Genomic DNA, 144,179 nt, shown 5'->3' with positions numbered 1-144,179 from the left:
CAAATATTCTATTCTCCATCAGCTGGTAATCTGAGGAATATGAATCTTGGAGTTATTGATTTGATATTTGGTAATTACAGGACTGTGCAAATTTGACCTCTCTGGCTTGTGACATCAGTCAAGTCATTTAAAGCTACTGAAATCCTCCGGTCCTAAAACCATTACAGTGACCTCCAAGTGTGTTTAATCCCACTGCAGAATTATTGGGAGGAAAGTTGCCCCTACGTGACCTGAAAGTCCTTCTCAACTTTATAATGTGTTTTTGTGCGAAAAGGTCCTGAGGTCAGCCTAACCAGCGACACTGGGCATTGACTCTCATTAAGATCTTAGAGTATGAAATCGTCCAGTCAAACAATTGGTGACATCTGCATATACTAATTTATGGCTATTAAAAAAAAGAGTATGCACTTTCCCTTTGGCCACATAACCAATGGCACAAAGTAAGCTCTAAGGCAGACTAGCAACATACTTCCCAATTCTGTCGAAAGGCAGGTCCCTTCTAGGTTCTTGTATGAAGGGAAATGTAAGTCCACAGACTCTCATTTTCTCTTAGGACTTTAAGTTATTTATGACTAAATTACTGGGTGATCTATTAGAGGTATTTAAGTTTGGTATTTGCGGGATAAGTTACTGATGCCTGGGCATACTGAGCATTTAAATTCAGTATCCTACTCTGAGGACCAGCTGACATGTTATGCTGTCAAACATGGTAGATTCTGACTATTTTGTTCATACACATAATTTGAACGCCAGAACTCAGGAACTGATACAACACTGTGTTAAAACAGACTTCATTTTTAGATGTTCATTTTGTCTTTCCATTCTAACTTATTATCATTTTAGTTACACTATTATCTGTCTAATTATTGTGGTCCTGTGGTAAGTGCTGTATATAGTGTGTGGTGATACATATGGACATCAACAGTATTTTTGGCCTGTGGCCCACAATTTCTGTAATACTGGACTGTTATGTGCCTGTTATGTGGTTTCACTATGAAGCATCCATTCTACCATTTCTAAAATCAGAGTGCACCCTCTCTCTCTCCATGTGTTTGTGGTGTGCGTGTGTGTGTGTGTGTGTGTGTGTGTGTGTGTGTATCTGTGTACTTACTTATATAGTAGTATTTCTTTGTCTTCACCTAGTTCTTTTCTCCTTTGGGGAGTGGGAAATAGGTGGGGTGCGGGGCATGGTATGGTATTTTGGGTCCAGCCAAGGAAGGACACATTGAAGTCTGAGATATAATGGTATGGACTTGCATATAATGAAATAGAACAAGGTAGATATAATGTAGATTCATAAAAAAAATGATACACTCATGTTTAACGTTTTAAGTCACACCATCTTTATAATAATATTAAAATCACTTCAACATTATCTTCCTTGGAAAATTTATACAAACATAAAGTAAGTATATTTATTTACCCTCTTCTCCCCTTCTATTATGTGAGGTATGCTCCTTCACAGAGATATTTTTAAAGAGACCATGATATGATCGCCAAACAAGAAAACAGTACTTGATGTAATCACATGCATATACATAAATGTATTATTTGTACAGTATCTTATTTTCAATGCATCCTATTTGCCCCATTAGAAAGAGACAGGGCGAATCCTCATCTCAATTATATTTGACCCTCAAAGTCACCTACCTGACAAATCATCCAACTGGAAAAAAATGGCCAAGTTTTCTGAATATGCAAAGTTGGTACCTAATCTTTAAAAATTCCTTGATAATAGAAAAAAAATCCCTTTAGCAGTTGAATCCTTATTGGGGAAAGGAGGTAACTTCATATTTTACTTTTCAGTCAAGAGACTCAGCTTGTCACACATCATCCCACCACACAAAACATAATCATGTACAATATACTGTGACAGGTGTTTTTGAACATCTAGACTCTCAAATTAGAGTTGTACAGGCTACATGATGATATTGAGAACAAACACTTGTTCTTGTGGGAATGCATTTAATCACGCTGATGTACTTTACCATCTATTTAGAAATCTGAAATCACTCAGTGGTTGAGCTGCCACAAAAATTACTTTTAGACACAATACTTGTAAATGAATCATAGCTATGGTCTCCCTGTCACCTGCTACATATATCAGTAATGGAGTAAGAGACACAGCGACAGCATTCCACTGTAATGGGTTCTAAACAGTAAATGCACTTTTAGCATCAATCTATTTATTGAAGTAAGTAGCTGGGGAGAGATTTTTCTGGCATAAAATGTAAGTTCATACATAAGTCAAGCACACATTATTTTTAGTTTAACTGGAACTAAAAAAGATATCTGCTCTAGAAGAGATTCCCTTTATCTTTTATTTTCTCTAATTAATTTTGAAATGTCAATACAAAAATAAATCTCTCCATCTTTTTCCTCCATGTTGCCAGATTCTAAGGGAGGATGTTTCGATGCACACAGCATACTAACACAGCAAGAATCACTAAACACACAACGCCATTGCTCCCTTTATATCTGTATTCCTCATTTCTTCATGATCTGTCTCCAAAAAGTACCTATTTTAAATGAACTAAAATCAACTCTAATCACACTTTCACTTTTGAAATCTTCAGTATTTTTACCACACATTGCTCTGTAGCTGATGTAAAATAGTTTTATGAATATACGGATCTATGACCCTGGCTGGTTTATAAATTTTGTATGTTTGTAATCATTACCATAGGATCAGATGAGATTGGCACATCTCTCAAGCTAATGCTTCTTGGGGTTTGGTCTCAAAATTACATATGGGTCTGGTTATAAGGCAGATTCCTGAGGCACACCAGACCCACTGAGTTAGGCCATCTAAAGGACAGGGCCAAGTCATGTGCATTTTAGCCAACATCCCAGATGATTTTCATGACCATTACTATTTGAGAACTGCTGCTCTAGTCAGATGCAGGTTTCATCTTGATATATTAAATCAACAGAGAGTAAGTTGTTTTAGAGGAAGGTAACTGGCACCTATTGTCTTCCATAGAGTATAGTTTACATCATGTAAGTTGCACATCAGTATTTGCAAGAGATATTATCCACATTTTACCAAAGAGGACATGGAGCCTCAGACACGAATGCATTTAGAAAGATGAACTTATTAATAAATGGTGCTGAGAAACTGAGCAGTCATTTGAAAAATATAAAATTTGATCCACACATGAGTGAACTCGAAGAAAATTACAGACCTAATATAGAGAATGAAACTACACAAATACTAGAAGAAAAAAGTGACCGAATTTCCCTTTACTCTTATTGTAGAAGTCTTTCTAATTATGCCTTAAAATCTCAAGGGAATGAAGGAAACAATTAATAAATTATACAACAACAACAAATACTTGTACAGGGAGAAAAACCACATCATAATCCAAGTCAAAAGAGAACCGATGATACACTAAGAGAAAATATTTTCAACAAATATCACAGACCAAGGACTAACATCAGCAACGTACAAAGAACTCTTAAAGTGTGAAGGACAAACAAATGAAAAAAACAACAGGAAAATGGAAAAAAAGATATAGAAGACAGTTTACAGGAAAAAAGGACATAAAATGGTCCTTAAGCATATCAAAAGGTATTCAAAATCACTAACAATAAAAAATAAAATACTGTGATAATATTTCTTGCCTATCAGATCAGCAACTATTAGAACATAGGAAAACACATTCATGTGGCGAGGCTGGGGTGGGGGAGACTCTCATACACTGCTGATGCAAATGTAAACTGGTACAACCACTCTAGAAGAAGTTAGCAATTTCTAACAAAGTTATACATGCATTTGCCTTTGAAGAAGGGATCCTATGTCTAGGAATTGACACCTCTAACGACACAAAAATACACATGTACGGAGTGAGTCATTGTTGCATTGCTTCCAGTGCAAAATGTTGGAGACATTCAAAATCTCTACATAAAGGAGAGTGGTTCAATAAATCATAGGATACCATGCAGCTGTAATAAAAAGACCAAAAGAGTTATTTATGAACTGAAATGGAATCATTTCTAGGATATAACGTTAAATATAAAAAAGCAAAATGCAAAATATCTATGCAATGCTATCTTATACAAGAAATGGGGTATGAGATAAAATTTATTTATCTGTTCATCTATGCAAAACAGATACAGGAAGGATAAAACAAAAACTAATGAGACAAGTTACCTACAAAGGGTGGATGGGAACAGGGTAGAAAGAATGGGAGAAGTGAAACAGGAAAGAAGGGTGATCAGAGTGACAAGGTTCTGAGTGTACTCTTTCATAAACTTCTGACTTTTAGAACCATGGTAAAACATTACCATGTTATATACTAAATATTAATTTATTTTACTAATTTACTACTATAACTACTAAGTTACTACAATTTACTAATATTAAATATTAATTTATTTTAATTTTATTTCAAAATAAAAAAAATAAATTCATCTATATTGTGAAAGCAACCCCAAGTGGAATATGAGCAGTAACAAATATATCCAACTGTAATACAAACCAACACCATAATCACATGAAAGGTGTAGGGGAAAGGGACCTAAGTAACTGTAAAACAATATTTTTACAGTAATTCTAAGCCTAAGGACAAAAGGAACTATACAAATATAGTACTCCAGCTAGAAAATTTTTTTCACAGGATTACGGGTTAGAAATCCTAAAACTAGGGGTACCTGGGTGGCTCAGCCAGTTAATCATCTGACTCTTGATTTTGGCTCAGGTCATGATCTCAGGTTCATGGGATCGAGTCCTGCATTGGGCTCTGCGTTGAATGTGAAGTTTGCTTGGGATTCTCTCTCTCCCTCTCTTTCCTCCCCTACCTTCTTGCTCTCTCACATACTCTCTCTCTCTCTCTAAAAACAAACAAAACAAAAAAGAAGAAGAAGAAGAAGAAGAAAGAGGAAAGAAAGAAATTCTAAAACTGTATGTATTTTAGGACTGAGAAAATACATAAATATATAACTATATTCTGGATAATAAAATCTGGGTTTCTCTCAGTGGAGAAAGGAATTGCAAAGAAGGAAAGGAGGAAGGCTAGAATAAATCCTGTGGTGTGGGATTGGAATTGGATGAGGTATCATTTGTAAACTTATGGGTACAAACACACACACACACACACACACACACACACACACACACATACCATACACAGATGGATATCAAGTATCTTTACATATATTTATTAGCTCACTAAAAAGTTCTAGAAGCAATGAGATTCATAACAATGAATACCTAGAAAAAATTCAATTCTTGAAAAAATTTAATATCCATCATGATTAAAAAACTAAATCCCATAGCAAACTGAGGAAAAAATAAGATGTCCTTAATTGGACAAAGATTATCTGTAAACACCTATAACATACATTATTCCTAATGGTTAAAATAATGAAAGTTTCTCTTTCAAGATAGAACTTGTTGGGATGCTTGGGTGGCTCAGTGGGTTAAAACCTCTGCCTTAGGCTCTGGTCATGATCCCAGGGTCCTGGGATCGAGCCCCACATCGGGCTCTCTGCTCAGCAGGCAGCCTGCTTCCTCCTCTCTTTCTCTCTCTCTCTCTCTCTCTCTCTGCCTGCCTCTCTGCCTACTTGTGATCTCTGACTGTCAAAAGAAAAGAAAATAAAAGAAAAGATAGAACGTCTTGCATTAAGACTTCTATTTCACATGTCGTTGGAAGTCCTAGATGATGTTGTAAAGGTAAGAAAAGTATTATAAGGATTAACAAGGAAGAACGAAAATTATTATTTATAAATACATGGTTTTGTAAATTAAAAAATCTAAAGGAACCAAAAGACATAAAGGGAGAAATTGACAGTTAATACAATAACAGTAGAGGACTTTAACACCCCACTTACATCATGGATAAATCATCTAGACATAAAATCAACAAGGAAATAGCAGTTTTGAATGACACATTAGACCAGATGGACCTAACAGATATGTACAGAACATTCCATTCAAACTCAACAGAATACACATTCTTTCCAAGTGCACATGAAACATTCTCCAAGACAAATCACGTGTTAGACCACAAAACAAGTCTCAGTAAATTTAAGAAGATTGAAATCATACCAAGAATCTTTTCTCACCACAAATGTATGAAATTAGAAATCAATGAAAAAAAAAATAACCTAAAGGAATCTAAAGTTACATTCTTAGAATTAAAAAGACAGCTGGGCAAAGTTGCAGGGTAGAAAGGAAATATACATCAATTAATTTTCTTTCTAAATGACAAAATATTAAAAGTAAAATTTAAATAGAAAAAGCATTTACAACATTATAAATTCAAATAACTAGGGAAAAAAAGTCCATAAAAGTATGTTCGAAACTTCTGTACATACAATTTCAAAATTTTATGAGATAATCCTTATAAGATCAATACTTAGAAATAAATCTGCCAAAGCATATGCCAGACTTTCATAGAGATGATTATAAAACTTGCTAAAAAACGAGACCTAAATAAATAATTGATAAATATATTTTGTTTCTATATTAATCTAGAAATCCAATGCAATCCTCATGAAAGTCCCAGCAGAATTTTTGTTAGAACTTGAAAATCTATTTCTAAAATGTAAACGCAACAGCAGGTGAAGAGCAAAGCCCTTCTTGAAGGACAAGGTGAAGGACTTGGTCTACTGGATGTTGTCTTTGTCCCTTTGCGCTGCTGTTAACAGAACACCACAGACAGGAGAGCTTATAAAGAACAGAAGTAGAGGCACCTGGGTGGCTCAGTGGGTTAAAGCCTCTGCCTTCAGCTCAAGTCATGATTCCAGGGTTCTGGGATCCTGGGATCCTGGGATCCTGGTATCGAGCCCCGCATCATGGTCTCTGCTCAGTAGGGAGCCTGCTTCCCCTCTTTCTCTCTCTGCCTGCCTCTCTGCCTACTTGTGATCTGTCTGTCAAATAAATAAATAAAATCTTAAAAAAAAAAAAAAGAACAGAAATATATTTCTCACAATTCTGGAGACTGACAGCTGAGATGAATATGCCAGCATAGTTGGGCGGGGTCCCTCTTCAGGCTGTAGACTACTTGTTGTAACCTCATATAGAGCTACAAGAAACAGAGCTGGGGCATTCTGTGGGATCTTTTATAAGAACACTGATCTGTTCATGAGGGCTCCATTCTCATGACCTAATCACCTCCCAAAGGCTCCACCTAGTAATACCATCACCTTTGGGTATTAGGATATGAATTTGTGAGGTAGTGGGGAGGAAAAGAGAGGGGAGACAGAATCATTCAAACCATACCAAATATCAAGATTCCTATAAATCTATAGCTTGTAATGTTGCATTTCTTGACCTATATATAATGACTACATGAGTACTTAAAATATACATTACCCTATTCATTTAGGTTTACTCCCTTGATTTTGGAACACTTTCTCCTGAGTTACATTTCACAATAAAAGGGATATCTGAACAAGGGGATTAAAAAAGAAGGTTCCCACTTTTTGTCATTCTATCATTCCAACCAAGATTTATTCATGGGTATTAAGTATTTGGACTGCAAATGTCTGAAAGCCATGTAATATGTGATTTGCTCAGTGGTATTTTGGCTAAATGCTCCTTGACCTGAATAGAATTAGCTATAGAAATCTTAAGTATAGCGACATTATCTTGTAAGAATAGATTATGTAAAAACTAGGACTTTTACTAAAATCTCTCTTTCATATACAGATTGGTTCTGGTCCTTGAATTCAATTAAGTAACTACTGTTTATCAGAAAGCCTATTTAAACACTTCAGAGGTAGTAAATACTGTCATTTTTTGGCTGAACAAAAGATTTCCTAAGTAATAATGGGAGGGAAAACAATCTAGAAAAATACTTTGTCTATAATTGTCTATTTTAAAGAGGAAGTAGGTTTATTAAAAAGCCAAATAGCATGATCCTTTTACCAGAACATTTTTCTGCAGGTTTTTTGGTTTTTTTTTTTTCCAATGTTAGTAAAAGTGTGTTGATATCTAGCTTTGGTGCTTTCTCTTTAAACCTTTTAGCCCCTAGATTTGTTTCCAGGAAAACATATCCCATATGTTTCTCAAAGTGTTTTGGTAGCCTGCCCTCTCTTTCATTTTATCTTCCTCAATCACAATGATCTCTGCTTCTACATTCTCCTTCATATTTTTCTTCTCATCTTCTATGGTTTCCTCCCTAGTTTTCTGAGGCCTCAGAAAACTCTGGGGGTTGGAAAAAGAGTAAGATGGAGGTGAAATAAAAATCAAGTGATTGGGGCGCCTGGGTGGCTCGGTGGGTTAAAACCTCTGTCTTCAGCTCGGGTCGTGATCCCAGGGTCCTGGGATCGAGCCCCGCATCGGGCTCTCTGCTCAGCAGGGAGCCTGCTTTCCCCCTCTCTCTCTGCCTGCCTCTCTGACTACTTGTGATCTCCGTCTGTGAAATAAATAAATAAAATCTTAAAAAAAAAAAAATCAAGGGGGCACCTGGATGGCTCAGTGGTTAAATCCTCTGCCTTCAGCTCAGGTCATGATCTCAGGGTCCTGGGATTGAGCCCCGCATCGGGCTCTCTGCTCAGCGGGGAGCCTGCTTCCTCCTCTCTCTCTCTGCCTGCCTCTCTGCCTACTTGTGATCTCTGTCTGTCAAATAAATAAATAAAATATTTACCAAAAAAAAAAATCAAGTGATTATAGAAGGTAAAACCAAGAAAGATAAAAGAGAAGAGACATGGAAACTTTAGTCTTGGTTAGGGAAGATGGAAGAGGAAGGAGAAACTCAAAGATAGTTTGAGGGAAATGAAATTTACCCAAGAGGTTTAAAGGGGTACAATCATCTATGCTCCATTTATCCAAATATAACTGACAATACCAATTAGATTGTCCTTCAACATATATCATTCTTGGTATAAATGGATTGAATCTGAGTAATAGTCATTTTCCCCAACTATAGGTTTATCATTTTAAAGAAAATGGTTTCAGAAGGGTGGGAACTAATACTGCATTTTCCTCCTGGATAAGATAAGGAATTCAAGGTGGAGTTTCAGAGCATCCTTAGAAAACCAGAAAGGGCCAGTGTTTTCCCTATTATGTGGTTCCCCAGAGAAGCGGAGGGCCCTTAAAGTTACTTTGGAAATTTGAAATGGTCCATGATGATGACCTTTTCTAAATCAAAAAGCAACCAACGGACAGAATTTTATTTCACCACAAAGGATACTTGACATTTTCTGAAACTTTTCTAAACCTACCCCCAGTACTTCACTGTACATCATCAATGTACAAGAGAAAAATAAAGCTGAGTTTCAAAGCACAAATGTTTTAGAGAAAAATAGCTGTTGTCAAATGTAATTTTGTCTCCATGAATGAAATCAGGAACTTTCATTGTTAACAAGTTCCTACATCCACATGTCAACACCATATCACCTGCTCCGGAAATGGAATATTCATACACACCATGCAAATGGCTTATCATGCTAGCAGATGTATTGCCAGAATATTGGCAATGGGAGGCATGTTAAGGAGATGCTCACTGAACCCTTTTTAATTTTTGAGAAAATGATATTGGGGAGTGAGGATCAAAATTATGATACTGATGCACATTTATTGTTTACTGTGTGCCACCAGTTTAAGTGTCTTAATTTAATTTGTTCCTCATAACAACACAATGAGGTAGGTACTACTAATACTCCCAATTTACCTTTTATAAGTAAGAAACTAGAGAAGGAGGTACTACGTAGGTAAATAATACTCTATTCTAATGTCAAAATGAAGTTACAGTTCATTGAGAAGATCCTTGCAGTATTTAAAAACCAGCTACTTTTTGTCAATCACTGGATTAAAGCACTAAAAATGAAAGGGAAGACAAAAGACCTCAAAGAGCTTCAGTCGATGGGCTAAAGGTAGTCAATTAAAGAAGCAATAATGTAAGACATTTTAAGTCCACTCTGTAGAAGTACAGGGAGACTACACAGTAAGCAAAGAGCAGTCATATGTAACCTGGTAGGAAAGAGTCAGTGCTAGGGAACAAGGCTGGGTACAATTCATTCACAGAACTGAAATCCAGAGCCTTGATTATTGGGCCAGGTTTCTTTTCAATACCTTAGACTGTATGTACTGCCTTGATGTACCTCCATTAGGAAAAGGCCCCATCAGCCATTGCTACGGTCTACCTGCGCTATTCTGTTTGGTTAGCACGCAGTTACAGCCAATGTTGATCGTGTCCCAGCAAACAGAGTGCTTATCTACTTCAAGGTGGGTATTAGTTTCATTGCTTGGGGTACATCATCAGCGCTTAACCCAAAACTTGACTTTGCAAATTGAAGTACACGTATATTATGTCCATGATAATTATTAAAACATGACCCACATTAAGTGATATCTACTGACAGAGGGTAAAGCCAGCCCTAAATTAGGATAACGTATGCATTCTTAATTTAATTAATTCAGTCCACAACTCCCAAATAATATGGATCAGATCGTAAAACCCAATGAAAGACCCAGGCCTGTTTCCCCTATGTTAGAGCATGTTGGAGGACTACTCAGAATCATAACTGACCACTCAGTAAGGAGGCTATTCTCAAAAAGGGGGATAGGGACAAGCATTGGAGAGTATGCGAAGAAATTAGAACCCTCATTCATTACTGGAGGGAACAGAAAATCAGGCCGTTGCTTTGGATTTTATTTATTTATGCTAGAGAGAGAGAGCAAGAGGAGGTAGGGTCAGAAGGAGGACAGACTGCCTGGGATTCAATGTGGGGCTTGATCCTAGCACACTGGGATCATGACCTGAGCCAAAGGCAGACACTTAACCAAATGAGCCACCCAGGCACCCCTGGGTGGTTGCTTTGGAAAACAATTCTGGGTAGTTTCTCAAAAAGCAAAACATACAGTTACCTATGGTCTAGCAATTCCACTCCTAAGTACCCAAGATAATTAAAAATGTACATCCATACAAAAATCTGAACATGAGTGTTCATGGTAGCATTACTCATAAGTGCCCAAAATGGAAACAAGTGTCTATCAGCTGATGAATGGATAAGCAACATGTGAGATACCCACACAGTGGAATATCATTTAGGCATAACAAGGATTGAAGTAATGTTTTATGCTACAACATGGACGCACCTTGAAAACATCCTATTGAGCAAAGTAAGTACCCACAAAATGTCACATATTGTATGGTTCCTTGTATGTGAAATGTCTACCACGGGTAAAGCCATAGAGATGGAGAGCACATTAGGAGTTGAAGAGGCTGGGGGAGGGAAGGAAAGGAGGGTGACTGCTAAGGGGCATAGACTTTTTGAGGGGGGTGGTGATGGAATATTTTAAAACAAGGGGCACAACTCTGGCAATATATGAAAAGTGTCCCCCACTAAATTGTACACTTAAAAAGGATAAATTTTACAGTATATGAATTATACGTCAATAAAACTACCACCTAAACAGTTATGTCTAAAGGACGCAATTTATAGAGAAGACATGAATATTAATATTAATATTTTCCTATATTTCTATCCACCCAAAACAAAGTATAAATTTGAGGAAAAGGTGAGCTAATTCAAGCCTCAATTACTCTTAGCATAAATATGCATCTACTTTTTGCAAGCATGTATTTTTCCATTCCACTGACCCTGTTCTCCACCTCATTTCCATTCGTGTAAATAAAGTGAGCGAACACCACTTTTCATTCTGACCTGGTTCTTTGGACTTTGGAATCTCCTCTATCCATGTTCTCCTTGCAATTCTTCTCCCTGGCTCCACATCCTCGAACAACTCTTTCCAATCTTTTACGACTCAGAACATCCTTCTTCCGGGCTTGGTCACGAGAACACTCGTCAAAGTCCAGCTACCACGCACAATATTGAAACCCCAAACACTTGAAGCATGTCTTCGCACTGAGCTGCTTCTACTTCTCTGACAACAGGCCTGCTCGTCAGCATTTACCGTTGTCTGGCTGTTGACCTGCATATTTTCCACTCTTCCTGGTTGGATGGGCCTGGAGTTGTTAACCAAACAAAAGAAACCTGGTTGCTAAGCCTGGAAAGACTAAAGCTGATCACCAACTGCTTCCTGTTTGCCCAGCTCAGTGTGGGCAGAGGGTAGGGCCGGGCCTCATTCTGCTTACGTCTGTTTGTACAGAAGATGAGGAAGGCTTTCTGCGTCTTGTTTTCCCAGACACACTCACTCAGAACTGCTTTCGGGATCCATCTGTGGTAAAATCTGTAAATGTGCTATGCACAATTACACAAGCAAACACAATGTCCCAAGACAAATATACCCTATTAGTAAGCAGGCCAGAATTGAAGTAAAAACAGGTGTTTCCTATATTGGGTCTGATTGCCTACATGTGTGGCTACTATGAAATTATTTCTTAATTACTTTGAAGGGTTAGCTCTGGCAGGGAGGCAGAGAGGAAACTCCACAGGAATCCTGAGGGCTCTTTGGTCCTATGCCGAATCAAAGCTTAAGCAGCTGAATCCTATAATTACCTAATTTTTTTTTTTTTAAAGAGCCATCATGGCCCATTTTTCTTGAAGCCAGCAAATTATATATTTCAACTACTATATTAAGTTTCCTCTTGGTATTATTTCTACATGGTCATAGGCTTTTAAACTCAGTTACCCTTTTCATATGGACCTCACCTGACTCTGTGCCACAGGGGTAATATGCAAAATGCTCTTGAACTTGTGATCTATGTCATAAGGCCATAAGAGAAATGAATTCTATAAAAAGAGATTATAAGGAGGCATTCTGCCATATTTGTATTGCCAACACTAGACCATCCCAATCAGCTCCAGAAAGCAACCATTTACTGCTGATATGTAGGAAAGATGGATGATTTTATTTGTCTCTCAACCTCAGTATTTTTTATGGATAAAGCAGAAGAGACAATGTGGGAGCCAGAACTCTCCATCAAGGGGACTAATTCTATAAAGCACAGGAGCACCAAGAGATATATATATCTTACATATACTTGTATGTGTATATACATATCCCAGAATTCTAATAAGCCTGACGATCTAGAAGAAGCCATGCCAGAATTTTTAAAGGAAATTGCAAAAAATCAGGTACTTTGACAGTGCAAAGATAGCCGACAGTCTTGCAGCAATAGCAGAGAAAGGAAAATGTAAAAAAGCAGTGGCAAGAGTTTGCCACTCAAGAGCACCTGAGGAGATCAGGTGCTTTCCAAATATTCTGTTTTTATTTAATTTCCATGGTGACAGCCCTGCCATGTGGAGGTAATGTTGAATCACGCTATGGAGAGAGTGGGGGAAGAGTGAAAAACATTACAGAAGGATTTCTTTCTGGAATGATTATATGAAATCAGGAGCTTAAGTGGCAGTCTTCATGAATTCAATCAGCAAATACTCAGGACTGCTTACCACATGTTCCAACAAAGAGATGAAATTCCCATCCTCACAGAGCTGACCTAGGAGTGTTAGCACATAGAAGGTGTTTCTAGCCAGATAATGGGATGAAATCACTAAGCTTTGTATCTGGGATATTTGCTTTACATGGGATATATATTCTTGGCTGATGTTGGGCAGGAAGGCCCTTGTTAAGTTGCCTGGATTTGCATCCTAAGGGGAAAGTTTCTACAGAAGGCAAGATGCTCTTTAGTTGTTATAACTAAGGAGTAGATAAATTACATTGTATTTCCTCAAATGAAACTCTTTTAATGGCTAGAACCATGATGTCCAGGTTTATTATCTGTATCTTTTTATAAATAGCTTGATCTTATTTCTGGAGATTATTTATACTTCGTCTACAAGGAAAGTCATTTATTGGTCACTCTGTGATCGCACCTACTTACTGAGAATGAGGCTTATATGAGTAATTGTTTAAATGTACAATTTCTTTTCTACAGAAAATAATTTTCCACTTCTGTTTATTCTTTATAGAAGAAGTTGGAGACAGATTTTCCTTGCAAATGAGCTGGGGAAGAGCCTTGTCCAAGGTCCGCTGCAGGATGACCTAAGACTCTGCCTGTTCTCTTTTGATTTTCAGAGTTAGCTTTCTTGCCCTATCCTTATATTATTATTTAACATGTATTATTGACATATGCCTGTATTATTAGATTTTTATTATCTTTATTTCAATGACTCAGTCTTTAGCCTAAATTCATTTTAGACAATTTATATCACCATGGTAAATGGAAGGTTAGAATCAATTGTCATAAACAGAGGATCCCCTCCCCCCCCAAAAATATTCTCTTGCTTGCCAAAGCCTCTGAGCCAAATGCCTGTTTTCACTTTATTGGCAAAAGAGATTAGCAGGAGTTTTTAAAAGCATACAACCACCAAACTGAGCCATTCTTCTCGATGGTTGCTGTAGGATAGAAAAGGGAATACATCTCGGTTCAAGATCCCACATTACTTAATTCAGGGTTTGGTGAACCACCTCAAATCCTTTTAACTGTCACTGGTGAAACACTTGCGAGATAGGAAGAAATTTTCAAAGAAACAATGTCTGTTTGGGTTATCAAAGAGGGGGACTAGATCTTCCAGTGTTTTCTGGGTCCCACTAAGCTCAGCACAAACTGAGTGCAAGAGAGACAGCCCATCAGTGCCAGCTTGATGTCGATAACCACAACTGCTTTCCCCCCTTTGGCAGACATCTGCAAAACTGTTATTTTGATTACAAAGATTCAGGCACAGGGAGATGGCTGAACTCCGAGACAATAAAATCATAGTGCTGGGACTACTGACAGTGAATCACCAACATCTCTTCTGGGTTATATATAACTACCTAAAAGTAGCAATATAGCATTTTAAAAGGGGAATTAACTTTAAACCTAGGTTCAAATCTAAGCTTAGGTAAACTCACTAGTTTCAGACCTTGGCTAGGTTGTTTATGTATTTTCGGTGCCACTCAGAGGTGCCACGGCCCATCTGATGTGTAGATGGGCCAGAATCATCATCAAACCTTGCTTTCAGGAAAGGGTCTGCTGTCCTTGTCTGTTAAAAAGGGTCTCATAACACCTTTCCCATAGGAATGTTGTCAGGAGTAGTGAGGTAACATATACAATATGGCCATCGCATAGTAGGGTCTCAATAATTTGGAGGTGTTTTTGAAGATAACACAGATAGGCTACAAGAGTTCTAAGGCCTGAGATTTTATTACCGTTGAGAAGTAAAAAATTGCTTTTGGAGGATTAGCCGAAGTCAAAAAGTCATTTCTGTGGATACAGATTAGAGAAAAATATTGAGGGACTAATTCAGGCATTCCAGATTTAAAAATCTGCTCATTAGAACTAACCAAGGCTAGTTTGCATTGGCTTGTTTTTGTCTTGATTCATCTGAATAATTCTGAAATTCTTCTTTCTTTTGCAGCATGGATATAGCACTAGCATGGAGCACAGACACACCACTTTGCTCATCCTAATTTCAAGGATATTTTTGCGTATGGAAAAAGACTTATTTTTAGCTTTAAGGTTTTTACTTGATGCCAAAGCATTTCTTCTGACTATGTCAATGTACCAAGCTTCTGATTGAGTTATGTTACCTGAAAGGTCAATGAATATAGCCCATGTACGCTCTGGAAATAATTACCCATGCCGACTTCAGCTAAAACTTTGCCCAGACCATCATCGTTAATAGAAAAACCACATGTGGGTCTCTTCCAACAGTGCTTTATTGGTGATGCTCAAAATATCTCCTGTAGCTACATTGGTATACTATTGTGATATACCCAGGATCATTTTCCTTTTTACATTGTTCCACTCTTGATTTCATAAAGAAATTTTATTCCCCGACGTAGAGTTACAATTCACAGTTTCCTTTGCTTACAGTCCTCTTTCGAAGTACTCTGTTAAGCTTCATCACACATACGTAGTGGCAAAATAAAGTTAATCTGGAAAATAATTTTGCTGGCCAATTGCTTGCTTATATGTTTTCCCTGAGTCCAATAACTCTGCTTTGAGTCAATGCCAATAGGATTCCAAATTGGATGTGTGCATACACATGGGTGTGAAAACTAACAGAAAAGCAAGTATTCAGTTGGCATTTGTAAATAGCTGTTTCTGCTGTGTTTTGAGATTCGGAAACAATATCTTTGAGGGTTTATTTTTCATAGTAGTTTGTAGACCTATTTTTTTTTTTGTCTTCATTCTTCCTTAGCTGAAATAAACAGGTTCTTTTTTCTTTTCTTTTTTTTCTTTTCTTTATAACTGTTGAGGGTCACATTTGTTCATTGGCTAAAGTCACTCCTTAGCTACTTGGGGTTTCTCTGACAGGATTTCTAGGAAGACATCCATTCCTTGGTTTCTTTCACTTATTCATTCATTCAACAGACATTTATTAAGAAGTAGGTAGTGGTAAGCACTGGGTTAGATTGTTGGAGGTAATATGTGCTTGGTAGGGAGTACACAAAGATGTTTAAGACTAAGTCCCTTGGGGGCACCTGGGTGGCTCAGTGGGTTAAGCCTCTGCCTTCGGCTCGGGTCATGTTCCTGTGGTCCTGGGATCGAGCCCCACATCAGGAGCCTGCTTTCTCCTCTCTCTCTCTCTGTCTGCCTCTCTGCCTGCTTGTGATCTCTGTCTGTCAAATAAATAAATAAAATCTTAAAAAAAAAAAAAAGACTAAGTTCCTACATTCCAGAGGCTTACAATCTAAAATTATGTAGAGGGATGCCTGGGTGTCTCAGTTGGTTAAAGCATCTGCATTTGGCTCAGGTTATGATCCCGGGGCCCTGGGATCCCTTACAATGGGCTCCCTGTTTCTCCCTCTGCCTGCTGTTCCCCCTGCTTGTGCTCTCTCTCTCTCAAATAAATACATAAAAGCTTTAAAATAAAACTAAAATAAAATTACTTAGAATTCATATAAGCAATTAAATACATACCAAAGAGGGAAGTGATAGAGGCACTAGAGCTGCAGGGAAAGACTGGAAGAATCACAGGAGAGGACAGAGGTCAGATTTTAGAGAACTGGCAGAACGTGATGTAAATAAACATGGTGTAGGAGGAGGGCATCCCAGCAGGAGACAATTTTATTAACATAAACTCACTCAATTTAGTCAGATTCAACATTATTGACTGAGCAACTGCTAAGGATAAGATATCTGGGATTCAGAGAGAGAAAAATATGGATACTAGGTGGGTAGGGTGTGGTAAAATAGATAACAGGGATTAAGAGTACACTGTGATGAGCACTGAGTAATGTATAGAATTGTTGAACCAAATTGTGCCCTGAAAGTAACATAACACTGTATATTAACTATAATTTAATAAAAAAATAAACATTAAAATATTTTAAAAAGAACTTAATATAAAGCAGTTCTAGATTGGTAATTCTATATGACCTCCCATAGGGAAAAAAAAAAGGAATATGAAGTAATCCCTGCCCATAAGAATGACCAGTCCAGAAGGTCCAGATCTAAATAACAGAAGTCCCAGGAAAAGAGAACGAATAATATTAATGGCATGAAATGAGTTTATTATTTTTCGTTTGTTTGTTAAGATTTTATTATTTGTCAGAGAAAGAGAGAGAGTGCAAGCGGAGCTAGGGGCAGGCAGAGGGAGAACAGGCTCTCCCCTGAGCAGGGAGCCTGACGCAGGACTCCATCCCAGGACCCAAGAATCATGACCTGAGCAGGAGGCAGGTGTTTTACCGACTGAGCCACACAGGCATTCCAGGAAATGAGTTTCTAAGCTGTCCTTCAGATTTCCTGAAGGACATAAGTTTCCAGATTGAAAGATACACTGAATATCCAGCACAATGCATGGAAATAGACCTGCACTGAGGTACATAACTGTGAAATTTTAGGACATTGGGGATAATTTTAAAAAGGAAATTTAAGACCTCCAGAAAGAAAATAAAGAAAACAGGAATCATATTAACTTTGAACTTCTCAACAAAACTTCTGAAAGCAGAAAGACAATGAAGCAATGTTTACAATATTCCACGAAAGATTATTTTTCCAAAAGGTAATTTTAAATGGAACCAAACTGTCAGTCCAGCATGAGGGTAGATTGAAGGCATTTGCAGATAGGTGCACTTTTTCACGACTCTGTTGAAAGAAGCGCTCTATAAAAACAAGAGGCCAAAAGAATCAGGATCCAGAAAAGTGGTTCTAACTCAAGAGGGTGGTGAAGAGAGTCCCTGATAATGATGAAGGTACCCACAGTTGCACCAGGCATGAAGGACAGAATCCTGTCCAGACAGGCCAGGCCAGAAGGCTCTGGGAGAATAGACCTAGGAAGATAAGACTGATGGATTAGTTGGTGTATTTGGACATAACGAGAGGAGAATTTAGAGATGAAATGATGATAAATACATAGAAAAGTAACCAAAGAACACACATGACAAAGTGCATAAGAAGGAAAAGATTGGGGCACCTGGATGGCTCAGTGGGCTAAAGCCTCTGCCTTTGGCTCAGGTCATGATCCCAGGGTCCTGGGATCGAGTCCTACATTGGGGCTCTCTGCTCAACAGGGAGCCTTCTTCCTTCTCTCTCTCTCTGCCTACTTGTGATCTCTTTCTCTGTCAAATAAATAAATAAATAAAATATTTAAAAAAAAAAGAAGGGAAAGATTATCATGGTAGATAACATGCCTCAGGGTTGAAGAGACTTGACTTAGTCCAATCGTGCAAAGTAATCATGAGTATATGTTCAAATAGGATCATGACATAATTACATGAAGAGAAAGGAGTAACTGTGCATGGCTAGGGTACAGTGGTGGTTGAAGAGATAGACGTTTTTAGGCCAGATGATGCTTAAAACTGAAAAACATCATGAAAAAAGAAATTATTATTTAGAGATATGGAAATAAAATGAAGGTAAAATACTAAAAGCTGAGATGTAGAAAGGGTTGTCTTGGAGGAGATAGAAGTTGGATAGACTGAGGAGGGCTGTTCAGGATAAGCCTAGCAGAAGTAGTTGCTCTAACTATGTATACAACTTGCTATAAATAAGACATCAGATTTTTTTTTTTTAAAGACTTTATTTATTTGACAGAGAGAGAGACAGCCAGAGAGGGAATAAAAGCAGGGTGAGTGGGAGAGGAAAAAAGCAGGCTTCTTGCTGAGCAGGGAGCCTGATGCAGGGCTTGATCCCAGGACCCTGGAGTCATGACCTGAGCAGAAGGCAAAAGCTTAACCCACGGAGCCACTCAGGCGCCCCAAGACATCAGATATTTTTAAAGGTACTATTTTTCTTCATGATTTATCTGAAGAGCCTAGGTCTACGGAATAGTTGCATTTTTTAAGTGATAGATGATCCAATTCAGCAGCAAAGAGAAAGTCTGTGAAGGTCTCTGCTGACCCACATTATCTGATCAGTGATATGACCTTTGTGTCCCTGTGTCTTAATATGAGTATTATATTATTCACATTAAATATGTCTTATATTATTAACATGGTTATAATAATATTCACATTAATATGTCTTAATGTGAATACAATAACCGGCTAGTTAGTTTCTGGATTGATCCTGCTGGAGGGGACTGTGTAGCAGAAATATCCACGGTGCGTAGAATTCGCATAAAGATGTAATGGTCAGTACAGGACAGGCAAACGGTTTGCATACCAGCTCGCACAGTACTTGGTCCTTGATTAAAGCATAATAAACATTTGTTGAATGAATAAATGAACAAATGAATGAATGAATTATAGCCTGTTGCTTTTTGCACAGCTGACAGGTCTGCAGAGACAAGAGTAAAATATGGGGTTACTTGCTTGCACTTCTTTAAATCCGGTCAGGCAGGGACTTGGATACACTCAAAAGCCCAAGGGAAATAATTAGAAACATTTTGTGCACAAATTCTCCTGTTCCTTTTGGAATTAAACCTAGGCCTTTAAGATTTATAGCCCACACACCAGTTAAGACATGTGGCAGGAAGTAGAGCAGTAGTTTTCAGAATGACTTTCTTTATAAAGGCACTCTGATTCCACAAAAATATTCGAGAGAGTTGTTCTAGGCTGATTCCGGGCCCTGCATCTCTGCAGTCAGAGACTTTTTTTTTTTTTTTAAATCTTTTTTTTTAATATATGAGAGTTCCATCCAAAATAACATCTCTACCGCTTAAGATGTTCGAAAACCACTGAAGTAGGAATGTGCTGCTCTAATAGAGCGGTGTTCTACTTCTTGTTGAATGTTTTTTGGAGAGATTGGAAAGGATATGGGACCTCACCACACAATTGCCAGCATTTGAGCCACTTGAATTAGAATCTCAAAGGACAAGATACCTCAACTGACATCTAGGTTTTATATACATGTGGGCATTCACACACACACATAGACACACACACACACACATCCCTGAGTAGGCACTCCATAGATAAAATACACTTTATTTAACAGAAAAATAATGTAATTTCCATCATAAGCCCACATATCCTTTTAAAAGCAGAAAACTTGATTACATTTTACCAAGTAAACTCAGTAAAATTATTGCTTAGTTTTTTAAAATTTCAAACTCAGGCAAGGTATAAGGTTCTGCCCTTCATTTTCTTCCCTAAATACCATTCAAATTTCAAAGAGGGCTTGTGCCGGTGTAGGTATGCGTGTGTGTTGAGTGTATATGGTCAAGGGGAGTTCTTTGCTCTCTGCTTCCGTCAGCGGTTATTTAAATTGCCTCGTCCACCTTTTGGAAGCTGCTCCTTATTCCCACTACCTCTTCTACTGCCTGAGGTCTTAACAGGAGTTCAAGTTTCTTAGAGTCTCTGGTGCTGTCTACTACGTCCAACCCCTGGGGGCTGCACGCTCAGCCGTCACCATATTAAATGGAAGTCCAAGAGAAACTCCGAGGTATCTCATGTTTTCTTATGCCTTGGCTCACTTTATTTTTTTCTTCTTTCCTCACTGTCCTGTGAAATGCATGTACAAGGGTGCCACCACCCTGAATTCTCAAATGGGAATCCGGTATTATTCCTGGTCATGCCCAGGTCAGTCCAGATCTCTGTCCAGGTCCGTTATTTAGTCAACATGCACCTGAATGACCATTTGGATTGACCGGGCATCTCTTCTAATTGGCTAATATTTGTGCCCTTCTGGTTTTTAGATATTAGAATGCTGACTCTACTCTCAAATCCCCCAAATGACAGGAATCTCAGTCACCCGAGCTGAAGTCCCACGTCCATATACTGCTGTTGCTCTTTCTTCAGGGTGACATGTTCCCCTAGTCTAGGCAAACTTCATCTAGTCTCCAGAACAGGACACTGTGACTCTTCACCTATTCTCTTTCCATTCTACTGTTTATGGTACAAACTTTAGGCCTTACTTCCTAGGGAGCTTGGCCTCCTGCAGATCAAAAGAAACTGAATCTTGAATATCAATACCCTTGACTTCATAGATTACCTTCTCTGCAGTGAGGTTTAAATTTTATTTTATTTTATTATTATTATTTTTTATTTCTTAAGTAATCTTTATGCCCAACGTGGAGCTCAAACTCCAACCTCGAGATAAAGAATCGCACAGTCTACCAGCTAAACCGTCTAGGACCCCTAAACTTTATTTATTTATTTTTAAAGATTTTTATTTATTTATTTGACAGACACAGATCACAAGTAGGCAGAGAGGCAGAGAGAGAGGGGGAAGCAGGCTCCCTGCCAAGCAGAGAGCCTGATGCAGGGCTCGATCCCAGGACGCTGGGATCATGACCTGAGCTGAAGGCAGAGGCTTAACCCACTGAGCCACCCAGGTGCCCCTAGAGAGGACAATCTAGAGGAACAGAGAAACTGGTAATACTGTGTCTAGTACACCAACGCACCCCTCAAGGAGAGCTAATGACATGTACTAAATGCATATACATGGAAGATTCCCATAATTCAGGTGTAGAATAAAGTATATCATATAAGTGTCTCACAAAAAGCATCTCTGGACCCAGAACCTGGACAAAGGCAGATGTCAGGATTACTAAATTACAGCATTTTTACCTTACATGATAGAATGAAATGTTTTTGGGCAATGAAACAGCCTGAAGAGCAGGAAAGAAACCAAGACTGACTGACCACTCTTTGCCCTGGGCCCCTTGGACTTGTCAGGTTTCTCACCTTCTCAAGCTGCTGACCACTGCTCTGTCCCTGGAGGAAGAAAAGGAACACTAGAGGCTATGCTTGGTGAGAGGGATCCTTGTCAATATTGTTCTTATACTGTTTTGATGTGTGGGGTAGCTTGTGGATAGAACGTACTGATGCCTGTGAGTTCTATTTCTGTCATTTTTGACCCCGGTTCTAGTTTCCTCAAATCTGGACCAAAGATGTTGTGACCTTGAGAAAATTTCTTAATCTCTCTGAGCCTCAGTTTCCTCATCTATAAAATGGATAAAATAGTAGCTTCTTCACAGAATTTTGTGTGTGTGAGAGAGAGAAATTACATGGAAAACTCCATTATGGTCCTTAGCAGAATGGTGAGGATGGAGAAAGCGCTTTGTTAGCTACTATGATTAATGTTATTAACCTGCCACTTTCCACGAGGAAATCAATATGTTTCCAGGTCAATAACAGTATTCATTGGCATAATTTTTAACGATTGAAAAGTTTTCTATTATATGAGTGCCTTATGGTTTATTTAACCAATCAAATATTGGGGGTCATTTAGATTGTGCCTACTTATTTGGCTATCATACTTCCAAGTAAAGGGAGTGGATTAAATTTTTTTTTAAGATTTTATTTATTTATTTGACAGAGAGCACAAGGGCAGAGAGGCAGGCAGAGAGAGAGAGGAGGAAGCAGGCTCCCTGCTGAGCAGAGAGCCCGATGCGGGGCTCCATCCCAGGACCCTGGGATCATGACCTGAGCTGAAGGCAGAGGCTTCAACCCACTGAGCCACCCAGGCACCCCCGGATTAAATTTTTGTGCCTATACTTACTCCTTGCCAAAAGCTCTCAAAAACTACAGTGAAGGGATTACTTAAAAACATAAACTCAAGCACAGGGAAAACAGAAGTGGAAGCAATAGCAAGAAAATTGTGGAAGCAGAAAAACAGTTTAGCAGACCTAAGAAAATGAAATTTATTTTAAAGAATAGCTCTAAAAGAGCTGGTTTCTGCTAATAAGGGAAAAGCTGTGTGAATGAAGAGCCCAATGGAAGAGTCAGGTTGTAAAGAGAATAGGCAGCCAGCATGGGTGTGGAGTCACCTCAGACTCAAGGGATCACGCTTGACTGAGCCTTAATTGTTTCACTTTCATCACCTCCAAATCCACCTCAGGCCCCTGAACAATTGTTACGAACGTACCTACTTCATACGTACTGGACCATACTTGCCTGATATGGTACCAAGAGCAGATGATCCAGGCTTTTTTCGCACTTGAAAAAAAAATTATTTATTTGAGAGAGAGAGAGAGAGAGAGTGTAACCATAAGCATGAGCGGGATGGGGGGAGAGACAGAGAGGAAATAGCAGGCTCCCCACTGGGCAGGGAGCCCGATGTGGGGCTTGATCCCAGGACCCTGAGATCATGACCCAAGCTGAAGGCAGACACCTAACCCATTAAGCCACCCAGGTGCCCCTCACTTTCTTTTTTTCAAGATGGATGTATATATATTCTTACACAACTGAAAATCTATTGCTTTTACACATGACAACTTGAGTCAGTTTAAGACTCTCTCTGTTTTGTTTTTTGTTGTTGTTGATTAGTAATGCAACATATTTATTTATTAATTTTTCCTTTTTAACCTTTGGACCCCTTTCGCCTGTTTCTCCTACCCTCTGCCTGCACCTCTGCCAACCACCAAACTGTTCTGTGTATCTTTTAGCTTGTTTTTGTTGCTGTCTTGTTTTCAGAATCCACATATGAGAGAGATTGTACAGTCTTATAATTCTCAGATTTATTTTACTTAGCACAGTGCCCTCAAGGTCCATCCATGTGGACACACTAGCAAGATTTCATTATTCTTTATGGCTAAATAATATTCCACAGTATATATACTACAATTTCTTTATCCATTCACTCATTGATGGTCACTTAGACTATTGTGCCCATTATTACAATATGTAAATTATAAATAATGTTATTGTAAATAATGCTACAACAAACATGGGGATTCATGTATCTTTTCAAGTTAGTATTTTCATTTTCTTTGATTAAATACCCAGAAGTAGAATTGCTAGATCATATGGCTCTATATTTAATTTTTTGAGGAAATTTTCACAGTGGTTGCATCAGTTTAGATCCTGATGAACAGTGCATGACGGTTCCCTTTTTTTCCACATTCTTGCCAATACTTGTTATTTGTTGCCTGTTTGATAACAGCCATCCTAATAGGTATGAAGCAATCTTTCATTGTGGGTTTGGTTTGCATTTCCTTGATAATTAATTATGTTGAGCAATTTTCATATACCTGTTGGCCATCTGTGTGTCTCCTTTGGCAAAATGTCTCTTTGGATCCTCTGCCCATTTTTTAATCAGATTAGTTTTAATTGTTGTTGCTGTTGTTGTTGTTTGGTTTTACTATTGAATTGTATTAGTTCTTTATATATTTTGGATATAAGCCCTTTATCCTTTATATGATTTTTATCCTTTATATGATTTGCAAATATCTTCTCCCATTCTACAAGTTGCCTTTTCATTTTGTTAATGGTTTCCTTTGCCATGCAGAAGGTTTTTGTATGATATAGTCCACTTATTTATTTTTGTTAATATTGCTTTTGCTGTCATATTCAAGAAATTTCACTAAGATTTATGTCAAGGAGCTTTTTGCCTATATTTTTTTCAGGAATTTTAAGGTTTCGGGTTTTGCATTCAAGTCCTTAATTCTTTATTTTTTTAAAAGATGATATTGGCTTTATTCAATGATTCATGTATCGAGCAGCATCCCATCTAACAGAAAAGGGTTCTGAGGAACTATACAAAATGAAAGAATTTTACAGCCAGAAGGAAGAAGCCTTTAATTCCTTTTGAGTTAATTTTTTGTGTATGGTATAAGACAGTGGTTAAGTTTCATTCTTTTGCATGTGGCTGTTCAGTTTCTCCAACACCATTTATTGAAGAGATTGTCCTTTCTCCATTGTATATTCTTGACTTCTGTGTTGTAAATTAATTGACCATATGTGTATGTGTTTATTCCTGTCTCTCTATTCTGTTCCATTAACCTTTGGTCTGTCTTTATTTCAATACCATGCTGTTTTAACTACTATAGCTTTGTACTATAGTGTGAAGTCAGGACATGTGATGCCTCCAGTGCTGTTTTTCTTTCTCTATATTTCTCTATATTTCTTTCTCTCTTTTTCTTTTGCTATAGCTATTTGGGCTTTTTTGATGATACCATACAAATTTTAGGATTATTTAATTTTCTTGAAAAATTGCAACAGAAATTTGATAGGGATTGCAATGAATCTACAGATTGCTTAGGGCAGTAGGGACATTTTAACAATTTTTATTCTTTTGATCCATGAGCATGGCATATCTTTCCATGTATTTAGGTCTTCTTCAGTTTCTTTCATTAATGTCTTGTAGTTTTCAACAGACAAGTCTTTCACCTCCTCAGTTAAATTTATTCTCAAGTATTTTATTCTTTTTGATGCAATTCTAAATGGAATTGTTTTCTTGATTTCTCTTTCTGATAGTTTATTATTGGTGTATAGAAATGCAACAGATTTTCGTGTATTGATTTTGTATCAATCTTACTGGATTCATTTTTTAGTCCTAAGGGTTTTTGATGAAGTCTTAAGGGTTTTCTATTGTTATTATAATCAATTTCTGTAAACAGTAATAATTTAACTTCTTCCTTTCCAATATAATGCCTTTTCTCTCTCTCCCTTTCTTTCTTCCTTCCTCCCTCCTTCCCTTCCCTTCCTTTCCCTTCCCCTCCCCTCCCCTCCCTTCCCTTCCCTTTCCTCCCCTCTCTCTCCCTCCCTCTGTTCCTTCCCTAAGAGAGGGAAGCTCTGGCTTGAACTTCCAATACCATGTTGAAATAAAGTGGTGAGAGTAGGTATACTTGTTTTTTCTTGATCTTAGATGAAAGCCTTCCAGCTTTTCACGATTGAGAATGACATTAGCTATGGCTTTGTCATATATGACTTTTTTTCTTATGTTGAGGTATTCCCTCAACAATACCTCAAGGTATTGGTATTTCCCTCTATACCAACTTTGTTTAGAGATTTTATCATAAATGGGTGCTGATTTTTATCAAATGTTTTTTCTGCATCTGTTGAGATGACCATATGATTTTTATCCTTAATGTTGTTAATATGGCATATCACATTGACTTATTTGTGAATGTTGCATCACTGGAATAAATAAAATTTAAATAAATAAATAATTAATTTTTAAAAGATTTTATTTATTTATTTGTCAGAGAGAGTGAGCACAGGCAGACAGAGTGGCAGGCAGAGGCAGAGGGAGAAGCAGACTCCTTGCTGAGCAAGGAGCCTGATGTGAGACTCGATCCCAGGACGCTGGGATCATGACCTGAGCCGAAGGCAGCCGCTTAACCAACTGAGCCACCCAGGCGTCCCTGGTGTATAACCTTTTTAATGTATTATTAAATTTGAGTTGTTAATATCTTGTTGAGGATTTTTGCATCTTTGTTCAGCATGTATATTCACCTGTAATTTTCTTTTCTTATGATGTGTTTATCTGGTATTGATATCAAGATCATTCTGGTCTCCTAAAATGAGTTTGAAAGAGTTCTCTTTGATTCTATTGTTTGGAAGAGCATAAGAAAGACTGGTACTAATTATTCTTTGAAAGCTTTGTAGAATTTACCAGTGAAGTCATCTGGTCCTGGACTTCTTTTGTTAGGAGGTTTTTGATTATGGATTCAATCTCCCTACTAGTAATCAGTCTATTCATTTTTGTGTATTTCATTATGATTTAGTCTTAGAAGATTGTATGTTTCCAGGAATTTATCCATTTCTTCTAGGTTATTCAAGTTGTTGGCATATAATTTTTCATAGTAGTGTTATGATCCTCTGTATTTTTTGTGGTGTCAGTTGTAATGTCTCACCTTTTATTACTCATTTCATTTATCGTGGTCTTTTTTTTTTTCTTCTTGATGAGTCTGACTAAAGATTTATCAATTTTATTTATTTGTCCAAAGAGCCAGTTCTTAGTTTCATTGATCTTTTTCTTGAAGTCTATTTCATTTATTTCCATTCTGATCTTTTTATTTCCTTCCTCCTACTAACTTTGAGCTTTGCTTTTTTTTGTTTGTTTGTTTTTTGTTTTTCCTTTTGTAGTTCCTTTAGCTATAAAGTTGGGTTGTTTATTTGGGACTTTTGTTGTTTGTTCAGGTAGGTATTTATTGCTACAAACTTCCCCCTTAGAACTACCTTTCCCTGCATTCCACGATTTTTTTTTTTAAAGATTTTATTTATTTATTTAACAGAGATCACAACTAGGCAGAGAGGCAGACAGAGAGAGAGGAAGGGAAGCAGGCTCCCTGCTGAGCAGAGAGCCCGATGCAGGGCTCAATCCCAGGACCCTGGGATCATGACCTGAGCCGAAGGCAGAGGCTTTAACCCACTGAGCCACCCAGGCACCCCTCCACAAATTTTGATATGTTATATTTCCATTTTTGTATTTCTATCAAGATATTTTTGATTTCTCTTTTGGTTTCTTCTTTGACTCACTTTTTTTTTTTTAGTAATGTTGTTTAATCTTCACATATTTGTGAATTTTCCAGTTTTGTTCATATAATTAATTTCTTCTTTTAAGGACTTTATTTATTTATGTATTTTGTGAGAGCAAGAGACAGACAGACAGAGAGAGAGAGAGAGAGAGAGCGAACAGGGGATGGGTAGAGGCAGAGAGAAAGAATCCCAAGCAGACTCACACTCCCAACATGGGGCTCAATCCCACAATCCTGTGATCATGACCTGAGCTGAAATCAAGAGTTGATCTCCCAACAGACTGAGCCTCCCAGGGGCCTCCATATAATTATTTTTGGATTTCATACAATTATGGTAAAAAAAAAAAAAAAGATGCTTGATGTGATTTCAGTCCTCTTAAACTTTTTGAGTCTTATTTTGTGGCCCAACATGTGATCTACTCTGAAAATGTTCCATGTACACTTGAGAAGAATGTGTGTTCTGTTGCTTTTAGACGTAATGTTCAGCATAGATCCATTAAGTCTTTCTGGTCTAATGTGTCATTTAAGGCTGGTGTTTCCTTGTTGATTTTCTGTCTGGATAATCTATCTATTGATGTAAGTGGGATATTAAAATCCTCCACTATTACTGTATTTCTATTTATTTCTCCTTCTAAATCCGTTAATATTGCTTTACATATTTAGGTGTTCCAGTGGTGGATGTGTAAATATTTATAAATGTTACAGCCTCTTGTTGGACCGACCCCTTTATCTTTATGTGACACCCATCTTGGTCTCTTATTCCTGTCTTTGTTTTAAAGTCTATTTTGTCTAAGTACAGCTACTCCAGCTTTCTTTTGGTTTCCATCTGCATGGAATCTCTTTTTCCAACCCTTTACTTTCAGTCTGTATGTGTTCTTAATGCCTGAAGCAAGTCTCTTAGAGGCAGCAATACGGATGGATCTTTTTTAATCCATTCAGCCACTCTATGCCTTTTGAGCCCTATTTACATTTAAAGTAATTAATGATAGATACATACTTACTGCCATTTTGTTCATTGTTTACTGGCTGTTTTTTGTTGTTCCTTTCTGTTCCTTTCTTTTTCTCTAGCTCTCTTCTTTTGTGCTTTGATGACTTTCTTCAGTGGTATATTTATATTCCTTTCTCCTTATCTTTTGTGTATTTACTATAGGTTTTTGCTTTGAGATTGTATAGATTATACGTAACAACTTGTAACTCTGACAGTCTAATTCATGTTGGAAGCTGGAACAAAAAGAAATGCTAAAATGAAAAGAATTACTTGAAAGTCTGTTTTAGAAACAGCTAGACCCCTGGTTCCCCCATCACTCTCCACTGCTGGGAAATGAATCATTTGCTGCCCTAGCCAAAGATAGAAGGTTTCTTCCCCAGAAGAAGAAGAGAGTAAAATCGGGATTCGCCAAGGATTCACAGTCACAGTTAAAGGTGGAAGTTTCATTTGGAACTAAGTGAGGTCTAATGAATCCCGAGTTCTCCAGGCTTCTCTCGCAGCCAACCCCTCTGCCTCCAGACTGAAGGTTAGCAAGTCTTCTCTGTAGGACGTGACTGACCTAAGAGGAATGATATAAAGACCTGACTTCCAAATTCCCTCAGCTCAATTATTTGGCTAGCCCATTCTATAGCAAAGCCTGCTGTTGTCAGTCTTTGTTGAAATGATCCCGACTTCTAATTGGTCTTTCCTGATTTTTTTCTTTTAAAGACTTTATCTATCTCTTTATCTATTTACTTGTCAGGGAGAGAGAGAGAGAGACAGAGAAAAAGAGCACAAGCAGGGGGAGAGGCAGACAGAGGGAGAAGCAGACTCCCTGTTGAGCAGGAAGCCCAATGAAGGACTTGATCCCAGGGTCTTGGGATCATGACCCAAGCGGAAGACAGCCACCCAAATGACCGAGCCACCCAGGCATTCCCCTTACCTGATACTTAAATAAGGCCCAGCAACCAAAGATCACCAGAGATCAGAGAAATGACTTTTTTATGACAGGAGGAGCCGAAATCAAACAAGAAAAAAATAACTTGGTGGGCAGCATAGGGGGAGGAAAACTTCAAAAAAACAACAAAACCCCAGCCCCCAAACCTTGTATGAATATTCTCAAAGACATGGCAAAAAATATTGCAACCATAAGAGAAAAGCAGGGACAAATAAAAAGGAATAGTCCTAGGACAAACAGACAAAAAAAGATCTCTTGGAAATAAACAATATGATGGCAAAAATGACAATGGAAAAGTCAGTGGAAAGAGTGGAGTATAACTTAAGAAAAACTTCCCAAAAACAACAACAAAAGAAAAAGGATTATAAATGAGACAGAAAAGAGAATGTTTATGTATTATAATGATTTGATGAAAATATTGGAAAGAAAAAAATTTGAATATATAAACCAGTAGATTTTGTAGCATGAGATAAAATCAGAAAAGAATTTAATTTCTAAAAGGTTTTTAAAAAATACAGAAAAGCAAGCAATAGAACTCTATTAGCAATCTTTCTAAATTAAACAGATTTTGTGCCTGGCAACAACAAAATTAAAAAAAAATCTGTTATATAAGGCTTATTGGCAAATCATGACCTCGATGCACCTATTTTTGATGGGAACTGAAAAGGCCTAACCCAGACATGCAGATGAACACAAAGAATACCCTCTTTATGTAAATCTCCCAGCTCATCTTGTGTGCATGTGTGTATGTGTGTGAATAAACTCTCAATGCCTCTGGCTTCTCCCATGACTACTGTGATTCAGCCAAGAGAAATTATTAACCAACAGACTTAACTTTTTTTAACCTTCATTCCATATATTGTCAAGATTCATTTGGAATGTCTGCGAGGTTCTGTATGTTTTTAGGTGCTGAGAGTATTTTGACAAGATGAAGTATATGCTAGCAAAATAAAATAGAGAACTGAGACAATTAGGGAGAAATCCTAGACCTAATATTTCACTTTCCCTAAAATATGCAGGAATGGAGACTAAAATGTTCTTAAAATTCTCTGCTTTATTTTACTTCTAGTCTTAATGTCTATAGCTTGCAGAGGGGTGCGGAGAGCAGGCAATTGTCAAGTAAATCTGATCCACGTAATTCACAGGCATGCATTTAGTGCTCAGTGGAATCACCTAGAAGACTCCATGCCACACCAGTTCAATCTTAATCTCTGGATGTGCCAGCAGTGCTGCTTAAAAGCTCTTCAAATGATTCCAGTGTGCAGTAAGAATTGACAACCACTGATAATAGAATCAATAATTGAGGCTAAAAAAAAAACTTGGAAGCCTGTGCTTGGCACTGGCTATTTATATTTCTTTAAAAGCTGGCTATTGCCAAATGTCTACTTTTTTGGAAGCTGTAGGCATAATGCCCAAATAGGTGACCACACTTTGTTAGTTTATGTGGTTTCAAATTTGGCCCTGGGCCCTCTCCTCTAGTTTCCCAGCACTCAGGTACAAGCAGGTGGGACTTGAGGTAGGAAGTGGGGACTGATTCGTCTTTCTTGGAGTGCTGGGCTGACTTGAAGCAGAAGATTAATATCTGTAAGATTTCTGTTGGATTGCATGAATAAGGATTCTACATCTGGTTACGCTTCTTTATAGGAAAGATTTTAAAACTTATTGTCAAGGCATTACATTTGGGTCTAACATTAGTAAGCTCTGGACACAAACATGGGCTATTTTCCTCCTTGTGAGAGGGCTGGAACCCCACAGTGAAATGTGAGCAAATGATCACTTCAATCTAATGATTGTCTTTCTAATTGCTTCCAGGGAAGTTATATATATATTTTTTTCCTTTGAGTAATTACTCTGTATTTTTCCCCCCAGGTTTAGTGGCATTTTCTCTAAAGAGATAATAATAGAGCTAGCCTAATAGTGGAAAATAACCTCAGGCAGTCTATTTCCAATGCTAAAAAAAAAAAAAAAAAAAGAAAGGAAAGAAAGAAGAGGAGGATGAAGAGGTTATGATGACAGGACCACAACAAAGGAGGAGGAGGAGAGGGGAGGAGGAGGAGGAGGAAGAGTGGGGTTGGAGTGCTGGGCCAACTCCAGTTAAGGGACTTTTACATATTTCTCAAAACCTCTCAGGGTATTTGCTAAAGTCTGCAGAGTCCTAGGGCCCACACTACCCCCAAATCACTATAAGAAGAGGGATGCTTAGGAATGTGCATTTTAAACAAGCTCTCCAGGTGAGGTTTATGCATTATAAGCTGAAAATTATTGGCTGACTATAGGCTGGGAACTAATAGCAGGGATGTCATCCAATATAACCCATTTATTTTTTTAAAGCTTCCAGCCTTCCAAAGCAACAGAGGGCAATCATATTTTCATATAATACAAATCCAGGGACATAGCGCTTCTGGGATTAATCTCAGACCATGGGCAGTACTCTTTGATATGAAGCCAACAAAGTGACAAGAGAAGACAGACCAGTAATCATGACGGTCAGCCTTCACTGAGCACGTACCCTGTGCCAAACCCTGTCCTCAGTGACTGACAGGAGGTAGTCACCTTGAGGTCTCATGAACAGGTCTTGGTAATATTTTCTCAACTGCACAGAGGAGGACACTGAAGTTTCAGGGTAAGCAAATTATGCTAATTAACAATGCGAGTAAGGGACGGAGGACTCACGCCCTCCGCCCTCTACCGCTCAGACTATGACGAGTCAAACTATCCCGTGTCCGCAGAGAGAGCACTGCAGACCTGTGTCGTGGCTTCAGCTCTGTCAGAAGAGTTATGCAAACTCTGGTGGCCTCCCTGTCTGCAACTTCTTTGGTGAAATGAGATTGGGAATAATGGCGGAGTGAGAAGCAGGTAGCTGTGAAATCTTTGTATGAAAAGTATCAAGAACCATACAAATGCCTGCTGTTATATTCCGGTAATTGCAGCTCGTGTGAGCCAGATCTAAACCTTCCCGCACGATGTTAGGAAATTAAAATGAAAGAATTGTGTGAGTGTTCAATCACACAGATAGAATCGCAGGCTGGCTCTAATATCAAAAGGACAAGGTGAAGGGGTACATGTTTTTTAAAGGTGCTCCCTTTGTTTCCTTTATGTGCCTCGAGGTCTGACGGCCACTCTTAATATTGAATGCACTGACTCACGCTTCCACACGATTCCTTTCCAGCACATTTGACAACATTGAGTCGACATAGTATCCTGCATTTTTAAAGCTGTCATTTTTATAGAATGTGTTTAGAAGGTGCAAGTCTCTAGGTCTTCCCATTACCTTGAACTCTGTCACTGTTTATCTTCCACCATGAAATCAAATGCCAAAAGTTCTAAGAGGAAGGATCTGCTATCCAAAGTTGGCTGTGGGAGCTGTGGGGAAATGACTTCACTCTTCTGCATTTCAGTGAACTGGAGCTAATCAAATCTGTCCTGCTTCTCTCAGCAGGCTTGTGAGAAAAATCAGCCAAGAATATGCAAGACTGTGATAGAAAGAAATAAAAGAGCAAGAGGAGCATGCTGGAAACTAGTGAGCAGGAAAAGAGGAGGGAGATATGAGAAGGGGCTGCCGGAGATGGGCAGGCTTCAGTTCTGAAATCATCTCCTTATCCCATGTGCCACCGCAACCCCACAACCTCCTCTCCATTTAAAAAACACTCTTATAACAAACAGGTGTTTTCAGGGGGCTAGTTTCTCAGTAACAATAACTGTTATTTATTTGCCCTGGAAAATGTTGTAGGTATGTTATATATAATAACGACACCAAGAAAGTTACTATTGTAGCCCACCTTTACAAATGAGGAAACTGAAGCAAAGAAGACTCCTGCAAACATCCGCAGCTGTTAAATGGCGGAACTGAGATTCAAACCAGGCAATCTGGCTCCAAGGTCTGCTCTCATTTCTGTGCTTACTGCTTTTTGAAATAGTGTCCATCTAGATAGAGTTTGGGCCCGGTTTGTCAAATGATGCCAATTTTACAGTGAACTCTCAACTAACCTTGCAAATAAAATTAAAGCGCTTGCTTCTACTGTGTCCAGCAGCAGAGCACAAGGAGAAGAGAAAATGGATGGCCAGCCAGGGTACCCACAAAACATTCTGACCCCAGCTTTCCCACTGCCAAACCACCACATTCCTGCCTGTGTCGGTGTGGCCCCACCCTAGATCCCTGATTAGTCTGGACTGCAGAGTTGGAAGAATCTAAATGGCCTTAAATTGACCTCTTTGCTTTGCTAACCTCCTTCATGCTCCCCCCCCCACCCCACCCCTCACAGGCTCATCTCTTTCCTAAATTCAGGGCCTGGGAATGAATTCTTGCCATCTGTTAGTTTTTTCCTGGGATGTAACGACCCAGACCTGGTTAATTCATGTTTGCTTAAGATACTGGACCAGCTGATCTTTTGCCTCTTTCCTGCTATGATAGGGATACGGCATGGCCAAGTCTGAACAGTACAGGAAAGTCTGTGTAGCTCGGGGGAAAGGGACACCAACACCGATATGCAGAGGAGACAGGCAGATACCATAACTGAGTGGAGTAAGTCAGGCTTAAGAGAATATTGTCTTCAAACACTTGGTTCCCTCTGCTGTGTTTTGTTTTCCCACTTTTGATACAGTTAAGGTTACCTGAACTCAACCCTAAGAAGAAAAAAAAAGTGGAGGGTAAACGTAACTACAGAAATTGATACTTTGTCTTCTTGTGTGAGAATGATGGGGATTCCTGTTGTTGTAAGGAATCTCAAAATTATAGTTTCTAGATTTTTATGAGATATCTTTTGAGTTTGTCAGAAACCAATTTAGAATTTTTAAAGTAATGTGCTGTGGACTGATTTTGCTTTCATGGGTTTGTTTTCTTTCCAGTAGGTGGTGGTCAAAGAGGCCCAGGAGGGGAAAGAAGAGATGAGCAGCTGAGAATTGAGTCCTCTGTGCTAAAGTGGGAGCAGATGAATTCCCCCCTCCCCCAGCATCCAACGGACTGGTCTTCTTTAGGTTTTCTTTCTAGCCAGGCTGCTGAAAGATATGCAACAATGGACTGAACCCAACACTTTACCTTTGCTTCTCATCTCCCTCCTGTGAATGTGAATGTTGGAATTAATCTGCTTATTGTTTAAATAAATGCAAACCTTGAAGGACTGCACGGAAGCTATTGTAAACAGGCAAGGAAAAGCAGGCCTCAAACAATTGTCTGTAATTGTGGTTGAAAGGGTGGGCCAATCTTGATTCCAGATATGACAAGCAAGAAATACAATCAACAAGCCTGGAAATCAATCTCCTTATGTGCAGAGTAAAAACTAGTTAGGGTCATAAACATAAATAGCTATCCAAATTATTTTCATTTTATCTAAAAAATATAAATTTGGATATTATTAATATACTGTGGCTCTTCCTATCATCGCTTCAACAATTACTGGTATTTTTATATTGAGCACGGAAAAGAGATCTTTTTCTCCTTGTGTTATCAACTGGAAAGCACCTGATCCCAGAAGCACCAATAGTCATGTATTCACCCTGCGGAAGAGCCTGAGAAATGAGAGCTACAAAGATGTAGAAACTGAGAAATGAGGAAGAGAAAGAGAGAAAGAATGGAAGAAGGAAAGAGAGAGATACTCGCTAATGCTACTTAAGTCTCTGGGTATACTGTCCTTGGCCAGCTCTTTTTTCAAGCTTCCATTACACAAACCAATATATCTCTTTTTTTCTGCTTACGCTAGTTTCAGCTAGGATACACCTGTTTGTCTTTTAAAACCAAAATAATTTTGATTCCAACAAGATGACTTTTGTTTTGATAGATGAAAATGTTGTCTGTACCAGGTGATACTGTTATACTACTATGACTTGCAGCTGATTCAAGAGGAGGAGGCAAGTAATATGGGTAAATTTCAATTCAAGAATTAATACATTCAAATAGGGAGACACCTGAACTTGGTGTCAGAGATCACTGAGGAATATTAGAAAGCAGAATAAGGATCAGTACTGAAAGACTGGAGATGGCCAAAAAGTCTCAGTTTCAAGAATAAAAAGAAGGAAAATTCCATGAACTAGATCAGTGGACTACCATTAATTTCAGAACAAATTATTAAAATTTTGGCTTCTATGACTCACAACATAAATATTGATCACTGGCACCTAGCATCACATAGAGCAAGTCGTACTAATGCCAGTGAGAATTAGTCCTGCAGTCACTATATATCTGGACCAGCCTGTCACGTGACAAGGTCTTACTGCTAGCCTTTTGATATTTTAATTAGGTAAATTAGTAACTGTTTCTAATGCATAATAATTATAAAGTAAGTTAACTTGTAGGGAAGTTTCTGGTGGCTCTATCTTCTGTCCTGTCTGCAAATCTTTTTATTAATAGCCTGAATGAAGACACCAATGGAAAACTGACTATATCTGTATATAGCATAAAGCTAGGAGAGAATAACTGGATGATGAAATCAAGATTCAAAATATCTGGGTGCCTGGGTGGCTCAGTCAATTAAGCGTCTGCCTTCAGCTCAGATCATGATTCCAGGGTCCTGGGATTGAGTCCTGCACATGGGGCTCATGGGAAGTCCGCTTCTCCCTCTCCCTCTGCCTGCTGCTCCCCCTGCTTGTGTGTGCCCGCTCTGTGTCAAATAAATAAATAAAATTTTTTTAAAAAAAGATTCAAAATATCTTGAAAGGCTGAAATGAGTCTTATGCTTAGACCTCTGACCCATACATACAGATAACAAAAACACAGAAATTGTTCAAGTCTGGTGAAAATGTGACTCAGCAGCACATGTGACTATGAATAAAGATCCTAGTCGACTCTAAGTTCAGTAAGAAAAAATAAAGCACACTCAATTTTAGGCTCTAGTGGCAGAAGGATAGTTTCCAAAAAGAGGTGAGATTCTTGCTGTAATCGGCATGGATTTAGCCAACAGTACTACACCACACTTCACACGCCATGTATCAAAAAGTACATACAAAGAGATCCTGTCCAGAGAAGACCAACTGGGATGCAAAATCGTTAAAAAGACTGAGGGTGTTTAACCTAGAGTAGAAAAATGTTAGGCAAGACATAATAATCTGTCTTCAAAGTCTGAAGAGCTGTCATATATAAAAGAGATTGAGACTTATCCGTGTCGTGCTATAGGGCAAAATTAGCATGCTTGACTGGAAGTAGGTAATGAGGGACGATTTATGTCATTACAAGGAAGGACTCTGTAATCACTTGAGCCAGATCAAACTAAAGAAAGGACTGTTTGGGGAGACCATGAATTACCTCGCTCTTGACAGGAATATTCCCAAGGAATGTCATATATCGGGGTGGGGGGTGTTTAACTAGATCAATGCTTTTCAGAATTTAATTGCATATGAATCACCAAGGACTTATTAAAAATGCAAATTCTGATTCAGAAGTTCTGGGATGGGGGCTGAGAGACGGAATTTCTAACAAGCTCCAAAGTAATGCTTATCATGCTGGTATGTGGACTGCACTCTGAGAACCGAGGAACTAGATAACTTTTAAGATCATTTTACACTGCTGAAAGTCTACAATTCTCATCAAAAAATGCACTTCAGGAACCAAGAAAGCAGTTACATCTTGGACTTTCCATAAGAAAATGTCAGTGTTTGAGAGCATAAAGGAAGCAGGAGCATGCTTGGAAATGGAAGCAGGAATGCTCCAAAACTCAGTCAGTAAATGCACATTTTAAAATAACTGTTCTAGGGGCGCCTGGGTGGCTCAGTGGGTTAAAGCCTCTGCCTTCGGCTCAGGTCATGGTCCCAGGGTCCTGGGATCGAGCCCCACATCAGGCTCTCTGCTCAGTGGGGAGCCTACTTTCCTGCCTCTCTGCCAACTTGTGATCTCTGTCTGTCAAATAAATAAAATAAAAATCTTAAAAAAAAAAGAACTGTTCTAAAGAAAGATTGCTGATAAACAATCTTATATATGACTACATTTAATTATCAACTTTCACTAGAAACAACCGATAATTTTTTAATAATTGGAATTAATAGCGCTTATTTCTTCAATTTTAATAATTCGATTCTATATTAAAATCAAAACTCTGTCTAGTTTATTCCACAAAAGTCCTTTGTAATTATCCATCCACTTCAAAGTCTTTCAGCGTACAGGCTGCTTTATTTTTCTCTTACCTCCATTTCTGTAGATCAGAGCTTTCCAAATGGAATTACAGATGTCCCTCAAGATATTTGTCTTCTCAACCATTGGAAAGTCCAGGCAAATAGCTTTATCCTGGGCTCCTGAGTAAAAGACCCAACTAGATTGGCATTTAGGCAATCATGATTATCACTCATTGGTCTGGCCTCAGGGCAGTGAGCTCAACCTAGCTGAGTGTCTATGGCCTTGGTAACTACTTCAGCAACTTGCTGTGAGCATGTCCCTTTTCATCACGAGAAAGGAATCTATGGATTTGCTAAAGGAGTTCATGTTCAAAGTGCTTAATTAGCATAACATGCCTACCAAAATTTGGCCATAGGAGAATAGATAATGAGAAAAAGTCAAGAGCTCCTGGTAGGTGTATCTTTAGGTATCTTCCCATACGTTAAATACTTTTACCCATTTGTGGCAATGTTGATGCATGATAGCATCTTTAAAGGCCATGTATTTCCTAATTTAGAATTTCAATATTATTTTGTAATACTTGACATATAAAATTTAGGCAAATTTTAAATATCCAGAATCCCCATGAAATTCCAATGGTAAATTTGGAGAGGAAATAAAAGAATTGCTATATTTAAAATCAAATGTTGAAAAATTTTTAGTGGTTGTGAAAGTTGTTTCAAAATTTTTATTCCCTATTTGTACAAATACAATTTCTTGTTGACAGCAGCTATAAACAAATTTGAAAAGATCATTGATAAAGTGTCTTGATTAGAAGTTATATATAAACTTTCAAACATAAAAACTGAGACAAAAAGTTATATTGATGGAAGTATATTCATATTTCTAAATTTAAGGTTATCTACATTCATTTTTATATCTTTCCTTAAACATCCCATTTTATTTCCTTAACAAAATTGTATCACTGGAAGGTAATGTAATGAATCATTACATTATTATTATTCTACAGAATCCCATACATATACCTCCAAATCTCCTCTAGTTTACTCCAGTTTGTCATACAAATATTGTTATTTTCTATATTGGGAAACACTGAAATAAGTAGATTTAGTTCTATAACATGTTCTTTTACCAAATATCTTTTACTTAATTTATAGGCTAATTAATTATAAACTTGTCATAATATACAGTTAGTGTTACTCAAAGGAAACAAGTAAGTATATATAACAACTAGATAAATGTTAAACCTAAGTTATTTCCTTGCTCCTCCTGTGCTGCTTGAAACGGAATTGGGATATTGTTCAGAGGGCTAGCAATGTTCTTTTTCTTGACCTGGATGGTTACACAGTGTTCACTTTGTGATAAATCATTGCACACATTGTTTTGTGCCCTTTAGTGTACATATTTTATTTCATAGTAACAAAAGTTTAAAAAAAATTTTTTTTAAGATTATTTATTTATTTATTTGACAGAGAGAGATCGCAAGTAGGCAGAGAGGCAGGCAGAGAGATGGTGGGGAAGCAGGTTCCCTGCTGAGCAGAAAGCCCGAGGTGGGGCTCGTCCCAGGACCCTGAGATCATGACCTGAGCCGAAGGCAGAGGCTTAAACCACTGAGCCACCCAGGCGCCCCAAAATTCTCGTTTTCTAATACTAAAAAGATATGGTGATTATAGATCTCTGAGTATATTCTTACTTCCTGTTTATACTAGCCTTGGTTTTATTACTCTCCAAGAAAATTTAATAAATGATTAACCTTATCACTTGGCAGTTGGAAGCAGTCATGAAAGGCATAACACTCACTTGATAATTCATAATAGAAACAGAATTTTCTTCAGTTTATGAATCATCCTGTTTTCTATATAAATTAATCAGATCACTCCAGCACTATTCAAACCAACTTAAAGGTGATAATTGGCTCTTTTAATTCATGGTACAAAATACAACACTGATGGGCCTGGAGGTTATTACTATGATGCACATAGTAGAATAGGGCTAGCCCTTGATATGACAAAGATGAATTCTATATCTATTTGCATCTTCAGATTTGGCAAACATTCGTTTCTTCTGTATCCCAGAAACTGTGGCAAATAAAGTCCATAAGATAAATTGAGACAATTTCAAAATAAATTACTGAGATTATATATATTGTTTGGATGAGAATATTCTGCTTTTGCTGTGAAAATTTAGTTTAACCTATTAGGCATATCAGTCAAATGTTTACTCCAGGTTTGTATAGTGCTCCGTTTGACACAAATGCCTCATTAATGAGACACTCATTGCCAACACTCTGCAAACTGATTTACTTGAACAATAATAAGAAAGGGCAAATATATTCTTGTTCTAGCCATACTTACATTTATTAAATATGTGCCAGGAGTTTCTTTTGTCTTGCTAGCACACAGTTAGCATTTGTCTGCTGTGAGAATGAAACACCCTAGAGAACTTGAGGCCACAACTCAGGCTGAGACACGAAAGGGAATAAACGAAAGTTCATCCAGCCATCAACACTCACACATGTGAATTTACAGAGCAGACAGAAGAGCCGTTAATCTCAGCCCATTCCACAACATCTCATGGATCATGTGGCTTATTAACATTGACATTTGTTTTTGTTAAGAAGATTCATGTTTCGGGGTGCCTGGGTGGCTCAGTGGGTTGAAGCCTCTGCCTTTGGCTCGGGTCATGATCCCAGGGTCCTGCGATAGAGCCCTGAATCGGGCTTTCTGCTCAGGGGGGAGCCTGCTTCCCTTCCTCTCTCTCTGCCTGTCTCTGCCTACTTGTGATCTCTGTCAAATAAATAAATAAGATCTTTAAAAAAAGAAGATTCATGTTTAAAGAAATTATCAATCTAGTCTACATTCCTGCAAACATGAAAGCAAATGAAGAATTAGCACTACTCAGTCTCCTCCTCCACCAAGTCTTATTTGCTTCCTGTATAGTATATCTCTCGCTTCCTTTCTCCTCAATCTCATATGCCTTCTTTTCCAATCTTAGCCTCCTTCTTCTTTCTCTATAATAGTCTGCGCCCCCCGGTGGTTTGAAGTTTAAAAAAAAAAAAAAAAAAAGAGAAAGACGGAAGGAAGGAAGGATGGAAGGAAGAGGGAAAAAGAAGAAAGAAAAGAGAAGAGAAGAAAAATCTTTCACAGACAAGACTTTTAAGCCTCCGCAATTTCACTTTTGGGATGAGTCCAACACGCTTCTCGGAGCTCGACGCCAGTAGTCACGATCAGGAACGTAACCGCAGTTTCTCCCTGCAGTCAATTTCCTCCCTCCGTCCCCCCCCCCATTTTTTTAAAGTGGGGAAAGACACAGATCAAATGAGAACAGCTCGGTTAGCTGCAAAAAGAGAACAGTTTCTGAGACTCAAACGGAAGGGCAGCTCTGGCCGCCGCCGCGTGTGGCGCTGTCCATTCTTTGGTGCTGAATACTATACACTGGGGCTTTTCCAGCCAGGTTCAACTCTTGAGGATCCTGATAGCCTCAGTCAGCCAAGGTAGACTGAGTCCATTTTTGGGTCTGTGTGGGGGTGGGTGGGAGGTGCGGGAGGGGGGCATTTAGACTTTTTGCTAATTCTATTCCCACGGGGGGAAAAACATTCTTCCACAGAGTGACACTGTGCATTTTATGGAAAAGTAATGGTACAGCTTCAGCTCAAAACCCAAGAGAGGAGCTCTACTGAATTAAAAAATGTGAAGTTCAGAATTAATAAAAGCCACTCTTTTTCTCCCTGATCTAACACAAGTGTGTTTGGGTCCCAAGACCCCCTTGTTGATGGTTAAAGAAAGTAATTTTCTTTTAAAAAATTCATGTGATTGGGGCGGCTCGGTCACTGGCTCAGTCGTTAAGTGTCTGCCTTGGACTCAGGTCATGATCCTGGGGTCCTGGGATGGAGCCCTGCGTTGGGGTCCCTGCTCCATGGGAAGACTGTTTCTCCCTCTCCCACTCCCTGTGCTTGTGTTCCCTCTCTCAGGCACTCTCTCCCTCTCTGTCAAATAAATAAATAAAATCTTAAAAAAATTAAAAAAATTAAAAAATGATTAATCATTTTTCAGATAAGCACAGTAAGGGGGTGACACTAGGCTTTACAATATCTAGAATAAAATTTTAGATATTGTTTTACTAAGTTGAGAGACACGAGGAACTAAACTTGTTTCTTTAAGGCGGTTTCAATGTTAGTTGAGAATACATTTTTTTAAAGTATCGCTTTAACAATGTCTTCCAGATGAGCTTATTTTCTTAGGCAATTTAGATCAGAATCTGGGCAATAGACGCTTCTCTCCTCTCTGCTCAGCCTCTGTCCGATTTCAGACTTAAGACCCCTGTTCTTCACAGCAGGTGCTCATCTCCACAGGGCTCTTATAAAAATTCATCCCCTTCCCTCCCTCCAAACAATGAGATAATTAAGTAAATGAAAAGAATGTGGGCAGGAATGCAGCAAAGTGTGTGGTAACTCCCAGCCTTCAGTTCTTGGTAGTAATATTCAAATAGGGGCACTTCTCTTTGAGAAGTGAAGGTGTTTCTCATGGCTACAGAATTTACAGTCAGTCAGGGAGCAGACTTAACTGATCCCAGCAATCGATTCCTTCCTTTCCTTAATCCTTCCCTGCTTATTTTAGCCGCTTCTCCACCCCGCCGGGAATACCATCCAGATCTTAGTCCAGGTAGATCTGACGTCAAGAGATGGCTTTCGTCGATTTGACGTGTAAACACTCATTTCCATTCCGGCTTGGAAGGGCTGGGGCTCCACTCAGCCGGGAGACCAAAGAGCGCTCGCCACCGCCCAGCCTCTCCTCGCGCGCCTCCTATCTCAGCAGAGCCACGGGGAGCGAGAAGTGGTCCAGAGTCCGTGGGAGAAAAGGGCTAGTGTTTCTGGCTTTTCTCCTTTCTTGCATCTTTTTTTGCTTCTTTCCCCCATCTCCTTCCGACTTGTGTGCAAGCGAGTGTGTGAGCCATGGAGCGAAGAGGCTGGACTCTGCAGTGTACTGCTTTCGCTCTCTTTTGCGCTTGGTGTGCACTGAACAGTGTAAAAGCGAAGAGGCAATTTGTGAATGAATGGGCTGCAGAAATCCCCGGGGGACCGGAGGCAGCTTCGGCCATAGCGGAGGAGCTGGGCTATGACCTTTTGGGTCAGGTAAGAGTTTACACTTTACAGAAACTTTCTGGGGCCCACGGGGACTGGAGGGATTGACGCGCGATCTCCCAAGTGGGAGCCCCAGGTCGCACTCTCCTAAGCCCAGTGGCAACGAGCAGAAGCTTCTGCAGCTCTTGCTCCTGGCGCGCTTGGAGAAAGAAGGCTTGCATTATTTATTGTTTGAGCTGGAAGCAGCCAGGCAGAACGAAGCCGCTGCAGCTGGGTAAAGCTTATTCTTGCTGTCGTCCTCTTTGGCATTTAAATCCATTCCCGCGTGGTTTGGGAGAAAAATCCCTCCCCGCTTGTTCACTGAACTTGAGATGCATGTAGGCTCTTACCAACCAAGAGCCCCCGGGAGAGGCACTGCGTTCGGTCCCCTGGGACTCAGCTGGTCTCTGCGTCAGGAGCCGGCTGTTTCCTTTTTTTTTTTTTTTTTTTTTCAATATGGCAGCATCAGATCTAAGTCCTGATGCAAGGGGTCAGAGAGGCTTGGTGATGTCCGCCCTCAGCCTTTCCGGCACGCCCAGGGCATTGGAAGAGTGCCAGAGGCCGGGCTCACGATCCAGAGGCTGGGGGCCCGCGGAGTGGCCTGGGGAGCGGGCGGGGAAGAGGTGAGCGAAAGACACGGGACAGTCCCCTCGCCTCTACCGGGACATTCGGGTCTTCACCGGGAACTTGCAAAGTCTGAGCTTCACAACTTTGCTGGGTCAGTCCCCCTGAAGGGTCAAGGGGCCGGAATGACTGTGGGGAAAGCTTTTCTTTCTATTTTGTTCTCCAGCCAAATGCCTAATAGCTTCCCCGAGGGTGTCAGCTTGTGATAAAAACTTGTCTGTGCAAGGGAGAGCTGGTTTCATAGATAGCTGGGAGGAGGGTGTTAAGGCATTACTAGAGTGACAGCTTAGGTGTGCGATTCCCGGGGGAACCCCATGGGGTGTGATTTCTAATCTAAGCTTTCATTTTCCTTGGCTCAGAATCAAGCCCTCGCCCCTCGCCTTGGAACTGTGCCTCAAAGCGGGGGAGGAGGGAGTTGTAAAACATTTTGGCGCGTTTTTTCTGGAGGTGGTTGTAGAGATGCAGCTGAAGTCACGGATGAGTAATCGGCGTGGGCGTTGGCGATTCCTTAGATCGAATCCTCTGGGGAATACGCCTCTCCTTGCCAGAGGCTTCATTCCCCAACTTGATGAACCAAATTGCCTTTAAATGCCCAGCATAAAAATCAATACGCAGTTTGACTTCTCCGTGTCCCAGGAGCCGACTAAGACTTTTTGCTTTGCCCAGATGTTGTTCTCTGCCAGGCTCCCTGTTAGGGGCTGAGGAATAATAGGAGGAAAAGAAACTTTCAAGGAATCAAGAATTTAGAGGAGATTGGTTTAGTAACAAATAATTGGAATTGCAGGTAATTGGTGTAATAGAAGTTGCACCTGGAGTCTCAATATTTGTTGATTGAGGGATTGAAGAGGGACAGGAATTGAGGAGGAGTGTAAAAAAGACAGCCCAGTGGAGGAAACATTTGTAGAGGGTTTAGGAAGAAGAGTCAAGTTGCCAGGAGAACTTGGTGAGATTGTAGAAGGCACTCAAGGCACAGAAAACAGATTGTAGGAAACAAAGAAGATACAAAGAAAGGAATTTAGAAGAAACTGCAAGGACTTGTTGGGATCTGAGCAGAGTGTGAGCAGTAGGTGGAATTGTACTGGTAGCTACTGTGGGCATCATGGAAATCTTCTGTATCCTATGGGGGAATAACTGGGGACTTAATCCTATAACCTTTGGGTAGCTAAATAGCACTGGTAACTATGTGGAAAGAGATTGGGTAAGAGAGCAAAAATATCCTTTTTTCTTTTTCTCACCTGTTAGCCCCAGGCATATTTCCAAACCTGGCCATTCATTATGGGAATTGCTTTTAAAATCACAAATCCCTTTGTGCGCCTGGATGGCTCAGTGGATTAAGCCTCTGCTTTCCACTCAGGTCATGATCTTAGGGTCCTGGGATCATGATCTCAGGGTCCTGGGATTGAGCCCCCGTACTGGGTTTTTTGCTCAGCAGGGAGTCTGCTTCCCCCTCTCTCTCTACCTGCTGCTCTGCCTACTTGTGATTTCTCTCTCTGTGTCAAAGAAATAAATAAAATCTTTTAAAAAAAATCACTAATCCCAAACCAAAAAACAATAAATCAGTTTTCCTGATAGGATCTTCAAAGAAGGGTTGGAATGGTCACAGGAAGCTTTAAGAAATAGTGGGGTGGGGGGAAAATCTATATTTACATATGATTTGCATATGCTATATTTTCTCTAGCTATTTCCAGTTAAAATGGCATTACTAACAAATATTTTAAATAATAATTCTTAGTAAAAGATTGATAGTGTTTTCTTGATTCTGTTTATTTCTCCCTTTGTTTACAGTGATTTAGCGTCACCACCCTGAGCTTCTGAAGGCCTCAGGATAAAGACAGAATTAGAGAGGTGACCAGAAGCAAAACCAATTGATAGCAGAGGAAGAGCTAAGCATTGATGACCTTTTCCCTCTCCCCAGCTCCACATATGGAAAGCCTTGAACTAGTGGAAAGTCGAATGGTCTCTACTAGTAGCTTATAAAAATTATCACCATTGAGTCAATGGCTGTATTTTATAACAATGACAAATCATTATAGCTGAATGTAACGTTGACTGCATAGAGTACCCAAAGGGTTTGCCAGCTTTCCACAAATTATTCTTCTCTGACAAGATAAATTTGATGAAGTGGATATTTTTTTAAAGAAATGTCTACCTACACAATATTGTCACACAGAAACAAATTTAGTTCCTCTGAAATCTGAAAAAGAGGTATCATTAGCCCCCAAGTATACGATGAGCCCAAGTGATAAAATTGTAAGCTCAACTTACTCAACATAGTGACAAGAGAGCAAGGGCTTCCATCGGTCTCTTCCTTATAAAGAATGGGCTTAATAAAAATTGGCTGCCTCTAAGTTACATGGGTTTCAGTCTAACAACCCATATAAATTTATTTTGGATAAAGTGGGTTTTTATTTTAATATTTTTTCTTTTATAGATTGGATCACTTGAAAATCACTATTTATTCAAACATAAAAACCATCCCCGAAGGTCTCGAAGGAGTGCCCTTCATATTACTAAGAGATTATCTGATGATGATCGTGTAAGTGTTGTGCATTTGTCTTCAAACCAATAACCTGACTTATCTGACTTATGATTTCCAGCAAGAGCAAAAAGTACTTTGCAAATATGATTATTTTTTATTGTGGTCACAACTATCTGTCTGTAGTATTTCTTGTTATTTCTATAGGATTATAATTGCACATAATAATAACTGGATTGGAGTGGATAGATTGAGTTAAATAAATTTTACATATAATATATATAAAAGTATATGTTTAAAATACTAGCTCACAAATCCAGCTGAAGAGCACAAAAATGAATACTAAAAATTAAATTGCAGCTCTATTAAAAATGCCAATACAATCAACTAACAACCTTTTATTATACACCTATTATTTATCAGCATTTTAATATCCAGTGTGAGGATGCCAAAGAAATTTACATGTGAACATTGATTTTAATAAATTTCAATATAACTGAAAACACCTTTTTCCATTTCTGTTTGGTTTGGTTATATGGGGAATTAGTATTTATGATTGAGTTTTAAATCCACATCTTTATGAGCCAAATGTTTTCATAAGTATTGTATTGTTTTGAAAGTATTGTAATGTTTGAAAGCATATGATCTCTTTTTATCCTTGTTTGTATACATATTCAATGGTGAGACAAGAGCAGGAAATGTCTTGAACGAATATAGGTAAATAGTGTGAGGACAATTTGAATGTATATCTAGTGTACCTATTAATTTTTGAAGTCTGTTTTCAAGATCAAGCAAACATATCAATAGAAATGGTGACTATATTGGGAGTATTGAAATTTGTATACACAATGTTGCCTTTTCTCAAGAAATTTATCCTGGCTGGCCTGTTTTCTGTTATCATGATTGCTGTTGCCTAGGACACTCCAGAGAATTATGGAAGCTTTGTGAGAGATAGAATACATCCTTTCAACTTGCTAGAAAGAAAATATAGGTGACAGAAAGGTGATAAAACTATTGAAAGTACATGGAATTCATAAACCCTGTGAAATAATTTGTTATTTTATTTGCTCTGAAACTGATAGAATTTTTAATTAAATTGGTAGAATTTTAAAAGCTGAAAGGAAAAATAAAAAGGCAAATTATCAGAGTAGGGAATGACTGGGCCTTGGATACCCCCAATCACACCTAGGCAAAGAACACTATATCAGGACCATGGACAGCAAACCACAACTCCTTGGCATCCATGGCTACTTTTACTCAGGTCAATAGATAGGTGAGACCAAAGCAGAGGCTCAACATTATTTGAAAAGTTTCTTGTCCACTGAAATCTTCCTTTTGCCATCCCAAAGCAGATGACTCATTGTATGGGCTGTGAAAAGTAGGACAACTTCCAAGACTCTGGGCTAGGCTTAGTCCTTGAGCAAAGCAAGAAAGAGATTTCCTTGTCTGCCTAAATGCATGCCTGACATTAATGCATAAGGAAGTCAAACTGACCTCCCTTATCATCTTCACAGAAGAAAACTGGACAGAGTGGAGAAATACCAGTTATTATTACTAAAAGTATCTCACTAAAGTGAACAAATGACCCAGTTCTATTCTTTAGAGATTTCTTTGATAGTTGATTTGGGAGCAAAAATCTCAAGTGATAATGAAGAAAGACTAAGAATTTAATCCCTAACATAACTTCATAAAAAAGGAGTCCATATAATCTTATGAAAAATTTATTTTAGAAAACTTTATTTTTCTAAACTTTATTTTTATTTTGTTTTAGAAAACATCCTAGAACCCATAGAAGGTAGCAGTGGGAAGTTGAGCTAGATGATCTTTAATGCTCTTCCCAAATCAAAAGGATTATTTACATTTAAGTACATGATACCTATTATATACATAAAAGAAAGATATCCCTAATTTCCTCTATTCTATTTGGTCTGCTCTTAATAGAGATTAATGTGGAATTTGGAGTTAATGACATTAATCATAACACTGTTTCCAACAACTGAATGTTTATCTGATCAGATGGAGGAGTGCCTCTTCTTATATTCCATTTTTTAAAAATTGCTTTTGATTTTCACTTTATTTTTCTTTTTTTTTTTGATGGGGGATAATATTCTTTCAAAATAGCCTTCTGAAATGCAGCAATAGGCTATCTTTACAAGTATGTTAATGAAATCTCCAACTGTAAGTGACTCTATCAAGGATTAGTACTTGTTCCCTAGCAGCCAGCTTCCAAAGACCAACTCAGAGGACAGGCAGTATATTCCAAGCATTGAGGTACTTTAAGCCAAAACAATTAAGCTTGAACATACATGGTCTTTAAAAATAAATTATAATGACTAATGTCTAGGTTTCAAGTCCCTCCCAATATTTATAATAGGTTTGCCATAAATTTTCTAATTGAAAATTCAGGACACTCTTAGTGGATGGTTTTATACTTTAGCAACAAATTATTTTTTAGATTTTATTTTTGGATCGGACTCATGAGTATTCACACATTAACAACATCCCACCAGACACTGGACTGTCATCATGTGTACAACAGAGAGAATATGTTTTGGGTAGGAAAGAGTCATGTTGCCCAGTGAAATAAGAGCATAGTATTATTTCATAATGAATATAACCACAAGGCAGTCCCTCACCCTCTCAGGGTCTCAAGTATAATAGGATTATGCCATAAATGTGGGAAAGGTAATTTTTGTATTGTCAGATCTCTTTGCATAATACATGAGATTAAATTAATGGTAAGTGTGCATGGTCAGTGGTACTCATTCATCACCCTGGATCTGTTTCTCATATTAAATACTCTTAAGCAGGAGCTTGAAGCACAGGGGAGTCAGAGTTTTAGACTTGCAAAGACACAGCACCTCTCTTGTCTGGCATAACATCTGCAATTTCTACCTTTTGCATGTAAAGAAAGAGAAATTAAGCTGAAAGAGCACCATAACAGCAGTCTCTGGAATATCCCAGCTTGTTGACTCATTCCATGAAAATGAACAAATTTTCAGTTACAAAACCCTAAGACAGAAATAAAAAATCAGTCTTATGGTCCATATGCTGATGAAAGGAGACTAAACTTTTACTTCCACTGGAATCATAGTATAAATAATTTGAGGGAATCATCACTTCACTGACTCCTTCTCCTCCCCCTAAAGGTACAGTTTACTGTAATAGAGGAAATGTGGATCTCCGCAGTGGGTAGTCCCTTCTTCTCACTGAGCTGCCAGTTTGATCTGCAGTCAAACGAAAACATTTTTGAACTGCCTCAACTGTGATGGGGAGGGTACTGGAGCTAGTTAGAGGGAAGATGGTTACACAGAGGTGACTTTCTGACTGCTGATTTTCTTGCTATAAAACTCCTTGTAGGTAATATGGGCTGAACAACAGTATGAAAAAGAGAGAAGTAAACGTTCAGTTTTAAGAGACTCAGCACTAAATCTCTTCAACGATCCAATGTGGAATCAGCAGTGGTACTTGGTAAGTACTTACAGAAGGACTGAATAGGATCTGGGCTATTTATTTTGTTACATCTGCAAAATAGATTTTTTAAAAAGATAGACAATTCAATAGAAGGCCAATTTACCTGGAGATTAGAGCTGATGGGAACTTCCATGATCTGGATCTCCTGTTTTACGAGGTGGAAGTGTCTGAAACACAGATCTTAACTGCTATGAGAGGAAGGATTGTTACTTTTCTTCTCTTAAGCTTATCTGGAGCAAAAGCAGAAGAATCATGTCTTGCAAGAGTTCCAAAACAGTAATCATCGCAAAAATCACATTTGGTCAGAGTTACTCTTGAGAACCTTTAAATCATCCAAAGGGCACAGTGAACATGATTCAGTATATACAGCCCTGAGTGGCAATTCTTACATGCCAACAAGTGAGAATTTCTGAACCAAGGAACACAAGGAGAGACAAAAGTCATCTACATGCAGATATGTAGACTTGCAAAATGATTTACTTTTAAGATACCATATCCTCATTGATATGTGGGCATTGAGTAGAGAAATTTTTTTAAAAAGATTATTTATTTGAGAGAGAGAGAGAAGAGAGAAAGAGAGAAAGCACAAGAGGGGAGGAGGATCGGAGGGATAGAGAGAAGTAGACTCCCTGCTGAGCAGGGAGCCTGATGTGGGGCTCTATCCCAGGACCTTGAGATCATGACCTAAGCTGAAGGCAGATGTTTAACCGACTGAGCCACCCAGGTGCCCCTGAGTAGAGAAATTTTAAGTGCTCTTTCTTGCCTGCAGAGTCTTGCTCCATGCCTGTCTCCCTTCCATTTTAATATGAAGCTTCTATGTCAGTAATACATGTTTATGGAAGTGGTATTTTTATTGAGAATACTATAAAAGATAAATTTTCATGACAACCATGAGCTAAGGCTTAGATATCTTTGTTGCATAAAGGATGGGAAAAGGGATCAATTCCTCTTGACATTCTCTTAACCTAGGCAATACTCGCTCATTGCAGTAGAAGAGACTCATTAACATTTGTGTATTGACTATATGTCAAATACTATTCTAAGTGTTTGACATGAATGAACTCATTTAGTTCTCACATCATATTGTAGATACAATGAGTATACCCATTTGGTAGATGAAGAGACAGAGACATGGGCAAGTTTAGTAACTTGCCAAAGTCATCTGGTTACCTGTGGTAGGGTCATAATTCGTGGCTCCAGAGGTCATACTCTTAACCACCACACTGTGTGATTGTTCTTGCAACTGACACAGAGGCCTTCTCTGGCTTTGGCCAGAAATCGATGTGTAGTTCCTACCTCCTAAATCATTTAGTTTCATGTTGGCCTAGTAAGTTCCTTTAAGAGTTTTCCCCTACTGGGGTGCCTTGGTGGCTCAGTCTGTTGAGCACCCAATTTTTGGTTTCAGGTCAGATCAAGATCTTATGAGTTGTAGGATCAGCCCTATGTTGGGCTCTGTGTCCCGTTGAGAGCCTGCTTGGAGATTCTCTCCCTCTCTACCTTCCCTCATTTTTATGTGCTCTCTCTCTAAAGTGAATGAAGGCATCTTAAAAAAAAAAAAAAGAGTTTTCCCCTACTTTTTGAGGAGAATCAGTCCGGGGAAATTCATTCATTGATACTTTAAGCTGTTATTATTAATAAATTTCTTACTGTCCCTTTCACCAGAAACTGGCACTTTTCTAAAGCTTCTCCCTCAAATGCTTGGAAATGTGCTCATCTCTCTATTTCTTTGCTATCCAGCTCTTCTCACTTAGAGTCCCACACACTGTAACTATCAGAAAATTTATCTAAGAAAACTTCAAATCCCCTCTCATAGATATTTACTCTCTTAAATCACTCATACTTGGAAAAAAAAAATACATCACTCATACTTGGAAATAGGCAATTAAATTGCAAGTCCTGGTGAGAAGGCATCCTCCTGAGCATTCCAGGTTCTGCTTTTAGAAAAGTTGTTAAAACATCCATGAATGACTACGGACCAGACAATGTAAAGTAGGCTCAGTGTGGCAAGGGTGGCTCAGGATTTGGGAAGAGATGGGAACATGCAACGCCAAATAAAACTTTGGTAGATAAAAAGCTTGAGCATGTCATTATAAATGAATGAAACTTAGGGATGAACTTCTTAGAAGCTATGTAGCTCAGTGAGAAGGGGCACAGGGTGATTCATCCTTTCAAGTGATTTTCCATTGGAACAACTGGGAGAGAACAGCACTCTGATGATTCACTTGGCTTTACCATCAACTTTGTTTTTTATTTTACCTAATTGCTTTCTTCTAAAAAGTAGAGTGACCCTAGCGGGGGGAAAAAGATGGGTCTCCAGACTTGAGCTTCGGTTCTTATTTTGCAGCAAGTATATCATGGTTTTACCAATTCTTTGTTTTTCTTTACCAGCAAGATACTAGGATGACTGCAGCCCTGCCCAAACTGGATCTCCATGTGATACCTGTTTGGCAAAAAGGCATCACAGGCAAAGGAGTTGTTATCACAGTCCTGGATGATGGCTTGGAGTGGAATCACACAGACATCTATGAAAATTATGTGAGTCTGGGCCCTCCCATGACTACAACTTAGGGAGATGTCTACAAACACACATAGTTAAGGCTTTCCTTTTCTCAAGTGGAAGACTGCTCTGATGTTGGCCTCAGGAATTAGGGCCAAGGTCTTTGCTCTTTCCTTCACCCTCCTGCCAGCAATATGAACTTTTTTGGTACCGTGAGCACTGAAAGAATTCAGTGGAGCCAAGGATTTCACAAAAGCGCGTGTGTTGAGGAAGTGGGGAGGCACCTATACCAGCTAAATTATTAAAAGCCATTCAGACTCTACATCACTTGGTACTTGGGGGCATTAAAACAAGCAAATCAAGAATAATGCCTGAGATCATTTTCACAGTCTTCTTCCTCACATCCTTTATAGGTGAATATCTCTGACATTGTGAAATTATGTGAACGAGATTCCTTCCATACAAATTCAAAATGTACACCCCGTGGTGTAAAAATGGCAAGCTGAGAAAAGAAATGTTTATTATGAATGGAAAATAAGTAAATGATAACTGCTTGTCTGTTAAGTACTACATGATATCTTAGGCCTTTAGATCAGTGTTTCATCTTTAAGGTTGTCCCTCGTCTTTCTCTCATCCTTTCCATTCCTTCAAAATTCCCCAGCTAAAGAGCAAAGGATAAGGGAAGAAAAAGAAGAGATTAAAAAGATTAATAGAAAGTAGGAGTTATTGAAAGATGTGGAAAATGTAGAGAAAAATACTGGTTAGCAGAACTCCTATGTGGGAGATGTTTAAGTGGAGCAATCTGTTTGGAAAAGGAGGTGGGGCCTAGAAGCTTGTCTTCTATTTCAAGCACACTCTTTTTAATTAAATTACATGTTTATTTCATGTAACTGGAAAGGCTGAAGGAGATCACTGCAGACCTGAGCCCCACCCCACAGTCATCTATTTGCACCTATAATTGTAAGAGAGATGAGTATTCAAGTGTCACTAACTAGCTCTAGAGCTTAGTTAAATCATTCAACCTCTCTGGGTCTCAGTTTTCTCTTTTAAAAAATGAGGTGGTCGAACTAAGTAAACTGTGATTCCTTCTGGTTCTAATATCCTATGAACTTCAGAGGTTTGCTAATGTTCACTGAGAATTGGATGATTGCTCACTTTTCTGTGTACATCTTTTATGCCTGGTTTATGGGTATAACAATTGATCAACAACCGGGCCAGAAACTCTGAAATGCAGATTTCTGAGCTATCAGCCAGGATGGAGGGAGTAGGGGCAAAAGGCTTGGGAAGTGCTACTTTTTTTTTCTTTTTTAAAATGATGCTACATGGTTATTTCTATTGTCTCTTTAGGATCCAGACGCTAGTTACGATTTTAACGATAATGACCATGATCCATTTCCCCGTTATGATCCCACAAATGAGAACAAGTGAGTAAATATGGATTTGGCGGGAATATGTACTTTAAAATGCTTTTATCTTATTTGAGAAAATTACACTATAAACATGATCCATATTTCAGCTCTCAAGAGAAGTTTTCATGCACACCATCTACACCACAATATTTTGTTGCTTTTAAAACAGAAACCAATGTTTCTATTTTTATATTTCTTTTGGCTTCCAGGACCACATTTCAATTAAACTTTCTTCTTAGGTTATGCAATGCTCCCCTCAAATGGTGCTGATAGTTATAGCTTTAGAAAGAATGTTTGGGTCTTAAAGAGCAAAATCCTACATCCCATCTTCTCCAACACCAATTCCTTTATGAATCCTTTCCTATTAGCAATTCCTCTATGAATCCTTTCCTATTAGCAAACATATTTGATGTTAGTTGTGGAAATAAAAATAGATGACAAAGATAACAAATTCCCATGACTTCTTTTGGTGGCCACAGCCACGCTCACCATTTCCCTTAGAAAAGTATGGCCAGATACCAGACAACAGAGATGTATTCTGAGGCCTGGCCCTCAAATCCAACGCATTTTCTGGGGGCATTGGACAAGTCAGTAGTCTCTCCCCAAATTTTTGCTGGGTACTGTAAAACTAAAGGGAAGAGAAAAAGAGTATCTTCTGACTCCTGATTCTTGCTAGTAACCACAAAGTGTTGAGGGAGGCCAAGAGCCAGAGCTGACAAAGCAAGAGGCCAAATAAAGAGCCAGAGGCAAGAGACTTTTTAACCATTTTTTCCTAGCTGCAAAGAAACTTCATCCTTTAGCCACATGGTCTCATGTGAGGAGCCTTCTTTTACAATATCTTCCATAACTTCAAGAAGACTTCCATACTTCCTTCTTCATTGTCATTTTCTTCTTCATTTCATTTCTTCTTCTTTCATTTCTTCTTCATTTTCTCCACCCAGACTTGCCCCAGAATAGATCAAAACCAAGGCAAAATTAGAGCTTGTTGTTACAATTGGGATGTAAAGATTCTACATAAAGGGGTTCCATTTTCTCTCTGTATGGCTTTCTCTCTCTCGGACTATTACCCAACTTGGGTCAACTGAATTCTCTCCTGCTTGCTCTTTTTCTCCCTCCTTCCCTCTTCCTTTCTTTCTTATTCTCACTCAGAATTCCCATGTGGTTGGTGGAGTAATGTTGACCGGAAGTTATTTCTTTGGATGGTTTCCCCCTCCAGAAGGACAAAAAAATCCGGAAGAGAGTTGAGGCTCATGCCCTTAGCCTCAACTTCTGCATGTATATTTCCTCCTTGGGGAGAAAGGGAAGCTTGGGGAGGGTTCCAAGATATTGCTTCTTTCTGTACCATTTACTTCTAGGGTTTATTTCTTAAAGGGGTTAACTAGAAACAATACCTAGAAGTTCGAATACTCCAGTAACAATACAATGAGAACCACCAGGGGGTGCCCTTGAAGGAAACTGGGATATCTCAGGAACTAATGGCAGGAGCCCCAGACAAATTTTCAGCCATATTTGTAAGTCAAGGCAGTGCAGGGGCAGGAGGAATGTGTGCTCTTTTGGAGCTTGACCTTGTAATGTTAGCCAGGCTGGTAGTCATGGCTTTGCCAATTATCAGTATAGAAGGTGACCTCGAGAAATTCATTGACCTCTCTCCCTGTCTCTATTTTTCATTTTGTCTCCCAAAATGGGTGATAAGGCACTTGCTCTCTATCCTTCTGAACAGAACTTCTAAGGAAATGGGCAATAAGTTCTTAGAAGAAAGGGGCAGTTTATTCTAAGAAGTTAGAATAAAATAAAAATGACAACTTTCATTCTGTCCCCTTGGTCAAGACCAAAAGAGAAATCTGCTCTCAGCTGGATGGGTGCAGCTGAGGATACTATTAGCTGGAGCTGTCAGCCTTCTTCCTAGGCCGTGTCCTCGAGGTCTGGCCCCAGGATCCAGTGTGGATGATAAATTGTGTGGTGGCTGCATGATAGCCAAATACTTGATAAAATGATAGTCTCAAGAGTTTCTCTACTCATGAGAAGGAGGGGCTCAGATTTCCCTTTCTTGTTCCCCCTCAAAAGGGGAGTCTTCTATCCAATATTCATAATACTGGATAGCCAATTCAATAGCCACATTTCCCTCAATTTACAGGGCTCCAAAGCCTTCAAAGAAGTAGCTCATATAATGGTACTTACTTTGTGCCTGAATACACTGAGTTTCCAGAACAAAGCCTGCCATGGACCTCCCACATAGTGTCCAGTTAGTGTGACACAGACAAAGAGTTAGGAGTATAGTATAGGCAGCTAGATTTGGGTTAAATATTAGCTTTACCACTTTAAAGTTGGGTGACCTTGAATAAATTATTTAACTGCTTTAGTGCCTCAGTTTTATCATTTATTAAAAAGGGATAATAATAATAGCTACTTCGTTGGGTTATTATGGAGATTAAATGAGTTTATATACGTAATTAGCTTGTATAGTATCTGGTACATAGAAAAAGTTTTGTTTGCTATGGTGAGTATGATGATGATGACCAAGCCTCTTCATTTAGCAGCAGAGACAGACCTCCTTTCACTAAGAAATCAACATGACAAGAATTACACCATCTGAGAGGAGCAGTGACAGAGACAAGTCCATTTTCTGAGCCAATTCAGAATCTGCTCTTTGAAAATTACACAATAAGTAACTACCTCTCAGGGTCCTCTTGCCTATCCACCAAAAAAGGAGCATCCCTATCATTTAACAAAAGGTAAAATAAAAAATAGATTTGCCCTTCTAGCATGTGTCAGAAATAAATCCCCTAGGTTTAGAAAATGAATGGCTCCATTTTGTCTTGGGCTTTATAGCAGTTAGAGACCTATTATCTCCCAATTCCAAGGGCATTATCTCTCCAAACTATCTGTGTTGCTGCTGTTCTTTATTACTATGTAAATGAGATTAATAGAAGCTGCATTTGAATTCTCCTCTGCAAATCAAAAAAGGAATCACTAAATAATAAAATCTCAAAAGTGCAGGTAACTCTTACTATTAAGCTGGCATGAATCTATATTCAGAATTTCAATACCAATTACAGATTATTTTTCTAGTTAAATAACACGTGTGACAAGGGTATTTTAACTAGGATAATAGTAGTCTTTAAACTATCTTGTGGAATAATTTTTTAAAAATCAGTTTGTTTAAATGCCAGTTACTACCATTGTTCTAAAATAATAAAGAGTTCTTTTATCTCAGAGCCTAAGTTAAGGAAAGAAAAAAAGCTGCAGGTCTACAAAGAATGACATAGTACCACTTTGATAAAGCCTTCCGTTTTTCTCAAGGTGTGGGGGTGGGAAGTGAGGGTAAGAGGAGGGAAAAGTATCAATCCTTTTTTGTACCGTGATCCTACTGCACCTTTCAAGAAAATAATTTGCAGTATGTAAAGAGTGATAAATCACAGGTGTTGTCACTTTGCATCATTCTTAGGACAGAGGTGCTATCTGTCAACAGTTTGATTCTATTGGCTCAGGCTGGACATTCTGCTATCCTGGCCCTAGGGAAATGGAAATAGAGGTGGTGGTGACTTCTAGAAACACACTTTCTGGAGGGTGACAACTCAGTTTCTCCTTCTACAAAAGCAAAGAGAGTTAACCCATCAAAGAAGCATAAGGCTCCTTTTATGAGCTCGATGTGCACACAGTTCTCAGAGAATGGGTGTGTTAGTCAGGGCAGCTTAGGCTGCAAGTGAGAATCCTAATTCAAAGATGAAGTAAACTGGAGATTTAAAAAAAAATCATCCAAGGGATGGTCTAGCTTCGGGCTTTCCAAGATCCCAGAGCTCAAATAATATGCTAGTAGGACCTTAATCAGTCTATCTCTTAGCTGCTTGCCTCCAATTAGCTACATTGTTAAAAATAATTTTTTTTTTTTTTTGGCCTGGCAGCAAAATCCACATGGGTCACATGGAACTTAAAGCTGTACATTCTTTTTTTTTTTTTTTTTAAGATTTATTTATTTATTTATTTATTTCATAAAGAGAGAGAGATCTCAAGTAGGCAGAGAGGCAGGCAGAGAGAGAGGAAGAAGCAGGCTCCCGGCCACGCAGAAAGCCCGATGCGGGGCTCGATCCCAGGACCCTGGGACCATGACCTGAGCCGAAGGCAGAGGCTTTAACCCACTGAGCCACCCAGGCGCCCCAAAGCTGTACATTCTAGAGAAAGAATAGGATTCTCTTCTCCAGAATATGCAACAATCCTTGAAAGCTGTCTGGGAAGAGGAGGCTCATGACAGAATCACAAGGAGTATGAGAAAGTACTTCCCTAAAGGAGGAAATGCTAGGAGAAAAAAAAAAGAAGAAGAAGAAGAAGAAGCAGATGTCTGCTACATTAGGAAAGACCTTGAATTAAAAATAATTACATTGTTCTGACTTAGGATTCCTCTCCAGTATTAACATGAAGAAATAGAAACATCATTTAGCAAAAGGAGACCAAGAAATCATCTTTAGTACTTTAGGGAAAAAAAAAATGAGAGAGAGAAATGAAACAGAATTATTTTGGGTAGTCAATGTAGAATTTGTATATTCCTGCTGGGCTAAATTAACAGATGTCTAGTGTAGTAGTGCCTAAAACTAGGTGGCTGGCAGTGCTGCTGAGAGCTAACTCTTCCCCTCTTTCCTATGGCGGCTCCTGCAAAGCACCAACAGCCTCTACCCTGCTCCCAGGGGCTTCCACTACGGGATGAAGCCATTAAATAAATTCACATTAAAGTTCTCTTGACTTACTGACCTTCTTAAGGTCAGGGGGTGGTGGGAAAAGATGATTATCCTCAGATTTTCAGAACTGATGCTTTGATGGTGGACTCTGCTCTGTTTTAGAGATGGACTTTTCCCTCCAAATACTTTGAAACCAGCAATTATCCTCTTTGCCTGATGGCAAAACCAGTCTTGTTCAGACTTCTGGCCCTGATCAGAGTTGCAGGACGACCCTGGTTTCCCAATTAGCTGGTAGTGTCCTGTGAAAATTTCAAACTCCCCCCGGTACCAGAAAACCCTCAGTTGCTTTAGTTTGGTGGAGGATGGTTAGAGTGGGGGGAAGAGGGCTTGAGAGGAGAATTCTAATCTACTTATCCTGCTAGGACTGGTCCAGGATAACCTACTTCAAGGAAGTCACTAGACAGGGATTGAGGAACAACTTCACCAAAATGTATGGAGCAGAAGCCATTTCTCTGAAACAGTACACTAGCCACCACTCCAAGTTCTCTACATGCAATATGGCATGTGTTGTCACAAACCCCCGAGGACAGATGACTTACTCAAGGTCACACCACTGGTCAGGGGCAGAAGCTGGAAAGTGAATCACATACTTCAGCTCCAGTTCCTGTATCATCTGATACCTACACTTCATCTAAAACTGTCGGGCAGGAGACCAGCAATAAGGTTGACAAAAAATTAGTATGGCCACGTACCAGGGACTCATGTGCAAATGACAGTTGCACTCATTCCTGTTTTATAATTCCTATTTTTCATCTTCAGACATGGGACCAGATGTGCAGGAGAAATTGCCATGCAAGCAAATAATCACAAGTGTGGGGTCGGAGTTGCATACAATTCCAAAGTTGGAGGTAAAGCGGAGGGTTGCTCCTAGAGTTTTGAACTTTTTTTTGTAACACCTGGTGTAAATGAGGGGGGAAAGAAGGTTTTCAATAACCAGAAGGAGAAATGAATTCCATGTAACATGTGCTGTAGGATTTAAGTGTGATTTGAAAACAAATCAATGGCTCTGGATTCCTAAAAAAATGATAGCTGAATTTAGCCTATACATCTTCGTGGGGAGAAAAATGGAAATGTTGAAAAGCTTTTGAACCAAAGCTAATTTTCTCTGTGTGCTAATTTATAAGGGTTTGTTATTGAGTGCTTGCTAAGGGAACAGAAGGAGGAGGTAAATTTGGGCAAAGACTTTCCCTGCTTCTCAATTCTCTCATTCTTCATTTCATAGCAAATAATGGTCTTAAGAAAATAAAAGAATGCATACTGGTTACATGAAGAAGCCAAAGGTTATCTTTGACAGCACAGATTTAAAATCTAGTAGTTTCAGTCAGAGTCTTTGTGGAGAAACATATGGTAAATTCCATCGGGGCAATTAAATAGAGGAAATATTTACAAGCCTTAAGGGAAATTATCACAATATTATACACCTGAAACTAGTATCTCTCCCTCCCTTGGGGGCACCTGGGTGGCTCAGTGGGTTAAGCCTCTGCCTTCGGCTCGGGTCATGTTCCTGTGGTCCTGGGATCGAGCCCCACATCAGGAGCCTGCTTTCTCCTCTCTCTCTCTCTGTCTGCCTCTCTGCCTGCTTGTGATCTCTGTCTGTCAAATAAATAAATAAAATCTTAAAAAAAAAAAAAAGACTAAGTTCCTACATTCCAGAGGCTTACAATCTAAAATTATGTAGAGGGATGCCTGGGTGTCTCAGTTGGTTAAAGCATCTGCATTTGGCTCAGGTTATGATCCCGGGGCCCTGGGATCCCTTACAATGGGCTCCCTGTTTCTCCCTCTGCCTGCTGTTCCCCCTGCTTGTGCTCTCTCTCTCTCAAATAAATACATAAAAGCTTTAAAATAAAACTAAAATAAAATTACTTAGAATTCATATAAGCAATTAAATACATACCAAAGAGGGAAGTGATAGAGGCACTAGAGCTGCAGGGAAAGACTGGAAGAATCACAGGAGAGGACAGAGGTCAGATTTTAGAGAACTGGCAGAACGTGATGTAAATAAACATGGTGTAGGAGGAGGGCATCCCAGCAGGAGACAATTTTATTAACATAAACTCACTCAATTTAGTCAGATTCAACATTATTGACTGAGCAACTGCTAAGGATAAGATATCTGGGATTCAGAGAGAGAAAAATATGGATACTAGGTGGGTAGGGTGTGGTAAAATAGATAACAGGGATTAAGAGTACACTGTGATGAGCACTGAGTAATGTATAGAATTGTTGAACCAAATTGTGCCCTGAAAGTAACATAACACTGTATATTAACTATAATTTAATAAAAAAATAAACATTAAAATATTTTAAAAAGAACTTAATATAAAGCAGTTCTAGATTGGTAATTCTATATGACCTCCCATAGGGAAAAAAAAAAGGAATATGAAGTAATCCCTGCCCATAAGAATGACCAGTCCAGAAGGTCCAGATCTAAATAACAGAAGTCCCAGGAAAAGAGAACGAATAATATTAATGGCATGAAATGAGTTTATTATTTTTCGTTTGTTTGTTAAGATTTTATTATTTGTCAGAGAAAGAGAGAGAGTGCAAGCGGAGCTAGGGGCAGGCAGAGGGAGAACAGGCTCTCCCCTGAGCAGGGAGCCTGACGCAGGACTCCATCCCAGGACCCAAGAATCATGACCTGAGCAGGAGGCAGGTGTTTTACCGACTGAGCCACACAGGCATTCCAGGAAATGAGTTTCTAAGCTGTCCTTCAGATTTCCTGAAGGACATAAGTTTCCAGATTGAAAGATACACTGAATATCCAGCACAATGCATGGAAATAGACCTGCACTGAGGTACATAACTGTGAAATTTTAGGACATTGGGGATAATTTTAAAAAGGAAATTTAAGACCTCCAGAAAGAAAATAAAGAAAACAGGAATCATATTAACTTTGAACTTCTCAACAAAACTTCTGAAAGCAGAAAGACAATGAAGCAATGTTTACAATATTCCACGAAAGATTATTTTTCCAAAAGGTAATTTTAAATGGAACCAAACTGTCAGTCCAGCATGAGGGTAGATTGAAGGCATTTGCAGATAGGTGCACTTTTTCACGACTCTGTTGAAAGAAGCGCTCTATAAAAACAAGAGGCCAAAAGAATCAGGATCCAGAAAAGTGGTTCTAACTCAAGAGGGTGGTGAAGAGAGTCCCTGATAATGATGAAGGTACCCACAGTTGCACCAGGCATGAAGGACAGAATCCTGTCCAGACAGGCCAGGCCAGAAGGCTCTGGGAGAATAGACCTAGGAAGATAAGACTGATGGATTAGTTGGTGTATTTGGACATAACGAGAGGAGAATTTAGAGATGAAATGATGATAAATACATAGAAAAGTAACCAAAGAACACACATGACAAAGTGCATAAGAAGGAAAAGATTGGGGCACCTGGATGGCTCAGTGGGCTAAAGCCTCTGCCTTTGGCTCAGGTCATGATCCCAGGGTCCTGGGATCGAGTCCTACATTGGGGCTCTCTGCTCAACAGGGAGCCTTCTTCCTTCTCTCTCTCTCTGCCTACTTGTGATCTCTTTCTCTGTCAAATAAATAAATAAATAAAATATTTAAAAAAAAAAGAAGGGAAAGATTATCATGGTAGATAACATGCCTCAGGGTTGAAGAGACTTGACTTAGTCCAATCGTGCAAAGTAATCATGAGTATATGTTCAAATAGGATCATGACATAATTACATGAAGAGAAAGGAGTAACTGTGCATGGCTAGGGTACAGTGGTGGTTGAAGAGATAGACGTTTTTAGGCCAGATGATGCTTAAAACTGAAAAACATCATGAAAAAAGAAATTATTATTTAGAGATATGGAAATAAAATGAAGGTAAAATACTAAAAGCTGAGATGTAGAAAGGGTTGTCTTGGAGGAGATAGAAGTTGGATAGACTGAGGAGGGCTGTTCAGGATAAGCCTAGCAGAAGTAGTTGCTCTAACTATGTATACAACTTGCTATAAATAAGACATCAGATTTTTTTTTTTTAAAGACTTTATTTATTTGACAGAGAGAGAGACAGCCAGAGAGGGAATAAAAGCAGGGTGAGTGGGAGAGGAAAAAAGCAGGCTTCTTGCTGAGCAGGGAGCCTGATGCAGGGCTTGATCCCAGGACCCTGGAGTCATGACCTGAGCAGAAGGCAAAAGCTTAACCCACGGAGCCACTCAGGCGCCCCAAGACATCAGATATTTTTAAAGGTACTATTTTTCTTCATGATTTATCTGAAGAGCCTAGGTCTACGGAATAGTTGCATTTTTTAAGTGATAGATGATCCAATTCAGCAGCAAAGAGAAAGTCTGTGAAGGTCTCTGCTGACCCACATTATCTGATCAGTGATATGACCTTTGTGTCCCTGTGTCTTAATATGAGTATTATATTATTCACATTAAATATGTCTTATATTATTAACATGGTTATAATAATATTCACATTAATATGTCTTAATGTGAATACAATAACCGGCTAGTTAGTTTCTGGATTGATCCTGCTGGAGGGGACTGTGTAGCAGAAATATCCACGGTGCGTAGAATTCGCATAAAGATGTAATGGTCAGTACAGGACAGGCAAACGGTTTGCATACCAGCTCGCACAGTACTTGGTCCTTGATTAAAGCATAATAAACATTTGTTGAATGAATAAATGAACAAATGAATGAATGAATTATAGCCTGTTGCTTTTTGCACAGCTGACAGGTCTGCAGAGACAAGAGTAAAATATGGGGTTACTTGCTTGCACTTCTTTAAATCCGGTCAGGCAGGGACTTGGATACACTCAAAAGCCCAAGGGAAATAATTAGAAACATTTTGTGCACAAATTCTCCTGTTCCTTTTGGAATTAAACCTAGGCCTTTAAGATTTATAGCCCACACACCAGTTAAGACATGTGGCAGGAAGTAGAGCAGTAGTTTTCAGAATGACTTTCTTTATAAAGGCACTCTGATTCCACAAAAATATTCGAGAGAGTTGTTCTAGGCTGATTCCGGGCCCTGCATCTCTGCAGTCAGAGACTTTTTTTTTTTTTTTAAATCTTTTTTTTTAATATATGAGAGTTCCATCCAAAATAACATCTCTACCGCTTAAGATGTTCGAAAACCACTGAAGTAGGAATGTGCTGCTCTAATAGAGCGGTGTTCTACTTCTTGTTGAATGTTTTTTGGAGAGATTGGAAAGGATATGGGACCTCACCACACAATTGCCAGCATTTGAGCCACTTGAATTAGAATCTCAAAGGACAAGATACCTCAACTGACATCTAGGTTTTATATACATGTGGGCATTCACACACACACATAGACACACACACACACACATCCCTGAGTAGGCACTCCATAGATAAAATACACTTTATTTAACAGAAAAATAATGTAATTTCCATCATAAGCCCACATATCCTTTTAAAAGCAGAAAACTTGATTACATTTTACCAAGTAAACTCAGTAAAATTATTGCTTAGTTTTTTAAAATTTCAAACTCAGGCAAGGTATAAGGTTCTGCCCTTCATTTTCTTCCCTAAATACCATTCAAATTTCAAAGAGGGCTTGTGCCGGTGTAGGTATGCGTGTGTGTTGAGTGTATATGGTCAAGGGGAGTTCTTTGCTCTCTGCTTCCGTCAGCGGTTATTTAAATTGCCTCGTCCACCTTTTGGAAGCTGCTCCTTATTCCCACTACCTCTTCTACTGCCTGAGGTCTTAACAGGAGTTCAAGTTTCTTAGAGTCTCTGGTGCTGTCTACTACGTCCAACCCCTGGGGGCTGCACGCTCAGCCGTCACCATATTAAATGGAAGTCCAAGAGAAACTCCGAGGTATCTCATGTTTTCTTATGCCTTGGCTCACTTTATTTTTTTCTTCTTTCCTCACTGTCCTGTGAAATGCATGTACAAGGGTGCCACCACCCTGAATTCTCAAATGGGAATCCGGTATTATTCCTGGTCATGCCCAGGTCAGTCCAGATCTCTGTCCAGGTCCGTTATTTAGTCAACATGCACCTGAATGACCATTTGGATTGACCGGGCATCTCTTCTAATTGGCTAATATTTGTGCCCTTCTGGTTTTTAGATATTAGAATGCTGACTCTACTCTCAAATCCCCCAAATGACAGGAATCTCAGTCACCCGAGCTGAAGTCCCACGTCCATATACTGCTGTTGCTCTTTCTTCAGGGTGACATGTTCCCCTAGTCTAGGCAAACTTCATCTAGTCTCCAGAACAGGACACTGTGACTCTTCACCTATTCTCTTTCCATTCTACTGTTTATGGTACAAACTTTAGGCCTTACTTCCTAGGGAGCTTGGCCTCCTGCAGATCAAAAGAAACTGAATCTTGAATATCAATACCCTTGACTTCATAGATTACCTTCTCTGCAGTGAGGTTTAAATTTTATTTTATTTTATTATTATTATTTTTTATTTCTTAAGTAATCTTTATGCCCAACGTGGAGCTCAAACTCCAACCTCGAGATAAAGAATCGCACAGTCTACCAGCTAAACCGTCTAGGACCCCTAAACTTTATTTATTTATTTTTAAAGATTTTTATTTATTTATTTGACAGACACAGATCACAAGTAGGCAGAGAGGCAGAGAGAGAGGGGGAAGCAGGCTCCCTGCCAAGCAGAGAGCCTGATGCAGGGCTCGATCCCAGGACGCTGGGATCATGACCTGAGCTGAAGGCAGAGGCTTAACCCACTGAGCCACCCAGGTGCCCCTAGAGAGGACAATCTAGAGGAACAGAGAAACTGGTAATACTGTGTCTAGTACACCAACGCACCCCTCAAGGAGAGCTAATGACATGTACTAAATGCATATACATGGAAGATTCCCATAATTCAGGTGTAGAATAAAGTATATCATATAAGTGTCTCACAAAAAGCATCTCTGGACCCAGAACCTGGACAAAGGCAGATGTCAGGATTACTAAATTACAGCATTTTTACCTTACATGATAGAATGAAATGTTTTTGGGCAATGAAACAGCCTGAAGAGCAGGAAAGAAACCAAGACTGACTGACCACTCTTTGCCCTGGGCCCCTTGGACTTGTCAGGTTTCTCACCTTCTCAAGCTGCTGACCACTGCTCTGTCCCTGGAGGAAGAAAAGGAACACTAGAGGCTATGCTTGGTGAGAGGGATCCTTGTCAATATTGTTCTTATACTGTTTTGATGTGTGGGGTAGCTTGTGGATAGAACGTACTGATGCCTGTGAGTTCTATTTCTGTCATTTTTGACCCCGGTTCTAGTTTCCTCAAATCTGGACCAAAGATGTTGTGACCTTGAGAAAATTTCTTAATCTCTCTGAGCCTCAGTTTCCTCATCTATAAAATGGATAAAATAGTAGCTTCTTCACAGAATTTTGTGTGTGTGAGAGAGAGAAATTACATGGAAAACTCCATTATGGTCCTTAGCAGAATGGTGAGGATGGAGAAAGCGCTTTGTTAGCTACTATGATTAATGTTATTAACCTGCCACTTTCCACGAGGAAATCAATATGTTTCCAGGTCAATAACAGTATTCATTGGCATAATTTTTAACGATTGAAAAGTTTTCTATTATATGAGTGCCTTATGGTTTATTTAACCAATCAAATATTGGGGGTCATTTAGATTGTGCCTACTTATTTGGCTATCATACTTCCAAGTAAAGGGAGTGGATTAAATTTTTTTTTAAGATTTTATTTATTTATTTGACAGAGAGCACAAGGGCAGAGAGGCAGGCAGAGAGAGAGAGGAGGAAGCAGGCTCCCTGCTGAGCAGAGAGCCCGATGCGGGGCTCCATCCCAGGACCCTGGGATCATGACCTGAGCTGAAGGCAGAGGCTTCAACCCACTGAGCCACCCAGGCACCCCCGGATTAAATTTTTATTTAATACTTACTTATAAATACTTACTCCTTGCCAAAAGCTCTCAAAAACTACAGTGAAGGGATTACTTAAAAACATAAACTCAAGCACAGGGAAAACAGAAGTGGAAGCAATAGCAAGAAAATTGTGGAAGCAGAAAAACAGTTTAGCAGACCTAAGAAAATGAAATTTATTTTAAAGAATAGCTCTAAAAGAGCTGGTTTCTGCTAATAAGGGAAAAGCTGTGTGAATGAAGAGCCCAATGGAAGAGTCAGGTTGTAAAGAGAATAGGCAGCCAGCATGGGTGTGGAGTCACCTCAGACTCAAGGGATCACGCTTGACTGAGCCTTAATTGTTTCACTTTCATCACCTCCAAATCCACCTCAGGCCCCTGAACAATTGTTACGAACGTACCTACTTCATACGTACTGGACCATACTTGCCTGATATGGTACCAAGAGCAGATGATCCAGGCTTTTTTCGCACTTGAAAAAAAAATTATTTATTTGAGAGAGAGAGAGAGAGAGAGTGTAACCATAAGCATGAGCGGGATGGGGGGAGAGACAGAGAGGAAATAGCAGGCTCCCCACTGGGCAGGGAGCCCGATGTGGGGCTTGATCCCAGGACCCTGAGATCATGACCCAAGCTGAAGGCAGACACCTAACCCATTAAGCCACCCAGGTGCCCCTCACTTTCTTTTTTTCAAGATGGATGTATATATATTCTTACACAACTGAAAATCTATTGCTTTTACACATGACAACTTGAGTCAGTTTAAGACTCTCTCTGTTTTGTTTTTTGTTGTTGTTGATTAGTAATGCAACATATTTATTTATTAATTTTTCCTTTTTAACCTTTGGACCCCTTTCGCCTGTTTCTCCTACCCTCTGCCTGCACCTCTGCCAACCACCAAACTGTTCTGTGTATCTTTTAGCTTGTTTTTGTTGCTGTCTTGTTTTCAGAATCCACATATGAGAGAGATTGTACAGTCTTATAATTCTCAGATTTATTTTACTTAGCACAGTGCCCTCAAGGTCCATCCATGTGGACACACTAGCAAGATTTCATTATTCTTTATGGCTAAATAATATTCCACAGTATATATACTACAATTTCTTTATCCATTCACTCATTGATGGTCACTTAGACTATTGTGCCCATTATTACAATATGTAAATTATAAATAATGTTATTGTAAATAATGCTACAACAAACATGGGGATTCATGTATCTTTTCAAGTTAGTATTTTCATTTTCTTTGATTAAATACCCAGAAGTAGAATTGCTAGATCATATGGCTCTATATTTAATTTTTTGAGGAAATTTTCACAGTGGTTGCATCAGTTTAGATCCTGATGAACAGTGCATGACGGTTCCCTTTTTTTCCACATTCTTGCCAATACTTGTTATTTGTTGCCTGTTTGATAACAGCCATCCTAATAGGTATGAAGCAATCTTTCATTGTGGGTTTGGTTTGCATTTCCTTGATAATTAATTATGTTGAGCAATTTTCATATACCTGTTGGCCATCTGTGTGTCTCCTTTGGCAAAATGTCTCTTTGGATCCTCTGCCCATTTTTTAATCAGATTAGTTTTAATTGTTGTTGCTGTTGTTGTTGTTTGGTTTTACTATTGAATTGTATTAGTTCTTTATATATTTTGGATATAAGCCCTTTATCCTTTATATGATTTTTATCCTTTATATGATTTGCAAATATCTTCTCCCATTCTACAAGTTGCCTTTTCATTTTGTTAATGGTTTCCTTTGCCATGCAGAAGGTTTTTGTATGATATAGTCCACTTATTTATTTTTGTTAATATTGCTTTTGCTGTCATATTCAAGAAATTTCACTAAGATTTATGTCAAGGAGCTTTTTGCCTATATTTTTTTCAGGAATTTTAAGGTTTCGGGTTTTGCATTCAAGTCCTTAATTCTTTATTTTTTTAAAAGATGATATTGGCTTTATTCAATGATTCATGTATCGAGCAGCATCCCATCTAACAGAAAAGGGTTCTGAGGAACTATACAAAATGAAAGAATTTTACAGCCAGAAGGAAGAAGCCTTTAATTCCTTTTGAGTTAATTTTTTGTGTATGGTATAAGACAGTGGTTAAGTTTCATTCTTTTGCATGTGGCTGTTCAGTTTCTCCAACACCATTTATTGAAGAGATTGTCCTTTCTCCATTGTATATTCTTGACTTCTGTGTTGTAAATTAATTGACCATATGTGTATGTGTTTATTCCTGTCTCTCTATTCTGTTCCATTAACCTTTGGTCTGTCTTTATTTCAATACCATGCTGTTTTAACTACTATAGCTTTGTACTATAGTGTGAAGTCAGGACATGTGATGCCTCCAGTGCTGTTTTTCTTTCTCTATATTTCTCTATATTTCTTTCTCTCTTTTTCTTTTGCTATAGCTATTTGGGCTTTTTTGATGATACCATACAAATTTTAGGATTATTTAATTTTCTTGAAAAATTGCAACAGAAATTTGATAGGGATTGCAATGAATCTACAGATTGCTTAGGGCAGTAGGGACATTTTAACAATTTTTATTCTTTTGATCCATGAGCATGGCATATCTTTCCATGTATTTAGGTCTTCTTCAGTTTCTTTCATTAATGTCTTGTAGTTTTCAACAGACAAGTCTTTCACCTCCTCAGTTAAATTTATTCTCAAGTATTTTATTCTTTTTGATGCAATTCTAAATGGAATTGTTTTCTTGATTTCTCTTTCTGATAGTTTATTATTGGTGTATAGAAATGCAACAGATTTTCGTGTATTGATTTTGTATCAATCTTACTGGATTCATTTTTTAGTCCTAAGGGTTTTTGATGAAGTCTTAAGGGTTTTCTATTGTTATTATAATCAATTTCTGTAAACAGTAATAATTTAACTTCTTCCTTTCCAATATAATGCCTTTTCTCTCTCTCCCTTTCTTTCTTCCTTCCTCCCTCCTTCCCTTCCCTTCCTTTCCCTTCCCCTCCCCTCCCCTCCCTTCCCTTCCCTTTCCTCCCCTCTCTCTCCCTCCCTCTGTTCCTTCCCTAAGAGAGGGAAGCTCTGGCTTGAACTTCCAATACCATGTTGAAATAAAGTGGTGAGAGTAGGTATACTTGTTTTTTCTTGATCTTAGATGAAAGCCTTCCAGCTTTTCACGATTGAGAATGACATTAGCTATGGCTTTGTCATATATGACTTTTTTTCTTATGTTGAGGTATTCCCTCAACAATACCTCAAGGTATTGGTATTTCCCTCTATACCAACTTTGTTTAGAGATTTTATCATAAATGGGTGCTGATTTTTATCAAATGTTTTTTCTGCATCTGTTGAGATGACCATATGATTTTTATCCTTAATGTTGTTAATATGGCATATCACATTGACTTATTTGTGAATGTTGCATCACTGGAATAAATAAAATTTAAATAAATAAATAATTAATTTTTAAAAGATTTTATTTATTTATTTGTCAGAGAGAGTGAGCACAGGCAGACAGAGTGGCAGGCAGAGGCAGAGGGAGAAGCAGACTCCTTGCTGAGCAAGGAGCCTGATGTGAGACTCGATCCCAGGACGCTGGGATCATGACCTGAGCCGAAGGCAGCCGCTTAACCAACTGAGCCACCCAGGCGTCCCTGGTGTATAACCTTTTTAATGTATTATTAAATTTGAGTTGTTAATATCTTGTTGAGGATTTTTGCATCTTTGTTCAGCATGTATATTCACCTGTAATTTTCTTTTCTTATGATGTGTTTATCTGGTATTGATATCAAGATCATTCTGGTCTCCTAAAATGAGTTTGAAAGAGTTCTCTTTGATTCTATTGTTTGGAAGAGCATAAGAAAGACTGGTACTAATTATTCTTTGAAAGCTTTGTAGAATTTACCAGTGAAGTCATCTGGTCCTGGACTTCTTTTGTTAGGAGGTTTTTGATTATGGATTCAATCTCCCTACTAGTAATCAGTCTATTCATTTTTGTGTATTTCATTATGATTTAGTCTTAGAAGATTGTATGTTTCCAGGAATTTATCCATTTCTTCTAGGTTATTCAAGTTGTTGGCATATAATTTTTCATAGTAGTGTTATGATCCTCTGTATTTTTTGTGGTGTCAGTTGTAATGTCTCACCTTTTATTACTCATTTCATTTATCGTGGTCTTTTTTTTTTTCTTCTTGATGAGTCTGACTAAAGATTTATCAATTTTATTTATTTGTCCAAAGAGCCAGTTCTTAGTTTCATTGATCTTTTTCTTGAAGTCTATTTCATTTATTTCCATTCTGATCTTTTTATTTCCTTCCTCCTACTAACTTTGAGCTTTGCTTTTTTTTGTTTGTTTGTTTTTTGTTTTTCCTTTTGTAGTTCCTTTAGCTATAAAGTTGGGTTGTTTATTTGGGACTTTTGTTGTTTGTTCAGGTAGGTATTTATTGCTACAAACTTCCCCCTTAGAACTACCTTTCCCTGCATTCCACGATTTTTTTTTTTAAAGATTTTATTTATTTATTTAACAGAGATCACAACTAGGCAGAGAGGCAGACAGAGAGAGAGGAAGGGAAGCAGGCTCCCTGCTGAGCAGAGAGCCCGATGCAGGGCTCAATCCCAGGACCCTGGGATCATGACCTGAGCCGAAGGCAGAGGCTTTAACCCACTGAGCCACCCAGGCACCCCTCCACAAATTTTGATATGTTATATTTCCATTTTTGTATTTCTATCAAGATATTTTTGATTTCTCTTTTGGTTTCTTCTTTGACTCACTTTTTTTTTTTTAGTAATGTTGTTTAATCTTCACATATTTGTGAATTTTCCAGTTTTGTTCATATAATTAATTTCTTCTTTTAAGGACTTTATTTATTTATGTATTTTGTGAGAGCAAGAGACAGACAGACAGAGAGAGAGAGAGAGAGAGAGCGAACAGGGGATGGGTAGAGGCAGAGAGAAAGAATCCCAAGCAGACTCACACTCCCAACATGGGGCTCAATCCCACAATCCTGTGATCATGACCTGAGCTGAAATCAAGAGTTGATCTCCCAACAGACTGAGCCTCCCAGGGGCCTCCATATAATTATTTTTGGATTTCATACAATTATGGTAAAAAAAAAAAAAAGATGCTTGATGTGATTTCAGTCCTCTTAAACTTTTTGAGTCTTATTTTGTGGCCCAACATGTGATCTACTCTGAAAATGTTCCATGTACACTTGAGAAGAATGTGTGTTCTGTTGCTTTTAGACGTAATGTTCAGCATAGATCCATTAAGTCTTTCTGGTCTAATGTGTCATTTAAGGCTGGTGTTTCCTTGTTGATTTTCTGTCTGGATAATCTATCTATTGATGTAAGTGGGATATTAAAATCCTCCACTATTACTGTATTTCTATTTATTTCTCCTTCTAAATCCGTTAATATTGCTTTACATATTTAGGTGTTCCAGTGGTGGATGTGTAAATATTTATAAATGTTACAGCCTCTTGTTGGACCGACCCCTTTATCTTTATGTGACACCCATCTTGGTCTCTTATTCCTGTCTTTGTTTTAAAGTCTATTTTGTCTAAGTACAGCTACTCCAGCTTTCTTTTGGTTTCCATCTGCATGGAATCTCTTTTTCCAACCCTTTACTTTCAGTCTGTATGTGTTCTTAATGCCTGAAGCAAGTCTCTTAGAGGCAGCAATACGGATGGATCTTTTTTAATCCATTCAGCCACTCTATGCCTTTTGAGCCCTATTTACATTTAAAGTAATTAATGATAGATACATACTTACTGCCATTTTGTTCATTGTTTACTGGCTGTTTTTTGTTGTTCCTTTCTGTTCCTTTCTTTTTCTCTAGCTCTCTTCTTTTGTGCTTTGATGACTTTCTTCAGTGGTATATTTATATTCCTTTCTCCTTATCTTTTGTGTATTTACTATAGGTTTTTGCTTTGAGATTGTATAGATTATACGTAACAACTTGTAACTCTGACAGTCTAATTCATGTTGGAAGCTGGAACAAAAAGAAATGCTAAAATGAAAAGAATTACTTGAAAGTCTGTTTTAGAAACAGCTAGACCCCTGGTTCCCCCATCACTCTCCACTGCTGGGAAATGAATCATTTGCTGCCCTAGCCAAAGATAGAAGGTTTCTTCCCCAGAAGAAGAAGAGAGTAAAATCGGGATTCGCCAAGGATTCACAGTCACAGTTAAAGGTGGAAGTTTCATTTGGAACTAAGTGAGGTCTAATGAATCCCGAGTTCTCCAGGCTTCTCTCGCAGCCAACCCCTCTGCCTCCAGACTGAAGGTTAGCAAGTCTTCTCTGTAGGACGTGACTGACCTAAGAGGAATGATATAAAGACCTGACTTCCAAATTCCCTCAGCTCAATTATTTGGCTAGCCCATTCTATAGCAAAGCCTGCTGTTGTCAGTCTTTGTTGAAATGATCCCGACTTCTAATTGGTCTTTCCTGATTTTTTTCTTTTAAAGACTTTATCTATCTCTTTATCTATTTACTTGTCAGGGAGAGAGAGAGAGAGACAGAGAAAAAGAGCACAAGCAGGGGGAGAGGCAGACAGAGGGAGAAGCAGACTCCCTGTTGAGCAGGAAGCCCAATGAAGGACTTGATCCCAGGGTCTTGGGATCATGACCCAAGCGGAAGACAGCCACCCAAATGACCGAGCCACCCAGGCATTCCCCTTACCTGATACTTAAATAAGGCCCAGCAACCAAAGATCACCAGAGATCAGAGAAATGACTTTTTTATGACAGGAGGAGCCGAAATCAAACAAGAAAAAAATAACTTGGTGGGCAGCATAGGGGGAGGAAAACTTCAAAAAAACAACAAAACCCCAGCCCCCAAACCTTGTATGAATATTCTCAAAGACATGGCAAAAAATATTGCAACCATAAGAGAAAAGCAGGGACAAATAAAAAGGAATAGTCCTAGGACAAACAGACAAAAAAAGATCTCTTGGAAATAAACAATATGATGGCAAAAATGACAATGGAAAAGTCAGTGGAAAGAGTGGAGTATAACTTAAGAAAAACTTCCCAAAAACAACAACAAAAGAAAAAGGATTATAAATGAGACAGAAAAGAGAATGTTTATGTATTATAATGATTTGATGAAAATATTGGAAAGAAAAAAATTTGAATATATAAACCAGTAGATTTTGTAGCATGAGATAAAATCAGAAAAGAATTTAATTTCTAAAAGGTTTTTAAAAAATACAGAAAAGCAAGCAATAGAACTCTATTAGCAATCTTTCTAAATTAAACAGATTTTGTGCCTGGCAACAACAAAATTAAAAAAAAATCTGTTATATAAGGCTTATTGGCAAATCATGACCTCGATGCACCTATTTTTGATGGGAACTGAAAAGGCCTAACCCAGACATGCAGATGAACACAAAGAATACCCTCTTTATGTAAATCTCCCAGCTCATCTTGTGTGCATGTGTGTATGTGTGTGAATAAACTCTCAATGCCTCTGGCTTCTCCCATGACTACTGTGATTCAGCCAAGAGAAATTATTAACCAACAGACTTAACTTTTTTTAACCTTCATTCCATATATTGTCAAGATTCATTTGGAATGTCTGCGAGGTTCTGTATGTTTTTAGGTGCTGAGAGTATTTTGACAAGATGAAGTATATGCTAGCAAAATAAAATAGAGAACTGAGACAATTAGGGAGAAATCCTAGACCTAATATTTCACTTTCCCTAAAATATGCAGGAATGGAGACTAAAATGTTCTTAAAATTCTCTGCTTTATTTTACTTCTAGTCTTAATGTCTATAGCTTGCAGAGGGGTGCGGAGAGCAGGCAATTGTCAAGTAAATCTGATCCACGTAATTCACAGGCATGCATTTAGTGCTCAGTGGAATCACCTAGAAGACTCCATGCCACACCAGTTCAATCTTAATCTCTGGATGTGCCAGCAGTGCTGCTTAAAAGCTCTTCAAATGATTCCAGTGTGCAGTAAGAATTGACAACCACTGATAATAGAATCAATAATTGAGGCTAAAAAAAAAACTTGGAAGCCTGTGCTTGGCACTGGCTATTTATATTTCTTTAAAAGCTGGCTATTGCCAAATGTCTACTTTTTTGGAAGCTGTAGGCATAATGCCCAAATAGGTGACCACACTTTGTTAGTTTATGTGGTTTCAAATTTGGCCCTGGGCCCTCTCCTCTAGTTTCCCAGCACTCAGGTACAAGCAGGTGGGACTTGAGGTAGGAAGTGGGGACTGATTCGTCTTTCTTGGAGTGCTGGGCTGACTTGAAGCAGAAGATTAATATCTGTAAGATTTCTGTTGGATTGCATGAATAAGGATTCTACATCTGGTTACGCTTCTTTATAGGAAAGATTTTAAAACTTATTGTCAAGGCATTACATTTGGGTCTAACATTAGTAAGCTCTGGACACAAACATGGGCTATTTTCCTCCTTGTGAGAGGGCTGGAACCCCACAGTGAAATGTGAGCAAATGATCACTTCAATCTAATGATTGTCTTTCTAATTGCTTCCAGGGAAGTTATATATATATTTTTTTCCTTTGAGTAATTACTCTGTATTTTTCCCCCCAGGTTTAGTGGCATTTTCTCTAAAGAGATAATAATAGAGCTAGCCTAATAGTGGAAAATAACCTCAGGCAGTCTATTTCCAATGCTAAAAAAAAAAAAAAAAAAAGAAAGGAAAGAAAGAAGAGGAGGATGAAGAGGTTATGATGACAGGACCACAACAAAGGAGGAGGAGGAGAGGGGAGGAGGAGGAGGAGGAAGAGTGGGGTTGGAGTGCTGGGCCAACTCCAGTTAAGGGACTTTTACATATTTCTCAAAACCTCTCAGGGTATTTGCTAAAGTCTGCAGAGTCCTAGGGCCCACACTACCCCCAAATCACTATAAGAAGAGGGATGCTTAGGAATGTGCATTTTAAACAAGCTCTCCAGGTGAGGTTTATGCATTATAAGCTGAAAATTATTGGCTGACTATAGGCTGGGAACTAATAGCAGGGATGTCATCCAATATAACCCATTTATTTTTTTAAAGCTTCCAGCCTTCCAAAGCAACAGAGGGCAATCATATTTTCATATAATACAAATCCAGGGACATAGCGCTTCTGGGATTAATCTCAGACCATGGGCAGTACTCTTTGATATGAAGCCAACAAAGTGACAAGAGAAGACAGACCAGTAATCATGACGGTCAGCCTTCACTGAGCACGTACCCTGTGCCAAACCCTGTCCTCAGTGACTGACAGGAGGTAGTCACCTTGAGGTCTCATGAACAGGTCTTGGTAATATTTTCTCAACTGCACAGAGGAGGACACTGAAGTTTCAGGGTAAGCAAATTATGCTAATTAACAATGCGAGTAAGGGACGGAGGACTCACGCCCTCCGCCCTCTACCGCTCAGACTATGACGAGTCAAACTATCCCGTGTCCGCAGAGAGAGCACTGCAGACCTGTGTCGTGGCTTCAGCTCTGTCAGAAGAGTTATGCAAACTCTGGTGGCCTCCCTGTCTGCAACTTCTTTGGTGAAATGAGATTGGGAATAATGGCGGAGTGAGAAGCAGGTAGCTGTGAAATCTTTGTATGAAAAGTATCAAGAACCATACAAATGCCTGCTGTTATATTCCGGTAATTGCAGCTCGTGTGAGCCAGATCTAAACCTTCCCGCACGATGTTAGGAAATTAAAATGAAAGAATTGTGTGAGTGTTCAATCACACAGATAGAATCGCAGGCTGGCTCTAATATCAAAAGGACAAGGTGAAGGGGTACATGTTTTTTAAAGGTGCTCCCTTTGTTTCCTTTATGTGCCTCGAGGTCTGACGGCCACTCTTAATATTGAATGCACTGACTCACGCTTCCACACGATTCCTTTCCAGCACATTTGACAACATTGAGTCGACATAGTATCCTGCATTTTTAAAGCTGTCATTTTTATAGAATGTGTTTAGAAGGTGCAAGTCTCTAGGTCTTCCCATTACCTTGAACTCTGTCACTGTTTATCTTCCACCATGAAATCAAATGCCAAAAGTTCTAAGAGGAAGGATCTGCTATCCAAAGTTGGCTGTGGGAGCTGTGGGGAAATGACTTCACTCTTCTGCATTTCAGTGAACTGGAGCTAATCAAATCTGTCCTGCTTCTCTCAGCAGGCTTGTGAGAAAAATCAGCCAAGAATATGCAAGACTGTGATAGAAAGAAATAAAAGAGCAAGAGGAGCATGCTGGAAACTAGTGAGCAGGAAAAGAGGAGGGAGATATGAGAAGGGGCTGCCGGAGATGGGCAGGCTTCAGTTCTGAAATCATCTCCTTATCCCATGTGCCACCGCAACCCCACAACCTCCTCTCCATTTAAAAAACACTCTTATAACAAACAGGTGTTTTCAGGGGGCTAGTTTCTCAGTAACAATAACTGTTATTTATTTGCCCTGGAAAATGTTGTAGGTATGTTATATATAATAACGACACCAAGAAAGTTACTATTGTAGCCCACCTTTACAAATGAGGAAACTGAAGCAAAGAAGACTCCTGCAAACATCCGCAGCTGTTAAATGGCGGAACTGAGATTCAAACCAGGCAATCTGGCTCCAAGGTCTGCTCTCATTTCTGTGCTTACTGCTTTTTGAAATAGTGTCCATCTAGATAGAGTTTGGGCCCGGTTTGTCAAATGATGCCAATTTTACAGTGAACTCTCAACTAACCTTGCAAATAAAATTAAAGCGCTTGCTTCTACTGTGTCCAGCAGCAGAGCACAAGGAGAAGAGAAAATGGATGGCCAGCCAGGGTACCCACAAAACATTCTGACCCCAGCTTTCCCACTGCCAAACCACCACATTCCTGCCTGTGTCGGTGTGGCCCCACCCTAGATCCCTGATTAGTCTGGACTGCAGAGTTGGAAGAATCTAAATGGCCTTAAATTGACCTCTTTGCTTTGCTAACCTCCTTCATGCTCCCCCCCCCACCCCACCCCTCACAGGCTCATCTCTTTCCTAAATTCAGGGCCTGGGAATGAATTCTTGCCATCTGTTAGTTTTTTCCTGGGATGTAACGACCCAGACCTGGTTAATTCATGTTTGCTTAAGATACTGGACCAGCTGATCTTTTGCCTCTTTCCTGCTATGATAGGGATACGGCATGGCCAAGTCTGAACAGTACAGGAAAGTCTGTGTAGCTCGGGGGAAAGGGACACCAACACCGATATGCAGAGGAGACAGGCAGATACCATAACTGAGTGGAGTAAGTCAGGCTTAAGAGAATATTGTCTTCAAACACTTGGTTCCCTCTGCTGTGTTTTGTTTTCCCACTTTTGATACAGTTAAGGTTACCTGAACTCAACCCTAAGAAGAAAAAAAAAGTGGAGGGTAAACGTAACTACAGAAATTGATACTTTGTCTTCTTGTGTGAGAATGATGGGGATTCCTGTTGTTGTAAGGAATCTCAAAATTATAGTTTCTAGATTTTTATGAGATATCTTTTGAGTTTGTCAGAAACCAATTTAGAATTTTTAAAGTAATGTGCTGTGGACTGATTTTGCTTTCATGGGTTTGTTTTCTTTCCAGTAGGTGGTGGTCAAAGAGGCCCAGGAGGGGAAAGAAGAGATGAGCAGCTGAGAATTGAGTCCTCTGTGCTAAAGTGGGAGCAGATGAATTCCCCCCTCCCCCAGCATCCAACGGACTGGTCTTCTTTAGGTTTTCTTTCTAGCCAGGCTGCTGAAAGATATGCAACAATGGACTGAACCCAACACTTTACCTTTGCTTCTCATCTCCCTCCTGTGAATGTGAATGTTGGAATTAATCTGCTTATTGTTTAAATAAATGCAAACCTTGAAGGACTGCACGGAAGCTATTGTAAACAGGCAAGGAAAAGCAGGCCTCAAACAATTGTCTGTAATTGTGGTTGAAAGGGTGGGCCAATCTTGATTCCAGATATGACAAGCAAGAAATACAATCAACAAGCCTGGAAATCAATCTCCTTATGTGCAGAGTAAAAACTAGTTAGGGTCATAAACATAAATAGCTATCCAAATTATTTTCATTTTATCTAAAAAATATAAATTTGGATATTATTAATATACTGTGGCTCTTCCTATCATCGCTTCAACAATTACTGGTATTTTTATATTGAGCACGGAAAAGAGATCTTTTTCTCCTTGTGTTATCAACTGGAAAGCACCTGATCCCAGAAGCACCAATAGTCATGTATTCACCCTGCGGAAGAGCCTGAGAAATGAGAGCTACAAAGATGTAGAAACTGAGAAATGAGGAAGAGAAAGAGAGAAAGAATGGAAGAAGGAAAGAGAGAGATACTCGCTAATGCTACTTAAGTCTCTGGGTATACTGTCCTTGGCCAGCTCTTTTTTCAAGCTTCCATTACACAAACCAATATATCTCTTTTTTTCTGCTTACGCTAGTTTCAGCTAGGATACACCTGTTTGTCTTTTAAAACCAAAATAATTTTGATTCCAACAAGATGACTTTTGTTTTGATAGATGAAAATGTTGTCTGTACCAGGTGATACTGTTATACTACTATGACTTGCAGCTGATTCAAGAGGAGGAGGCAAGTAATATGGGTAAATTTCAATTCAAGAATTAATACATTCAAATAGGGAGACACCTGAACTTGGTGTCAGAGATCACTGAGGAATATTAGAAAGCAGAATAAGGATCAGTACTGAAAGACTGGAGATGGCCAAAAAGTCTCAGTTTCAAGAATAAAAAGAAGGAAAATTCCATGAACTAGATCAGTGGACTACCATTAATTTCAGAACAAATTATTAAAATTTTGGCTTCTATGACTCACAACATAAATATTGATCACTGGCACCTAGCATCACATAGAGCAAGTCGTACTAATGCCAGTGAGAATTAGTCCTGCAGTCACTATATATCTGGACCAGCCTGTCACGTGACAAGGTCTTACTGCTAGCCTTTTGATATTTTAATTAGGTAAATTAGTAACTGTTTCTAATGCATAATAATTATAAAGTAAGTTAACTTGTAGGGAAGTTTCTGGTGGCTCTATCTTCTGTCCTGTCTGCAAATCTTTTTATTAATAGCCTGAATGAAGACACCAATGGAAAACTGACTATATCTGTATATAGCATAAAGCTAGGAGAGAATAACTGGATGATGAAATCAAGATTCAAAATATCTGGGTGCCTGGGTGGCTCAGTCAATTAAGCGTCTGCCTTCAGCTCAGATCATGATTCCAGGGTCCTGGGATTGAGTCCTGCACATGGGGCTCATGGGAAGTCCGCTTCTCCCTCTCCCTCTGCCTGCTGCTCCCCCTGCTTGTGTGTGCCCGCTCTGTGTCAAATAAATAAATAAAATTTTTTTAAAAAAAGATTCAAAATATCTTGAAAGGCTGAAATGAGTCTTATGCTTAGACCTCTGACCCATACATACAGATAACAAAAACACAGAAATTGTTCAAGTCTGGTGAAAATGTGACTCAGCAGCACATGTGACTATGAATAAAGATCCTAGTCGACTCTAAGTTCAGTAAGAAAAAATAAAGCACACTCAATTTTAGGCTCTAGTGGCAGAAGGATAGTTTCCAAAAAGAGGTGAGATTCTTGCTGTAATCGGCATGGATTTAGCCAACAGTACTACACCACACTTCACACGCCATGTATCAAAAAGTACATACAAAGAGATCCTGTCCAGAGAAGACCAACTGGGATGCAAAATCGTTAAAAAGACTGAGGGTGTTTAACCTAGAGTAGAAAAATGTTAGGCAAGACATAATAATCTGTCTTCAAAGTCTGAAGAGCTGTCATATATAAAAGAGATTGAGACTTATCCGTGTCGTGCTATAGGGCAAAATTAGCATGCTTGACTGGAAGTAGGTAATGAGGGACGATTTATGTCATTACAAGGAAGGACTCTGTAATCACTTGAGCCAGATCAAACTAAAGAAAGGACTGTTTGGGGAGACCATGAATTACCTCGCTCTTGACAGGAATATTCCCAAGGAATGTCATATATCGGGGTGGGGGGTGTTTAACTAGATCAATGCTTTTCAGAATTTAATTGCATATGAATCACCAAGGACTTATTAAAAATGCAAATTCTGATTCAGAAGTTCTGGGATGGGGGCTGAGAGACGGAATTTCTAACAAGCTCCAAAGTAATGCTTATCATGCTGGTATGTGGACTGCACTCTGAGAACCGAGGAACTAGATAACTTTTAAGATCATTTTACACTGCTGAAAGTCTACAATTCTCATCAAAAAATGCACTTCAGGAACCAAGAAAGCAGTTACATCTTGGACTTTCCATAAGAAAATGTCAGTGTTTGAGAGCATAAAGGAAGCAGGAGCATGCTTGGAAATGGAAGCAGGAATGCTCCAAAACTCAGTCAGTAAATGCACATTTTAAAATAACTGTTCTAGGGGCGCCTGGGTGGCTCAGTGGGTTAAAGCCTCTGCCTTCGGCTCAGGTCATGGTCCCAGGGTCCTGGGATCGAGCCCCACATCAGGCTCTCTGCTCAGTGGGGAGCCTACTTTCCTGCCTCTCTGCCAACTTGTGATCTCTGTCTGTCAAATAAATAAAATAAAAATCTTAAAAAAAAAAGAACTGTTCTAAAGAAAGATTGCTGATAAACAATCTTATATATGACTACATTTAATTATCAACTTTCACTAGAAACAACCGATAATTTTTTAATAATTGGAATTAATAGCGCTTATTTCTTCAATTTTAATAATTCGATTCTATATTAAAATCAAAACTCTGTCTAGTTTATTCCACAAAAGTCCTTTGTAATTATCCATCCACTTCAAAGTCTTTCAGCGTACAGGCTGCTTTATTTTTCTCTTACCTCCATTTCTGTAGATCAGAGCTTTCCAAATGGAATTACAGATGTCCCTCAAGATATTTGTCTTCTCAACCATTGGAAAGTCCAGGCAAATAGCTTTATCCTGGGCTCCTGAGTAAAAGACCCAACTAGATTGGCATTTAGGCAATCATGATTATCACTCATTGGTCTGGCCTCAGGGCAGTGAGCTCAACCTAGCTGAGTGTCTATGGCCTTGGTAACTACTTCAGCAACTTGCTGTGAGCATGTCCCTTTTCATCACGAGAAAGGAATCTATGGATTTGCTAAAGGAGTTCATGTTCAAAGTGCTTAATTAGCATAACATGCCTACCAAAATTTGGCCATAGGAGAATAGATAATGAGAAAAAGTCAAGAGCTCCTGGTAGGTGTATCTTTAGGTATCTTCCCATACGTTAAATACTTTTACCCATTTGTGGCAATGTTGATGCATGATAGCATCTTTAAAGGCCATGTATTTCCTAATTTAGAATTTCAATATTATTTTGTAATACTTGACATATAAAATTTAGGCAAATTTTAAATATCCAGAATCCCCATGAAATTCCAATGGTAAATTTGGAGAGGAAATAAAAGAATTGCTATATTTAAAATCAAATGTTGAAAAATTTTTAGTGGTTGTGAAAGTTGTTTCAAAATTTTTATTCCCTATTTGTACAAATACAATTTCTTGTTGACAGCAGCTATAAACAAATTTGAAAAGATCATTGATAAAGTGTCTTGATTAGAAGTTATATATAAACTTTCAAACATAAAAACTGAGACAAAAAGTTATATTGATGGAAGTATATTCATATTTCTAAATTTAAGGTTATCTACATTCATTTTTATATCTTTCCTTAAACATCCCATTTTATTTCCTTAACAAAATTGTATCACTGGAAGGTAATGTAATGAATCATTACATTATTATTATTCTACAGAATCCCATACATATACCTCCAAATCTCCTCTAGTTTACTCCAGTTTGTCATACAAATATTGTTATTTTCTATATTGGGAAACACTGAAATAAGTAGATTTAGTTCTATAACATGTTCTTTTACCAAATATCTTTTACTTAATTTATAGGCTAATTAATTATAAACTTGTCATAATATACAGTTAGTGTTACTCAAAGGAAACAAGTAAGTATATATAACAACTAGATAAATGTTAAACCTAAGTTATTTCCTTGCTCCTCCTGTGCTGCTTGAAACGGAATTGGGATATTGTTCAGAGGGCTAGCAATGTTCTTTTTCTTGACCTGGATGGTTACACAGTGTTCACTTTGTGATAAATCATTGCACACATTGTTTTGTGCCCTTTAGTGTACATATTTTATTTCATAGTAACAAAAGTTTAAAAAAAATTTTTTTTAAGATTATTTATTTATTTATTTGACAGAGAGAGATCGCAAGTAGGCAGAGAGGCAGGCAGAGAGATGGTGGGGAAGCAGGTTCCCTGCTGAGCAGAAAGCCCGAGGTGGGGCTCGTCCCAGGACCCTGAGATCATGACCTGAGCCGAAGGCAGAGGCTTAAACCACTGAGCCACCCAGGCGCCCCAAAATTCTCGTTTTCTAATACTAAAAAGATATGGTGATTATAGATCTCTGAGTATATTCTTACTTCCTGTTTATACTAGCCTTGGTTTTATTACTCTCCAAGAAAATTTAATAAATGATTAACCTTATCACTTGGCAGTTGGAAGCAGTCATGAAAGGCATAACACTCACTTGATAATTCATAATAGAAACAGAATTTTCTTCAGTTTATGAATCATCCTGTTTTCTATATAAATTAATCAGATCACTCCAGCACTATTCAAACCAACTTAAAGGTGATAATTGGCTCTTTTAATTCATGGTACAAAATACAACACTGATGGGCCTGGAGGTTATTACTATGATGCACATAGTAGAATAGGGCTAGCCCTTGATATGACAAAGATGAATTCTATATCTATTTGCATCTTCAGATTTGGCAAACATTCGTTTCTTCTGTATCCCAGAAACTGTGGCAAATAAAGTCCATAAGATAAATTGAGACAATTTCAAAATAAATTACTGAGATTATATATATTGTTTGGATGAGAATATTCTGCTTTTGCTGTGAAAATTTAGTTTAACCTATTAGGCATATCAGTCAAATGTTTACTCCAGGTTTGTATAGTGCTCCGTTTGACACAAATGCCTCATTAATGAGACACTCATTGCCAACACTCTGCAAACTGATTTACTTGAACAATAATAAGAAAGGGCAAATATATTCTTGTTCTAGCCATACTTACATTTATTAAATATGTGCCAGGAGTTTCTTTTGTCTTGCTAGCACACAGTTAGCATTTGTCTGCTGTGAGAATGAAACACCCTAGAGAACTTGAGGCCACAACTCAGGCTGAGACACGAAAGGGAATAAACGAAAGTTCATCCAGCCATCAACACTCACACATGTGAATTTACAGAGCAGACAGAAGAGCCGTTAATCTCAGCCCATTCCACAACATCTCATGGATCATGTGGCTTATTAACATTGACATTTGTTTTTGTTAAGAAGATTCATGTTTCGGGGTGCCTGGGTGGCTCAGTGGGTTGAAGCCTCTGCCTTTGGCTCGGGTCATGATCCCAGGGTCCTGCGATAGAGCCCTGAATCGGGCTTTCTGCTCAGGGGGGAGCCTGCTTCCCTTCCTCTCTCTCTGCCTGTCTCTGCCTACTTGTGATCTCTGTCAAATAAATAAATAAGATCTTTAAAAAAAGAAGATTCATGTTTAAAGAAATTATCAATCTAGTCTACATTCCTGCAAACATGAAAGCAAATGAAGAATTAGCACTACTCAGTCTCCTCCTCCACCAAGTCTTATTTGCTTCCTGTATAGTATATCTCTCGCTTCCTTTCTCCTCAATCTCATATGCCTTCTTTTCCAATCTTAGCCTCCTTCTTCTTTCTCTATAATAGTCTGCGCCCCCCGGTGGTTTGAAGTTTAAAAAAAAAAAAAAAAAAAGAGAAGGACGGAAGGAAGGAAGGATGGAAGGAAGAGGGAAAAAGAAGAAAGAAAAGAGAAGAGAAGAAAAATCTTTCACAGACAAGACTTTTAAGCCTCCGCAATTTCACTTTTGGGATGAGTCCAACACGCTTCTCGGAGCTCGACGCCAGTAGTCACGATCAGGAACGTAACCGCAGTTTCTCCCTGCAGTCAATTTCCTCCCTCCGTCCCCCCCCCCATTTTTTTAAAGTGGGGAAAGACACAGATCAAATGAGAACAGCTCGGTTAGCTGCAAAAAGAGAACAGTTTCTGAGACTCAAACGGAAGGGCAGCTCTGGCCGCCGCCGCGTGTGGCGCTGTCCATTCTTTGGTGCTGAATACTATACACTGGGGCTTTTCCAGCCAGGTTCAACTCTTGAGGATCCTGATAGCCTCAGTCAGCCAAGGTAGACTGAGTCCATTTTTGGGTCTGTGTGGGGGTGGGTGGGAGGTGCGGGAGGGGGGCATTTAGACTTTTTGCTAATTCTATTCCCACGGGGGGAAAAACATTCTTCCACAGAGTGACACTGTGCATTTTATGGAAAAGTAATGGTACAGCTTCAGCTCAAAACCCAAGAGAGGAGCTCTACTGAATTAAAAAATGTGAAGTTCAGAATTAATAAAAGCCACTCTTTTTCTCCCTGATCTAACACAAGTGTGTTTGGGTCCCAAGACCCCCTTGTTGATGGTTAAAGAAAGTAATTTTCTTTTAAAAAATTCATGTGATTGGGGCGGCTCGGTCACTGGCTCAGTCGTTAAGTGTCTGCCTTGGACTCAGGTCATGATCCTGGGGTCCTGGGATGGAGCCCTGCGTTGGGGTCCCTGCTCCATGGGAAGACTGTTTCTCCCTCTCCCACTCCCTGTGCTTGTGTTCCCTCTCTCAGGCACTCTCTCCCTCTCTGTCAAATAAATAAATAAAATCTTAAAAAAATTAAAAAAATTAAAAAATGATTAATCATTTTTCAGATAAGCACAGTAAGGGGGTGACACTAGGCTTTACAATATCTAGAATAAAATTTTAGATATTGTTTTACTAAGTTGAGAGACACGAGGAACTAAACTTGTTTCTTTAAGGCGGTTTCAATGTTAGTTGAGAATACATTTTTTTAAAGTATCGCTTTAACAATGTCTTCCAGATGAGCTTATTTTCTTAGGCAATTTAGATCAGAATCTGGGCAATAGACGCTTCTCTCCTCTCTGCTCAGCCTCTGTCCGATTTCAGACTTAAGACCCCTGTTCTTCACAGCAGGTGCTCATCTCCACAGGGCTCTTATAAAAATTCATCCCCTTCCCTCCCTCCAAACAATGAGATAATTAAGTAAATGAAAAGAATGTGGGCAGGAATGCAGCAAAGTGTGTGGTAACTCCCAGCCTTCAGTTCTTGGTAGTAATATTCAAATAGGGGCACTTCTCTTTGAGAAGTGAAGGTGTTTCTCATGGCTACAGAATTTACAGTCAGTCAGGGAGCAGACTTAACTGATCCCAGCAATCGATTCCTTCCTTTCCTTAATCCTTCCCTGCTTATTTTAGCCGCTTCTCCACCCCGCCGGGAATACCATCCAGATCTTAGTCCAGGTAGATCTGACGTCAAGAGATGGCTTTCGTCGATTTGACGTGTAAACACTCATTTCCATTCCGGCTTGGAAGGGCTGGGGCTCCACTCAGCCGGGAGACCAAAGAGCGCTCGCCACCGCCCAGCCTCTCCTCGCGCGCCTCCTATCTCAGCAGAGCCACGGGGAGCGAGAAGTGGTCCAGAGTCCGTGGGAGAAAAGGGCTAGTGTTTCTGGCTTTTCTCCTTTCTTGCATCTTTTTTTGCTTCTTTCCCCCATCTCCTTCCGACTTGTGTGCAAGCGAGTGTGTGAGCCATGGAGCGAAGAGGCTGGACTCTGCAGTGTACTGCTTTCGCTCTCTTTTGCGCTTGGTGTGCACTGAACAGTGTAAAAGCGAAGAGGCAATTTGTGAATGAATGGGCTGCAGAAATCCCCGGGGGACCGGAGGCAGCTTCGGCCATAGCGGAGGAGCTGGGCTATGACCTTTTGGGTCAGGTAAGAGTTTACACTTTACAGAAACTTTCTGGGGCCCACGGGGACTGGAGGGATTGACGCGCGATCTCCCAAGTGGGAGCCCCAGGTCGCACTCTCCTAAGCCCAGTGGCAACGAGCAGAAGCTTCTGCAGCTCTTGCTCCTGGCGCGCTTGGAGAAAGAAGGCTTGCATTATTTATTGTTTGAGCTGGAAGCAGCCAGGCAGAACGAAGCCGCTGCAGCTGGGTAAAGCTTATTCTTGCTGTCGTCCTCTTTGGCATTTAAATCCATTCCCGCGTGGTTTGGGAGAAAAATCCCTCCCCGCTTGTTCACTGAACTTGAGATGCATGTAGGCTCTTACCAACCAAGAGCCCCCGGGAGAGGCACTGCGTTCGGTCCCCTGGGACTCAGCTGGTCTCTGCGTCAGGAGCCGGCTGTTTCCTTTTTTTTTTTTTTTTTTTTTCAATATGGCAGCATCAGATCTAAGTCCTGATGCAAGGGGTCAGAGAGGCTTGGTGATGTCCGCCCTCAGCCTTTCCGGCACGCCCAGGGCATTGGAAGAGTGCCAGAGGCCGGGCTCACGATCTAGAGGCTGGGGGCCCGCGGAGTGGCCTGGGGAGCGGGCGGGGAAGAGGTGAGCGAAAGACACGGGACAGTCCCCTCGCCTCTACCGGGACATTCGGGTCTTCACCGGGAACTTGCAAAGTCTGAGCTTCACAACTTTGCTGGGTCAGTCCCCCTGAAGGGTCAAGGGGCCGGAATGACTGTGGGGAAAGCTTTTCTTTCTATTTTGTTCTCCAGCCAAATGCCTAATAGCTTCCCCGAGGGTGTCAGCTTGTGATAAAAACTTGTCTGTGCAAGGGAGAGCTGGTTTCATAGATAGCTGGGAGGAGGGTGTTAAGGCATTACTAGAGTGACAGCTTAGGTGTGCGATTCCCGGGGGAACCCCATGGGGTGTGATTTCTAATCTAAGCTTTCATTTTCCTTGGCTCAGAATCAAGCCCTCGCCCCTCGCCTTGGAACTGTGCCTCAAAGCGGGGGAGGAGGGAGTTGTAAAACATTTTGGCGCGTTTTTTCTGGAGGTGGTTGTAGAGATGCAGCTGAAGTCACGGATGAGTAATCGGCGTGGGCGTTGGCGATTCCTTAGATCGAATCCTCTGGGGAATACGCCTCTCCTTGCCAGAGGCTTCATTCCCCAACTTGATGAACCAAATTGCCTTTAAATGCCCAGCATAAAAATCAATACGCAGTTTGACTTCTCCGTGTCCCAGGAGCCGACTAAGACTTTTTGCTTTGCCCAGATGTTGTTCTCTGCCAGGCTCCCTGTTAGGGGCTGAGGAATAATAGGAGGAAAAGAAACTTTCAAGGAATCAAGAATTTAGAGGAGATTGGTTTAGTAACAAATAATTGGAATTGCAGGTAATTGGTGTAATAGAAGTTGCACCTGGAGTCTCAATATTTGTTGATTGAGGGATTGAAGAGGGACAGGAATTGAGGAGGAGTGTAAAAAAGACAGCCCAGTGGAGGAAACATTTGTAGAGGGTTTAGGAAGAAGAGTCAAGTTGCCAGGAGAACTTGGTGAGATTGTAGAAGGCACTCAAGGCACAGAAAACAGATTGTAGGAAACAAAGAAGATACAAAGAAAGGAATTTAGAAGAAACTGCAAGGACTTGTTGGGATCTGAGCAGAGTGTGAGCAGTAGGTGGAATTGTACTGGTAGCTACTGTGGGCATCATGGAAATCTTCTGTATCCTATGGGGGAATAACTGGGGACTTAATCCTATAACCTTTGGGTAGCTAAATAGCACTGGTAACTATGTGGAAAGAGATTGGGTAAGAGAGCAAAAATATCCTTTTTTCTTTTTCTCACCTGTTAGCCCCAGGCATATTTCCAAACCTGGCCATTCATTATGGGAATTGCTTTTAAAATCACAAATCCCTTTGTGCGCCTGGATGGCTCAGTGGATTAAGCCTCTGCTTTCCACTCAGGTCATGATCTTAGGGTCCTGGGATCATGATCTCAGGGTCCTGGGATTGAGCCCCCGTACTGGGTTTTTTGCTCAGCAGGGAGTCTGCTTCCCCCTCTCTCTCTACCTGCTGCTCTGCCTACTTGTGATTTCTCTCTCTGTGTCAAAGAAATAAATAAAATCTTTTAAAAAAAATCACTAATCCCAAACCAAAAAACAATAAATCAGTTTTCCTGATAGGATCTTCAAAGAAGGGTTGGAATGGTCACAGGAAGCTTTAAGAAATAGTGGGGTGGGGGGAAAATCTATATTTACATATGATTTGCATATGCTATATTTTCTCTAGCTATTTCCAGTTAAAATGGCATTACTAACAAATATTTTAAATAATAATTCTTAGTAAAAGATTGATAGTGTTTTCTTGATTCTGTTTATTTCTCCCTTTGTTTACAGTGATTTAGCGTCACCACCCTGAGCTTCTGAAGGCCTCAGGATAAAGACAGAATTAGAGAGGTGACCAGAAGCAAAACCAATTGATAGCAGAGGAAGAGCTAAGCATTGATGACCTTTTCCCTCTCCCCAGCTCCACATATGGAAAGCCTTGAACTAGTGGAAAGTCGAATGGTCTCTACTAGTAGCTTATAAAAATTATCACCATTGAGTCAATGGCTGTATTTTATAACAATGACAAATCATTATAGCTGAATGTAACGTTGACTGCATAGAGTACCCAAAGGGTTTGCCAGCTTTCCACAAATTATTCTTCTCTGACAAGATAAATTTGATGAAGTGGATATTTTTTTAAAGAAATGTCTACCTACACAATATTGTCACACAGAAACAAATTTAGTTCCTCTGAAATCTGAAAAAGAGGTATCATTAGCCCCCAAGTATACGATGAGCCCAAGTGATAAAATTGTAAGCTCAACTTACTCAACATAGTGACAAGAGAGCAAGGGCTTCCATCGGTCTCTTCCTTATAAAGAATGGGCTTAATAAAAATTGGCTGCCTCTAAGTTACATGGGTTTCAGTCTAACAACCCATATAAATTTATTTTGGATAAAGTGGGTTTTTATTTTAATATTTTTTCTTTTATAGATTGGATCACTTGAAAATCACTATTTATTCAAACATAAAAACCATCCCCGAAGGTCTCGAAGGAGTGCCCTTCATATTACTAAGAGATTATCTGATGATGATCGTGTAAGTGTTGTGCATTTGTCTTCAAACCAATAACCTGACTTATCTGACTTATGATTTCCAGCAAGAGCAAAAAGTACTTTGCAAATATGATTATTTTTTATTGTGGTCACAACTATCTGTCTGTAGTATTTCTTGTTATTTCTATAGGATTATAATTGCACATAATAATAACTGGATTGGAGTGGATAGATTGAGTTAAATAAATTTTACATATAATATATATAAAAGTATATGTTTAAAATACTAGCTCACAAATCCAGCTGAAGAGCACAAAAATGAATACTAAAAATTAAATTGCAGCTCTATTAAAAATGCCAATACAATCAACTAACAACCTTTTATTATACACCTATTATTTATCAGCATTTTAATATCCAGTGTGAGGATGCCAAAGAAATTTACATGTGAACATTGATTTTAATAAATTTCAATATAACTGAAAACACCTTTTTCCATTTCTGTTTGGTTTGGTTATATGGGGAATTAGTATTTATGATTGAGTTTTAAATCCACATCTTTATGAGCCAAATGTTTTCATAAGTATTGTATTGTTTTGAAAGTATTGTAATGTTTGAAAGCATATGATCTCTTTTTATCCTTGTTTGTATACATATTCAATGGTGAGACAAGAGCAGGAAATGTCTTGAACGAATATAGGTAAATAGTGTGAGGACAATTTGAATGTATATCTAGTGTACCTATTAATTTTTGAAGTCTGTTTTCAAGATCAAGCAAACATATCAATAGAAATGGTGACTATATTGGGAGTATTGAAATTTGTATACACAATGTTGCCTTTTCTCAAGAAATTTATCCTGGCTGGCCTGTTTTCTGTTATCATGATTGCTGTTGCCTAGGACACTCCAGAGAATTATGGAAGCTTTGTGAGAGATAGAATACATCCTTTCAACTTGCTAGAAAGAAAATATAGGTGACAGAAAGGTGATAAAACTATTGAAAGTACATGGAATTCATAAACCCTGTGAAATAATTTGTTATTTTATTTGCTCTGAAACTGATAGAATTTTTAATTAAATTGGTAGAATTTTAAAAGCTGAAAGGAAAAATAAAAAGGCAAATTATCAGAGTAGGGAATGACTGGGCCTTGGATACCCCCAATCACACCTAGGCAAAGAACACTATATCAGGACCATGGACAGCAAACCACAACTCCTTGGCATCCATGGCTACTTTTACTCAGGTCAATAGATAGGTGAGACCAAAGCAGAGGCTCAACATTATTTGAAAAGTTTCTTGTCCACTGAAATCTTCCTTTTGCCATCCCAAAGCAGATGACTCATTGTATGGGCTGTGAAAAGTAGGACAACTTCCAAGACTCTGGGCTAGGCTTAGTCCTTGAGCAAAGCAAGAAAGAGATTTCCTTGTCTGCCTAAATGCATGCCTGACATTAATGCATAAGGAAGTCAAACTGACCTCCCTTATCATCTTCACAGAAGAAAACTGGACAGAGTGGAGAAATACCAGTTATTATTACTAAAAGTATCTCACTAAAGTGAACAAATGACCCAGTTCTATTCTTTAGAGATTTCTTTGATAGTTGATTTGGGAGCAAAAATCTCAAGTGATAATGAAGAAAGACTAAGAATTTAATCCCTAACATAACTTCATAAAAAAGGAGTCCATATAATCTTATGAAAAATTTATTTTAGAAAACTTTATTTTTCTAAACTTTATTTTTATTTTGTTTTAGAAAACATCCTAGAACCCATAGAAGGTAGCAGTGGGAAGTTGAGCTAGATGATCTTTAATGCTCTTCCCAAATCAAAAGGATTATTTACATTTAAGTACATGATACCTATTATATACATAAAAGAAAGATATCCCTAATTTCCTCTATTCTATTTGGTCTGCTCTTAATAGAGATTAATGTGGAATTTGGAGTTAATGACATTAATCATAACACTGTTTCCAACAACTGAATGTTTATCTGATCAGATGGAGGAGTGCCTCTTCTTATATTCCATTTTTTAAAAATTGCTTTTGATTTTCACTTTATTTTTCTTTTTTTTTTTGATGGGGGATAATATTCTTTCAAAATAGCCTTCTGAAATGCAGCAATAGGCTATCTTTACAAGTATGTTAATGAAATCTCCAACTGTAAGTGACTCTATCAAGGATTAGTACTTGTTCCCTAGCAGCCAGCTTCCAAAGACCAACTCAGAGGACAGGCAGTATATTCCAAGCATTGAGGTACTTTAAGCCAAAACAATTAAGCTTGAACATACATGGTCTTTAAAAATAAATTATAATGACTAATGTCTAGGTTTCAAGTCCCTCCCAATATTTATAATAGGTTTGCCATAAATTTTCTAATTGAAAATTCAGGACACTCTTAGTGGATGGTTTTATACTTTAGCAACAAATTATTTTTTAGATTTTATTTTTGGATCGGACTCATGAGTATTCACACATTAACAACATCCCACCAGACACTGGACTGTCATCATGTGTACAACAGAGAGAATATGTTTTGGGTAGGAAAGAGTCATGTTGCCCAGTGAAATAAGAGCATAGTATTATTTCATAATGAATATAACCACAAGGCAGTCCCTCACCCTCTCAGGGTCTCAAGTATAATAGGATTATGCCATAAATGTGGGAAAGGTAATTTTTGTATTGTCAGATCTCTTTGCATAATACATGAGATTAAATTAATGGTAAGTGTGCATGGTCAGTGGTACTCATTCATCACCCTGGATCTGTTTCTCATATTAAATACTCTTAAGCAGGAGCTTGAAGCACAGGGGAGTCAGAGTTTTAGACTTGCAAAGACACAGCACCTCTCTTGTCTGGCATAACATCTGCAATTTCTACCTTTTGCATGTAAAGAAAGAGAAATTAAGCTGAAAGAGCACCATAACAGCAGTCTCTGGAATATCCCAGCTTGTTGACTCATTCCATGAAAATGAACAAATTTTCAGTTACAAAACCCTAAGACAGAAATAAAAAATCAGTCTTATGGTCCATATGCTGATGAAAGGAGACTAAACTTTTACTTCCACTGGAATCATAGTATAAATAATTTGAGGGAATCATCACTTCACTGACTCCTTCTCCTCCCCCTAAAGGTACAGTTTACTGTAATAGAGGAAATGTGGATCTCCGCAGTGGGTAGTCCCTTCTTCTCACTGAGCTGCCAGTTTGATCTGCAGTCAAACGAAAACATTTTTGAACTGCCTCAACTGTGATGGGGAGGGTACTGGAGCTAGTTAGAGGGAAGATGGTTACACAGAGGTGACTTTCTGACTGCTGATTTTCTTGCTATAAAACTCCTTGTAGGTAATATGGGCTGAACAACAGTATGAAAAAGAGAGAAGTAAACGTTCAGTTTTAAGAGACTCAGCACTAAATCTCTTCAACGATCCAATGTGGAATCAGCAGTGGTACTTGGTAAGTACTTACAGAAGGACTGAATAGGATCTGGGCTATTTATTTTGTTACATCTGCAAAATAGATTTTTTAAAAAGATAGACAATTCAATAGAAGGCCAATTTACCTGGAGATTAGAGCTGATGGGAACTTCCATGATCTGGATCTCCTGTTTTACGAGGTGGAAGTGTCTGAAACACAGATCTTAACTGCTATGAGAGGAAGGATTGTTACTTTTCTTCTCTTAAGCTTATCTGGAGCAAAAGCAGAAGAATCATGTCTTGCAAGAGTTCCAAAACAGTAATCATCGCAAAAATCACATTTGGTCAGAGTTACTCTTGAGAACCTTTAAATCATCCAAAGGGCACAGTGAACATGATTCAGTATATACAGCCCTGAGTGGCAATTCTTACATGCCAACAAGTGAGAATTTCTGAACCAAGGAACACAAGGAGAGACAAAAGTCATCTACATGCAGATATGTAGACTTGCAAAATGATTTACTTTTAAGATACCATATCCTCATTGATATGTGGGCATTGAGTAGAGAAATTTTTTTAAAAAGATTATTTATTTGAGAGAGAGAGAGAAGAGAGAAAGAGAGAAAGCACAAGAGGGGAGGAGGATCGGAGGGATAGAGAGAAGTAGACTCCCTGCTGAGCAGGGAGCCTGATGTGGGGCTCTATCCCAGGACCTTGAGATCATGACCTAAGCTGAAGGCAGATGTTTAACCGACTGAGCCACCCAGGTGCCCCTGAGTAGAGAAATTTTAAGTGCTCTTTCTTGCCTGCAGAGTCTTGCTCCATGCCTGTCTCCCTTCCATTTTAATATGAAGCTTCTATGTCAGTAATACATGTTTATGGAAGTGGTATTTTTATTGAGAATACTATAAAAGATAAATTTTCATGACAACCATGAGCTAAGGCTTAGATATCTTTGTTGCATAAAGGATGGGAAAAGGGATCAATTCCTCTTGACATTCTCTTAACCTAGGCAATACTCGCTCATTGCAGTAGAAGAGACTCATTAACATTTGTGTATTGACTATATGTCAAATACTATTCTAAGTGTTTGACATGAATGAACTCATTTAGTTCTCACATCATATTGTAGATACAATGAGTATACCCATTTGGTAGATGAAGAGACAGAGACATGGGCAAGTTTAGTAACTTGCCAAAGTCATCTGGTTACCTGTGGTAGGGTCATAATTCGTGGCTCCAGAGGTCATACTCTTAACCACCACACTGTGTGATTGTTCTTGCAACTGACACAGAGGCCTTCTCTGGCTTTGGCCAGAAATCGATGTGTAGTTCCTACCTCCTAAATCATTTAGTTTCATGTTGGCCTAGTAAGTTCCTTTAAGAGTTTTCCCCTACTGGGGTGCCTTGGTGGCTCAGTCTGTTGAGCACCCAATTTTTGGTTTCAGGTCAGATCAAGATCTTATGAGTTGTAGGATCAGCCCTATGTTGGGCTCTGTGTCCCGTTGAGAGCCTGCTTGGAGATTCTCTCCCTCTCTACCTTCCCTCATTTTTATGTGCTCTCTCTCTAAAGTGAATGAAGGCATCTTAAAAAAAAAAAAAAGAGTTTTCCCCTACTTTTTGAGGAGAATCAGTCCGGGGAAATTCATTCATTGATACTTTAAGCTGTTATTATTAATAAATTTCTTACTGTCCCTTTCACCAGAAACTGGCACTTTTCTAAAGCTTCTCCCTCAAATGCTTGGAAATGTGCTCATCTCTCTATTTCTTTGCTATCCAGCTCTTCTCACTTAGAGTCCCACACACTGTAACTATCAGAAAATTTATCTAAGAAAACTTCAAATCCCCTCTCATAGATATTTACTCTCTTAAATCACTCATACTTGGAAAAAAAAAATACATCACTCATACTTGGAAATAGGCAATTAAATTGCAAGTCCTGGTGAGAAGGCATCCTCCTGAGCATTCCAGGTTCTGCTTTTAGAAAAGTTGTTAAAACATCCATGAATGACTACGGACCAGACAATGTAAAGTAGGCTCAGTGTGGCAAGGGTGGCTCAGGATTTGGGAAGAGATGGGAACATGCAACGCCAAATAAAACTTTGGTAGATAAAAAGCTTGAGCATGTCATTATAAATGAATGAAACTTAGGGATGAACTTCTTAGAAGCTATGTAGCTCAGTGAGAAGGGGCACAGGGTGATTCATCCTTTCAAGTGATTTTCCATTGGAACAACTGGGAGAGAACAGCACTCTGATGATTCACTTGGCTTTACCATCAACTTTGTTTTTTATTTTACCTAATTGCTTTCTTCTAAAAAGTAGAGTGACCCTAGCGGGGGGAAAAAGATGGGTCTCCAGACTTGAGCTTCGGTTCTTATTTTGCAGCAAGTATATCATGGTTTTACCAATTCTTTGTTTTTCTTTACCAGCAAGATACTAGGATGACTGCAGCCCTGCCCAAACTGGATCTCCATGTGATACCTGTTTGGCAAAAAGGCATCACAGGCAAAGGAGTTGTTATCACAGTCCTGGATGATGGCTTGGAGTGGAATCACACAGACATCTATGAAAATTATGTGAGTCTGGGCCCTCCCATGACTACAACTTAGGGAGATGTCTACAAACACACATAGTTAAGGCTTTCCTTTTCTCAAGTGGAAGACTGCTCTGATGTTGGCCTCAGGAATTAGGGCCAAGGTCTTTGCTCTTTCCTTCACCCTCCTGCCAGCAATATGAACTTTTTTGGTACCGTGAGCACTGAAAGAATTCAGTGGAGCCAAGGATTTCACAAAAGCGCGTGTGTTGAGGAAGTGGGGAGGCACCTATACCAGCTAAATTATTAAAAGCCATTCAGACTCTACATCACTTGGTACTTGGGGGCATTAAAACAAGCAAATCAAGAATAATGCCTGAGATCATTTTCACAGTCTTCTTCCTCACATCCTTTATAGGTGAATATCTCTGACATTGTGAAATTATGTGAACGAGATTCCTTCCATACAAATTCAAAATGTACACCCCGTGGTGTAAAAATGGCAAGCTGAGAAAAGAAATGTTTATTATGAATGGAAAATAAGTAAATGATAACTGCTTGTCTGTTAAGTACTACATGATATCTTAGGCCTTTAGATCAGTGTTTCATCTTTAAGGTTGTCCCTCGTCTTTCTCTCATCCTTTCCATTCCTTCAAAATTCCCCAGCTAAAGAGCAAAGGATAAGGGAAGAAAAAGAAGAGATTAAAAAGATTAATAGAAAGTAGGAGTTATTGAAAGATGTGGAAAATGTAGAGAAAAATACTGGTTAGCAGAACTCCTATGTGGGAGATGTTTAAGTGGAGCAATCTGTTTGGAAAAGGAGGTGGGGCCTAGAAGCTTGTCTTCTATTTCAAGCACACTCTTTTTAATTAAATTACATGTTTATTTCATGTAACTGGAAAGGCTGAAGGAGATCACTGCAGACCTGAGCCCCACCCCACAGTCATCTATTTGCACCTATAATTGTAAGAGAGATGAGTATTCAAGTGTCACTAACTAGCTCTAGAGCTTAGTTAAATCATTCAACCTCTCTGGGTCTCAGTTTTCTCTTTTAAAAAATGAGGTGGTCGAACTAAGTAAACTGTGATTCCTTCTGGTTCTAATATCCTATGAACTTCAGAGGTTTGCTAATGTTCACTGAGAATTGGATGATTGCTCACTTTTCTGTGTACATCTTTTATGCCTGGTTTATGGGTATAACAATTGATCAACAACCGGGCCAGAAACTCTGAAATGCAGATTTCTGAGCTATCAGCCAGGATGGAGGGAGTAGGGGCAAAAGGCTTGGGAAGTGCTACTTTTTTTTTCTTTTTTAAAATGATGCTACATGGTTATTTCTATTGTCTCTTTAGGATCCAGACGCTAGTTACGATTTTAACGATAATGACCATGATCCATTTCCCCGTTATGATCCCACAAATGAGAACAAGTGAGTAAATATGGATTTGGCGGGAATATGTACTTTAAAATGCTTTTATCTTATTTGAGAAAATTACACTATAAACATGATCCATATTTCAGCTCTCAAGAGAAGTTTTCATGCACACCATCTACACCACAATATTTTGTTGCTTTTAAAACAGAAACCAATGTTTCTATTTTTATATTTCTTTTGGCTTCCAGGACCACATTTCAATTAAACTTTCTTCTTAGGTTATGCAATGCTCCCCTCAAATGGTGCTGATAGTTATAGCTTTAGAAAGAATGTTTGGGTCTTAAAGAGCAAAATCCTACATCCCATCTTCTCCAACACCAATTCCTTTATGAATCCTTTCCTATTAGCAATTCCTCTATGAATCCTTTCCTATTAGCAAACATATTTGATGTTAGTTGTGGAAATAAAAATAGATGACAAAGATAACAAATTCCCATGACTTCTTTTGGTGGCCACAGCCACGCTCACCATTTCCCTTAGAAAAGTATGGCCAGATACCAGACAACAGAGATGTATTCTGAGGCCTGGCCCTCAAATCCAACGCATTTTCTGGGGGCATTGGACAAGTCAGTAGTCTCTCCCCAAATTTTTGCTGGGTACTGTAAAACTAAAGGGAAGAGAAAAAGAGTATCTTCTGACTCCTGATTCTTGCTAGTAACCACAAAGTGTTGAGGGAGGCCAAGAGCCAGAGCTGACAAAGCAAGAGGCCAAATAAAGAGCCAGAGGCAAGAGACTTTTTAACCATTTTTTCCTAGCTGCAAAGAAACTTCATCCTTTAGCCACATGGTCTCATGTGAGGAGCCTTCTTTTACAATATCTTCCATAACTTCAAGAAGACTTCCATACTTCCTTCTTCATTGTCATTTTCTTCTTCATTTCATTTCTTCTTCTTTCATTTCTTCTTCATTTTCTCCACCCAGACTTGCCCCAGAATAGATCAAAACCAAGGCAAAATTAGAGCTTGTTGTTACAATTGGGATGTAAAGATTCTACATAAAGGGGTTCCATTTTCTCTCTGTATGGCTTTCTCTCTCTCGGACTATTACCCAACTTGGGTCAACTGAATTCTCTCCTGCTTGCTCTTTTTCTCCCTCCTTCCCTCTTCCTTTCTTTCTTATTCTCACTCAGAATTCCCATGTGGTTGGTGGAGTAATGTTGACCGGAAGTTATTTCTTTGGATGGTTTCCCCCTCCAGAAGGACAAAAAAATCCGGAAGAGAGTTGAGGCTCATGCCCTTAGCCTCAACTTCTGCATGTATATTTCCTCCTTGGGGAGAAAGGGAAGCTTGGGGAGGGTTCCAAGATATTGCTTCTTTCTGTACCATTTACTTCTAGGGTTTATTTCTTAAAGGGGTTAACTAGAAACAATACCTAGAAGTTCGAATACTCCAGTAACAATACAATGAGAACCACCAGGGGGTGCCCTTGAAGGAAACTGGGATATCTCAGGAACTAATGGCAGGAGCCCCAGACAAATTTTCAGCCATATTTGTAAGTCAAGGCAGTGCAGGGGCAGGAGGAATGTGTGCTCTTTTGGAGCTTGACCTTGTAATGTTAGCCAGGCTGGTAGTCATGGCTTTGCCAATTATCAGTATAGAAGGTGACCTCGAGAAATTCATTGACCTCTCTCCCTGTCTCTATTTTTCATTTTGTCTCCCAAAATGGGTGATAAGGCACTTGCTCTCTATCCTTCTGAACAGAACTTCTAAGGAAATGGGCAATAAGTTCTTAGAAGAAAGGGGCAGTTTATTCTAAGAAGTTAGAATAAAATAAAAATGACAACTTTCATTCTGTCCCCTTGGTCAAGACCAAAAGAGAAATCTGCTCTCAGCTGGATGGGTGCAGCTGAGGATACTATTAGCTGGAGCTGTCAGCCTTCTTCCTAGGCCGTGTCCTCGAGGTCTGGCCCCAGGATCCAGTGTGGATGATAAATTGTGTGGTGGCTGCATGATAGCCAAATACTTGATAAAATGATAGTCTCAAGAGTTTCTCTACTCATGAGAAGGAGGGGCTCAGATTTCCCTTTCTTGTTCCCCCTCAAAAGGGGAGTCTTCTATCCAATATTCATAATACTGGATAGCCAATTCAATAGCCACATTTCCCTCAATTTACAGGGCTCCAAAGCCTTCAAAGAAGTAGCTCATATAATGGTACTTACTTTGTGCCTGAATACACTGAGTTTCCAGAACAAAGCCTGCCATGGACCTCCCACATAGTGTCCAGTTAGTGTGACACAGACAAAGAGTTAGGAGTATAGTATAGGCAGCTAGATTTGGGTTAAATATTAGCTTTACCACTTTAAAGTTGGGTGACCTTGAATAAATTATTTAACTGCTTTAGTGCCTCAGTTTTATCATTTATTAAAAAGGGATAATAATAATAGCTACTTCGTTGGGTTATTATGGAGATTAAATGAGTTTATATACGTAATTAGCTTGTATAGTATCTGGTACATAGAAAAAGTTTTGTTTGCTATGGTGAGTATGATGATGATGACCAAGCCTCTTCATTTAGCAGCAGAGACAGACCTCCTTTCACTAAGAAATCAACATGACAAGAATTACACCATCTGAGAGGAGCAGTGACAGAGACAAGTCCATTTTCTGAGCCAATTCAGAATCTGCTCTTTGAAAATTACACAATAAGTAACTACCTCTCAGGGTCCTCTTGCCTATCCACCAAAAAAGGAGCATCCCTATCATTTAACAAAAGGTAAAATAAAAAATAGATTTGCCCTTCTAGCATGTGTCAGAAATAAATCCCCTAGGTTTAGAAAATGAATGGCTCCATTTTGTCTTGGGCTTTATAGCAGTTAGAGACCTATTATCTCCCAATTCCAAGGGCATTATCTCTCCAAACTATCTGTGTTGCTGCTGTTCTTTATTACTATGTAAATGAGATTAATAGAAGCTGCATTTGAATTCTCCTCTGCAAATCAAAAAAGGAATCACTAAATAATAAAATCTCAAAAGTGCAGGTAACTCTTACTATTAAGCTGGCATGAATCTATATTCAGAATTTCAATACCAATTACAGATTATTTTTCTAGTTAAATAACACGTGTGACAAGGGTATTTTAACTAGGATAATAGTAGTCTTTAAACTATCTTGTGGAATAATTTTTTAAAAATCAGTTTGTTTAAATGCCAGTTACTACCATTGTTCTAAAATAATAAAGAGTTCTTTTATCTCAGAGCCTAAGTTAAGGAAAGAAAAAAAGCTGCAGGTCTACAAAGAATGACATAGTACCACTTTGATAAAGCCTTCCGTTTTTCTCAAGGTGTGGGGGTGGGAAGTGAGGGTAAGAGGAGGGAAAAGTATCAATCCTTTTTTGTACCGTGATCCTACTGCACCTTTCAAGAAAATAATTTGCAGTATGTAAAGAGTGATAAATCACAGGTGTTGTCACTTTGCATCATTCTTAGGACAGAGGTGCTATCTGTCAACAGTTTGATTCTATTGGCTCAGGCTGGACATTCTGCTATCCTGGCCCTAGGGAAATGGAAATAGAGGTGGTGGTGACTTCTAGAAACACACTTTCTGGAGGGTGACAACTCAGTTTCTCCTTCTACAAAAGCAAAGAGAGTTAACCCATCAAAGAAGCATAAGGCTCCTTTTATGAGCTCGATGTGCACACAGTTCTCAGAGAATGGGTGTGTTAGTCAGGGCAGCTTAGGCTGCAAGTGAGAATCCTAATTCAAAGATGAAGTAAACTGGAGATTTAAAAAAAAATCATCCAAGGGATGGTCTAGCTTCGGGCTTTCCAAGATCCCAGAGCTCAAATAATATGCTAGTAGGACCTTAATCAGTCTATCTCTTAGCTGCTTGCCTCCAATTAGCTACATTGTTAAAAATAATTTTTTTTTTTTTTTGGCCTGGCAGCAAAATCCACATGGGTCACATGGAACTTAAAGCTGTACATTCTTTTTTTTTTTTTTTTTTTAAGATTTATTTATTTATTTATTTATTTCATAAAGAGAGAGAGATCTCAAGTAGGCAGAGAGGCAGGCAGAGAGAGAGGAAGAAGCAGGCTCCCGGCCACGCAGAAAGCCCGATGCGGGGCTCGATCCCAGGACCCTGGGACCATGACCTGAGCCGAAGGCAGAGGCTTTAACCCACTGAGCCACCCAGGCGCCCCAAAGCTGTACATTCTAGAGAAAGAATAGGATTCTCTTCTCCAGAATATGCAACAATCCTTGAAAGCTGTCTGGGAAGAGGAGGCTCATGACAGAATCACAAGGAGTATGAGAAAGTACTTCCCTAAAGGAGGAAATGCTAGGAGAAAAAAAAAAGAAGAAGAAGAAGAAGAAGCAGATGTCTGCTACATTAGGAAAGACCTTGAATTAAAAATAATTACATTGTTCTGACTTAGGATTCCTCTCCAGTATTAACATGAAGAAATAGAAACATCATTTAGCAAAAGGAGACCAAGAAATCATCTTTAGTACTTTAGGGAAAAAAAAATGAGAGAGAGAAATGAAACAGAATTATTTTGGGTAGTCAATGTAGAATTTGTATATTCCTGCTGGGCTAAATTAACAGATGTCTAGTGTAGTAGTGCCTAAAACTAGGTGGCTGGCAGTGCTGCTGAGAGCTAACTCTTCCCCTCTTTCCTATGGCGGCTCCTGCAAAGCACCAACAGCCTCTACCCTGCTCCCAGGGGCTTCCACTACGGGATGAAGCCATTAAATAAATTCACATTAAAGTTCTCTTGACTTACTGACCTTCTTAAGGTCAGGGGGTGGTGGGAAAAGATGATTATCCTCAGATTTTCAGAACTGATGCTTTGATGGTGGACTCTGCTCTGTTTTAGAGATGGACTTTTCCCTCCAAATACTTTGAAACCAGCAATTATCCTCTTTGCCTGATGGCAAAACCAGTCTTGTTCAGACTTCTGGCCCTGATCAGAGTTGCAGGACGACCCTGGTTTCCCAATTAGCTGGTAGTGTCCTGTGAAAATTTCAAACTCCCCCCGGTACCAGAAAACCCTCAGTTGCTTTAGTTTGGTGGAGGATGGTTAGAGTGGGGGGAAGAGGGCTTGAGAGGAGAATTCTAATCTACTTATCCTGCTAGGACTGGTCCAGGATAACCTACTTCAAGGAAGTCACTAGACAGGGATTGAGGAACAACTTCACCAAAATGTATGGAGCAGAAGCCATTTCTCTGAAACAGTACACTAGCCACCACTCCAAGTTCTCTACATGCAATATGGCATGTGTTGTCACAAACCCCCGAGGACAGATGACTTACTCAAGGTCACACCACTGGTCAGGGGCAGAAGCTGGAAAGTGAATCACATACTTCAGCTCCAGTTCCTGTATCATCTGATACCTACACTTCATCTAAAACTGTCGGGCAGGAGACCAGCAATAAGGTTGACAAAAAATTAGTATGGCCACGTACCAGGGACTCATGTGCAAATGACAGTTGCACTCATTCCTGTTTTATAATTCCTATTTTTCATCTTCAGACATGGGACCAGATGTGCAGGAGAAATTGCCATGCAAGCAAATAATCACAAGTGTGGGGTCGGAGTTGCATACAATTCCAAAGTTGGAGGTAAAGCGGAGGGTTGCTCCTAGAGTTTTGAACTTTTTTTTGTAACACCTGGTGTAAATGAGGGGGGAAAGAAGGTTTTCAATAACCAGAAGGAGAAATGAATTCCATGTAACATGTGCTGTAGGATTTAAGTGTGATTTGAAAACAAATCAATGGCTCTGGATTCCTAAAAAAATGATAGCTGAATTTAGCCTATACATCTTCGTGGGGAGAAAAATGGAAATGTTGAAAAGCTTTTGAACCAAAGCTAATTTTCTCTGTGTGCTAATTTATAAGGGTTTGTTATTGAGTGCTTGCTAAGGGAACAGAAGGAGGAGGTAAATTTGGGCAAAGACTTTCCCTGCTTCTCAATTCTCTCATTCTTCATTTCATAGCAAATAATGGTCTTAAGAAAATAAAAGAATGCATACTGGTTACATGAAGAAGCCAAAGGTTATCTTTGACAGCACAGATTTAAAATCTAGTAGTTTCAGTCAGAGTCTTTGTGGAGAAACATATGGTAAATTCCATCGGGGCAATTAAATAGAGGAAATATTTACAAGCCTTAAGGGAAATTATCACAATATTATACACCTGAAACTAGTATCTCTCCCCTTTTCACTATCCCTATCTTGGGCTTTTACAGTTATGCTAGCAACTTTGCGTTTAGTTTGTTTTCTAACTCTATGCTAACTAACTGGAATTAAAATTAAAAACTTAAAAAAATAGTAAAGGGAAACCAACAAGGGCTAACAAATGAAAACAGACGTAATTATCTTTAGGCCTAAAGGAGCAAGAGGAAAGAGAGGTCAGTGGCAACAGAAGAAAGTTGGGGCCATGAGAAAGAACCACTGGACAGGAGCTATGACCTTGAGTGCAACAACAGGGCTTCCTCTAGGCGACGAGGATCCCAGCAAATGATTACCTCACTCTCCTCTCATCCCACACCCTCCTGCTACGGTCTTCAGTTGACTGATGCCCACGGGAAGACAAGAGAACCCATTGACCCAGTCCATGTTCCTGTGAAGATGGGTGGACGGTGGACCAGCAAGGGCTCACATAGAATATAATCATTGTCTCTCCTCTTTTCACTATCCCTATCTTGGGCTTTTACAGTTATGCTAGCAACTTTGCGTTTAGTTTGTTTTCCAAACTACAATTAAAAAGATCAATTGTAGAATATGCCAATGATAGTAAAACTCCTTTAAAACTCTGCACAAGTATACATTGGGTTTGATTATTATTTCCTTTTAAGAGATCAAATAAACACACATCGTGGCACATATAATGAATCTCTCCCTAATACAGCACACTATTACATTTTGTGTCTTCCTGATTTCTGTGATACCAGCATTGTCAAAATGCTGTGTTTTTTCCCTTTTTTTAAAGCACTATGTTAATTAAAAAAAAAAAAATGAAGGCAGAAGCACAAATCAGGTAATCACCTAGAGAAATACTTCACCTTTTAAGTCATGATGAACTAGCTATAGTTTGCAAGAGAATCTTCTGATCCCTTCATTTTATAGAGAAGTAATCAGGAACAAAATTCTCAAGGTAACAGCTGGTTTGTGGCAGTGTAAGTGTAGAAGTAAAACACAAGACTTCTGATTCCATGTCCGCTGAGACTTTTTCATGACTCCACCCTTTGATGGTCTAGCCCCAAATGCATTTTTTAATAATACGTTTCACTTATTAGGCACCACTGACTCTACAACACATTACATGTGGTGTGCTCTAAGTTAACAGGCGGGATTTGGTTGTTAAATTTCTGGGATTCAAGTCCGAGCTCCCCAGTTTCAAGTTGGGTGGCCCTGAGCAAGTCATTGTCCCTCTCTGGACTTATAGTCCACCTGTAAAATCGGGGAAATTAGGACATCTACCTCAAATCATTGTCCTAATGATAGAGGAATCTGTATGTTTAAGGCCTTAGCATGGTCACTGCATATAGTATATCCTCAATGCACATAAGCTGCTACCATCCCCATAAAGACTGAAGAAACTGAGGCACAAGATGTTAAGTGGCTTGCCCAAGATCACACGGCTAGTAAGTAGAGCTTGGATTTTTTTCTTTTTCCCAAAGTAAATTTTTAACCAGTTTTGTTTTGATCAATATGAGTTTCGCTAATTATGTTAATTACATGTTCTTTTACCTATGCTCCATAGTAAATAATAGCGTGCAAATATGAGGCTGTGCACTCTACTACATGATCAGTCTGAAGCCAGGAATAACCGGATAGCTGTCTGTATTTGTCTAAATTGCTTTTGCCTTCCTGGTTCTTGAATACATGAGTCTGATGACAGGTGACAGCCTGTTAGAAAGTACAAAGAGCTACCGCGTCTGCCTTCTCCTAATGAAAAATGATTCCCCCTCAGGAGAAAAATCCACGGCAATGATTTCATCCTTGAGATTATTTAGAAGAAAAGGAAGCATGTTCCTTGAAAAGGTTTCTCACAAACACATAAAAGAATGGCCTCTGGGTTATTTTTAATCAGGGCTCAGAAACAAAAAGAGTTCTTTCCCTATTTGCTAGTTTCCTATTGTGGGTAGATCTTTTCAACCCACACAGTGTCCCAAACAGAATCCTTCGTGTGGCACAGGCTAGGCAACAGTCTTTCGTGGTATAGTCATGAACAGAGGTCAAGGGAGGGTTGTTCAATGCCTTTTTTCAAAAGCTGTCTTGTCATTTTCAGGCTGTTGGGACAGCAAAGGGAGGGAAGACATTTTGTAATCAGTACCAATCATGGTCACTGCTTGTGCATAGAGTTATCTCTAAAAGGGCAGATACCAAAGCTTATGGAGGCAGTGACTTGTATCTTCCGTCTGTGCTCATAGCAGCCTGATCACAGGCACTTGAGATCCAGTGGTTACCCTGTTTTTTACTCTTTTGAGAGTCTTCTATAAAATGAATATTAAGAAAAATAAAATTAATATTAAGAGCATTACACAATTCTACATGTACATGCTGACATCCACTTACGTGTTTTTTGTCTGATTTACTGTTTAGGCATAAGAATGTTGGATGGCATTGTGACTGATGCTATTGAAGCCAGTTCAATTGGCTTCAATCCCGGACATGTGGATATTTACAGTGCCAGCTGGGGCCCTAATGATGATGGGAAGACTGTGGAGGGGCCTGGCCGACTGGCCCAGAAAGCTTTTGAATATGGCGTCAAGCAGGTAAGATGCTTAACACAGACCCACCTGAAGTGAAACATGACCATTTGGATAGGAAGGAAAGGGACAAACATTTAGCTTATATGAAAAGAAATGGCTTTGAATTTCTTGTCATTATTTACCATTTGAAATGCATTTAGAGAGCCAAATCATTCTTCAGAGGGGCAGAAGTTAAGGGTCCAGAGAGTTTTCCCCATTTGGGTCTGACATGCAACATAGATTCTTTACTCTTAGAATAGTTACTTTAAAGAATATTCTGGAAATAAAATTTTAAAAAACTAAAAAAAAAAGTAAATAAATCAGAAAAAGTTTAATAAAACAAATTTAAAATAAGAAATACTCTGGATAGGTCCTTTCTCATTTTCCTGCTGCTTTTGGATTTGTACACTAGGGAAACTACTAACCAGACTTCTTTCCAATCTTTAGAAATGCATCCTTAAATAAAGCTACGTGCTACTTCTCATTTTGTACATGCCAGGCACGGACTTGTGCCTTGGTGGTATTGCTCTGTTCACTCTACTCTTACGAGGATTCTAAGGCTTCGTTCTGCACAGGATCAAACAAAAGTAGGAACTTCGGAGAGCACAGACTGAGAAATCATAGAAAGAGTAGCCTTGACGAGTTGCATTCAGCTCAAGAGTCCCTTTTAATGCAGCTGCAAAACAGAACTGAATAATGCCTGATTTTGTCATTCTATCAGTCAGCCAGAAGACGCAAGCATCAAGAAAGAGAGGAAGTTCAAAGATTCAAACACGGTGACATAAGCCAAGGGAGGAGTGCAAAATTATGAGCAAGTGCTAAGGGCCAGAGTGCTAAGGGCCTGCCAGTGAGGAAAAGAAAGAAAAACTCTCCCTCAGACCCATGTCAGAGAGGACCCAGAGGAAGGTAGCCTGGTAGAGTCCCAGCCCGGAGGCTTCTTAAATGCAGCCTCATGAGCTTTCCCACAGGGAGGCCGGAGGACCCGACGTTGAAACCGACTCCAAATAACTATCTCGGAGAACCCCTTGCATGTATTTGTGGGGGATTTCACTGGGGCGTGACAGCGATCCCAAGAGATGACAGATGTGATCTAGTCTGGCTTTTCCTTTAGGGGAGACAAGGAAAGGGCTCCATCTTCGTGTGGGCTTCTGGGAACGGGGGGCGTCAGGGTGATAACTGTGACTGTGACGGCTACACGGACAGCATCTACACCATCTCCATCAGCAGCGCCTCACAGCAAGGCCTGTCCCCCTGGTATGCTGAGAAGTGCTCCTCCACCCTGGCCACCTCGTACAGCAGTGGGGATTACACCGACCAGCGAATCGTATGTTACTTTTGTCTGACTCCTCTGCTTAGGTAGGAGAGCGTGGCTCATGTCCCACAAGATCCTTGGGTCGGTACCTTGGGTAAAGTTGATTTGCTTAAGCTTGAGGGCTCAGCTGGAGACTCGCACCATACTCCCTGAAAGGCCGGTGTATATTGACAAGTTTTCTCTCTCAAAGGTAATGACGTCTCTGCCAAGACGATGTTGCCTGTCGTTTTTAAACTTGCCCCTGAGAAGCCACTAAGCTGTCATTACATACAGCCAAGAATCCAAATGTCTATTCTGCTTGTGTGATGCCTCCCTGAAAATAGCCTTAAAGAAGATTTCAGGGTTTTAGGGCCTGTCCCACCCTTGGACTTGTTGATCTTTAATAGCGGGGATATGGTCTGGCTTGCTCTTTAGCAGATGGTAAAAATACAGAGCACACCCTAGCTCCATCTCTTAATAATGGGTGACCTGCAGGAAAATAACAGTCCAACGTTCCCCCAAGATGAACTTCTTAGCTGCTGAATAAACAGCTCAGGAAGGTTATATACCCAGAGAGCATCTCTAGCTCACACTTGGCTGTGCCTTCTCTTCCATGAGTCAGACTGCCAAGGGCAATTATTGGATTTCCCTTGAAGAGCACATTGACGAAGGGTCATTCAGGGGATCTGAGAATGGAGAAAGGTACTTTTAATTCTAAAGTGTCCCAAATTTAACTCCTGATACAGAAAGAACCAACTGGCTAAAGCATGTAGATTGTAATCTCAGTGGAATAATATGTCATGATCCAATTAGAATGGGAGTGAACCCCATAATAGTTAGACGTTGGAATGTGTGTAAATGCCAATGAATGGCATCTCAGAACAAACAAACAAACAAACAAACAAAAACCAACACTTGTCAGTGCTCCTTTTCATAGAGGATCACTATTCTGGAACTCTGACTGTTTCTGTAACTTACTCTAGTTTAGATGGTAAAACACTTGGCTCAACTTAGAAGCACTGGCCTCCCTCTCATGCCCTTATATTCAGTTACTCAAATAATAGATGGTGATGTTCTACCCAGAAATTGTTTACGGCAGGCCTATTTGATAGCCTTTGAAGGAGGCCTATCAGACATTTGTTTCCCTTGTGCTCAGAGACCCCTGGCTCGTGTTGTCCCTGGGGGTATCTAGAGTTGCTTTTCTGAAAATGGCCTGGTAGACATTTCAGTCAGCATTTCACAGACTGGCCCTCAGCTGAGCTATAGCGCGTTGAAGCCAGAGGAAGTTTCCATCTTCGTAAAGCTTTCTCCTTAGGTAAATCAGCCAGCGGAGAAGACAGCTGGTGGATTCTATTTGAGATGCTGGCAATAACGTAGCCTTTGTCTTACGCAAACCAGGTCCTCGACTCAGTCAGCTCTGGGGGCTTACATGCGTCAGTAGGGAAAAAGGGCGGCCTCGCTTCCGCAGCCCTTTAAGGAGCAGTGCCACCATAACTTGTGAAATTCAGCGACTCCAAGTGGGAAGCCAAAGGAGGTGATAATAGAACAAATTATTTTTTTACACCTCCCTCCCACACATTGAAATCTCTAGCTAAAAATGATAACGCGGGAGCCCAGGTGGGTGTCTTGTTAGTAATCCTTTGGCCTGACAACTCGCTCAGCCAGCACCACTGTGGTCCTTAAGGCAGTCTGATTGGAAGTCTTTTTGGTTTCTTGCCTTCGATTTCATCAACCTCTTCATTAAGCTAAAATTAGCCCGGGTAATTCCTTATGTGCAGTAATATTGTGTAAGAATTCTTTCACAGACAGGATCTCATTTTGGCCTCAGCTTCTGAGTCAGGATATGTCAGCCTCATTCTACAGATGGGGAAACCGAGGGACGTGCCCGTGGGGACACATCTACTGAGTAGCAGTTTTACGGTTTGAAACCAGATCAGAGTCTAACATACTTTTCAGCTGAAAAACACCATTCTCACCGAAGTGCAAATATGGACGCTAACTCAGGGCCATCAAACTATGTCAACAGTGAGTGCAAACTACACACTGAACACATTTTGTGCAAGTAGCTCAAATGGCCCAAATCAGAGGCTTTCCACCCTTGTGCCAAAGAGGTAGTCAAATGTCAATTTCAAGGCAAAAGGGAATTTTGCATGAGGCAGAATTTCTAAATATGCCAGACGAGACACAATGGACCTGCTGATTAATGGGCCAGCATGATTCACAGCGATTTTGAAACTGTCCCTTCTTCGCAGACAGCAATTCGTTTGGGAATCTCAGAAGAGAAAATATTCATAGTGGGAGTACTTCATCCCCAGAAAAGGCAGCCTGATGCCAGAATTATAGACAAGTTGCATATAGAGGAGAGGGAACTAAAATATCAGCAGATGGCAAACATCCGCCTGTGGTTTAGAGGAGGAAGTAGGGAAGACAACCAGCTGAGTTTCCTGATCGTAGCAGATGCGGCCGTCAGTAGGGTTAACCCCCAGGGACAGGGGCACACTCCTCACGTGTTCTCCCGCATTTCTTTCCCTCCGGATGCTACCTAGACAAGTGCTGACCTGCACAACGACTGCACAGAGACCCATACGGGCACCTCGGCCTCAGCGCCCCTGGCTGCTGGCATCTTCGCTCTGGCGCTGGAAGCAAAGTAAGGCCCAGGAAACTTGTAATCACCTTTGCTGCCTTTCCTTCTTCTTATTAACAGCATATCTTGTTTGCTGAATTATGCTTACAATAGAAAACTTAGGACACGATAAAAAAAATCATAAAAACAAGTTCTCTTCCTTTTACATTTTAATGTAGATTTAACACACACACCTTACAAAGTGGGGACCTCTGCATACACATTGTCATTTTTAAATATCTATCCTATAATCTTTTAAGAGCATGCTCTCTTGGCTAAGTCAGTGTTTCTTGACCTTTACAAATTCACGCTTTCCTCCCAATTTCCCTCCCACACAGCGGCAAGGCCTTTTCACTTCTGTTTCTTCCCACCAGGAAAGACTTTGTGCAGATAACTTCCTGTGGGTAGTATTGGGAACAAAAAGCTTTTGGAACTTCCTTTTTTTTTTTTTTTCCTTTCAGATTATATAAACTCAGTCCTAGAGCTGATCTAACATATCAGAGGACAGGAGAATTAAAAACAGAATTTTTATCTTTTTGTAGTATCCCATTATATTAATGCAGATTATATTAAGGTCTTCAAATCCTGATTAGATGCCCACTCTTATCCATAAACATTGGTTGTCATCTCTGATAATTTCCTCAGGACAAACACACCTGATTAGAATTTCTGGATCAAAGGGTGTACATGTTTGTGTTTTTTTTTTTAAAGATTTTATTATTTGGCAGACAGATCACAAGTAGGCAGAGAGGCAGGCAGAGAATGAAAGGGAAGCAGGCTCCCTGCTGAGTAGAGAGCCCAATCCCAGATGCTTTAATCCACTGAGCCACCCAGGCATCCCAAAGGATATACATGTTTTAATGATTTTGGTACTCATTGACAAGTCACTGTTTAGAAAGATTGTATCATTTTATTTTCCCAACAGTGTATATGTGAAAGCACAAGTTTACTTACCAAAGTTACTTTTGTCATCTTTTAAATGTTTGCTATTGATAGGGGAAAATGGTATCTCAACTTTATATGCCTTCATTTCATTAGCAAGGAAGCTCAGTATCTTTTATTCTTTGGTCATTTGTCATCTGTGATTGCTCACTTATGACCTTGGTTTTTTTTTTTTTTTTTAATGGCCTTAGTTTGGAGAAGCTACTAATGCTTGGTTAGTTTGACATTTAACTTTTAATTTTATTTATGTCTACTTTTTATTGCAATGAAGTTAGTATATATATGGTTATATTTGTCCATACTTTAAGATGTTTTCCTTTGCTTTCATGCTTAGGAAAATATTTACAGTCTCAAATTTGATAAAACATTTATTTATATGTCTTTTATTATGCTTCATTTACCATATTTAAGTTTAAATTCCCCTGGAATTTTAGTGTATGATGTTAAAGAGGGATTTAACAGTATATTTAACAGTATTTTTTTCCTCATATTGGTTACCCAATAGTCCACTTATTGATACAGGGGAAAAAATTCTAACTGCTGCACACACTGTGTATCCACAGCTTTCTATTTGTCCTTGTTTTTGCTTTCTGGTGGTAAGAACACTTTAAACGTCAAGTCAGGCGTTATGTTTACATGATAGAGGAAGTAGTCAAATTTGTAAGTTACTGTTATCCTTCCTAATAACAGGGTTATCCTAGAAGAATATCTATATTCTTTAGAGAGAGAACAAAACATTCTCCTCATGTCATATTCAGTAGACGAGGTTGATAAGAGCAGAAAAGTGGAACACCTTAGCCTCTGCCACAGGTGGAAAAACCCTGAAGTTGCTAACTCTTTGTTCTGGAGAGTCCAACATAGATCTAAGAGCCCTGGGGCCACCTGTGGAGTTGTAGTTTGTCCTGGTGTCTCAGCCAGGAGATGGCCACAATGGCTAAGGAAGACAGACCTAGCAAGTTTTGTACCAAGAATTTACCTCCTTGGAGGGGCTGGGAAGATGTCTGGTAAGAGAAGAGCAAATCCAGTGACTTAGTCAGAAACAGGGATGTTGGCAGCTCTGGCCCAGCAGTAGAGATGTGTTCAGAATGTGAGTTCATTTGTAACAGGAAGGGAATGGACAGAGGGCAGAGTTTATGAACACAAGGGAAGATGGCCTCAGCAGATCCTTGAATTTGGATTCAAGGAAAAATAACTTAAGCACTCATAAGTGTGAGGAACAAATGACTTCAAGTTCTAGGCATATCACTAGCTATGTGACCTTAGGCAAATTAATCTCCAGCTGAGGGCTTAATTTACCATCTAGAAAATGGAGGGGTCAGAGCAGACCACTTTTTTCAAACCTCGTCGCTTTATAAGATTCTCTGATGTGATATTGAAGGTATCAGTGAATAAAGGTCATCCAACATGAATTGTTGAGTTTGGTGGAGAAAAGTCCCCAGTAGAAGAAAGTAAGGTTCACTGAAGGCAAGCAGTTTCATGCAGGTGGTTAAACAGTCTTACAATATTTATGATTTGAGGATATAAGCTATTAGTTCCAGGGAACTGTTGAAAAAAAATCCTTAAAATTTTAAGTCTTCTCTACCCAACACTTATCAGATGCATGTAAATATAACTAGCCACGCCTAAGCGATCCTTGTCTAGTGACCAGAATAATAGAAACACCCATCTCATGAACAGATGTAATATTAATTTAGTATAAGAACTGAAAATTTAAAATTGTAACCTCTGATTTCTAAAATTTCAAACATTTTTCTGTGCAGGGAGAAAATGAGCTAAGAATGATCTAGCCTTATTAACTCGGTTAATTTTTAATAGGTCATTTTTAAAGCAGGAGCTTCATGGATTGCTCTGAAATAACATGGGTGATTTTCCAGCAGTTCATGAGCTTCTTTGAAACTAGATGCAGAATGGCTTGTGTGCATGACATTTTTTCTGAAGGAATGGTCTATAGGGTCTATCGGATTCTCACACTGTTTAAATTTAAGAGAGATTAAGAATCCGTGATCTCTCTGGTACATATGATAAGAATTAATTCCTTTCTTTTTGATCTGAGCATCAGTAAGATAGATATAATCTAGCTTACATTTCATATACTTCATGCCAAAGCAGGGAGAAATTCTTGAAGTATCTGTTCTCAAATAGACGGTTTTCTGAACACTATTCAATTGTCTATATGGGAGATGACTATTCCAGAAACTCTCAAAGCCAGTTTTTCTAAAAGTGCCCCTAGATAATGAAGACTGGGAGAAATCATTTAACCAGGTGCTGCTCAAGGAACAACTATGGATACTGAAGAACAATGGTAGGCTAAATTCATCAAGAATAACAATATTCAGGATTAGTCAGGGTCTTCCTATGGGCTGGACACTGCGCTAACCTCTTTGTGTACAACACTAATTCAAATCCTTACAATAGCCCTGTGAAAAGGTTATTATTTTTTATTAACATATAATGTGTTATTAGCCCCAGGGGTATAGGTCTGTGAATCGCCAGGTTTACACACTTCACAGCACTCACCATAGCACATACCCTCCCCAAAGTCCATAACCCCTCCACCTTCTCCCTCCCCCCCGCATGAAAAGGATATTATTAGTTGCATTTTATAAAAGAAGAAATTGAGGCTAGAGAGGTTGCACAATGTAACCAAGACCCCACAAAGAGATGCAAATTCAGGTCTGTGCAAGCTCAAACCTGAGCCATGAGCTACTGTCCCTCATTGCCTCCCACAGCCCTGCAAGGGGGAGGAGATGCTGAAGGGCAGTCTATCATCCCCTCAGAGAAAGGGGCCTTAAGAAGATCGATGCTGATCAAGGACTGCCATGACTCGTGTGCTCCTGAGTTTCTCATAAACGGTTCTTTGTCACAAGCAGATTACTTATTATGTTACATTAAAGAAGACATAGCTGGAATGCAAGGGAATGGGAAGAGGAGAAGGAAGGAGAAAGAATGGTTCCTGGCTCAAATGTGTATAGAGGAATACTTTCCTTTCCTGGAGGAGTGATTCTTAATACCAGCATAATCAATCACCTTAGGAGTTTAATTAGTAGACAGACTCCCAAATCCAGTGCCAGCCACTCAGATTCACAAGCATCTGGTATGTGGCCTAGGAATCCCCATTTTTAACAAGTATCCCAGCCAGTTTCAATGCTAGTAGTACCATTACTAAATTCCAAGAAACAACTGCTGTAAAAAGGTTTTTCTATAATCTCATCCAGCTGTGGTTGTTAAGATGCTCGATAGGGCACTTAATAGGCATATTATATATATTTATAGATATATATAATGAGAGACAGGAATTCCTTGAACTAGTGACTCTGGCACCATTATTATTAAGCGGTCAGTATACTTAAGAAAGATAGCAGGCAATAACCGTAGTCTTATTGTACAGATGAACCAATTTTCTGTTTCCATGAAAGGCTAGAGGAAGGGAAATAGAATTTCAATGCTGCATAAAACCTTTCGATAAAGCACATCAAAGAAATCCTTGACTCAGAGTTGTGCAATGTTGGCAAGTCTCCAGTTTAGAAAATCTTTAATATCAAGGCTTACTTATAGGTGTTTAGAGGCTGAACCAGGTAGCCTGTAAGATTTTTCACATTAGAATTTTGTCTCCAGATTACTTTACCCACACTAATTAGAAGCAATGCTTAATTTCAATGTTTAATTCCATAACCCTTATTTTCTATAAACATATCCTTGATTAGCAAGCTAATGCAGTTTTAAAAAATTTAATTATTGTGGATGCTGTTGAGCACTAATTAACAAAGGAAGGCTGTCAGGAATGGGATGCACTATTGTTAGCAGCTCCTTTTCATTTCTGAAATGCAATCACACAAATGAAGAATAACTCTGTTAGGAAAACAAGCTTAATTTTCCTAATTGCATGACAATGATGCTCCCTTGAATATTTTGCAAAGAATAGGTAAAAGAAAATAAAAATAATAAAACCTGCAACTAAATATAAAGTAAGTGTTCTTCCATAGAAAGTCTATGCTTTGTATTTGATTATTATAACTCTGCCTTCCTTATGCCACCCTAGTACAATTCCTCTTCCCAACTTCCATATACACACCTGCTTGCCCTGATGGTCCAAATGGGAAACTGATGTTTCCCATTGACCACATTGATAAGAGGCTTTTACCTAAAACTTCCTTTAAAAAACCGGAAGGAAGCAAGAATTTCAATAAAATGCTTCATAGAACAGAATTAGTTTCTGCATTAAGAAAATAGCCATTTCTGTTCAGCTAGTTAATTATTCCTTAATGTGGGCTGGCCAACATGGAAACACAATCTAAATGAGGTATTTATGATATTGGGCAAATAGAAATCTCGATTGTAAAGAATTCTGAAGATTATCATACTCAACCCCTTCATCTTACAGAGGAGTCACCCCAGGCCAAGGGAAATGAAGTGACTTGCTTAAGATCACATAGGTCTTTGGTAAGATATGGTTTGCTGTGCTTTCTATTACTCCCTATTCTGGCCTCATGATTTGAAATCACTTCCAATTGTCTGAATTGGTTATATGCCTATATGCTTTCTTCCAACTCCTATCATCTTAGCTATGACGTAGAATTGGCTAGATAGTTTTTTGAAATATAAATATAAAAATCATGCTCCATCCACAGATGTTTTGACACAATAGGTTTAGGATGGGATTTAGGAATTTTCACTATTTACATGATTAACAGGTAATTATGATGCAAGCCATCTGGGACTCTTAAGTCTATGCACTCTATCAGTCATTCCCCAGAGTTAACTGTTATGTTTGTCAGGGGCTGAGATGGAAGAGAGAGAGAACTAGCCTACCAAGTATCAGAAGAGCTGATTAAAGCAATAAATCAGAAATCAAAGAATTAAGCCTTTGTTAACTACAATGTTTTAAGCAAGAGTCAAAAATCAGAGATAATGCTGACGCCCCCCACCCCATTCCATTCTCCCCCATGGAAGAGTGTACAGTTGAAGGGGAGGTTGAAATAGTGCAGACATGGGGGTCATGTCACTGTTGAGGGAACCCCAACCGAAAGCCCTGCTAGTTGTATTTACTCTGGGGTGAGGCAACAGTGAAGAATGAGAGGAAGGTACAGGGTACTGAGTCAGAGTGGGTAGAAGTGTCTTCAAGTTCTCTTCTTCCTTTCCCCATAAAGAGGCCTTGGGCACAGGCAGACACCTAAAGAGAGCCTCTGCCCACCACCTTAGATAAATGAAATGAAGGCACAAGGGGTGGGAATGTAAATACGGGACGAGCTTGACTGGGTAGGGGGCCTAAGTCCTTGATGACAACTCCTTCCACAGACTACAGTGCATGGGCTGTGCACCCAGGCTGGCATGGGGAGAGCAGTTTCCCCAGAAAGCCTCCCAGGTAGAGCCTTTGTCATGCTTCTGAAGAGATCTGAAAATCACATGGGGGATTTTAACCAGAAACCAGACTCCTCAATGTTTAAGAAGGTACACTGCCTCTTTTTTGTCAACAGGGATTGCTTAACCAGCACATTTTGGGCTCTGGGGGAAGAGAGCAAATGGAGCCAGATTCCCCTGATGGTTGTTACACAACTTAGTGCTAAGATGGAAAACCTAAAGACTACACACTTGGGTATTTATTTATTGAATAATACTTGATTGGCTTGATAGAAACAACACAAGTCTCAAAGCTAAGGAAAAACTTGGGATCTTGAAAGAATCTAATGACAAATATTATTAAGTTTTAAAATTATTGGGGACACCTAACACTCAGGCATATTCAGTCATTCAACCAACCAACGTTTAATTCAGCATATACCCTGGGCCTGGCATTCTTCTGAATGGTACACACTGGAGAATAGATAAAAATCCCAGCCCTTCTTACAGCTAATTCTAGAAGGAGAGACGGATGTTACTAATATAGGAAACATATATATGAGTTGCACAGTAAGTTGGATGGTGGTAAATACTATAAAGAAAAAAAAAAAAAGAACCAGGATAAGGGAGATCAGGAGTTTGTGAGGAGAACTGAAATTTTAAATAGAGTGATCCAGGAAGGGTGCATCTTCATTTTAACAGATCCAACATTCCCAAGTGTCTCTGATGTATCTTATATTGCTGATAAATTAATCTTACCAAGATTTCTGATTACACCATTTCTTGTTCAAAAATCCTTGATTCCCCATTGCCCAAGGGATACAGGGTAATCTCCTTTTCCTGGCATGCAAGGTCCTCACCATCGGGCTCAGTACTCTATCACCTTTTCCCTGCTCCCACCAACCAGACTACCCACTGTACTCCAGCCACATTCTACACTTTCCCCCTTGTAGGTTTTGTTCTCTCTTTTCCATCTCCCTTTTCCATCTCTCCACTCCCTGACATTCTACCCAATCTTCGAAGTTCAGACGGAACACTTCCTTCCAGCAAAGCTTTCCCAGATCTTCCATCCCCAGAATTCTTCCTCCTCTCTATTCCTGTAATATATGACACCATGAACACAGCAGTCAGCAGATACATTAGAGTTATACAAAGGCTTAGTTCCTCTGCTGGATTGTAAGCTTCCTAAAGACAAGAAAGAACCACCTCCTTCAATATCCCCAAAGTATTCAGTGTAGTACCTTGCAAGAGTGATCTCAAGTAGCTAAGAGTTTCTTGACAATTTGTTTAAATTTTTAATTACTGGAATTAGTTGTAGTCTACATTAGAACTACATTAGAATGTCGTTGATGTACAGTCTTATATGAGTTTCAGGTATAAAATATAGTGATTCGACAGTTCCATGTATTACTCAGTGCTCAAGATAAGTATACTCTTAATTTTTATATATAAGGAAAAGAGGCAAAAGGATTTAAGGATAGGTAACCAGACTGTGTCTTTAAAATCTGAGTCTTCCTAAGAAAAATTCAAGGCCTCATCTGTGGGTACATAATGTTGAAAGTACCAAGGCTGTTAACAGATAGCAGAAGACTGAAGACATAAAGGAAGTGTTGGCATTTAAAATTTTTGTTCATTTAAATTTAAGTAATTAAAAATCAGGGGCCAAATCCCACATTTCTACTATATTGAAGACCAAATTTTACTCATAGTAGGAGCTTAACTTAGATGGGAGAAGTTTTCAGTATATATTTTAAATTCTGAATGAAAAGACATTCCAAAAGAAATACATACCAGAATTATACAAGTACACTTGCAAAAGGCACTTTATAATCTGTAAATAGAAGATGCTTGTTTCTAACACTTAATTTTACAAGGAAACATTTTTTTGTCCCTGAAAAATATTCTGGGTCACTTCCCCTCCAGCCCAAATCTCACCTGGCGAGACATGCAGCACTTGGTTGTCTGGACCTCTGAGTATGACCCACTGGCCAATAACCCTGGATGGAAAAAGAATGGAGCAGGCTTGATGGTGAATAGTCGATTTGGATTTGGGTTGCTAAATGCCAAAGCTCTGGTGGATTTAGCTGATCCCAGGACCTGGACCAGTGTGCCTGAGAAGAAAGAGTGTGTGGTAAAGGATAACAACTTTGAGCCCAGGTGAGTGTTTCCAGGATTTTTAAAGAAATGTGTACCCATGGCAATATTTGATTATAATGTTTGTCACCCTGTCTATGTTTTTTCTTACCTACCCTTCTGAAGCGGATGGAGATAGCATTTGCCATAGTTCCCTGTGGGTCCATGGGAATCACTGAGAGATCGGAAATCTGCAAATCATGTTAGCATATTGCCCTTTTCCATTTCTTGGCCTACATATATTCAGGTTAAGATGTATCGTTGTTTTATATATCACTAAGAAAAATCACTGCCAATTAAACCGTTACCAATGATCAGTTTGAAGATTGATCCCAAATTCAAAGATATTAAGATAATTTTTTTCAAAAAATGCATCTTAGAATTGACTAAATGCAATACTTGCCAACCAGCGTTATCCCAAACCTATTTCCAGAAGATCCTCACTTCATGCCACAGTACTATGTGATTCATGATTTCTCTTCTATGAGATATCCTCTACCATACTGCTTTTATGGAGACTATATCCAGCCTACCAGATCTGGCCACAGAAGCAGAATCTAGAGTGACTGTTTTGTTGATTCCATCAAGGCAACCATGATTTTACTAAAGACCCACTCACACAAAGTGCCTGAGGGTGGGAGCCCTGGGGTACAATCGTTATGGAGATAGTATCATTTCTGAAGAGGGTAGATTAGAGCAGTAATGGACCACTTTTTGATGGGTTCAAGGCAAACCTGCCATTCGACCCCACAGCAAAAAGTATTGTATTCTTGTATCTGTGTTCCTTAACACCTTCTTTTCTATTCTATCTTATTGTGGTAAGAACACTTAACATATGATCTACCCTCTTTAATCTTTAAGTGTACAACACATTACTGTTGATTCTAAGTACAGCTGTTATAAAGCTGATTTCTAGAACTTATTCATCTTGCTTAACTAAAATTTTATGTCCATTGATTAGTAACTCTATTTTCCCCTTCCCCTACCCCCACGCAACCACAATTCCACTTTTTGAATCTACAAATTTGACTATATGAGATACCTCATGTAAGTGGAACTATGTAGTATATCGCTTTCTGTGGCTTGTTTATTTTACTTAGCATAATGTCTTCAAGATTTATCCATATTGCTGCACATTGCCGAATATCCTTTTTTTTTAAAGCTAATATTCCATTCCACATCTTCTCTATCCTTTCATCTGTTAATAGACACATCTTAGCTATTATGAATGGTGTTGCAATGAACACGAGATCCTAAGATCCTGTTTTCAATTATTTTGGATAAATATCCAGAGGTGGGATTGTTGGATCTCTTTTTAAATTTTTTTGAGAAGCCTCTATACTGTTTTCCATAGTGGCTGTACCACTTTGCTTTCCCACTGATTGTGCAAGGGTTCAAATTTCTCCACATCTTCTCCAACACTTGCTGTCTTTTGCCTTTTTTGGTAAGAGCCATTCTGATAGGTGTTTGGATTTGCATTTTCCTGATGATTAGTGAAGTTGAAAATTTTTTTTTTCCATGTCAGCCATTGGTATCTTTTTTTTTAGAGAAATATCTATTTAAGTAGTTGGCTCACTTTTTAGGCAGGTTATTAATTTTTTTTTTTTTTTTTTTTTTTTGCTATTGAGCTGTAAGAGTTCTTTATGTAGTTTATAAATTAACCTTTTATCAGATACATGGTTTGCAATATTTTCTCCTGATTTGTAGGTTGTCTTTTCATTTGGTTGATGGTCTTCTTTGATATGCAGAAGATTTTTAGCTTCATGTATTCCCAATTGTTTTGGTTGCCTGTGCTTTTGACACCTTAACCATGAAATCACTGCCAAGACAAATGTCATGAAGCTTCTTCCATATGTTTTCTTCTATACTTACAATTTCAGGTCTTGTGTGTAAGTTTTTACTCCATTTTGAGTTGATTTTTGTATGGCATTAGATATGTGTCCAGTTTCATTATTTTGCATGTGGATATCCAGTTTTCCCAGCACCCTTAGCTGAAGAGACTCCTCTTTCCCCATTGAGTATTCTTGGCATCCTTGTTGAAGATTAGTTGACCATATACACATGGGTTTAACTCTAAGTTCTCTTTTGTTACATTGGTCTATGTCTGTCTTTATGCCAGTACTGTACTGTTTTGATTATTGTAGTTTTGAAATATATTTTCAAATGAGGAATTGTAATGCCTCCAGTTTTGTTCTTCTTTTTCAGGGTTGTTTTGGCTATTTGTAGTCTTTTGTGAACCATAAAAAGTATAGAATTTTTAATTTTTTTATTTTTTATTTTTTTAATTTCTATAATAACCTGTTTATTTTTATTTTTTATATTTTTATTTCTGTAATAACCTTTAGCATTTATATTTTATAGTTACTTCTGAATTGGGTTCTAGTCATTAACAGGGAGAGCTTAGCTAACTATCTAATCAAGACTAATGTGTATATATTTGCCTAAAATGCAAAGAAGAAATGATGTACTTTATTCAGTAATTAAAAAAAAAATGTATTTAGAGCCCTGAAAGGTAATGGAGAAGTTATCATTGAAATCCCAACAAGAGCCTGTGAAGGACAAGAAAATGCCATCAAGTCCCTGGAACATGTACAATTTGAAGCAACGATTGAATATTCCCGAAGAGGAGACCTTCATGTTACACTCACTTCTGCTGCTGGTAAACCTTTTAAAAATATCTCGTTTATTCTAAAGCATTTGTTTACATTTTTAAGAATATATTGAATGAATTTAAATCCATGGTTTTCTTTTTATTTATATTACTGAGTTTCCCAATAGATGTTTTTCAGGGCTTAAAAAAGTGTGCCTATTTTTCATTTTTCTTGGCATCAGAACTCTGCCTACTCATTCCCACTTGTCCTTTGATAAGCAGAGAATAAGGTATATTCAAATAATATCAATTAATCTTTCTGGAATTATATATTTTAAAAATGTTCTCATTTTTATCATTCATTTAATATCATTCATTTCTCTTAGGTAACACATTAGTGAAAGTTACTCTGATAGTTAATAATGCTGACAGATATATCAGACACATCTTAGATATCAACTGAAAAATTAGGAATTCTGATCCACGAAAGAGGACTGAGAAAACTAACAAATAGTCCATGATGATATTGTAAAGGCCATACGATATTATATACAGGCAATTACCCTTCCCTGAGAAAGTACTAACTCAGATGAGATCATGGATGGGGAAGAGCTTGTGAACCATGAAATATAATCCAACCAGGAAATGCTTCCTAATCCTCTTTCATGTTTTAGTAGGATTCACCTAACTAAAATCAATTGCTATAGGCTACATATGAGGAAGGATGAGCTCTCTTTATCATCTCCTTCCAGGATATAAACTTCCTAGAGGTTTGGACTGGACTCTGTTAATTTTGGAGTAATGCTTTCTAGATATATTGAAGTTGGCCTGAAGTATGGGTGGGATGTTTTCTCATTGGTGGCCCTAGTATGAATTTGACCGTTTCATTTTGAGATATATAGAGAGAGCTTAAATTTGAAAACAGGTTTAACAATTAGTACTAATACTAGACAGGAAATTACTAAGTTGATATAGCTTTATTTTTTTAGGTCTACACTAAAACATATTTTAGATCTTTGACTCTATAGTTTATAAATGTAGTTCTATGGATTCTCCTTATTCAAATAAACCTTAATCAATATATTCATTCAATATTTTACCAAAATATTTATTGAGAACTTATTATATGCCAGGCAATATGCTAACTGCTATGGATAAAAACATTTTTTTAAATGAATGTCTCTATCCTGCTCTTATACAAAAAGGGAAAGTTAGGGGGGCTAATCTCTCCCATTTTTCATTTTCAGTTAGCAGATGCTAGAGTTTATCCTATTTTTAGAGTTGTTAGGACATTCATTAACTGATGTTTGCTGTATGAAAATAGGGACCAGCACTGTACTGTTGGCTGAAAGAGAGCGGGATACATCTCCTAATGGCTTTAAGAATTGGGACTTCATGTCTGTTCACACGTGGGGAGAGAATCCCATAGGTACCTGGACTTTGCGAATTACAGACATGGTAAGTATAAATGAAAAGATAGAGGACCGCAGGCTCACTTTCAAACATTTTGAAGTCCTTTAAGTTTCGTATCATCATTCATCAAGGCCGTAAGGAACTCTGGTCACTCCCTAGTAAAGTAAGGAAAAGGTGTCGTGTTTCAATCTCTGCCCACTTAGCTCCTTAGATTGGTTGGATCGATTGACTAAATAAATAAATAAGACATATTATAAGAAAGAAAAGAAGATACATTGGTTAGTAATATTACAGTGTGACAAATCCAAGTGTTCCAAAGTCAGAATGCAGCCAGCCCCATGACATGCTCAGCCACCAGAATCACCTGTACTAACAAAGATAATGAAATGCTACAAAACCTTTGCTATGATATTCTGCTGGGGTCACACGAAGAAATTCTTACCAATATTTACTGCAGTGCTATTTACTAGTTGGACAAGGTATCTTATTCAATATGACGTCTTTGTTTTGTTTTGTTTCAGTTATGAAACAAGCTGAAAAGCATTTCTCATTTCTCTTTCACTCTGTTTACTAACACTCTTTGGTATATTTCTAAAATTGTAACTCACAGTGACAAAAATAGAGTAAGGAGTATCTGAACAAAAAGCCAAAAACATCTGAATTATCTACCTTTGCATCATTTCTCCAGCATTTTTAACAGCCTGAGCACATTAATGAATAGGGCTCTGGTCTGACCTTTCCCAAGATAGAAGTGTTACAAGTATCAGCACTAGATTTCAAAATCTAGATAACTATTTAAAAAGAATTGATTTTAAATTTCTGAAGATCTCCACTTAATTAATACAGATTCTATAATCATTGTTCCTTTTATTTGAGAGTACCTTTCTCCTAAAGACTGCTAAAATTGTAATTTAGAACCAGAATCTGTAAAATTCCTACTTCCTTAGAGAGAGCAAGAAAATATTCTTAAGAAGTGGTCCTATTCTTGAACTTGACCTCTGTTCTTTAACTCAGTTTTTTTTAAGGTTACTTTATTTATTTTATACAGAATGAGTGAGCAGGAGCAGGAGGGGCAGTGGGAGAGGAAGAGGGAATCTCAAGCTGACTTCTCAGTGAGCATGGAGCCCATTGTAGGGCTTCATCTCATCACCCTGAGATCATGACCTGAGTCAAAATCAAGAGTCAGACGGTTAACTGACTGTGCCACCGAGGTGCCCCAACCCAATTTTTAAGAAAACTAAGAAAATATGTTTATCAAGATGAGACTATTTTATATCAAGTCTATAAAATCTGACTTTACACTTGCAGACTTTTTTTTTTAGATATTTTACATTTCAGCATATTATTTTTAGCATAATTGTTGAGCTTCTGAAAATCATTACTGTTTCCATAAATATACAGTTTTTAAGGGCTGGTTAATACTGAAGGCTATTCATAATGCTTGGTAGAGGCTTTTTTCCTCCCCACTGGAATGTTTCTACAAGTTGATAATTATTAAATATAATGCTATTTATAGAAGGTAAAGTCAACTTTCCAAGAACAGAATAGAAAAGAACATTCATGTAAAGAGTTCTGCTTTTTTAATCAAATGAAGCAAATAATCATGCTTTAAATCCTTCAACCTATAAAATGCCATTTTTCATGGCAACAGTAAATCCAGTGACTTGCTTCTGTGTACAGAGCGCTCTACCCATGGAATGTTCTGAATTTTTAAATTAGATCTTAATAGTTATTTCTAAGGAGTTTGACGTTTCTTAGAACACATCCTAAAATTATGTGTATGCTTATTCCTTAGTCTGGAAGAATGCAAAATGAAGGAAGAATTGTCAACTGGAAACTGATTTTGCATGGGACCTCTTCTCAGCCAGAACACATGAAACAGCCTCGTGTGTACACTTCCTACAATACTGTTCAGAATGACAGAAGAGGAGTGGAGAAGATGGTGGACGCAGGGGAGGTCTGTGGGGCTCTGTACCTGAGGGTTCTTGGCACACTCTTCTTTGAACCCTAATCAAAATGTAGTGAGGGGAGCTAGATCTAACTTTCAGGCAGGGAGTAAATCAAACATGGGTGGAGAGGAAAGGGAAGGGAGGGCTAAACCATTTTCCATAAAGGTCTAATATTTCTTAAGTTTATTCTTTTGTCCAGAATTTAGAAATTAAAATTGCTGAATTCAAAATTATGAAATCCTCTGACATGACTTTTCTCCGTTTATGACATAACAAATTATAAAGACGGCTCTCTTTATGCACAATCACACATGCCTAACATCTGTATTACACTTGGTTTTTAAGTTTTTGATTTGTTTTGTTTGTTTGACACTGTGCCATTTCATCAGTGACCCCTCTAACCTAGAGAAGGTTAGAAGGTTAGAAGGTTAGAAGGCATTAGTATGTTCATTTTCCAAAAAGAAAAACAAGGCTCAACTAACCAAGTCTTATAGGCTTCTCTTTACTAATTCCTTAGCGGACATTTCTTGGCAGCTCCAAGGGAAGCTACTGAATCACAATTTCTCTGAGAAAATTTCATAGGATAGCTAGTCAGTCATTCCCATTCCTGTCAGTGTCGGCTCACTGAGGTTGCTGGCTTCTCCCTTATCAGACAGTGGGCAGGCATCCCATTTTCTTTATCTTTTAATCACCCAGCATCTAGCACAGAGCCTCAGATGTAAGAAGTAGGTTATCAGAATTCCCAGAATGAGTTTTCCTGACGTCTGACTCAGTGATGGGTATTTTGGAAGATACAAAGACATAATATTTATTTAAGAAACTTATAAACTAGCTGTGTGAGGTCCTCAGTTCAGATTCTGCCTCCATTTATATCCTGCAAAGTATCTCCCCCCTGTTCCTTCCCCCCTTTCCAAGGACCTTCTCTTCACAATCCCAGAGGCAAGCTGACTTTGTGGGTATTTCTCCCTCCAAGATTCCTTAAGGGCTATTAATAAGACATAGTAGTTGTGAAAACGTTGAGATACTTCCACAATGGTTGACAAAGAGCTTCTTTTTTGCTCTATCCAGTTCTGCCCTAGCCAGTCCATCACCCTAGTCTCTCCCAAGACCCCTTTTTAAAACTCAGGGGCTGAAAGGGTAGCTCCTGACAGAACAAGAGGCCTCCAGGAAACTTCTTCCACATGCAGCACTGTTAGTGCCTTCTCTGGGACTTATTAAATATTTTAATATATCCCAAAACATGGGCAGGGAGGAAAGGGAGTAGGAATGGTCAACTATTTACTTTTCATAAGATGAAGCTATATTATTTAAAAAATTTTTTCCTTTCATCCAAAATTTATAAATTTAAATTAACAAATTCAAATTTATTAAATACCCTGAAATGAATTCTACTACAGCAGGCTGACAAATGAAGGAGACCAATACATACATCATCTCATTCAGTCTTCAAAACCACCAGACATTAAAGTATTCTTCGTCCCATTTTATAGGCGAAGTTCAGAGAGATGAAACAGGTGTCAGGGGTATCAGTAAGCACAAAAATTAAGACTGATCCCTGAGTCAGTATGTTTCTAAGCCTCATGCTCCCTCTGCTTCTCCAATGGTCTCCCATAGAGAAGGCAGTAGGCATGGGCCAAATCTGGCTTGCTTCGCTCTAAAGAGGACTTTTCTTCCTTTTGTCGGTGGCATTCTGTGTTTTAGGAGCAGCCCACGCAAGAGAACCTGAAAAAGAACCCCCTTGCATCAAAAAGCCCCAACGGTGGCAGTTCCGGGGGCAGAAGGGATGAGCTGGTGGAGGCAGCCCCATCGGAGGCTATGCTGAGACTCCTGCAAAGTGCTTTCAGCAAAAACTCACCCCCAAAGCAATCACCAAAGAAGTCTCCAAGTGCAAAGCTCCACATCCCTTACGAAAATTTCTATGAAGCTCTGGAAAAGCTGAACAAGCCTTCCCAGCTTAAAGACTCCGAGGACAGTCTATATAATGACTACGTTGATGTTTTCTATAACACGAAACCTTATAAGCACAGAGACGACCGGCTGCTGCAGGCTCTGGTGGACATTCTGAGGGAAGAAAATTGACATCTGTGTGTGGTCCTGAGTTGGAAATATTCATGCTTCCTCCTTCCCCTTAGATTTTTGCCTGTGTCTGAAGTGGTTGTTTTTGCCATTGGTTCTTATGCTTATAATATCCTTTGGTGGTACTTTTGCTTTTGCTTCCCAAACTAGACATGTAAAAGGGACGAGCTCAGGTTGAAAATCCCACTTCTGAATTGATCATGGCTCCTTCAAAACATATCTTCCCTGCGTGCACAAGTGAAATGTTTTGTTCTTTCTGGAGCCACAGTTCATTTTGCTTATGGTCCTCACACCGTACTAGTATGCCTCCTTGAGCCCTCCCATTTCATTTCTCAAAAGAAAAGGCATCCCCTGGACTAGGGATTAATTTGAAGACGTAATCTGCAAAGAATGAGAGCAAAGAAAACTGCTCTTATGACTTGTCCCTTGTCTTTGCCACATGGTTCTTTGAACTGTGATGCCCAAGTGGGTTTAGAAAATTTCTAAGTGAAAGAGTTCACAATTAGACCCATTCCCTTGGCTTTTCTACCTCCTAGTACTACGCATTCAGGGAGTGGTCATTTGGCCATTTTGGGAAGAAGGAGAGTCATCGAGATCCAGAAACAGTCCTCGAAATCTGTGTTTTTGAGCACTTTTAGACCATTTTTCTTTGCTTGGTGAGCCGTGTAGAGGGCTCTGTAACTCTAAAGGTGTCCAGGACCTGTGTGTGCTCTGTCCCCTTATGGAGGTTTCCCCTTATGAAGGTTTTTGTTACCATTTCCTTTCTCAGCCACAAGCTGCATACTGAGAGAACTAATCCATATTACTTTCTTAGAATAAAACTTACACTTGGGACTTGGCAAATTCCTAGTCATATATTTTTTTTAATAATACTAACAGGAAACCACTCACGACACAGAGAACCAACGTAAACAGGAAAATATTTATAATGGGGAGATTTTTCTTTTAAATTATATTCATTCGAACAGGTTTTTCTGGATCTTTAAGACTGGGTGTTCATTCCTTGCCACTGAAGGCTCTTCCCCAATCTCACAGCTGATAGTGTTCAATTGTTTACCAAACTGCTTCCAGGATTTAACTCAAGAGGCCACAAACTCCAGTCCACAGGTCCCATTTGTCCCTCAGGTAGATTTTGTTCAGCATGTCAAATGATTTCAAAATGTGAGTGATTACTGAAAATATGAAATTTCACATAAAGTTTGATTCTCAGACCCATTTTTCCCTCCTGGCAACAGTTGGCTAGTGCTGCATAGCAGCTGCCCAGCCAGATTTGAGTGCCGGGTTCCCGATGTGCCCCGCTCCGTGTTGCTCACTGTAGCAACCTCAACCCTACCGGTCGCCACGCAACAAGCATTCCATTTTTCCCACTGCTGCATGAAACAACACATACAAAGTGTAAATGCATTCAGAAAAAAAAATCATCTACTTCTTTCAGGTAAGATCTGTATAATCAATAACTATGAAAACTTGCCATGATGATCCGGTTAAATTATAGGTAGAGAAAAATGGCATTTGAGACCCCTTAAAGTACCTCTGAAATCCAGTTTGATATATTTGTTTCATTTCGCCTCCCCTGAATACCGTTTATACCGAATTCACGAGCTGCCAACCCCTAGCTTCCCAATTTCTAGGCGCTCACAAAGGCTCCTGTCACCTACAATGCCGGCATTCTCCCACTGCATTTGTTGTTCCTAATTCTTTCGTAAAGTTGGAACTTCAGGATGCTACAGATGAACTAGCAGAAAAAGAAGACTAGAGTCTCTCACTTGCTATGGTTTGAAGTGTGGTGGGTAAGACCAAGCTTCACCTCCTAGTCTACCACTTGTATTTGTGCACAAGAGGAGTATCTGCAGAGCAATCCCCGTGATGCTTCAAGGATGTTTTTCTCAAACAGCTGCAGTATCGCTCTATCCTTAGAAGTCTCACATATTGTTTGAGACAGAGTGTTGGACAGAATTTTGAAAATTGCAGCACATCAAGAAGTATTAAAGCCAGAAAGAACCAGAGAGTTATTAGTTAAGTTGTCAACTAAAAAAACAAAGCTAAGGCCCAGAGAGGCCAATGAATGGTAATAAACAAAAACTCTTCTTTTCCCCTTTCCTACTCTCATGCTCACTGTATGAAGCTTTCTTTTTTATCCTTCTAACGTATCTTTTCCTGGTTAAGATGCCAACCAACGCATTGGATTGTAGCCAAAGTTTCACTCTAGAGAAGCTTTAATATTTAAATAAAGTCATGTTTGAATGTTTCCAACCTGGAGTATATTGTTCAGGCATAATATATTTTTGTCAGTCTTTCTCAGTGCCTGTGTGGATTTTTGTGAAAATGTAAAAGAGGAAACATATATAATAATTCCCTCGGAATTTTAAACTCTATTTTCTTTACAGGTATTTATAATGTACCAATGCTTTTATCAGAATTTTAAAAGGCATAATAAATTATGTTAAAGAACCAAAAATTTCCTGAGAATAAGAAAGTTTCATCCAATAAAATATTTTTGAAAGGCATGTTCCTCTGTCAGTGAAAAAAAAAGTATAACATGTATGTGTTGCGATATTAAAAGTGACATTTGTCTAAAAGCCTAATACAATGTGTAGTTGAATTTAACATGTGTTGTCTTAGCATTTTTAAGGGAACTCTCGCATTACACATTTGATGTATTAACCAGAATATGTAAAATATGCTTATACATAAGAATAAATGGTTTCTCACTAAGTCAAAAAGGAAAAAAAGCTCATGTTTCCAACAAAAACAAGATCCCCTTCTCTTACTGTGTTTTCCAAATGAACCGTAAAAAAAGAAAAGTTGAGGGTTTATATTAAGATGCTAATTTCTTTTGAGAAAAATGGGCTTTCTCAAAGGCAATTTAAGAATTTACCTTAATAAGTATTTTCATTTTCCTTCATAGCTCAGTCTTTTACTTTTTTCACAACATCCAAAGATATAGGACTGAGCCTTCACTGAAGTGTTGAGGAAAAAAAGAACAAAAACTAAAGGACTATGTGTGAAAGGACTTGCAACAGTTTGTAAAAAATGATTTCTTTATAGGCCAGCTACAGTAGCTCAACATTTGACTCTCCCCAGAAGCCACTTCATCAGAAACTTCCAACTTCCAACTTTGATCTCCCATCCTCAGGTCCACATCCCTCTCCTGCTTCAAACCTCCATCGCTAGAATGACCACCCTACTACTTCAGAACCTGACCTCTTCCTCCCAAGGGGGTTGGTTTTTCCCCAGACTCCATTCCTTTCTCCCGAATCATAAATACTCAGTCAAACTAAAATAATTTTTTCAAGAATTCCAGAAGAACACTTCTATCTGGCTTTTGTCCTTGAAATCCAGCCATCTTCAAAGTCTACCCACTAGGAGAGCTGAAGATAGCTCTCTATTTTGCTTTGAATGCACATGAGGTAATTTTTTAGATTAGCCATATGCAGGCTGCAAGTACAAATCCAAATACATATGAAGATAAATGTTAATTCTTAAATACAATTTCAAATCCATAAGGAAGAAGAATAATGTTTTCCTAACCGCCTCCTAATTTTGCAAGGCTACAGTACTAATACACATGATGATGATTATTATTTTCTCCACTCCCTCAACCCCTGTGGACTGGGTGTAGTTTCCTGGGCCATCTATGTTGAGCTTGACCCAGTGATTAATTTAGCCAATGGATGTGATGCAAGCAAAGACCTTCAATTTGCCTGCACAGTTTGGCTTGGCTCTTGCTTTTCAGTGTTCCAGTGCTATGAGAAGAGTAAATGCCTCTGGGAACTACTGTCCCTACAGCCTGTTTCCAGAACAAATGTATATGGAGCAGATTCACAATATGGAACCAAATCCAGCCAACTCACAGCTGCCTAAATAAGTTGCACTTGTCACCATGGCAACTTAGGACCATGAGAATAAATACTTGTTGTAAGCAACTGAGTCTTGAGGTAGTTTGTTATGCAGCCTTACTGTGCCAACAAAACTGACTATACAATAAAAGTTCCATTTGTACATTATACTACCAATACCATCCATCCCTTTCAAATTGTGCCTTCCTGAGTCTAGAGCACACGCACAAAAAAGAGCTAATATTAAATCATACACCTTTTAATGTTGATCCCATAGCTAAACAAAGACCTTGTCCAAACTTTAAAATTGTCATTTTTAAAGTTATGCCTTAGCTTAGTTCATCCTGAAACCAGAGCTAAGATAATGAATGATTTTTGTATGGGTAATTTATTTAGGAGGTAACAGTAGAGAGCAGAAGTGACTCACACATACCTGAGAGTCACATTAAGTGACACTGATCTAGCCCAGGACTTCCCAAAGACTAGAACTGATGTTTCAACTGATAATATCATCGGTAGAAGATAATTCAGAACAGACACCTATGCTCTCCTTACCCCCCCATTTCTACCCCATCCAATGTCTTGATACTTCCATTAACCTCTCTCAGAATTTAGATGCAACCCCAGGGCAAGGAAAGAAAATTTGATTGGCTCAGATCAAGTTTACACTACTTATTAGAAAGGCAATGCTTAACAGAAACAAAGATCTCTCATAAAAAAAAATGAATAATTTTTACATTACTTTTTGGATTGCAATCTGTGTATTTATAAAGTCTGCATTACCTAAATATTGCTACATATAGATATTATGAAAGCATTACTCTATCATCAATTAATGACAAGGAGTTGACTATAGTTATTAGTCATAGCATGTCTGAGGGAAGCAGAAATCACATTCCTGGTTTCTTTTTTTTTTTTTTAAGATTTTATTTATTTATGAGAGATTGAGACAGAGTACAAGCAGAGGGGTGGGGCAAAGGAAGAGGGAGAAACAGACTCCCCACTGAGCAACGAGACTGATGCAGGACTCCATTCCAGGACCCTGGGATCACAACCTGAGCTGAAGGCAGACGCACTGATTAAGCCAGCCAGGCATTCCCACTTTCCTGGTTTCTATGCTGAGCCTCTACCAGGTGTGTTATTTCCACACAATCTGCAGCCTGGAACTCCAGAAAGCCCTTCCACTCTCCTCCAAAACCTACGCACTCTGTACCTTCATCTAAGCCCATACTGCAAGTATCTTAATTGATATGAAGAAGGGGGCCACAAGCTCAAAAGGAGCGCTTGTTCATTGAAGAGTATAGGGGAAACCTTCTCAGGTTTATTCCTGGAGGGTTGTTGTGATTATTCCCTTCCACCTTCCATCCCTTCATCCCTGTCCCTATGAGCCCCGTTGACAAGGGATTTAGAAATCTAGGTGATGTTTTGAAGTAAGCAAGGTAGCCTTTAGGCTTTACCTTAAATCCTGTACAGTTACTTGTTGCAGCATCACTTTTTTTAAAAAAACATTTTATTTATTTATTTTAGATAAAGTGGGCACGAGCAGGGGGACAGAGGGAGAGGGAGAAGCAGGCTACCCACTGAGCAGGGAGCCCAATGTGGGACTTGATCTCAGGATTCTAGGATCATGATCTGAGCCAAAGGCAGACACCTTACCAACTGAGCCACCCAGGTGCCCCACATATTCACTTTTTTTCCAGACACCACCAGGGCCCACCCTGAAACTTGTTCTTGGAGAGGGTCTAGCACTTTCCCTACTTCATGCACAATTTCCAGTTTATAGCAGGTGTCACTTGGGTGCTCCACCGTAGTGTGCCAGTTTGTTTTGGAAGATGTAGTGATTTTTGGATAGTACAAATTTTGAAAGATTTTATTTATTTATTTGATAGGGAGAGCTCACGAGTAGGCAAAGAGGCAGGGAGAGAGAGTGAGAGGAGGAAGCAGGCTCCCTGCTGAGCAGAGAGCCCGACTCGAGAATCGATCCCAGGACCCTGGAATCATGACCTGAGCCAAAGGCAGCGGCTTAACCCACTGAGCCACCCAGGTGCCCTGGTTAGTACAAATTTTGAACCAAAATGTTTAAGGGGCTAGAAGTGAAAGAGAAATGTATGGGCTATTTCTAGCTATCTTATCAGAGAGAATCAGAATGAAGAAAATGCGCTGTTGAGATCTTATCTTTCCCAACAGATACTTATCTCTCCCACAGGTAGATCGAGCTCACCCTGTTTATCTGAACGTTCACTCCGTGGCTCTGATCATTCCTTACCAGCATCTACTAAACATGAATGAATGGTCCTGAACCTGTTGCCACTTTGTTAATGATGTTCTTTTTACTTACAGAAACCACAAGGCCCTATAAGCTTATCAATTGGTTGCTGTAAAGGATATTATTCTAATTATTAAAGGGCCCCCCCAAAAGTCTGAAACTGTAATACCAACCAAAGTGGTGAGAGGTGTGGGCTCTTGAGACAGCCACAAGTCAAACTGAATCTGGGCTCTCCCGTCTCCCAGTTCTGTGCCCTTGAGCAGGTTACATCTCTCTGGGCCTTATTTCCTCATTTATAACAAAGAAGTCTACCACTTTAGGTTTGCTATTAGGATTAAATAAGATAATGCAGATAAATAATTTAGCATAGCTCCTGGACCTAGTAAAAGTTCAATAAATGTTAGTTTTTGTTATTAGTGAAACTGCTGCTCTTATTATTGTGGTGTCATGAAAAGAAAATGGATTTTAGAGCCAAACAGATTCGAATTTGTAGCTCTTATCTACAAATTCAATACAGAAGAAAATATTGGAATCAATGAAAAAGAGAGGAATACCATAAATTTTCACTGGTCAAGATGGTGTTGCCTGGAGAACTGTCATTCCAATGTGAACCTTCTTCTCACACTGGCATTGTAGCCAATGTAGAGTAGACTACAATGACAAGGAGTGCTCAGAGTGACAGCTGGCACTAAAAGAGCAGTTACCTTAGGCCAGGGAAAGCCAGAGATGACAAGTAAAGAGCAAGGAGGTATCAAGAAAAGGAAATCATTTGTTTAATTGTGTCTTATGTCCAATCTTTTGTGTAATGAGTTGCAATACCAGTTTTCAAATATATACATTTTATCCAGCATTGAACATTAGTATTAAAAACAATGAAAAGCAATGAGTTTTTAACTATATGCACAGCACAGTACATTTTCTAACTGAATTTTCTTAAGGATTATACAACAAATAGGAGACAAATAATGTTATTGTCCCTGCATTGTAGACAAGGAAGTTGAGGAAGTGAGAGGTAATGTGGTTTGTTCAAGGTCACACAGATACACAGTGGTCGAGTTGAGATTTTAACTTGGAAATAACTATTCTGGAATAACTATTCCAGAATCCCAGTTGTATAACTTATATTAGCAAGACAGAAAGGTGACATAATTTTAAAAGATATTTTAGTATGAGAATCTAATGAGCTCTGTGTATCTTATACGATCAATTCTTTTCTGCTATTTGAAATAATAGAAATAACTTTTATTAGATTATTACTACAATGTAGTAAACACACACATTATATATTTTCACAAGGATGAGTTAATTCATAAGAATAAAACCTACTATTTCTAATGTTTGTATAATTCTGCAAGTGAAGTGCTTTTACAGATACAGAAACTGAGATCCAGGAAGGTTATATCATCTGCCCAAAGTCACATGGATAAGCCAGGATTTTAAAACTAGTCTCTCTGACCCCATCTTTTCACTATGCTAATGTGTTTTTAACTTTATATCTAAATTGTTTGAATTGATGCCTTAATGGGTAATTTCATGCTTCCAGAAACAGCTAGATTTGATATTGCTTCTTTACCTCCAATTTTAGAAATCCCAATAAATCTGAAAGTGGTACAGGGCGTTGTCTTTGTTAGTCATCACTCCTTGACCTATCTTGGAATAAATCAAATTTCTTCTCTTAGGGGGACAACAGGCCAGCCCGACAGCTCAAGCATCCTTTAAATCAAAAATCATCCTCACAGCGCCTGGGTGGCTCAGTGGGTTAAAGCCTCTGCCTTCAGCTCAGGTCATGATCTCAGGGTCCTGGGATTGAGCCCCGCGTCGGGCTCTCTGCTCAGCGGCGAGCCTGCTTCCACCTCTCTCTCTCTCTCTGCCTGCCTTTCTGCCTGCTTGTGATCTCTGTCTGTCAAATAAATAAAATCTCTAAATAAAAAAATCATCCTCATGAATTTATGTGTAGTGTAGACCCAGAGCTGCTAAACCATATTGAGAATTAGGACATTACAGTCTGGGCACAAACTCTCAGAGTTTTCTACTATGTTGGGACATTTTATTTGCCTTCCAATTCCTTGGCCTTCCTACATTGATGTTAATTTGCCCTTTGTTTCCCTGAAGTGTGTTAGTATGTTCTGCAGCATATTGATCAGTGGGGTCTGCGCGCAGGTATATGGGAATGAGAGGAGAGAGAGAGACAGAGAGAGAGAGAGAGAGAGAGAGAGAGAGTGTGTGTGTGTTTAGAAAAAGGATTTCCTGGTCATGTACATTTGTAAAATGCTGAATTAACAACTGAGATTTTCACATTTCTTCATTGTATTTTTCAGAAGTCTTTTTAATATACTAGAGTCCACTGTAATACACTGAAATGTAAATCATGTGGATACATTTCTCCAGACAGAATCATTTTTTTCCTAGACCATCATCCAGGATGAGTGTTAGTTCACTTGGGTAGACATTATCTTCTAGCTTAGTTAATAACTTCCCAGTTTGATTCCAGGTTCTATCAGAAGTAAGGCTTATGATCCCCATGTACCTGATAATTTCTGTAATAAAGCTCATAGCTCTTGCCTTCTCCTCCTCTTAGTGCAAAATGCTGCAGTGCCAGTCAGCTGACAGAAAACAGGTGCCAACTGTTGGCAAGAAATGAGTCAGAGCCCATCAACTGGTTACTGAGGGACAGCTGGAACTCATCTTCTTGAGGGGCGGCTATAGAGATGTGGGGAAAAGAGAGAAACTACCAGTCATTTGTGTCCATAATACAGAGTGGCCACTGCCCCAATTTTGTTGAGGACAGCTCAGTTTATCTCTGTGTCTGAGCATAAATTAGTATTTCAAAAGTATCTTGTTAGACAATAATTATATCTTGTTAATAGTGCATGGTATGGATGCCCTTCTTAACTTGCAGATAATGAATTTACCTAAATTGTTTTCTACCCGCCATAATCAGAGAGTCTCCAAATTAGAAAGCAGTTATCTATTTTTTCTACCTACTTTCCTACATTTCAGAGTGAATGCTGGGAAGGATTCTGGACAAAGTATTTTCCCTTTGTATAAAGGAATGCAGACAAAGAAGCCTCTCTTTCTTCATCCAGACCTCATTGCATCTTCATACGTTGTCCTGGATCTCCCCAGCTATCTAGAAACTTTTCCTTATGTAGTAAGTCCATTTCTAGAGGAGCTCCCTAATTCCATAAGCTTTGGGTCTCATCAAACCTGGATCTGCCTACTGTTCACCTTTCAGATCTAAGTCACCAAGTCTATAAAATCAATTTTTACCCACTTGTCTCCATCTCCAATGCCACTATACTGGTCCATACTACCATCTTCTTTCAACAAAGTTCTCACTGATCTCCTTTCATACTGTGATATTTCTAAATTGTGTATCTTATCACATTACTCTCTTCTCTAAAACCCACTGCACTTAGGAAAAGGCCAACATTGACTTGGTTTTGAAGCCCTGGAAGTTGTAGCCCTAACCTGTCTCTATAGCTTCATGTCATCTTACTGCCTAACTCACTCTCTGGGTATAGCACACTGGCCATTTTCCTTTTACTGTAATACCCCAAAGAAGTCTTGGGGACACACTATTCTGCAAGAAATGAACTTTCTCCACTTCCTTTCTAGTTAATTCTGTTCTACTTGCCTTTCAGAGCTCAATTTATTTTATTTATTTTTTAATTTTTATTTATTTGACAGACAGAGATCACAAGTAGGCAGAGAGGCAGGCAGAGAGAGAGGAGGAAGCAGGCTCCCCACTGAGCAGAGAGCCTGATGCAGGTTTCGATCCCAGGACCCTGGGATCGTGACCTGAGCTGAAGGCAGAGGCTTTAACCCACTGAGCCACCCAGGTGCCCCTCAGGGCTCAATTTAAAAATCCCTTCATTGGGGAAGCCTTCCTGACCAGTGTGCCAGGTTAAGTCAGAACCTCTGACATATGCTCCTATAGAGTATGCATCTCAAGGAAGATCTCATCTCTCATTTTTTTCGTGTCTGTCCCTCTGGTTGGAATGTAAGCTCCACTAACATCTCTCATGTTAACTGCTCCAACCTCCTTAAGAAGATGGATACTCAAATACTTAGGGAATATTTTATTAAGCACTGCAAGCAATGGTATGCCTTGAAAATTAGAAACAAAGGAACCAAATCATACTTCTTGAGCAGCCTGGGTAGCTAGCGCTAGCATTCCCTTCCTGGAGATGCATAGGTACTAGCTCCAAGGTGAATCAAACAGAGGTGGTTTCAGTTCTGATTCTGTGACTTACTACCTGGGTGACACTGGATGATTCTTCCTTTCTAAGTCTCAGCTTATTCACCCATAAAATGGTGAGAGTGATTACACTTACTTCATACGGTTGGTTGTTTGCTTATTGGCACATACTTGTTAAACATCTACCATATGTCAGGCACTCTGAGAAAGACTAGAAATAGAGTAATGTACTACAAGGACATAGCCTCCACCCTCATGGACATGTTTTTATCCATCTTTGCATCCCGAGCATTACTAGCACAATGCCTGGTATATAATAGTTCAATATGCAATTGTTGAATGATGTGATTGAGTTCTTTATTTTCCCATCCATTTAATGCACAGTTGAAATGAAACTGCAAGGAGTAAAAGTGGAGAAGAATCATAGCTGATATTCATGGAGGACTCAAAAGGTGGCAGGCAGAACACTGGGCATGATTCATGCATTGTTTCACTTAATCTTCATTCAATGAAATAGATCCACTTATTATCCTCATTTTATAGAAAGGGAAATAGAGCACAAACAGCTAAAGTTACTTGATCAAGGACAAGTAAATGGTGAAGATGAATTTCAGCACAGGTAACTTTACTATATTGATAGCACCCTTCAGTTATATTAAACTCTAGCTGAGAAAAGAGAGTCCCAGGGAAAAAGGAAATGAGAAGAGAAATTTAAAGCTCACAAAGCCAAACACTGACATCAGAAAAGCAGCAGGAAGATATCTTTCTTTCCTTTCTCTATTTTCATCCAGCTGTTTACTTATCAAGATCTTGTACAACTTTTTACTTCTTTTGTTTTTATGTTCTACATTAGGTAATAATACTTAACTATGTTATAATGTAAAGTTGGATAAAACATAGTCTAAGATTCAGTGCTTCAACTGATGACATAAGAACGCCAGATAATTCCACTTATTTTGATAAGGAAATGCACTTAAATCCAAATTATAGTCTGCTGATCACTCCCCATACTGATTTCAAAGAATCCTGATGCAATCACGTGATAAAAAGTAGACAAAGAAACAAGTCATATGTCAGATGCATTAAACACAAGGGAGTCAGACAGATGATGAGTATTATCTGAGATCAAAAAAGTGTGCGTGTGACATGGCAAAGCAAACAGCCTCCCTAGGAGACCAAGGCCCATTCACTGCCACAGGTCAGTAACCAAATCCTGGAGTCATCTGTGCACATGAATGAAGTATTAAGTAAACTTTTAAAGCTTTGATTTTCTTTTTGATTTCTCCTAATTATTTATGTGACTGTTATTGGTCATTACACCCAATTTTACGTTAAAATCTGGTCATCCTAATCCACGGCTGAATATATTAACTTGCTTGGTATAGCTTCATGATATTCACATGCAAAATTCCCCAGGAATAATTTATTAGGGTAGTGATTCTTTTTTTTTTTTTTAAAGATTTTTTTATTTATTCATTTGACAGATAGAGATCACAAGTAGGTAGAGAGACAGGCAGAGAGAGAGGAGGAAGCAGGCTCCCCGCTGAGCAGAGAGCCCGATGCGGGGCTCAATCCCAGGACCCTGGGATCATGACCTGAGCCGAAGGCAGAGGCTTTAACCCACTGAGCCACCCAGGCGCCCCTAGGGTAGTGATTCTTAAGGTTTTTTTTGAAATCAAGTCCCCTGTACATTCATTATTAAGCATCCCAAAGAGTTTTTGTTGATATGCATTATATCTATTGGAAAATTAAAGTGAGAAAATCTATTAATTTTTAAGTTACAATAATAAACCCTTTGCAAATTAATATAAATAACATTTTTATGAAAAATAACTATTTCCAAAACAAAGAGTTACAAGAATGAGATTATTTTATATTTTTGCAAATCTTTTTAATGTCTGGTTTAAGAAAATAAAATTAGACTATGTTATCTACTTCAGCATTCAATCTGCTACAAAATGATATTTTGGTTGAAATATATGAAGAAAATGTAACCTCGCATATACATAACTGAAAAAGAAGAGTATAGTCATAAATATTCCTTTTTGATACTACAGCAAGGCTCAACAAGTAGTTTCCTAAAGAGGAGATATAATGAAGTCTCTGAAATCATATCAATAAACTTTTACATTCTCTCTCTCTCTCTCTGTATAAGATTTTATTTATTTAACAGAGAGAGACACAGTGAGAGAGGGAACACAAGCAGGGGGAGTGGGAGAGGGAGAAGCACTCGCCGAGCAGGGAGCCCTATGTGGGGTTCAATCCCAGGACCCTGGGATCATGACTTGAGCCGAAGGCAGACGCTTAATGACTGAACCACTCAGGCACCCCTTTACATTCTCTGAAACTAAAATCTAATGGTCTATCTTGAACTTTGAATAACATTTTTACCCATGCATAATTCTATAACACGATGCATTGTTATTTGGGAAACTGAATCAATGAGTAATGCAGATATTCTAAATGTTGACACATTTCATCACACTATGATATTTTTTTAAAAAGTGCACTAGGGGCATCTTGGGGGCTCAGTCGTTAAGCGTCTGCCTTCGGCTCAGCTAATGATCCCAGGGTCCTGAGATGGAGTCCCATATCGGGCTCCCCGCTTTGCGGGGAAGCTCACTTTTCCCTCTCCCACTCCCCCTGCTTGTGTTCCCTCTCTTGCTGTCTCTCTCTCTGTCAAATAAATAAATAAAATCTTTTTAAAAAATGCACTAGTTAATATCATCACCAGTCTCAGACAAGTCTTTAAGCATTAAGAATTTGTCAAGCATGGGACGCCTGGGTGGCTCAGTTGGTTAAGCAGCTGCCTTTGGCTCAGGTCATGATCCCAGCGTCCTGGGATCGAGTCCCGCATTGGGCTCCTTGCTCGTCAGGGAGCCTGCTTCTCCCTCTGCCTCTGCCTGCCACTCTGTCTGCCTGTGCTTGCTCTCTCTCTCTCTCTCTGAAAAATAAATAAACAAAATCTTTAAAAAAAAAAAAAAAGAATTTGTCAAGCACATTATGGTAGATATAAGTTTTCTAAAATTTTAATTTCCTCTGAAAGTTTAAATTTTATCATTAACAACAAATCCTACCAATTGTTCTTTTTGAAAAGACAGGCTCTCTCTTTAATCATTTGCAAGAAAATTTCTGCCTCATAACCAGGTCAGAGTAACCACATTTTGTCTGTTGGTCATTTTTTTTGAGTAAAAATAGCATGCCGTGAAAATAAAACAAGCTCCGAGTAGTTTAACTTGCATCTCAAACAACTGCACAAATTTTGTCTTTGTGACAACATGATAATTTGGTATACAGCAAAGTGCTTTATATAGATTTCCCATTTTGCCAACTGAATTATTGAAAAGGGATGTAATTCCATGGTCACTATTTTAGCCACCAGAGTATTCTTGAGTGCCATTGTCTTTTTTATTTTTGTTTTGTTTTTAAACTATGAATGTGTGATGGTGAAGCATACAATGACTATTAGTACAGTTTGGGCCACTGCCTTGAATCTTGCTATGGTGTTGACCATTAGTGCAAATGTCAACAAAGTGGAAAAAGGCAAATAATGTAAGGATTATTAAGAAAATAGTTGTGACTTTGCACACACCCTTAAACGGCGTCAAGAGTTTGAGGACTGCCTGGTGTCTGTGGACTATACTTTGAGAGGACTCCTAGAATTTCCAATACTATGCTGAAAAGAAGTAGTGAGAGCAGATCCCCTTGTCTTGTTCCCGATCCTAAAGGAAAAGCTTTCAACTTTTCACCATTGAGTTTTGTCGACTGTGGGCTTTTTACAGTTGGTCTTTCTTATACTGAGGTACAGTCCTCCTATACTCAATTTGTGGAGGTTTTTTTTTTTTTTTATGAAAGGATGTTGAAATTTGATAAAAGCTTTTCCTGCATTTATTAAGATCCTATAATTTTGATCTTTTGATCTTTCAGTCTATTAATGAGATATATAATATTTATTGATTTGCATATGTTTAACCATCCTTTCATCCCAGGGATAAATCTCACTTGATCTTGGTGTGTGATCTTTTTAATGTATTGTTGAGTTTGGTTTTCTAGGATTTTGTTGAAATATTGGCAGAAACAAAGCTAGAGGCATCACACTTCCTGGTTTGAAACTATACTACAAAGCCACAGTAATCAAAACACTATTAGTACTAGCATAAAAACAGATATACAGACCAATAGAAATCAACACACAAATATACAGTCAACTTATCCTGTTGGAGGCCAATACTCAATAGGGAAAACACAGTCTCTTCAATAAACGTTTTTGGGAAAACTGGGTTTTCACACGCAAAAGGACAAAACTGAACTCTTATACCACTCAAAAATTAATTTGAAATGAATTAAAGACTGAAATCTAAAATCTGAAACCATAAAACTCCTGGAAAAAAAAACTAATTAAAAAGCTTTCTGACGTTGGTCTTGACAATGATTTTTAGAATAGGACACCAAAAGCACAAGCAACAAAAATATAAATCAACAAGTCAGACCACATTAAACTAAAAAGCTTTTGCACAGCAAGATAAATGATCAATGAAATAGAAAGGCAACCTAAAGAATGGCAGAAAGTATTTACAAATCACATATCTTTTAAGGAGTTAATATCCAAAATATATAAGACACTCATAAAACTCAATAGCAAAAAACCAAGTATCAGAATGAAAAATGGACAAAGAACTGAATAGACATTTTCCCCAAGAAGTCATATAAATGGCCAACAGGTACAAGATAAGATGCTTAACATCACTGATCATCTGCAAAATGGAAATTAAAACCACTATAAGATATCACTCCACACCTGATAGAATGGGTGTTAGCCTAAAAGACAAGAAAGGACAAGTGTCAGTGAAAATGTGGAGAAAAGAATCCTTGTACACTGTTAGTGGGAATGTAAATTGGTGTAGCCACTACAGAAAATAGTATGGAGCTTCTATTAAAAATTAAAAATGGAATTATCATACAATCCATCCATTTCACTTCTGGGTATATATCTGAACAAAATGAAATCACTGTCTTGAGAATATATCTGTACCCTCATGTACCCTGCAGTATTATTTATAATAATCAAGGCATGGAAACCACGTAAGTATCCACTAACAGACGAATGGTTAAAGAAAAGATGATATATGTATATTCAGCCAGTATTATTCAGGAAAAAAGAAGGAAATTGTCGTTTTTTGATATTAACATTTTAATAGATCCACTTGACAAATATAAAATCATGGAATATTATAAATGTTCCCTCCTTTAAAAACACAGAGACTGAAGAAAAGTCTTTATCATTAAAATCATCTATCCTCTTAATTATTCCTTGATTTCTAACGGTGTGGATGCATTCAAACACAGTTTGCATTTTACACAAATATATGGCCTTAATCCATTATTCTACTTCACTTTCAGATTGGGATACCTAGGAAGACCAAGTAGCCAAATATTTTATGTCAACAAGATTTCTGGCATCTCTGTACTAAACTGTGATCCTTGATCATTCTTTGATTACCATCATATCTAAGCAATGTCACACCATCAACAATATAAACAAGCCTTAACACTTGGAGTTATGGTTATCATCTGAATATTTTATTTCAATGATGGTGCAATAGACTGAATGTTTCTGTGTCCCCAAAATTCACATGCTGAAATCTTAAGCCCCAATGTGATAGCATTAGGAGGCATGAGCTTTCAGAGGTAATTAGGGTCATGAGAGTGGACCCCTCATGAATGGGATTAGTATCCTTATAAAGGAGACCCCAATAGCTCCCTAACCCACTTTTCCACCATGTAAGGATACACTGAGAATTCTGCAATCCAGAAGAGGGCTCTCACTAAACCCAACCATATTGACACCCTCAGCTCAGTCTTTCATTCTCAAGAATTGTGAAAAATAAATTTTCATGTCATGAGCCACCCAGTCTATGGTTCTTTGCTATAGCAACTCCAACTGACTAGGATAGGAATTGCTACCATTAAGTGGGGGTGGAGGGGTGCTACTGTAACAAAGACCTAAAAATCTAGAAGTAGCTGTGGAACTGGGTATTGGGTAGAACCTGGAAGAGTTTTGAGGTGCATGTGGAAATATGGACATTAAGGGTGATCCTGGTGAGATATCAGAAAGAGAAGACCCGAAAGAAAAGCTATCATCTTTCCAGATACATAAATAATCCTCTAGAGAATGTTGGTAGTAATATGGATGACAAAGGTCATTCTCATGAAATTTTCAGTGAAAATAAGAAACATGTCAAGGCAAGGAACAAGCAGCAAATTCTGCCATTTGAGAGGATATGGATGAACTTTGAGGCATTGTGCTAAGTGAAGTAAGTCAGAGGCAGGGAGTCAGTGAGAAAAGGTGGTTAAAGTGGTCTTAGAGGTATAAACTTCCAGTTGTAAGACCATAAGTTCTGGGAATCTAATGTACAACATGGTGACTATAGTAAATAATACTGTATTTTTATACTTAAAAACTGCTAAGAGTAGGTATTAGAAGTTCTCAACACATGAACATGCACACATGCACACACACAAAGATAACTATGTGAGGCAACGGATGTGTTGAATAACTCTATCGTGATAATTGTTTCACAATGTATACATCTATCAAACCATCACATTGTATACCTTAAATGTAAACAGTTTTATATGGCTATTATATCTCGGGGGGGGGGGCAGAAGGAGCCAATAATAAGTTACCCCAGATGATTATATGAGAACAATTTTTAATTTCTTCTTGCTATTTTACAAGCTCTTAAAGATACTCCAGAATTTCTCCCCATTGCCTTTCTGTTTATAACTATGGAGAAAGTGAAGGGGGGAGAATCCCATGTTTTATCAAAAACAAAACAAAACAAACCTTCCAAATTTGAAGACCTCTGAAATCTATCAGATTCTTTTATTCTGTGGACCCTGTAAATCTTCCATATCCAATGCCCATCTATTGCAGCTAAAGTTAAATTACTTCTCTATTACCATGTTTTGTTTCCATTGTTCTGGTCAGGAGTTTTTAACTGCAAATCACAGGATAATTTCTAACTAATCTAAGCAAAAGAGGATATATCAATGTACATTAGGAATTGATCATCAGAATCTCAAGGACCACCAGAGAGCTATATTTAAAATGCTAATTAGCTAGTGATAAAATACACAAGAGCCATGCCCATTACCTGTAGGGGAATTGTCCAAGTGAAAACACCAGGCATGGAGCACATATGGTTCTGGGTGCTGGACATACCACCACTTAAACCCAGAAGACCCAGAAGCTCTTGCCCTCTACCAGGAGATGGATCTCTGTGTGACCATATCTTAACACTGCTCCCTTCCTCATCCATATCTTGTCTGGGTTGCATCTAAGTGGGGGTAATCTAGGTCATATGCCTTTGTACCTTAAGGAACAAGGGATTCTGATGCAGTCTTTTACATCATAGCTTAACAAGGTAAGACTCAAAATGTGGAAGCTATCAAGACCTAAGAGTTTTCAAAAGATGTTGAGCAGCTATAGGGGCCTATTGTATTCACTGACACAGGGATTACTCAGATTGAAGTAGATAATATGGTGAGTCACAAAGAAGGCTTGGACAATGTTCTCATTGTGTAGCATTCCCACCTCTCCTCACTTGGAAAGGGCAAATCAGAAATTCTTTCAGTCCACAATATTTCCCCATTATGCCTTCTCTATGTCGAAAGTTCCAGAATAGATTCAATGTCCATATCCATAGGCATATAGAAGTTTTTATACAACACCCTTTTCTAAAGGACTGGCTTGTTTTCTGAAAATAGATCTGTGTTACATGGTACTAAATATTTCCCTCTGTTTTCTCACTTGTAATATCAGCAAAAATCAGATAAATATAGGGGGAGAACATTCTGAATCCAAAAAATCCTGCATTTGGATTGGAAAACATATGGTTCAGGCAGACATTGCTTTGGTGCCATGGAAACTCATCTTTTTTTCCACCAAGTATATTTGAATAGCTGGCAAGCATCCAATTTTGTGGAACATAATGGGTTCTCTACATGAGGTACCCCATCTTAGTGTTTTTACTTAAGTTTTACTGAGGTTTCATATCAACTTCGTTTGCTAAATTGAACAGCACATCCTACTATGCATACTCAGAATAGGCAAAATATCCATGCTTTTCAGCAAAAACAACCAATTTAAGAATATAGCGGGCAAGACCAATGGTTTCTGGTATCTTGACAGATTGAAATTTCATATTCAGGATTCTTCCCACCACAAAAATAGGAAAATAATCTCTCAAGGTACTTCCTCCAGTGAGTCAAAGAATGACAAGACTCCAACAATTCCCATTCCACCAATCTGAAATCACATGTTCCATGTCCAATATAACCAGCCTCATAAATGACAACCTTGCTCCTATTAGGTTTTCAAATATTATAATTCCTTTCTCAAATGTGAAGTTACTCACAAGTCTGTCTTCAAAAGGAGTAGCTGTTCTTATTCCCTTTGGAAATGTCCACAGGGATGCAAATCTTCAAGTATATTAAACAATTTTCTAAAAGCCCTCTACCTTACTAAGAGAAAAACCTGCTGTTCCTGAAAAAGACAAATAGCTATACTCTCTGTGGAATATTTTTGGACAAAAAGAAAATATTAAGTTAGAGAGTTCTATTGCATTTGTCTACCTGTTTTGGCAGAGAAAAACAACTCATTGTTACAGAACCTGAGATATTTCCTGTCCTACCCTGTGCCTTACTTAAAGAGCATATTACCCATTATAAACAGTTCCTCGGTGTTCTCTGCCATCTCATTTCCAGCTCACAAGTAGAAATGATCCTGAAGCTTTAATTGCTTTTCATAGGTCATCATCACTGTCATCCAGTCCTCTTTTAGGAGCAAAATTTTAAAAAGGAGTGTAACGTAATCAACTGTCAGAGTGCTCAGCTTTTCCTTGTAAGACAATCCTGCCTGTCAAATGCAAAGTATTACAGTGG

General features: G+C 38.9%; 1 protein-coding gene across 1 annotated transcript; it reads left to right on the top strand.

Annotated features, from left to right (window-relative positions):
* Positions 1-84,946: 84,946 nt before the first annotated feature.
* Positions 84,947-124,930, top strand: LOC111148364 (proprotein convertase subtilisin/kexin type 1). Its single transcript, XM_022504861.1, has 14 exons — positions 84,947-85,393; positions 88,437-88,541; positions 91,842-91,952; positions 94,344-94,490; positions 95,800-95,876; positions 101,352-101,440; positions 104,425-104,597; positions 105,685-105,897; positions 108,411-108,511; positions 116,690-116,923; positions 119,401-119,558; positions 120,814-120,947; positions 122,698-122,859; positions 124,553-124,930. The coding sequence occupies exons 1-14, from the start codon at positions 85,214-85,216 to the stop codon at positions 124,928-124,930; spliced, it is 2,262 nt and encodes a 753-aa protein (XP_022360569.1). The 5' UTR covers positions 84,947-85,213.
* The last annotated feature ends 19,249 nt before the right edge of the window (positions 124,931-144,179 follow it).

The sequence above is a fragment of the Enhydra lutris genome, unplaced genomic scaffold (assembly GCF_002288905.1).
Source record: "Enhydra lutris kenyoni isolate GAN:26980312 unplaced genomic scaffold, ASM228890v2 scaffoldscaffold19, whole genome shotgun sequence".
In the NCBI taxonomy this organism is placed as follows: Eukaryota; Metazoa; Chordata; class Mammalia; order Carnivora; family Mustelidae; genus Enhydra; species Enhydra lutris.
Note: the sequence above shows the minus strand (reverse complement) of the source record. Positions and strands in the feature narration are given on the sequence as shown.

Coding starts and splice junctions, on each gene's coding strand:
- LOC111148364 (XM_022504861.1), top strand. CDS start 85,214: ATGGAGCGAAGAGGCTGGACTCTGCAGTGTACTGCTTTCGCTCTCTTT. Junction 85,394..88,436: donor GCTATGACCTTTTGGGTCAG/GTAAGAGTTTAC, acceptor TTTCTTTTATAG/ATTGGATCACTTGAAAATCA. Junction 119,559..120,813: donor TACACTCACTTCTGCTGCTG/GTAAACCTTTTA, acceptor GTATGAAAATAG/GGACCAGCACTGTACTGTTG.